The sequence below is a fragment of the Aotus nancymaae genome, unplaced genomic scaffold, assembly GCF_030222135.1.
Source record: "Aotus nancymaae isolate 86718 unplaced genomic scaffold, 86718_ANA_hifiasm-v0.15.2.pri h1tg000019l, whole genome shotgun sequence".
Classification (NCBI taxonomy): Eukaryota; Metazoa; Chordata; class Mammalia; order Primates; family Aotidae; genus Aotus; species Aotus nancymaae.
In genome coordinates, this window is record NW_026988431.1 from 13,836,789 (window position 1) to 13,980,967 (window position 144,179).

Consider the following 144,179-nt stretch of genomic DNA (forward strand, 5'->3'; position numbering starts at 1 on the left):
ATATGCCACCTTTTTCTTACAATAACCCTTATATAGTGAACTATTTTTAATACTTTATAACATTCTCTTTAACTTTCAAGTTCAAGGGTATATGTACAGGTTTGTTACATAGGTAAACTTGTGTCAAGGGTGTTTGTTGTACAGATTATTTCTTCACCCAGGTATTAAGCTTAGTACCCATCAGTTATTTTTTCAGATCCTCTCCCTCTTCCCACCTTCTACCCTCCAGAAGGTCCCCGTGTCTGTCATTCACCTCTATGTGTCCATATGTTTTCATTATTTAGCTCCCACTTATAAGTGAGAACATGTGGTACTTGGTTTTCTGTTCCCGTGTTAGTTTGCTAAAGATAAAGGCCTCTAGCTCCATCCATGTTCCTGCAAAAGACATCTCATTCTTTTTATGGCCGTATAACTGCACTGCATTCCATAGTACGTACGAAATTTTCTTTATCCAGTCCACCACTGACGGCCATTTAGGTTAATTCCATGTCTTTGCTATAGTAAACAGTGCTGCAGTGAACATACACATACACATACATGTGTTTTTTTTTTTTTTTTCTTTTTTTTGAGACGGAGTTTCGCTCTTGTTACCCAGGCTGGAGTGCAATGGCGCGATCTCGGCTCACCGCAACCTCTGCCTCCTGGGTTCAGGCAATTTTCCTGCCTCAGCCTTCTGAGTAGCTGGGATTACAGGCACGCACCACCATGCCCAGCTAATTTTTTGTATTAGTAGAGACGGGGTTTCACCATGTTGACCAGGTTGGTCTCGATCTCTTGACCTCGTGATCCACCCGCCTCGGCCTCCCGAAGTGCTGGGATTACAGGCTTGAGCCACCGCGCCCGGCCCATGTGTCTTTATTATAGAATGATGTATATTACCTTGGGTACATACACAGTAATTGGATTGCTGGATTGTATATTACCTTGGGTACATACACAGTAATTGGATTGCTGGATTGAATGGTACTTCTTTTTTAATTCTTTGAGGAATTACCACACTGTTTTCTACAATGATTGAACTAATTTACATTCCCAAGAACAGTGTATAAGTGTTCCTTTTCCTCCACAAACTCACCAGCACCAGGTTTTTTTTTTTTTTGTTTTTTTTTTACTTTTTAGTAACAGCCATTCTGACTGGTATGAAATGGTATCTGATTTGGTTTTTATTTGCATTTCTCTAATGATCAGTGATACTGAGGTTTTTTTTCATATCCTTATTGACCATATATATGTGATCTTCTAAAGTGTTTATGTTCTTTGCCCACATTTTAATGGAATTAATTTTTTCTTGGAAATTTGTTTAAGTTCCCTGTAGATCCTGGATATTAGACCTGTCAGATGCACAGCTTATATCTTTTACCATTCTATAGGTTGTCTGTTTACTCTGATTTTTTTTTTTTTTGGTTGTATAGAAGCTCTTTAATTAGTTCCTATTCGTCAGTTTTGCTGTTGCTGCAATTGCTTTGGTGTCTTTATACTAAAATCTTTTCCCATTGGTGTGTCCGGAATGGTACTGCCTAGGCTGTCTCCCAGGGTTTTTATAGTTTTGGGTTTTACGTTTAAGTCTTTGATCCATCTTGAGTTGATTTTTGTATATGGTATAAGGAAGGAGTCCAGTTTCAATCTTATGCATATGGCTAGCCAGTTATCCCAGCACCTTTCCCTAATTAACAGGGAGTCCTTTCCCCATTGCTTGTCTTTGTAAGGTTTGTTGATGATCTATGATTGTAGGTATGTGGCCTTATTTCTGGGCTCTCTATTCTGTTCCATCAGTCTGTGTCTGGGTTTGTACCAGTACCATGGTGTTTTGGTTACTGTTGTCCTGCAGTATAGTTTGAAGTCAGGTTAGAGTGATGCTTCCTGATTATTTTTTTTTTCCTTAGGATTGCCTCGGCTATTCAGTCTCTTTTTGGTTCCATAGGAATTTTAAATTGTTTTTTCTAGTTGTGTGAAGAATGTCATTGGTAGTTTGATAGAAATAGCATTTAATCTATAAATTACTTTGAGCAGTATGGTCATTTTAACAATATTGATTCTTACTATCCATAAGCATGGAATGTTCTTCCATTGTTTGTATCATCTATAATTTTTCTAAGCAGTGTTTTACAGTTCTCATTATAGAGATCTTTCCCTGGTTAGCTGTATTCCAAAATGTTTTTTTCTTTTTGTGGCAACTGTGAATGGGATTGTGTTCCTGATTTGCCTCTTGGCTTGACAGTTATTGGTGTATAGGAATGCTAGCGGTTTTTGTACACTGACTTTATATCCTGAGACTTCACTGATATTGTTTATCAGCTTAAGGAGCTTTCGGGCTGAGACTATGGGGTTTCTACATATAGAATCATGTTGTCTGCACACAAGAATAGTTTGATCCTTATTTGGATGCCTTTTATTTCTCTTGCCTGACAGCTCTGGCCAGGACTTCCAATACTATGTTGAATAGGAGTGGTGAGAGAGAACATCCTTGTCTTGTCTTGGTTTTCAAGGGGAATGCTTCCTGTTTTTCTGCTCATTCAGTATGCTGTTGACTGTGGATTTCTCCCATATGGCTCTTATTATTTTGACGTATGTTTCTTCTATACATAATTTATAGAGAGTTTTTAACATGAAGTGGTGTTAAATTTTATCAAAAGCCTTTTCTGGATCTATTGAGATGATCATATGGTTTTGTCTTTAGTTCTGTTTATGTGATGAATCACATTCATTGATTTCTGTATGTTGAACCAACTTTTCACTCCAGGGATAATGCCTACTTAATCATGCTGGATATGTTTTTGATATACTGCTATATTCAGTTTGTCAATATTTTGTGAGAATTTTTGCACTGATGTTCATCAAGGATGTTGGCCTAAAGACGTCTTTTGTGTGTGTCTCTCTGACAGGTTTCGGTATCAGGATGATGCTGGTCTCATACAATGAGTTAGGGAAGAGTCCCTCCTTTTCAATTTTTTGGAAGAGGCTCAGTAGGAATGGTACCAATTCTTCTTTGCATATCTGGTGGATTTCAGCTGTGAATCTGCTTAAAAGAAAGCTATTAAAATGCAGATACCAAAGTGACAGTGCCCATCAGTTTGTCTTCTTTAATACTCCCACTATTGGCCAGGCCTGGTGGCTCATGCCTGTAATCCCAGCATTTTGGGAGGCCAAGGCTGGCAGATCACTCGAGGCCAGGAGTTCAAGACCAGCCTGGCCAACATAGCAAAACCCCATCACTAGTTAAAAAAAAAAAAAAAGAAAGAAAAAAAAAATTAGCCAGGCATGGTGGTACACACTTGTAATCCCAACTACTCGGAAGGCTGAGGCATGAGAATCACATGAACCCAGGAAACGGAGGTTGCAGTGAGCCAAGATCGCACCACTGCACTCCAGCCTGAGTGACAGAATCAGACTCTGTCTCAAAAAAAAAAAAAAAAAAAAAAAAAAAAAACCTCCCACTATCCTTAGCACTAAATTAATTGACAATGTTTTATTGATTTTGACGTGAATTTTGTCTTTATATCAAAATGAAGGAAGAGCTATGTAGTCAAAATGTGTTTTGTGAAAATGAACAAAAGATTTTTTTTTCACTACCTCCAAAAAATATGTAAACCAAAAAGAAGGCACATGAATAAGAGCAATGCCTTTAAATAATCAGAGATACAGATGAGTATAATGGCAAATCCTTTTTTAACCAAACATTAATTTACAGGTTTTGAAACTATTTTGTCCTGAACACAATGTGATGGGTGTTTTTATTATAAAAATGCTGAGAGGTGTTCAAATTGGATACATGCTAAGAAAATGCCTAGATTATAATACAAACATATCAAGTTTCTCTTATGTAGTTTTCTCCTTGCTTTCAAATTGAATTCTTGATAACAATTATATGAAAAACCATACAATTAGATTTTTATATTTGATATTAAGCAAATAAAAGAACTACTGCTTTTTTAAAGATATAAATCAGGCAGCAATGAAATCAAGAGCAAATTTCTCCATTCCAGGAAAGACTCAGTAATGGTAAGTCACTTGAATATCACTGTCATTGTCTCTAATATTAGCAATAAATTAAACCCTCAGCACTTAGAGAATCCAGACACATCCCCAAACTGAGGTTGATAAAGAGGATAGTGACATATGTCATCATACTATGTTATCCTCAGTAAAAGTAAAAACCAGGCAACCCTTTCTCTCTGTACAAACACAACTGCAGTTTTTGTATTACTCTTAAAAATGTCTAAGATTTAATAACCATTAAAATTATTTTATCATACTAAGTAAAATTTAAAAGTTTGAAAAAAACATTTAAAATTGGCTCAATTGTCTCATAGAACATATGGTTCTGTAGAATAAAACATAAAAATTGACCTTCCCAGTTTGTTTGTTTTTTTTGGAGGGGCAGGGGTTGGGGTTTTTTTTTTCTGAGAGGGAGTCTCACTGTTGCCCAGGCTGGAGTGCAGTGGCTCTATCTCCGCTCACTGCAAACTTGTCGCCCAGGTTCAAGCAATTCTTCTGCCTAAGCCTCCTGAGTAGCTGGGATTATAGGCACCTGCCACCATACCTGGCTAATTTTTGTAGTTTTAGTAGAGACAGGGTTTCACCATCTTAGCCAGGCTGTTCTTGAACTCCTAACCTCCTGATCCACCCACCTCAGCATCCCAAAGTGCTGGGATTACAGGTGTGAGCCACTGCACCCAGCCCAGACCCTCCCAGTCTTGAAACCTGAGAAAATTACATTGGTTCTACCTGAGTTCCTTTCTCAGGAACCCAACCATCAAGGCTTCCAGAGAGCAGCAAGAATCTTAAACTTACTAGATCACTGTATCTGGACAATGAGATGTCACACCACTCACCTACTATCACTGCCTAGGCAACCACCTGCTTCCTATTAACTAACTCCTCTTCCTTACCCCTTCCTAATTCCTATTTTCCCACACATGGTTACATTTCTTTCTTGCTATATAAACCCTTAATTTTAGTTGATCAGAGAAAAGGATTTAAGACTAATCTCCTATATCCTCAGGTGCAGCACCTAATTAAAGCCTTTCTCCTGACAATACTCATTGTCTCAGTGATTGGCTTTCTGTGTGGCAAGCAGCAGGATCTAGACCAAAAACTTGGTGTTTTGGTAACAAATTCACATTTTTTTCAAGTGCTGGGATCAAATAAATCTGAAAACATAAACACACTCATTCTCTGCCTTGCCCTTCCTATGTACTCAACTCAAAATGAGTACAGCAAATGAAAGAAACTAGGTACATATATAGAGACATATATATATATATATATATATATATATATATATATATATATGTTTAACCTTTAAAAATTGATAAGACATATATAGTGAAGATGACAATGATCTGGAATTAATGTTTAAATATCATTACAACAACAATATTAAGTGGAATATTCAGATAACAGAAAAAACTGAAAAGAGAGGCAGGAATTCTTTGCTTTATTCAGGTAACCTAAAATGAACAGAGGAGGACTAATGAAAAAGTGGCTATGACTATTATAGTGTAAAATTTCAACATTCTCTCCAAACTTTCAAATAGAATTTAATGTACTGCTTGCACAGCAAAAAAAAAAAAAGACAGAAGATACCTATTTCATATATACATAAATCATAAATTTTCAAATAAATGAAGCTAAAAATATCTTGCAAGCTAGTAAAACTAAGATACATAAAAACTGTATTTTGACAATACATCTACACTGTTTATATATGAGACTAAAGTCTTGGATCATAATTTTCTGGAACTATTTCTGAGAAAAATCTATCAAAAAGGATTTCTCAGATACTACTACTAACTATCCTCATATAATATTGGTTCAATGAAATAAATGATCTTAATGTATTATAAACATTAACACCTATAAAATTAAAAATGGCACATCATTAATAGTGCTTTTGTTAATGCAGAATTTTTTTTGTTTCTCCTTCCTCCAATTCTAGGTTTCACAAGAACGTAGAAGGGTATGCGGGTACTGAGGAACTTCAACAAGATACCTCTATTTGCTCCACCATTTTCTCTTTAAAGTTTTATTTGGCTAATTCCAGCACATACACAAAGATTAGTGACACAGATGGATGAGACTGTATCATATCAACTGGTCCCATTCTTCAAGCACATTAATGTGTAACCTTCAAATTATCAAAGTTCTTGAGAATATGAAATTGAGCCTTCAAAAACTTATTTCACAGATGACAGTATCTGTTATAACAACTATTTAGGCTCTTGAAGTCAATCCAATTATCCTATAGAAGTAATGTTTATGGTTTCTTTGAATTAACATAGATATTGATCCACCCTGTCTTAAAACTTGAGAAAGTTACATTTGTCTTATCTGAGTTCCTTTCTCAGGAAACCAACCATTAGGCTTCCCATATACTAGCAAGAAAAAAACAAAACTTACCACATCACTACATCAGGACATTAAGATGCCATACTTCTCACTCATCATGATTGCCTGAATGGACCACCTGCTTCTTTTCCTTACTCCTCCCTAATTCCTGTTTTCCCACACATAGTTACATTTCTTCTCTGCTATTTTAGTCAGTCAGGGAGATGGATTTGAAACTGAGCTCTGATTTCCTCAGGTGTAGCACCTGATTAAAGCCTTCTTCCCTGACAATACTCATCTCATTGATGGGCTTTCTGTGCAGTGAGCAATAGAATCCAGACTGAACCCCTGGCATTTTGATAACACTCTCCTGAATTCTAAAGGCAATACAATATTTCATCTTTCTCTTTCATGCCTCAAAATACAAAATGACCTAGCATTTGCACAAAAACTACAAAATTTAGAAGAAAGTGCATAATTCCTTTGCTAGATTAAATACCTCTGATTCTTTTAGTTCCTCTTTTGGAGGTTATGTAAGAGGGATATTTGTGATGATGAAATAGCTTTATATCTTGATTATGGTGATGATTACATGAATCTACATATGAGATAAAATGACACAGAACTATACACACACATTGTATCAACGTCAGTTTCCTAGTTCTTACATTGTACTATAGTTAGGAAGATTTAGCCAATGGGAGTAACTGGTTAAACAGTAACACAGTACCTTTTCACACCATCTCAGCAAATTCCTAAAAAGTAAAAAATGAGAAGAGGGAAATGGAGCACCTCATAGAAATCATATCTCAATGCCAGAGGAAAATAAAGAGGGAAACTTTTCCCACAAATATAAAAGATCAGTGTGGGTAAACACTAGAAAAGCAAATTAAACAAAAGCAGATAGATAACAGCAATAATCAGTACTTTTATTGCAGTTAAGTTTAATGAAACTAAAAATGATATGAACATGACAGCCAAACTATCTACCTGTATGCCAATCTATACCCTTTCCTGGGGTCAGAAAATATAGTCTATGGAGACCTACTACAAGTAAGAAACTATTTTGAATTTTACTTTTAAAATCATGTACTTTGCATTGGATGTCATATTCATATTCAATTGTGGTTTTGACATTTTAACAGTTAAATTATTTAACTACTTTATCCAAAATAGAGTAATAAGTTTTACAAAAGAAGATGGCCATATTTATCTACAGCTTGGAGCCCTCAAACATAGCTCAGAGTACCACAGTTAGAGAAGCACCATCCTGTTTTCCAACTCCTACATGGTAATTTACAAATCATTCAGACTGGCCTATTCTGAGGGAGCCACTAATCCCCTAGAGACTAGAGTCTCTTTGGAAAAATTCTTAGAAGACAGATAACTGTTGGTACTCTATATTCACACTATGACATACTACAAAAGGGCTGATGTAGCAATTATGTAACTCCTGTAAACAGAGCCTCTCTAGGAAATATTCTCACATTCTGTCTTACCTCAACAAGTGCCAATAACACCTCAAAGTATTTTCACAAACATATAAAGACAAGAGTAGATTTCCTGCATAATTAGTAGCCATTTTACTTGAAAATGTCTTGTTCTTATTTTTAAAGTTTTCCAGAATTCTAGCAAAATTAAATGTAATAAAGGGGTCCAAAACCACAAGGTTTCTTAAGTTTGCTCCAATCTTCATCTTTTCATTTGATCTCTTTGTCCAAGAAGATAAGGAAAAAGGCTTTCATCACCTGAAGGTGATCAAAAATTTCAAGCTGACTTCTATGACCAGCATTTCAGAACAGCGTTACAGTGCCCCAGGAGATGTTTACTTTGGTTTTAGTACTCTGAAAATTCTATAACAATGCAGGAAATTACAGGTTTGATTCTAAAATCATGAATGCCCCCCCTACCCCCAGGTGGAGACTAGGATACAGGGTTAGAACTGGAAGTCCCAAGAAACTGTCAAATTATTGACTAGCATATTCAACTGAAATGAAAACACACACACATACACTATTTAAAGAGATAGTATGATTTACATAAAAGTGTATTTTTCCCCTCTCCAGTTTCTAAGTTTAAAAAGATAAGGAAACCAAAATACACTTAAGGATGCATTATTTGAAGTTACTTTATCAACAATGATAGTGCAAAAACACAGACTATGCAAAGTATAAGGCTTCACCAATATAATAGATAAAATCCTAAAACTAAAGAAGTTCACAAGTAATTTTATATGCAAGATTGTAAAAAAGCAAAAAGCCATTTGTACTACTTTAAAAATTCACATGTGATATTATATACAATGAACATAAGTTTAAAAGTACGAAATTTTCACTTTCTATTTCAATGGATTCATAGCATTTCTAAAGTTTTTCATCACTGACCATCTAAAAAATAAAATATCTCTAGTATATTCCAATCAACTTGTACTTTGGTAATTAATACCCAGAGCATAAATTCCCAATATGATGAAAGTCTAATTTTTTAGAAACCACATTTATAAATAAGCAGTTAGGGAAAACTCATGCTGAGCTCAAAATATGAGGTTTCTATGCAAGATAAATCATCTTTCTTATATGAACTGCTCAGATCAAAATGTCAAAACAATTAAATTACAATTTTGCCTGACATCAATATCCCATGCAACAGTGCAAAACAGAAAACCCTGACAAACAAATTAAGTAATCAATCAAATTCTGGTAAAACAAACAAAAAATGAGACACAATGCAGGTGAGAGCAGATCAGAAAGGTCAAGGACTTCATCAAGACTCACTTGTCATATAATTTCATGTTTTTTGGCTCAAAAGGAAAAATGATTCTGTTACAAAAACACAAAACACACAAACATAAGGTCATATATTTTACTACCTATATACCAAATATGACAGATTTTAATAAACCACACATAAATGTAAATCACATCAATTTAATAATATGTGCATGCTGATCTCTAATATTTATATATGTGTGTTTGTGTGTCGAGATAGAGGTAGAAGGGGAGCTTAATTTTTGCCTTAACAAACCTAGTTCTCCTATATAGCTCTCTCATCTGTTTGACTGTACCATGTAAAAAAAGTATACAATCATAATATGTTTGAACTGTAGAATGATCTCCTCATTTTTCAGTAAAAAACTGAAGGCCAGTTAAGACATGAGCACAAAACTAGCTGGGGACATAACTGGGACTACAATTCCAGGTCCTTAAGCCAACTCCAAATCTTTTGTTCCAATCATGAGATATACTAACAAGACGTACTCCTGAGTACACTGGGGTTCATTATGCTATTCTACTATTGCATATCTGATATTTCCATAATAAAATAAAAATGTTTGGAAACCTAACAACCTAAAAGCATTCAGTATCTTCATAAGACATTTATCAAATGTATTGCAATATTTAATTGAGGGGAGAGATCATGTCATTTACATAGTGGTTATCACCATCCCCTGCCAAGACTTTATGCAGAACCCTGTTTTATAGTAAGAATTCAAGAAACAAATGGTCCTTAAACACTAAAAAAAAAAAACTCAAGGTTCCTTTTCCAACTCTAACAATTCTCCCCATCTTGTCAAATTGCTCAATATCTGTAAGTAATGTTGTCAAAATCCTACCATATATCTACAACCTATCTGTTGCCAATCCAGTCGTTTTCACATCATTTTCAAATGATATTTGTTGCCAATCATCATTTTTTACATTTTCAAAATCCAATCTGAAATCTAATCCTAGCTAACATCTCTTCCCAGATATAATACCACCTTTCTATAATTAGATTGACCACTAGCGACAATACTGTTCTCCATTTGATCACACTTGGTACTTAAACAAAAACGATTTGTTTGATAATAGTAATATTCTTAGAACTTTACTATAATTATCTACTGCAAGGGAGGTGAGATTCAGTGTTGCCAGCTTCCTCATCAGAGCCATTCTCAGGTTTCATCATATGATTTAGCTTACCTTATTTCCTTCTTTTCCCCTACTTTTATCTTGCAATCTCAACTTTTTCTTTAAATCTTCTCCTAAGCAAAGCTCAAAGTAGAAATCCCCCCTTTCTTTCCTCAACAATGCACAAAGTATTCTGCTTCAAGCAGTTCTCAGAATCTCATTCTTTCATCAACTATTCCTGACCAAATGGGAAAAATGGTAATGATTCCTACAAATTTCTCATGTACCACAACTGGCTCTCACACACAATGAGAAAAGAGAAGGGATCCAAATAGAACATCCACATTCCCCACCTCCATCTGTGCCCACACACTTTTCCTTCTCTCATTACTTCTAGGTAAATAGCTCATAAGATAGCAACAGATAACCTCTCTTGTTGTATACATGTATCCTTTCTCACCTCCTCAGGAACACTATTCCCCTCTATCTCCTGCATGAATTGTTTCCTCTCTACTGGCTTTCTCATTAGTATCACAACATTCCATTGTTTTGTACACTTTAAAAACTATCTTTACATCTTCTGGTCCTACAACTAATGCTCCAGTTCCTCCCTCCTTTTTCAACAAGAATATTCAAGTGATGAATCCCATCACCCTCTTCAATGTCTCTCCTTCTACTCTGTCAAACACGTGACAAACAAGCTTCTATTCCTATCTACTCCATGAAAACTGCCAACACATGGTCATCAATGATTTCCTTTGCTTAATTTTCAATCCTCATCTTTAAAACAGGTGACCAGCCCTCTACTTCTTGAAACACTTCTAGGATTTCATACTCTGCTTTCCCTTTTACCTGGAATACAGCTCTTTTTCAGACTCCTTTTCTGGTTTCTCCTCATCTCATAATGCTGATGTACACCACTATGTGCCAGACTTTATGATGTAAAGTCTGGTCCTTGGTCATCTTCAATGTTCTAAACTCAAACCCTTTTGATGAATTCATTCAATCTATTTGCTTAAAACCAGCTATATGGTGAAGAGTCCTAAGTGTATGCCATTAGCTTGGTCTTCCAGCTGTCTGCTTGACATTTCCATTTGAATATCTAAAACGCATCTAACACCTAACATATCCAAATCCAAATTCTTAATCCCAATTACCACATCTTCTTCCTGTTCTTCCCAATCTCAGCTAACAGAAACTATAGTTGCTTAGGCAATTACATTCTCCTTAATTTCTTTTCCTCTCACATTCCATATTCTATCTCTCAGCAAACCCTGAGGAATACACCCTCAAAATATATACGGAATCTGAACCATTCACTTCCTCCACTGCTATTATCCTGGTCTAATCCATCACGGTCTATCACATGAATTATAATAGCCTAACTGCTATCTCTGCTTCTATCCTTGCTTTCTTCAGTCTGTTCTCAACACAGTAGGCAGAGTAATGGTGTCAAATGGATGTGCTAGATCATGTCATTCTTCTGGTCAAAAGACTCCAATGGCCTCCGCATGGCTTCAAGTAAAGGTTATCATTACAATAGCTTACCAGACCATCTGGCTCCTATGACATTTAAAATCCCATATCCTACTTCTCCTCTATCCTCCATTCCACTCCAGCTACACAAGCTTCTTTGCTGATCCTTGAACACAGCAACATGCCCGGCCTCTGCACTTGCTATCTCCCCATGCCTGGAAAGCTCTTGTCCCAAATATCATATGGCTCACTCCCTCAACCGCTTCAAGTCTACTGAAATATCACCTCCTCCAGAGAACTTCCATTAAATCACTAAACACACATACTCTTTTTCTTGCTTTATGTAATAACTCCATAGCACTTACTATGGTTTCACCTTATATCTTTCTTATGTACTATATATACTGTCTCCCTCCACTAGAATGTATATCCCAAGAAGGCAGAGGTTTCTTCTTTGCTTTATTCCAGTGTCAAGAACACTGCTTGGCACACAGTAAGCAATCAATAAACAATTGTTGACTAATGAGTACTGAGTGCTCTACATAAATATAATAATGCTTTATGTAAGCAATTAATAAATCACATTTTATTCTTGTTGATCATCCTACATTAAAAGTCTTCAATATTCTTTGTATGGTATTGGGAATGCATGTCATCCTTATCAAGAGGAGTTACTTTTAAACTTCCCGTTAGGTCTTGAGATCAGACATTACTGCTGATGGTAAAGTAGAAAATATCTCAAAAAACTTAAAGGTGAAACTATTGTTGAAATAATTCCCCTTTCCATGAAGAATTATTGGGGGGAGAGGTGGGAAGAAATGGTGAAAATCCTACTTAAATACCAAAAATCCAGTTTAAATTCCAACTCTTCCTTTTAAGCGTTTCCTCCCCCATTCTCCCAGAGCAGTCTGTAGTGCTCACCATGGTCCCTTCTCCCGAGGACAGGAACTGCATCGCTTCTCTCTTAACCTGTCACCAGCTAACACAGGATCTAGTTCATAGATATTTGAAGAAACATTATCAAATTGAACTCATTGCAGTGAATACTACAGGATCTCATGACATAATTGTTAATGTTTGTCAAGATGTATCCCTTCAACAGAAGCAACACCATTATCAGAAGGTTCTCAGGTAGTTTTTTTAAACAAATCTATCTTCTCTGTTCTGCAGGGCTAGCTGCAGCAGAACTTTGAGTCCAGCAACTTAATCTACAGTTAACTAATCCATTACACTCCTCAGGATGCAAGCCCTAGTAAGCAAAGACCGCTTAAGGACCATAATAAAGAAACGTAAAGGACATTGTATGTTTATTCTATTGCTGTTCTAAAAGTGAGGGAGAAAAGAACACAAGGCTCCAAGAGACGTAATACAAAGAAAAAATGAAGGAAAAAAAAGAGAGAAGAATGTGAGGGAACATAGGGAGGACGAGCCTACGAAGCAGCGAAACTGTAGGGCAAATGTGAGAGGAAGCCAGACGCTGGGGCAGAACCAGCAGCGCAGGCTCTAATCCCAGGCTGCTCTTTTCATGGCTTCTCATCAACTTCCTTGAAAGCGCCATCCTGCGCGTCCTCTGGAGCGACACTCCACACGCGCGGGCGGCCCTGCGTGGCGCGCCGTCCCTAACACACGGGTGCGCGGCGCTGCTCTTTACCTGCGCTCCGCCAGCGCGCTGTGTCGGGCTGCCTGGCCGGGGGCGTGCAATGCCTACGTGTGTGAACGTGTCAGAAGCGGGCACTGGGGAGCTGCTGCGCTCCTCTCCTAACACCAGCAGCTTCGGGAGGTGGGCGGGGGCTCCTTAGGCCAGTGCGGGCCCCGGGACTGGCGGAGGCAGGGGCACCGCGCGCCACCCCGCGGAGTCGCTGTGACCCCGCCGCCTCCCGGGCGCCCCTCGGCTCGGGTACTTCACGCCGAGTCGCCGTCCCGGGCCCCGCGCAGGGGTGCGGCCAACGGCACAGTCGCGCCAGCCTGGGTAGGAGGGAGGAGCGAGGAGACACTCGGCCCAGGCCGCGCCGCCTCAGAGCGCCGAGCTCGTTGTGGCAAAACTTTGAAAAGAGAAGGACTCCGATTACCTGAGCGGCGCGGGCGCGGGCTGGTCTGCGGTACGGCTGCCGGGCCGGGCCGGGTTTTCAGCAGCCGTAAAGCGGGAGAACAGCGGCGCGAACCCTCGCCCCCGAGCGGCGGCCCGGGCGCCTCCACCGCGAGCGTCAGCCGCTTGGCAAGGAACGGGCCGGGCTGAGTCATAATCAAAGACGCGTTTGCCGAGCCAAGCGGGAAGACGGGCCGAGAGCAGCCGTTGTTCAATGGCAGCAGCCTCAAAAATTGGGAAGGATTTTTTTTTAATGGGCAAAACTAGAAATTTGCCCCCTTGTACCCCACCAAAAGAGGTTTCGTTTGTAATTTGCATATATTTTATACATAATTTTTATATCTAATAAAACTTTTAAAAGCAATTTTAAAGTGCATTGTTTGCAATCAAATTCTTGGTTGTAGCTTCATGACTTAACGCAAGTTACTTGAATTCTGTGCTTTTGTTTTTCATTCATGAAACAGGATAATAAACATCCCCGGAGAGAGAGACTGCGAGACACCTTGGCATCCTGCCCGCACTTAGCACTCGCTAAACCTTAATTGTTATTTTAAAATAGAAGGGAGAAGATAATGAAGAGATGAACAGTTTTGAAGGGAAGACAATACAAACATGAAGCAAGTTTTGTTTTTCTTTTTTCAAGTGGAGTAAATTAGACAAATTACCAATGGAAGAGAAGAAAGTAGAGGCTGGAAGGAACATATGAGGCTAAGAGAAGGAGCTGAAGGGAGAGAAGGAAGAAGGGGGAAAGAGGGAAGAAGAGAGGAGAATAAAAGCCTCCAAGGAACAAACCAGGCTGAGAGATGGGGCTGAAAGGAGGGAAGGAAGAAAAGGAGGGAGGAAGGAAGAGAGGGAGAAATAACACCAAGGGAGGAAGGATAAAACTAGGCTCCGTGGGAAGAGGGGAGGAAGGAAGGAAAGAGAAATTCAGCTAGGCCCAGTGGCCAAAATGCTGAAGTATGTCCTTCCGGGAGGGGGTGGAGGAATATGTTTACTCACTATTTAGAAATGCATGACAAACTCCATCCGCTGAGGGAGATTTGTAAAATATATAAACAGATAAACAACTGTCTGAAAATGAGCCCCAAATGAGGAGCCTTTGCTCCAGTGATTGAGATTTGGCAGTTCTGCAAAATGAGGAAATTCTTCCTTGTGCGGCTTCTTGAGGGGTTGAGTCATGAAACCCATAGCAAATGTTGGTGGGCTGGATTCCTGAAAGGCATGCCAGATGGATGCATTCTGGTTAGTTTTACTGTGTGATGTTCCCTTCTGTACATCTGTCAATTTTAGAAGAAAGGAGTGTGAATAAAGATTTGAGAAGTAAACTTAAAAATAAAAGCCAAACTAGTTATTTAATGTACGAGTATCCACCCACCATGAGCTTACAGTTACAGATTCCAAAACAAGTAACCATTTCTCCCACTTTTCATTTCCCTCCCCTTGGTTTCTACTTTCACTGTATTTTTTTTAATCTTCTTTTATAATATTATTTTTAAAGTAGAACTGCCTCGAGGAAAGGTGCTTTTAATTAATACGAAAGAATGGAAAGAATTTCAGCTAGGCCTCTCTAAGAAAGTAAAGCTTTTTGAAAGAAAGGGCTTTTAGCTGAAGTTTTAATGAGAAAGAGTTGGCAGATGTGAAATCAGAAGTTTTTTTAGACAAACAAGAAAATAATAAGACGGGAGTGAAAGAGAATGGACTAGAAATCAGAAGCAGTTCTATTCCTTAATTACCGTAAGAACCAAAGACTAAAGGAAAGTTTTTCCTACCCTATAAAGAAAGATGAGGGCTTCCCTCCACCAGCCAGACCTTCCAAAAAGAGGAAAAAATAAAAATTAAAAAGCTCGATCAGATTCTTGTAATGATTTGCCTTTTCTTAGGAGGTCTTCTTCAGGGTAAAAGACATGAAGGTGCTCCTTTCCGCACCTTCTGAAGAAATACTTTTGTAGAAGCAAAATTTCTGAAGGGATAATTTTTGCTGGAGCAAAAACCATTAAGTAAGATAAAAATCCCTTTCCCTTTGTTTCAATTTTGCTAAGCCTTCAGGCTGGGGCAAACAGATTATCATTAAACCTTTATTAATGTGAAACCCAAAAAAGATAAAATCTTAAATGCTGGGAAGCCCTTACCTAAAAGGAGCAAGAAAACAAACCAAGGCCCAGAAAATAGAGAAAGAGATTAGGAAGCTTTTCTAAGGGGAACCTTTGAACTGTTGGCTGTAAAATGAATGTCTGTGACTTACCTTAAACAAATAGGCAATACAAACTAAAACTGGGAACTAAAAAGATCTGGTCAGATCAGATAAAAAGCTTACCTTGTGTGAAACACTGTGGTCAAAGAAGAAAATTCCATTCATCTTAAGTGGAGACAAAAACGTGTATCACTTGCTTTGTGTGTGCTCATAAAACATCTCAATCACCTGAATCCCCTTGGGTGCAATTTTTCGTTGGACTCGGCATTCTGTAAACTGAACCTGGACTCGGGTTTTGATCATATGAATTTATCCAAAGGTGAGTTGTAATCCCTGTTTTCTTTTAAATCACTTAAATCCACCATTAATTCATGTTAATAATTTAAATAATTTAATTTAATATTTAAATAGTAATTGGCCTTTCCGGGTGTTTTATAGAATATGTTTTAATTAAATTATATGAATTTGATGACACTGTAACAGGGGAGGGAGTGGGGCATCCCGAAGAGGCTCCCAGTTCCAAGGTCCTTGGCTTCTCTCACCTGAAGAATGGTGAAAGAGGCCACAGAGGCGCAGTGAGCTTACCATTTGAATAAATATCGTGGGCCCAAAGAGTTTTGCAGAAAAGCGATTTATTAGGCAGAGAGAGAGAGAAAGAGAGAGCGAGAGAAAGAGCTCCCACGTCATTGTGGGAGGGGAATTCGGAGGGGATATCCATATAGGAGCAGCTGAGTTTTAACCCTGGAGTTATTCTCTCCTCATTTATGTTCTTGTCCAATGAGAGGAGTTATTTCAAACTTTTCTGGAGTGATTGATCTTTGACTCTGATACCGACCGGAGTGGCTGCTTGGTCCACAACAGAGCCCCCTCCTCCCAAAGCTTTCCCGGCATTTTTGGACAAAGAAGCCCACCTGGGCGAATCATGAGGTCAGGAGTTCGAGATCAGCCTGACCAACATGGTGAAACCCCGTCTCTACTAAAAATACAAAAATTAGCTGGGTGCGTTGGTATGCGCCTGTAATCCCAGCTACTCAGGAGGCTGAGGTAGGAGAATCACTTGAACCTGGGAGGTGGAGGCTGCAGTGAGCTGAGCTCACACCACTGCACTCCAGCCTGGGCAACAGAGCGAGATTCCATCTCAAAAAAAAAAAAAAAAAAAAAAAGAAGCCCACCTGGATTCCTTTACCTAGCCCCTGAGGGGGAAGGCCAGACAAAGAACTCTAGTTCCCAGATAGGGGTGTAGATGGAGGCCGGGCGCTGGGAAACTCCTGCCTTTGAAACCACGCCTCTCGTGGACCCAAGAACAGAAGTTTTTTCCTTTACACAGTCCCTCAATATTACAGGTGCTTCATATACAATTGAATTTAACCTTAGTGTGCTAATTTGATTTTCATTTAACATGATTAAGTTGGAAAAGATTGTTTCGATTTCAAAAGATCATATTTTTTTCTCTAGTATAAAATTTCAGAATAGTAGTGAGGATTTCCTGCCATGTTGTTACAATACCTGTTGCTAAATCACTGGATAAAAAGAAGCAGTAAACAGCCAAATAGCCTATAAATTTATAGTTTTGGAAACTAATTTCAGGAATTCCTCTAAAGACTGTATCGATGCTGAAATGTGGTTGCCAACACAAATCTGAGCTTTAGCTGACGACAGTGTGTTGCAAGATTGCTTAATGGTCCAGCTCAGTAAGAGAGGACAGTCTTAAAAGATGCATTTTCTTCAACTTACATGCCAAACAATGAATAGATAGAGAAATGTGATATACTACATACACACACACACACACATATACACAGATATATACATATGTGTATATATATATATAATATATAATGTGTATATATGTGTGTATGTATACACACAGACAAACACACTCCATGGGTTACTACTCAGCTTTAAAAAAAAATGAAACATTGTCTTTTGCAGCAACTTGAATGAAACTGGAGGCCATTATTCTAAGTGAAGTAACTCAGGAATTGAAAACCAGATATCGTATGTTCTTACTTATAAGTTGGACCTAAGCTACGGGTAAGCAAAGGCATACAGAGTGATGTAATGGATATTGGAAACTCAGAGAGTGGAGAGAAGAAGGGGGGTAAGCGATAAAAAGTTATTTATTGGGTACAATGTACACTCCTTGGGTGACAGGTGCACTAAAATCCCAAACTTCAGCACTATACAATTCATCCATGTAATCAAAAACCACTTGTATACCTAAAACGATTGAAATGTTTTTTAAATTTTAAATTAAAAAACTAAAAAATAGCAATAGGGAAGATAGAACTTACCAAAAACAAAAAACTACCAAAAGATGCAGATCTTGTTTTTTCCTGTCAACCATGTACATGTGTTTATGGAAACTATCGTACATATTTTAGAAGAGGTTTACTTGAAACTATTCAAATCCATAGCACTCTAACCTTTTTAGATATTTGAGGTTTTACGAGTGGTCACTCTATGTTTTTAATTTTTGGAAACAACTAGACAGTTTTAAGTAATTAAAAATTATTTTTGCAAGTCCTTTTTTCCTTTTTTTATTGTGGGAAAATACAACATAAAATTTATCATCAATTTTTAAGTATATAGTTCAGTGATATTAAATATTCATAATTATTGTGCATACATTACCAGCATCTATCTTTAGAACTGTTTTCATCTTATAAAACTGAAACTCTGTACCCATTAAACAACTCCCCATATGCCACATCTTGACTATCCATTTATCCTTCTGTTAACAAAAGACCAATGAGATCTGTGGAAACAAAAGGAGAACTTTATTTTCTAAAAGCAATCTGGAGATTGGGAAGATGTAGTCTTTAGTGCAGAATGAAAGTGTGCCTCAAGGAGGGGTCAGAGAGTCTCAGATTATAAAGGCAAAAACCACAGGACAAGGGTAGGAGTCCAAACCAGGTACCGCGGTCAGACTGGATAAACTTTAAGCAAGACATCACAAGTATCTCTTTATTGGCTGGCCTCAGGTGATCTGTTTGTGGTCAGTTTGAAAATTTCCAGCTGCAGTCTATCTCAGTTCCAATAACAGGAACTAGTTTGGCTTGATTGCAAAAAGGAAGATCTTGTGAAACCTTTACAGCCTCTTTCTGAGAATACACAGTACATGGCTATTCCTTTACCCAGCTGTGGTCACCTTGCTCTATTTTAACATAGAGTTCTTCAGCTGCAGGTAATTCATTTTATCTGTCATCCAACAGCATACTTTAACACTTTGATGGGCACTTAGATTGCTTCTATGTTTTAGCTATTATAAATAATGTGGCTATGAGTCTACAAATATCTTTTTGAGACTCTATTTTCACTTATTTTGGATGCATAACCAAAAATTGGAATTGCTAGATCATATGGCAGTTCTATTTTTATTTTTGTGGAAGTACCACAGTGTTTTTCACAGTGGCTGCACCATTTTACATTCCCACCAACAATGCTAGTGGGTGATGTAGAGTTTCAACTATACATCCTCACCAACACTTTTTATTTTCTGTTTTTCTAATTGTAGCCACCCTAATGGGTGTGTAGGGATGGACAGATGTGATACCTTTCCTCATTCATCATAAAGGTTATGGCTAAGACTCCTTTAACAAAAGAAAGGTAACTAGACAAAAGCCAAATTTGTTTAATCTAAGTTTTACATGATACGGGAGTCTTACCTAGGGAAAACTAATTTTAGGCTTAAGTTTGATGAAGAATGGGCAGCCATATAGAATTGTGATTAGGCAAAAAAGATTTGATCTGTGATCTACAGACATGTAGAAATGTGATTGGACCAAAAAGGTAGAGGATTGGGACTCTCTGTCACACACACCCCATCTTGGGAGAGGGGAGGGGATGAAGATTAATTTGATCACCAATGGCCATTGATGTAATCAACCATGTCTACATAATAAAGCCTCTGCAAAAACCCCAAAGGACAGGGTTTGGAGAGCTTCTGGATAGCTGAACACATAGAGGGTCCTGAGGATGGTGCACCTGAGGAGGGTATGGAAGTTCTGTGCCTTTTCCTATACACCTTGCCCTCTGTACATTTTCCATCTGGCCATCCATCTGTATCCTTTGTAATATTTTAAAATAATAAATGGGTACACATAAATAAGTGTTTCTCTGAGTTCTGCAAGCCATTCTAGCAAATTACTCAAACCTGGGAGTTGTGGGAACCCTGATTAATAGCTGGTTGATCAGAAGCACAGATCATAACTTGTGGTTGCAACTGACTGGCATCTGAAGTGGGGAGCACCCATGTGGAACTGAGCCCTCAGCCTGTGGGATCTGACACTATTACCAGTTAGATAGTTGCAAATTGAGTTGAATTATAGGACAGCCAGCTGGTGTCAGTTGCTGAATTGATTGTTTGCTTCATGCGTAGAGAGAAATTCCCACACATCTTAGTTACTAGAGGTGAAGTATTCTCTGTTGTATTGAATGTATAAGAAAAGACAAAATATCCTTTTTTACTATATATTTTATACTAATCCAATTTTCTTAGTATTTATAGGTCTATTCAGATTTTTCTATTTCTTTGTGATTTAGTATCCATAGGTTTTGAGTTTCTAGGACTTTGTATAATTTAGGTTATCCAATTTGTTGGCATACAATTGTTTATAGTACTCTTGTAATCTTTTTTTTTTATTTCTGTAGAATCAATAATAATGTCCCCACTTTCATTTTTCATTTCAGTAATTTGAATCTTCTTTTTCTTCTTTATTCATCTTTCTAAAGTTTGTCAATTTTGTTGTACTATTCAAAAAACCAACTTTTGGTTCCATTGATTTTCTCTATTTTTTATTTCTATTTTGTTGATCTGTTCTCTAATCTTTATTATTTCCTTTCTTCTAGTAGTTTTGCATTTAGTTTATTCTTCAAGTTTCTTTTTTTTTTTTTTGAAGGAAAATTTGCATTGTTTTAATTATTTTTATTTACAGAAAACTCAGCAGTGTACATTTAACTCAATTTTGTGGGAAGTTCTTTAGCCTTTGCCTTTTCGAGCTTGGTGATGCGAGCCACAGACTTGGGACCCAGGACATTGCCTCCCCAGTGACGGCAAATCTCATCATATCTGTCATTGTAATTGGTGCGGATAGCTTCCACCAGCTTAGCCAAAGCACCTTTGTCTTCCAAATTAACGTGTGTGAAGGCGACAGTGGTGCAGGTCTTCCTGTGGACTAGACGTCCGAGTCTTGCCTTCCCCTTGATAATGCAGTAAGGGACCCCCATTTTACGACACAGGGCAGGCAGGAAGACAACCAGCTCAATGGGATCCACCTCGTGTGCAATCACCACCAGCTGAGCTTTCTTGTTTTCCACCAAGGTGGTGACAGTGTTAACTTCTGCTCGAAGGACAGGTGGTCTCTTAGTGGGGACGCCCCCTTTGCCAGCTGCTTTCTTCTCGGCCCGGGCCAACAATCTCTGTTTCTTCTCTTGTTTTGTCTCTGGTCTATACTTGTGGGCCAGCTTAAGCAGCTGAGTAGCTGTTTGGCGGTCCAGGACCTGGGTGAACTGGTTAATTGCAGGGGGCACTTTCAGCCGCTTATTGAGGATGGCTCTCTGCCGCTGCAACCTGATATAGCGGGGCCATTTCACAAAGTGGGTGAGGTCTCTTTTGGGCTGGATGTCCTGTCCAATGCCAAAATTTTTAGGCCTCTTCTCAAATAGTGGATTCACCACTTTCTTGGCCTCCTGCTTTTTCATGACAGCAGGGGCCGGAGCCACCTTCTTCCCTTTGGCCTTCTTTCCTTTCGGCATCTTGGGCGGCAGGAAGAGAGACTCTTCAAGTTTCTTAAGCTATTAAGTTGTTGATTTGAGACCTTTCTTGGCTCTTGATGTAAACATTTATGATTGTGAATTTCTCCCTTAGCACTGCTTTCACTATGTGCCATGAGTTTTGGTGCTGTGTTTTCATTTTCACTTATCGTTAAGTTTACCTAATTTTCCTGTGATTTCTTCTTTGATCCAGTGGTTGTATAAGACTGTTTAATTTCCTCAAATTTGTGAATTTCTCCTGCTGTTTTTGTTTTCTAACTATAACTCATTGGGGTTCGAGAATATACTTTGCATGCTGTTTGTCTTTTTAGTCTATTAAGACCTAATTTGTGATCTAGCATATGGTCTATGAAAATGTCCCATGCACACTAGGGAAGAATGTATATTCTGTTATTGGGTAGACTGTAATGTATATGTCTAGTGGATCGAGTTGGTGTATTCTGTTAAGTCTTCTATTGCCCTATTCCATCTAGTTGTACTGTTCATTATTGAAGTCTCCAGCTATTGTGGAATTGTCTACTTCTCCTTTCAATTCTGTCTGGTTTTACTTCCAATATTTGATTGTCTTATACAGGTGTGTAAATATTTATCATTGTTATATCTTGCTGTATTAAACTTTTGATCAATACATACTATCTTTTATCTTGTAAACCTTTTGATATAAAGTCTATTATTTTCTGATATTAGTATAACCACCCTTGCTCTCTTTTGGTTACTATTAATATTTCCAGGGAATATATTTTTTCATCTTTTCACTTTTAATCTATTTGTGTCTTTGGATCTAAAATGACTCTTTTGTAGACTGATGTATAGTCATATGACATATAACAATGTTTTAGTCAACACCGGACTAAAGATATGATGGTGGTCTTATAAAATTACAATACTATTCAAACATATGTTTAGATTAAAAAATACCTATCATTGTGTTTAGATTAAAAAATGCCTGTCATTGTGATAAAATTACCTACGGTATTCAGTACAGCAATATGCTGTACAGGTTTGTAGCCTAGGAGTGATAGGCTATACCTTATAGCCTAGGTGTGTAGTATACTGTGCCATCTAGGTCTGTGTAAGTACACTCTGTGATGCTCACAATGATAAAATTGCCTAATGATACATTTCTCAGGACATATCCTGGTTGTTAAGCAGTACATGACTGTAGTCAGGTCATGTTTTTTATGCATTCTGCTAATCTTCATCTTTTGATTGGAGAGTTTAATTCATTTATGTTAAGTAATTACTGATAAGGAGGAACTTGCCTCTGTCATTTTGCTGTTTGTTTTCTGTATACTTCATAGATTGTTGCCTTTCATTTCCTACAATACTGTCTTCATTTTGTTTAGTTGATTGTTTCTAGTGAAACATTTATATTCCTTTCTCATATTTTTATGTGTATATTCTACATCTACTTTCTTTGTGGTTACATTGGGGAGTACAGTTAACATTCTAAAGTTATGATAATTTTATTTGAATTTACACCAGCTTAACTTCAATAACATATTGAAGTTATGGTCTTTTAGAGCTACTTTAGAGCTGGGTCTATTCTGTTTTTGGTTGTTGATGTTACAAAATTACATCTTTATTCATGGTGTATCCTAAGTAGTCATAACATATAAACAGATAAAATTGGAAAAGTTATTTTGAAGTTAAGCAATCTCCCTGTCATAAATCTGAAAGTACTGAAATTTACTATTAAGAATTCCTGCTTGATAATTAAACCATGGAGTCTATCTGGATCTATTTTGACTATAAAGACACATAGTATTTGAAAATAGCAGATAAGCCCTCACACACAGATAAGATTCATTTTCATTTCTCTCTAATGATTTTAAAGTTCAGAAAAAGAGAAATTTATGCATAAATTATAGTGTATTTTATGCTAATATATTGTACAGAGTTTATAAAATTTACTATTTTGCTGTATAACGAGTGTTAATATTTTAATTCTATAACTGAAAAAAATTCTTATATTAAATTACCTTTGAATTACAGACTTAAAATTATTGACTACATGAAGCTTCCACTACTTTCAGCACATTTTTTGGGAAATTAATTTCCTCATTATGAAGAATCCAATGGGGAAAAAAATCAATGGAATCACCATGCTTATAGAATATTTTGAGTTTTTTGAAAAAAATTATTTTTGTAAAGAAACTTATTTAGCTAAGAAAGTAGTATTCAGAAGTATTGACAGTGTGTGTATGACTTCTTGAAAATTAATCGGCATGCAGAAACTATTGTTTTCAGTAATATCTGTATATTCCATATATTTCTCAGCCACCTTTGCAGTTACATTAGTCATGTGATTGAGTTCTGGAGGTAGAAAAACACTCAAGAGACAGCAGGTAAAAGAGATATGGCTTGATTCAGCAGCTCTCTCATCAGCAGCTCTCTTACACTGTCTGCTCTATCTGGACTCTGCTTGAGCTGGCTGCTCCCACACATAACTGCATGTCTGGCTTTCCCTTGCCTTCAGGGTCAGCAGCTTAACTCTTTTTCTCTCTCGGCATGGGTGAGCTGAGCTGTGTCCTGGCTCCCCCTTGTCTGTCTCTAAGACGGACAGCTCTGGCTCTCTGTTTTTCTGGGTACAAGCATGCCTGTACAGTGTCAGCAGGGCAATTATACCTTTTACAGACAATAGTGGCTTAGAGCCAAGTGATGGTCTTCCCATGTTATGACTTCATGGCTGTGATAATAAGTGGGGTTATACCCCTGCATTTTAAACTCACTGAGTCAATCTGGATGTTTACCTTGGTCTACTTTTGTCCAAAGCACAGCCATGATCCTTACACAGGCACAAGCAGGTTCATGCCAATTTAAGTGAGGCAGAAGGAGTGGGTTAAATTATAATGATGACTAGGGAGTGGGACTGGGGGAAAAGTTCCTATCCATGGGCTGGCAATTTGCAAGCTTTGAATTTTCCACCCAGGCCAAAGGAGGAGGCACACACAGGCTTTCTTATCAGCATGTTCAGATGTGGGGCCAAATGGGACAGGGGAGGTGAGATTAAAATAAATTAAAAGTCAAACATAAAAAAATGAAGTCAGACTCTATTACAGGGTTTCTCCTAACTACTTTCTGTACTTTAGGAGCACAGAGGAGAGACCTCAGGAGACGGTGCTATGACCTCTTAACACAGAACACAGTTGGCTGCAGCTGATCCCTCTAAGAGAATGCATGACCAGTTCTCAGAATGGTAAAAGACATAAAGATGGACTCTAACTGCTTTTGCTCAAACCATGCTAACAGGAAAAAAGGAAGTCCCTCTTTTCTTTTCTGCTTTCCAAAATCTTTTTAGTGACAAACACCTATTAGCAGAAATTAATGGGCGTCTCAGAAATGTACACCTGTGCTCCAGGTATACAACTCGCACTACAGAAAACACTATGGAAGTATGGATTTGGAGCAAAGTCAATGGGGAAATAACTGATATGATACACTCCTTACCTCTGTTATCTCAGCATCTGTGCACATCTCCTTTAATATTTTTTTTACTTCTATAGCAACAATCTCATGCTTCTGCATTTATTCAAACAAAATACGTTCACTCTCTCCCCAGAAAGGGGAAATACAGATAAGAATGTTAACATCACCTTTTTGATCTATCTGTTAGCTTAGTCCCTCTACTGGTACTACTCTACGACTTAGCAACAAAGTAAAAACACTAGTCATTAGCACTAATCCTTATCTAAATTAGTAATATGAAGAAGAAAGAGGGAAAAATACTACGTGCAAAGTTGCTAGTCCTTGTTTCTGTAACTAGTCAGAATAAATTTTTCTTTCTTTCTTTCTTTCTTTCTTTTTTTTTTTTTGTTTAGGCGGAGTCTTACTGTTTCCCAGGCTGGAGTGCAGTGGTGCCCTCTTGGCTCACTGCAGCCTCCACCTCCCAGGTTCCAGCTATTTTCCTGTCTCAGCCTCCTGGGTAGCTGGGATTACAGGCACATGCTACCAAGCCCAGCTAAATTTTGTAATTTAGTAGAGACAGGGTTTTACCATGTTGGCCAGGCTGGTCTCAAACTGCTGACCTCAGGTGATCCGCCGCCTCAGCCTCCCAAAGTGCTAGGATTACAAGGCATGAGCCACTGCGCCTGGCCAAGAAATGTGATAATTATAACTTCTCCAATTATCCATGGCATGTTCCTTTTACCTCAGCCAGTGTCTCTTATCATAGTTATTAACCTGGTAGAATAACATCAGATATTTATTTCTGAAGATCTAATGACTCAGTGATTTTGTCTTGACTGGACGTCTGCTATTTTTCCTTAATTTTTACTGTTTACTACATACATGCTAAAAGGTAACTCAGAAAATCCACTTATTATCCTCTCAGTGCCCATTATGTAGCAGGAACCTAATTTTTCCCTGAAAATCAGAGTCAATCACTTCAGCCAATAAAGTATCCCCTTCTTTGACAGTTAATTCATTAAAAATTTATGAAAAACCCAACATAGATACATGGTTGTCTCAACATCTAATCTAATGTAACAGGGGTTGTGTCTCCTGGCAGAATCATGTCTTAGTTTTTTGGGGGAATTGAGGTTCCTAAATCAGCAGAGTCCAAAATCTCAGGGATGGGAACCAAACTTTTGTAAATGGATAATTAGATTTAATAGTAAGAGAAGCCTCTTTTATTTCTGCCTCTTGACTCACAGAGCCATGAGTTCTGACTTTGGAAGAAATAGCACCCTATGTGTCCCAAACATATAGTGTATGCTACAGCAGAGAATCTAACTCAGTGACATAGAGGGAAAGACCTGTGAATGCCATTCTGTCGTACTTTTTTTGTCATCAGTGTTGAGTGAGACTTCAAGGTAATAAATTTTGATGTGTTGTAAATCCATGAATGGTTGTTCTGGCCAAAGCATTGCTGACAAGTAAAGCAAATTCATATCCAGAACAAATGTGCATTTTTGTGAGTTCAAATCTCTGACCTCTCTGTGGAGAAGAAACTAGATGAGAAGAGCCTGGGTCCTTGAGTTCTTCCTATAGAGGTGAGACACTAGGAGAGCCACTGAGCCCAGAACATCCCAGAACATCTGTTTTGGACTTTGTGTTTGAGAAATAGATGTTTATTACATTAAGCCACTGAGATTTTGGTGTTGTTTATAACAACTTTTAGCCTAGTCTGACTATTTCAAGCAGGAAATTTGAAATTTCCCTTCAATACAAAATTAAAGAATTCTAAAGATCTATGAAAGAATTAAAGACTTAACAGTTTTACATATAAAATCTTCATTTATTTAACATGTAATATTTAAAATACACATATCTTCATGTTAGATCTATGCATTGAATGTCCTGTTTTTCATTAATTAATTTACTTTTTAAAATAGAGATAAGGTCTCAGTGTGTTGCCCAGGCCAGTCTTGATCTTGGGCTCAAGCAATCCTCCCACCTTAGCCTCCCAAAGTGCTGGGATTACAGGCAACAGCTACCATCTTGTCTGAGCAAATTTTGTATGTTCATTCAGAAATTAACTTCCATGTCTGAAATAATGAGGATAATTTTAAATTTTTATTACTAAAATTGCTGTTGGTATGATTGATTGATAGATATATTTTTTAATTTCAAGGAACTCAAAGAATATCTCCCTCTCTGTCTAAAAGACATGTTTTGTATTTTAAAAATTAGAGAACTATTCATGAAATCAAAATGTTAATTACTCAAAAAATTAAAAGTGAAGTGTTTTTTGCCTCCATTCCTCATTTTTTCTTATGTGGAATATAATTTTCTTCTTTCTCCATTATGTTTCTGATATTCCTAAATGGTTTATTTACTAAAAGGATGAACTTGTGTGATTGCCAGTTTTCTTTTTCATCATGTTACAAAGCTTTTAAAATATGATCACATCTTGAAAATCTATTTTTTACAGAAATTACTGATACAAGGCCAGACTATAAGGTGGAAAAGAGACTTGAGAATTTCTCTCTCCCTGCTGTGTCAATATACCAAATGAACCGGGAAAAAATATTAAATGGTATGTGCAGCCCAAGCTCTGTTTATCAAATGGATGGCTTAGCATGAATATTTGTGAGAATTTTTCATACTAAAGGGTATCTTAAATAACTATAGCAAAGCATTCCTAAATATGATTTAGAATCCACTTTGATATAGAAATACAATGATTGCCTAATGATTAAAAAGAAACATGACTACTAGAATACAGAATGGTTTTAATGACTGTCTTACTCGCTTTGTATGGATATTAGGTAATTCATAAAGAATATAAATTTATTTCTTACAATTTGGGAATCGGAGAAGTCCACAATTGAGGGGCCACATGTGGTCAGCTTCTGGTGAGGCCTTATGCTGTATGATACCATGATGAGAGGCATCACAGAGCAGGAGGGGCACGTGAGAGAGAGCCACACTGGGTTTTATACAGACACACTTTTTTAATAACACATTAAATCTGGTAAACCATTAATCCACTCATGGGACCCAAGTCCTCATGACCCAATCTTTTCTTAAAGGCATTACCTCTTAATACTTTAACATTGGGGATTAAGTTTCAGCATGAGTTTCAGAGGGGACAAACATTCAAACGATAGAAATGACTTATTAAGCCATGAATAAACAAAGACAAATAATCCATCCCAAACATTACATAATTTTTTTCAACTTTCTTCATATAGTGTGTATGTTGGAGGTTTCTTCAGTTCACCACTTTCATGATTTTCTATATTAAGTATAAAGTTGTATCTATTCATATAACTTTCATCTCTTCCATCCTGACATTCCAGTCTGTGCAATGTATATCTGTTACATTTATTTTCCTTTGCAATATGTCCTCGAATTTGGGGAAATGGTTTTCTCTACCCCATATGAATGTGATGAGACTATCTAGAAAAGGGCTCTACTCTCCATCACCACAGAGGCAAATTCGTGATCTCAAAGCCCCAATACTGTGTGTGTGTGTGTGTGTGTGTGTGTGTGTGTAGTTGTTGTTGTCATTGAGACGGTCTCACTCTGTCACCCAGGCTAGAGTGCAGTGGCGCAATATCATCTCACTGCAACCTCCGCCTCCCAGGATCAAGCCATTCTCCTGCCTCAGCCTCCCAAGTGGCTGGGATTATAGGCTCCTGCCACCACGCCCAGCTAATTTTTGTATTTTTAGTAGAGACGGGGTTTCAGCATGTTGATCAGGCTGATCTTGAACTCCTGACCTCAAATGATCCATCCACCTTGGCCTCCCAAAGTGCTGGGATTACAGACATGAACCACTGCACCCAGCCCCAATACTATATTTAGGGGAAAGACAGTTGCGATTATTTTTAATGCTGTAAAGGCTCTAGGCCTAGAGCTGTTGACCGCTTCCTTACTTCGTGTAGAGTCTCTTGAGGAAAGCAGAGTCGAGACAAAAAATGTTCTGATGACACGGTATTAGCCACCACTTGTGTCTACTCCCTTAGATCTCTCAGGTAAGTGAATCATATACATCCTATTTTTCCTAAGTAGATTTCCATCTTTTGCAACCGAAAGTTCTGAAATTAAAGCCCTCATGTACCACCTTTCACTGTTAATCTTGATGAGATGTCTTTTAAATTAATTTTATAATATTAAAAATTATGATAAAGGAATCACAAAAATAAATGTAGCAATTAGCAAAACAAACAAAAAGAAAACATGCACAGTGTTTTTATAAAAGTCTAAGATAAAAAGTATTTTCATTAATCCCAAAATAAGAAAAGGTGAGGCCAAGTTATTGATCGGTATTACAAAGCAATGTTGGCTGTGCTCACCCATACTGGGTATCATAGCTTTCAGGCCCCTGCAGTGTACGGAGCATTGATTTCTAATCCAGTACCACATGATTTCTTCTAGCCTTCCTCCCATGCCTGTCCTCTGTCACCTCCCACTCCAACACTCCAATCTGCTCTGGGTACAGCATTCCAGACTATTTTCTGTAAGCCTCCTTCCTTTATTGACTATGGATTCCCCCCAACCCTTGCCCTCCAGGTAAAACAGGCAGGATAGATAGGGCTAGATTGGGTAAGAATTGCCCTTTGTCATGGTGAAAATTCTGGGAGGACTTCACAATGAATACTCTTTCTTTATCCCTGGCAATTCCATGAAAGGTCTTTCTCAAAGGCACCCTGTAAATATCTGGTGGTTTTCCTGAGGAAAATTCTCTTATGACTCTGACTCTGGAAAGCCCTTCACTGTTATGCCAGCATGCACTAAGCCTCCAGCAATTCATTAAAAATGTTATCTAAATATTTTTGCTCCTGCTTTGGAGTCCAGTGGTTTCTGCTTCAGAGAAACAGATCTTGGTTGCTTTATCTCTCTGGATGTACCTGACTCTAAAGTTTACAAGGTAGTGGTTTGCCCTGTGCCCTCCTTCATTCTCTGATGGATCTAACTCCATAAGACACATTTTTTATTCTTATTTTAAAAAAATTGTAGCATTAAAAATATAATTACAAAAGTAATTCATTTGCATTAAAGATAGAGTATACAGAAACCAAAAGAAAACTAAAAATCAACCATAATTTCAACAAGTAGATATGATGACATATATTTTGACATCTATCCTTCCCTGAGGTTTTCAAAAATATGGAAAGCATTAATTCACTTGTGTATCATTAAGAGATGCTTCTAATTTTCCATTGGCCGATGCAAATGTAGAAAAATCTCCTTAGAGCAGATGAGTTTATTCCTGCACAGACCCATTTGGTTGTGCACATTGGTTACAATGGCTGAGCCTGGGAGTATCATCCTGGAATCTTGAGTATGGGGCCCTTCTGAAACCTGTGCTGGAACCTGGCTAACTGAGGGCAATGAGAGAGGGCAGGGGTGCTTCGGTCTAGGCAAGACAAAGTTTACATAGCAAGTTTAAGTGGCAGCAGTGGGAACAATGGCAAGCCTAATGTAAGCCCTCATAGGGGACTGGTCAGAGTTTCCATGTCTTTCTCTGTGTAAGGTTTTGTACAGTGCATAAAGAAATGAGCCTTCAGAAGGAGATCTTGGACTTCCTGATAATGTGAACATTGGAATTCCCAGCAACTAAATAAAAAGAATAGCTCTGTTATCAATTGTTCTTCTAAGATTAAATGGGTCACATTTATAGTCAGATGCTTTTTTTTTTAACAAAGTTTACTCCTGTTTTTATTTATTAACATTTCTAAAGACTTTTGAAAATTTAAAGCCAAGCCAACATTAATACAAGCTTCTCTTACTGATATGGTTTGGCCGAGTCCTCATTCAAAGTTCATCTTGAATTGTAATCCTCATAATCCCCATGTGTGGAGGGAGTGACGTGGTAGGAGGGGATTGAATCATGGAAAAGGGCTATGATTCCTCCCATGCTGTTCTTATGATAGCGAAAGAGTTCTCACAAGATCTGATGGTTTTATAAATGGAAGTTTTCCCTGGGCTTTCTCTCTTTCCTGCTGCCTTATGAAGAAGGTCCATGCTTCTCATTTGCCTTCCACCATAATTTGAAGTTTCCTGAGGCCTCTCCAGCCATGCAGTACTATGAGTCAATTAAACTTCTTTCCTTTATAAATTACCCAGTCTGAGGTAGTATTTTTATAGCAGTGTGAAAATGGACTAATCCACTTACTTTGAGCAATTCATGCAAAAGTTTAAAAATTGTAAGTAGTTAAGAAGACCTCAAGTCCTAGAGTTTCAGATTTGATGTTCCTAGAATTAAGTAATCACAGGAAGCACCAAGAAGGGAATGGAGAAATAAGAGAATAAAGTATAGAATGCCAAAACAAGTGTGTTGATATGAAGGTTGCTTCATTGGGCAACTGGTGCTTAGTTCCACTGAGACTATAGGGGGGTTACTCCCTGGTCTTGCTAACCTACCCTGTGAATAGGTTGAGAACACTCTTATGATCAGAGAAAGGCTAAGTTGCAAGAACTTGCAGTAAAAAGGTATCAAAATGAAACCAAAAGGTAAGTACTTGCAGAGGGGATGTGATTGAGGCACAGAGAGCACCTGCTATACCCAAGATGTTGTTTTCCAGCCCAAGTTTTACTAGAAGGCTCCGAATGGGAGATTCTTGAGCCTAGCTTATCTACCAAAAGGTGCTTTTTAAAATTTCCATTTGGCTACGTTTTCTTTGCTTATAGGTGCCTTCACTGGAAGGGCTGATGGCTAGCCAGCTCTATGCGTGGATTGCTCTTTCTTAGAGGCAAAATTATTATCAAGTGTGTGGACAGAGAGCATCACTACCCAAGATAATTTCCTTAATAAGGATAACTTCAGTCTGGAAATGGAAGTCTTTAGTTTAAGTCATTCCTGGTCAGCAGTGTCTTTTCTCCCTCTTTAGCCCCAAACATCTGTGTGTCCGTTGTGGAAATCTAGAATTACCTCAAGCTGTTGTATGATCTCTCTTAGGACCCAATATTGTAACTGGGTGCCATTTCCCAGCAAACCTCCCATTCAGAGAGCCTGTTTTCTGGTTTTATCTTGGACAAAAAAGTTCAAATATTTTAATTTAGCCAATTATAAAAGTATCCGAGTAGTTAAAAGTTATACAATAAAATAAAGCCTGATAAAGGGGAATGAGAGTCTTCTTGAGAACTAATTTAGAGACCTGACATACTCTTGTGTGGCCAATGTCAACCTTTCCCTCATGGGTCCACTAGTGTCTGAATGCCAGTTTCTTAACAGGATCAAGAGATTTCTGGTCCTCACTCCTAGGCTCTGTTCCAGAAATGTCTACTAACAAGGTGAAAAGGAATGGGAAAAGCAGAAAAGAAATGCATCAGAGTGGTGTTTCTCCACCAGGGTCCTGTATTATTTAGGCTGCAAGGTAGGCTACTATAATAGAGGGACCAAGAAACTTCAACAAGAAGAACTTTATCCTTGTCCATGTCATAGTTGAGAGATAAGTAGGCCAACTTGGCCTTGTAGTCATCTTTGCCATACTCAGCTTATAACTGTGATGTTCCTGTGCAGTTCTGGAAAGATGCTCCAATTATTGCCATCTACCCACCAGTGGAAAGAAAGGCCTATTCCCAATCATTTTTAGTTGCTCAAGTCTCAGAGTGGTACACAGTACTTTTTGTCTTTTTACATCCCTCTAAGCAAAACTTTGTGATGTGTTTACCCTAAACTGTTAAGATATAAGATATCTGGACGTTATAAACTTTAGCTGGGAAGATATGTGATTCCTTTCTACTCTATTATATGGAAAGAAGAGAATAGATAGTAACAGACAACTACCAATTAGCTACAAATCTCCACAGAGTCAGAGGTTTTATCAGCACTCACTTGCCTGTTAGTATCAGTTGCTTCAGACTTGAAGTGTAAGAAGTGGAGGGAGAGAAAATGGCAGCTAAGTCATTATGTTTCTTACATTTTCTGTTTATCTCTACTGTAGGTATTTTATGAAATAAACAAAAAGTATCCTAAAGATTTTTAGGAGTAAGAATACTCTATATCGTAACTATTTTAAATTATTGATATTAGTAGTATCAATATTGTGGTAGATTAAATTGTCATCCACAGATATCCATTTCCTCCTCTCCGAAGAAGGAATATACATCCATTCAATGGCTGGTGAGTTACAGTGCCTCCCCAAGTGAACAGTATACATACCTGTACCATTCATGCTATATTCAATCATGTGGCATGCATGCAATATATGCCACAACCAAGCAGGAGTTTTGGGAACCATGCAATAACATCATGCCCCAAATAGGGGCTCACCCCAACATACTACTCACAGTGATCCTCAGTTGACATGAAATGCAAGTAACTCATAAACCTTCGTTTTTCTTAAGCTAATTGTGGAATTATCCTTTACCTCAAATGCAGTTCAACTAATATGATGATTCTTATTGTATATGAATCTGGAATTTAAGAATAATGTATGGGAATGAGTGAGATTGACTAGGGAGGGGATGTAGTGGAATGAGGAAAAAAGAGCATCAACCATCACCAACATTTAAGGAATGCAGAGAGGAAATAGATGCTGCAAAGGACACTGAGAAAGAGTGGACTGAGATGTAGGAGAAGGATCAAATAAAAACCAGAGTGTTTTTCATAGAAGCTGACTAATAAGGCTTTCATCAGAAAAACATAAACACTTCGAATTATTTCAATCAGAAAAAGATTGATTATAACTTAGAAATTTAGACAATTGCTATTAATCACAGCTGAAAAAAAATAATAATCACAGTTGACTGCATGTTTGCAGAAGCCTTTGCTGGTGCCCATTGATTCCAGAAAAATAACTGATTTTTGCTTCCTTTCTGTCTTTCAAATCTTGAGCAAGTTGTCATTGTTAGAATGTAAATTACTGCAAAATTCTGGTGGGAAAGGAGTTTGAAAATTTTAAATCCTGGTGTTTCTAGCTCCAGCAATAGTCAGAAGAGAATAGAAAGGAGTGGAGATATTTACGGACAAAAACAAAGAATAAAACTAACAAAACAAAACACTATCTAGTACAAAAGCCAATGGAGGAAAGGATTTCAAAAAAAGAAGAAAAGTGCCAATGATGGCAAGTGACTTAGAGAGGTTAACACTATATAAACTGGAAGATAGCCATTAGAATTACGAACTAGGGGGATTCAATATTTTGGAAAGTTATATATGAAAGTCTTATTTGAATGACTTAAGATGGATATGAGAAATGAAAAAACATAGACCACTCTTTCAAGATAGAAATAAGGATAAGGAGAGGAAAAAAGGGGGTGGCAAAATATAGAAAATATATGATGCAGGATCAAGAAAAAATAATTTTAAAGTGATAGAGACTCACTATGTTTCAGATAGAAAGGAAGTAGTATAAATAGAGAAAGAAGGGCTGAAGGTATCAACAAGAATAAAATTAATGTGGCAAGTTCCAGAAGAAAATGCATGTGAATAAAAATCAGATTACAAATAGTAGGCTACCCTGTAAGAGGAGGGATGCCAACATCCTCTAAGGCTTAATTAAGGAAAAGAGATGAAGATGGGCATAATTGTAGAGATCATTGCAGCTATGAAAAGGAAATAGAATGTAAGGAATTTATGCATAAATGATGTCTCTTTTTCTCATAAAAATGAGGGCAGAGTTATCTGCTTATCAAATGAACAAAAATAAAAATCAATAGTTCTCAGTGATGGTGAAGGTATTTTAAAATAGAATCTTACACATCGTTGTTGAGAATATAAATCATCTATTTTTCTTGTAGTAACATGGCAATTTGTATCCAGAAGTTTATGTAAACACTTAACTATAACTGGGCCTATATGTCAATTTTGCCCTGCATATGCACTGACGACAGCTGCAGCGCAGTCTTGCTAAGCCAAAACCCCCGCAAATTTAGGTGCCAAAGCATTGGTAAAAAATGCACTGAGGAGAATTACATTACACTCACAAGGCAAAACTTTCTATAAAGTTTTTGGGTTAGGGAAGGCAAGAAAAACTCTTAAACTAGTCTTTTTCCTCCCCTTAGAATTGTTATAAACCTTATATATATACAAATATAACGAAAAGGAAAGTTTGAGTGAAATAACATAGTGCCTGTTTCCACCTCCTCATATCATCCTCGAGTACTCAATAGACTCAAGTTCAAAAGATGGTACATCATCACCAGGTGCCAAAGGCATCTTCTCTCTAGGTTAAGAGGCAGACAGTTATGAATTCCAGAACTTGATGGACAGCATATCTAGGACATGCAGACAGTGGGCTGAGAACTTCTTCCTGATCTCCAAACTAGCCTACAGCTAGCTCTACTTATAGGAAAAACGTATGTGTGGGACAGATTTTTTTAAAGCAGAAATAATAAAATTGTATGCTTATTGCACATCAGGAACTATTCCAACTACCTTACATCTGTTAACTCACTTATTTCTAAAAATAACCTTTCTGAGGTATTTATATTGTCATCTGCATTTTACAGTTGGTGCAACTGATCCACAGAGAAGTTAATTAACTTGCCCAAAGTTGTGCAGCTAAGGAATGGCTTTAAAAAGAAAAAGAATTTATTATTATTATTATTATGAAATAAGAAAAAAAAAGACGCAGTTTGGTGAGGCCCTACGTACAATTTAGTCTACATAAGAAGGTGGGGGGATCAAATGCAGTACGCATTCATTGAATAAACAGCAGTATATATTGTTGGTCTTTCCTCAGTGCTATGTTAATTCTCCTGTTCATTGTCATTGTGGTCTAAAAGAACCTTGATCATGTGGACGTATTACAAAATAATGTATCGGTACACCAGATTTATGACATCTTATTAATTGAACCTGATGAGCGAGAAATTGAAAATACTCTGGGTGCCTTGCTAAGATACATGTTTCAAGAGATGGGAGATAAACCTTATAAAGTTTCAAGGAAATACTTCGCTGAAGTTTTTAGTGATCTAGCCATCGAGGGCATCTCTTTCAAGCTGAAGAACAATTTATTGCACTACCCACCAATATGGAATAAGTACTCATCTTGGTAAGTTCATTTGGATTTTAGAAGTAGCATATTTTGTATCTGAAATGCTGCCCAATAGCTTCTGTTGGATGGTTTGGGAGTCTATTAGTTTTGAGTGCAAACTCAGAGCAAGTAAAGGCTCTGACTGCGGGCTCTGACATATTCTGACTGTGGTGTTGGTAGATCTGCTTGAACCATATAACCCAGCATATACAAAGATACTAAAGAAAGGTGCTCTCTCAAACCTCTAGCAAAAGTGAAAAGTAGAGTCAAAGTCTACACTCTTAACATTCCAGAGCAAGGGCATGTTATTTGTACTGGTTACCAGTTTATTTATTTTTTAGCTCCAAATTTATGTATTTGCCTGCTCTGTAGTAATGGAGCTAAGTCCTTTAAATATTTAAATATGTTCCTTTGGGGGATGGACATGGTGGCTCACATCTGTAATCCCAGCACTTTGGGAGGTGGCCAGCGTGGCAAAATCCTGTCTCTACTAAAAATACAAAAACTTAGCTAGGCATGGCAGTGCGTGCCTGTAATCTCAGCTACTTGGAAGGCTGAAGTGGGAGAATCACTTGTACCCAGGCAGTGGAGGTTGCAGTGAGCTGAGATGGTGCCACTGAACTTCAGCCTGGGTGACAGAGCAAAACTCTGCCATCTCCACCAAAAAAATACGTGTGTGTGTGTGTGTGTGTGTGTGTATACTTATATATATACATACATACATACATATATTTTCCTTTTGGAAGTTGGCACTGATTTCTTAGCTGAGGGCATTGAGAGACATTGCAAGGACAAAATGGTTTTGCTTCCTATTTCCAAGTGCATGGTTGGTTTCCAAGCGGTTCTGCAGCGCACATAACTTCCCCTGTACTACCGCAGCATATGAGGCTTCTCTAGCACCAAGCTCTTGCAACACTTGTAATTTCTCCAGTGCTGGGCTCCTTCAATGAACATTGGCCATCATCACCCAGTGGTCAGCAGCTCCCTGCAGAACCTCTCATGGGGGAGTTTGTGGTGAATTGCCTTCATGAAGACACCTTTCTATTCTGTGCCTTGAGTAATAAAGTTATTTGTCTTTGACTCTAGCATCTAATGTTCTCTGCCAGCATCTACGAATCTGTTACAGACTAACTTGGTTAGTTGTCAAGGAGGACAGATATCAGACCCTTCTCAGTTCCTGACATAAGATCTAGGAATAGTTTTAGCAATTATTATTTAATTAAGGGTTGCAGTGTGGTGATGTTTCAATTCTAATATTACTACTGAGTTTGCTAGTTGTTACTCTTCTCTAAAGAAGACGTTGCATACCTCTTTGTGGTATTATGAAATCTCTGGGTGGAGGGTGAGACTCTTCTGGGTGTTTAATCTCAGCCCTAGGAGTAATGAATGTTTCTTATATTTGCTCATCCTATATTCTGTTAAATTTTCTTCTTACTGTCTAATCTCTTTATATTCTAATCCCCTATTGTTGCCAATTTTTTATATTAAACTTTTCGTGTTCAAATTACTCTACTGTTTCTCTTTTGATAGGACTCAGACTGATAAACCATTTGCATGAGAGAACTGCACACCATTTGAAAAACAGCTTTTTTGCAAGGTGCCGTGGCTCAATCCTGTAATCCTGGCAACTTGGAAGGCTGAGGCAGCAGGATTACCTGGGGCCAGGAGGTGAAGACCAGCCTGGGCAATACAGCAAGTCGTAACATTAGGCAATCTTATCAGGAATCTGTTGTAAAATTGAAGTGTAATGTTAAGTTTTGGGCTCAACTAAGTCCATAGAGCTTAAGTAAGCTGCAGTAAAGATGGCTTAGACCTCCATGTCACCTAAAAATGTTGCATTAACAATGCTCCCTCAGCCTCATGGGAGGAGTTGTCCATTACCAACTGACAGAGAAAGAAATTTGAGTTTGATCCATGGATAGATTGTCGTGATACGTGGTTACAGGTGGAAAATGAAGTGCTATTTTACTAGACCCCTTACTTGGGAATGTCCCTGACAGACAGTTGTGAGGGAAATCCCTTAGGCAGAGCATCTATTAGTTCATCTGGTCATTTATTTGTATAGTAAAAAAAGTAGTCCAAAGTAAGGCTGTAGATGAACTCTTAGGCAATAATGGTTTAGCTCTCTGGTGAGAAGTCCGGAAGGAGTAGGATTGGAAGACGGGGATCAAGTAGGACTGGGAAAGAAGCATGTATTTAGACTTATGGGAGCAGGCACATGGTGTGAGCATTTTTGTACTGCATGCTAACTTTCCCAGCCCCCTTTTATGCCATTTCTCATTACAGCTACCAAATCATCTGTACTGCAAAATCTCTTACATTTTTCACTAGACTGATAATATAAAAGTGGTATTAACGTGTTTTTCCACACCCATGTTATTACAATAATCTGGCAGTAGATCCAGACTTGATTAGATTCAGCTTTTAAATTTTTTTTGGCAGTAACATACCATAAGAAGGTGATATAATCTGAACTTCCTATTGCATCTCACCAGGAAGAATATAATATACCCAGCACTTTGGGAGGCCGAGGCGGGTGGATCATGAGGTCAAGAGATCGAGACCATCCTGGTCAACATGGTGAAACACCGTCTCTACTAATACAAAAAACTAGCTGGGCATGGTGGTGCGTGCCTGTAGTCCCAGCTACTCAGGAGGCTGAGGCAGGAGAATTGCCTGAACCCAGGAGGCGGAGGTTGCGGTGAGCCGAGATAGCGCCATTGCACTCCAGCACGGGTAACGAGCGAAACTCCGTCTCAAAAAAAAAAAAAAAAAAAAAAAAAATTATCTTATTTTTATTTAGGTTAAGATGGTTCAACTGTTGTCATCTATACATTAAAATTTCCATCAATCTTCCATCTAATAGTTTTAGCATTTGTTATTTAATTAAGGATTGCAAAGTGGTGATATTTGAATTCTAATATTACTCCTGAGTTTGCTAGTTGTTATTCTTCTCTAAAGAGGACATTCCATACCTTTTTGTGGTATTCTGAAATATAGTCTAAACAGGAAAGGCAGAATAAATGTTATCTTTTCTTCTTTTATTATCATAATAATGAGTTCTTGTCTTAGTAGTCATCCATACTAACGTGTGAATTTCCTTTTGAATATCGTTATGAAGTTAAGAAGTTTCTTTATGAATATCATTATGATGTTAACATGTATCTATATCTGTATATCTATATGGAGATATATTTTTTGATCTATTGTTGTCATCTTTTTATTAAACTATTTGTTCCATGTGTGGCAAATGATGCTAGGAAATAAATTTTTTTTAGAAATAAATACATTAAAAATCTTAAGTTTTGGTTTATTTAATAATTTATTTGATTTCACATTTGTATCTCTTTTCTGTTTCTTTGAAAATCTTTATTTTCTAATGACACAAATATATTATTCATTTGCTTTGTTCTATGATAAGTATGTGTGTATATAAGGTAATAATGTACACGAAAGTTTCAAAATAATGTAAACTAAAAATCCTAAGCCATCACCAACTAAATGGATCCCTTTTTGGCCAAGGGGACCCCAGAAAAACCTTAAAAACTGAATTCCTGGCTAAGACAGGAAAGGAGGTCAAAACATTTATAATTATACCCCTTCCCTTTTGGAATTTAGGCATAACCACCAACCATTGTTAATGTTAAAACAGAGATCATAAGACTAACAAAATCGACTTTTTGTGACAATCGAAAGATACCCAATTGTAAACAGAACCCGAGGCCATGCCTTACAGGTCTCTCTTACCCAGTCTATTGGTTAACACACTTTCTTATCATAAAAATTCCTTTTTGCTAACTCCAAATTTTTAGACAAAGCTTTACTTCTTTACTCAATTGCAAATTGAAGAATTTCTGAATCTATCTATAACCTATAAGCCCCTGTTTCAACACATTTACTTTTTTGGACCAAACAATGTATACCTTCCATGTATTGATTTATGTCTTTGTCTGCAATTCCTGTTTCCCTGAAATGTATAAAACCAAACTGTAACCCAACCACATAAGGTACATTTTCTCAAGACCTCTTGAAACTGGGTTTCAAGAGGCCATGGTCTCTCATACCGGCTTAGAATTAACCTCTCTAAAATATTTTACAGAGGTTGATTTTTCCATTAACAATAATAATACCAACACATCAAATATTAAAATAACAACACCAACATTACTATTAGCATAATGCCACTGAATACAATTTCAGTGTTTTTTCAGTTATGATACAAGGATGTTTTGGGATGTTGAGTCAAAATAACGTTTGAAAGGTATTTGAAATAATACTTGTCCATCCAATTATGGTACGAACCAATATATACTTAGGTTTATTTTATTTATTTATTTATTTATTTATTTATTTAAGACGGAGTCTTACTCTGTCGCCCAGGCTGGAGTGCAATGGGCTATATCGGCTCACTGCAATCTCCACCCCCGGATTCAAGTGATTCTCCTGCTTCAGCCTCCCTAGTAGCTGAGATTACAGGCGTGAGCCACCACGCCTGGCTAAATTTTGTATTTCCAGGAGAGATGGGGTTCCCCCGTGTTGGCCAGGCTAGTCTCAAATTCCTGGCCTCAAGCGATCCGCCCGCCTGGACCTCCCAAAGTGCTGGGATTACAGGTGTAAGCCACCGCACCCTGCCTACTTAGGTTTGTTTCAGTTTGTTTTTAGTTTTTTGGGATGGTTTGTTCTGTCATCCTTAGGACTTACTACTTTTTTGAAAATATGTATGACATTTACATATGAATTCAAAACTAGCTTCCACCCCTGGGTTGCTTTTCCTATTCTCTCTTTTCCTATATAGGTAAACCATTTTTATTCATTTTTTACTTTTCATTATTTTGTATTTGAACCCAGGTAGTATGGTGCTTGAGTCTATGGTCTTAAAATGTTAGACTTAAACTGCTCCATTAGATATTATCAAACTTTTTCTCTTTTTTGCGGGGGACAGAGTCTCGCTCTGTCACTCAGGCTGGAGTCCAATGGTATGTGACTGGATTTACAGCATGGGCTCAGGGCTCAGGTTCTTGGCTTCCATTGCTGGAAGAATCAAGCAGAGAGTCTTACCTGCACAGTGAGCGTTCCAGCACCAAATAAGTGTTCGCAGACCAAGAGAGTGAGCGGCAATGCAATTTATTGAGCAAGCGAAAGTAAAAGCTTCCACAGCACGGAAGGGTGGAAGGGGACCCGAGCGCGTTGCCGTTGGTCAGGGCTGCCTGGGCTTATATCCGCAAGTAATTCCGAGTTGCTGATTGTTTGCCCCCTAGTCCTGTGTGGGGAGGGACTTGTGACTATGAGTCACCTAATCTCTTTTTCTGGTGGTTGTTTTCTAGTTTCTATTGAACTTGCAAGCAGTATTGGAATATAGTTGAACATCTAACTGATACTTTGAACACAGCCTCCTGATATGGTTGAAGTACCCATGTTGACCTTTTCCCATGCTGGGATTTCTAAAAGTTTCCCCATTGACCCAAAAAGTTTTATTCCCTCAATGTTGGCCAGGCTGGTCTCGAACTCCTGACCTCAAGTGATCCGCCAGCCTGAGCCTCCCTAAGTGCAGGGATTACATGCCTGAGCCAGCATGGCCAGCCTATCAAACCCTTTTTTTACAGGAAAGCATGTGTTGTTGAAAATTGCATATACATGTATCTAGTTCTCCTTAAGATCTAAACTTGGAAACTGTCATTCCAGGCCTCTCCATAAGTCCCACCCTCTACCTCCTCCTCCCAAATTCCTCCTACCAACAGGCAGTAGCTAAAAGCCTCTTTTATGGCTTTTTGTGTTCCAAAAGCTTATAGCCTTAACCCAGATACCTACTTTATAGATTCATAGTATGCAAGCTTTGCGGATATTCTTTTGAAGTTTGCGTTTATGAGGCTTTGTGTACCAGCCTCAGTAAATTTCCATGTGACCTGTCTGAACTTCTTGAAGACAGAGTGTGAACAAACATTACAAGCTTTTTGTGAAAGAGAATGTAGGTTCCATATAAAATATTTTTCCTAAATCCTATTACATTCCCTTTAAACATCCCTGTTCATTCTCACAGAATTTCACTACCCCTGGTACTATTTACATCTCTTTCCTTTCCTACTTTCGCTCCTACTATTCCCAGCATTTCTAACTTTGGTCTTCTCAAAAAGTTCATTCAGTTCCCATGGCCCACTCAGCATAATAAAAGCCTGAGAGCTGATGGAATAGCTTTAGATAACAAAAGTGCCAAAGCCAGGGTTGTTAGCAACATTCGAACCACCTATTGTCCTTTATAAATACCCCTGGGAGTTCTCAGTTTATCCAGTTACAGTCAAATTTTTTCATGACATTCAACCTCTTCTCTTGGGAATCTAGCCTAATGGAATAATTCTAACTGGTACAATGAGTAGTGCACAAAAATGTTTATTGTGAAAATTACATAATCATGAAAATTTATTATTACACAAACATTCAACAAATGGAGGACAGATAAATGGTGGTACATATTTATATTAGGCTATTAAGGATTAGTTATATTATACTATAAAGACATTTTAATAACATCTAAAAATCGGGGGCATGTACTGTTAAATGATTATAAAAACATCTGAACAAAAATGATAAAAACATTAATAGTGTTGTAGGGGTGAAGGAAATTTTTCCTTCTTCTTTTAAGGTGCATGTTGATGAAAGTGTCAAACTCTGTAAAATTTATTCTGAGCCAGATATGAGGAACCATGGCCCATCACACAGCCCTAGGAGATCTTGAGAACATGTGTCCAAGGTGGTTGGTCTTGGTTTTATACATTTTACAGATATACAAGACATCAGTTAATACATGTAAGATGTATTATATATTAAGGTGTATTATATATGTAATATATATTTTATACATTTTACAAATATACAAGACATTTTATAAATTTTACAAATACACAAGACATCAGTTACTACATGTAAGATGTATTATATATTAAGATATATTATATATTACATATATATTACATATATAATATATATTTTATATATATATTTCTTATCAGACTTAAAATGTTTCTTATCAGACTTAAAAAGGTGCCAGAATCAGTTAGTTCTCTCCTGGATCAGCACAAGATCTGGAAGAGGAAAAGCTTCTGGACAGAATGTATATTTTTTTCACAAGAGACAGTTTTGTAGGGCCATTTCAAAAGATATCTACGAAATACATTTTGGGGTAAAATACTTTAATTTCTTTCAGGGCCTACTGTCATGTTGGTATCTTATTGCTACAAAGAATCTGTTATTGTCACTCTTATTGTCTCTATTTTAATATTAATGCTGATCAGCCATGACTGAATTCCAAAGGGAGGAAGATAGAATGAGGCATGTCTGACCGCTTATTACTCTCATGGCCTGAAATAGTGTTTCAGGTTAACTTTAGAATGCCCTTGGCTAAGAAGAGAAGTCTATTCAGTTGGTTGGGGGTGCTTAGAATTTTATTTTTGGTTTACATGTGAATCTGCTGAAATAAACTGACAATAAGCTAGAAGGAGGAAAAAAAAGCAAGTTTATTATGTGCACAGGGAAATCACAAGAAAGTGATTTCTCAATAACCCCATAAGGTTGAGAAGCTTATAAGCCCTTTTTCATAGGGGAGAGGAAGGTTGCAGAATATAGGCAGTTTTGAGGAATACGAAATGAATTTTAGAAAGTTGAATGGGCCCAAAGCAAAGAACAGACAATAGTTTGTCAATAATTATTTTAGTAAATTGTATGGGACCTATAAACAGACAATAGCTTGTGACAAAGTCTGTCTAGGTGTGGTGACACTCCTTAGTCTTCCTTCCTGCCGTATGCATTTAATCTTCCCTGGTTAATGAAATTTCAGAAGGAGATTGAAGGCAATTTTGTTCCTTCTGAAGAAGCTTCAGATAACTTCAGAGAGAGTTTCAGCCTGCACTCAGGGAGAGAACAGGAGAAGGTCAGAAAGTCCTTGGTTCTGAGGATGCTTCTGAAACCATTTCATTTTCTGTAGTTCAAAGTGCTCAGCATGCCAAAGTGCCATACTTTGGGGTATCATTTTTTGGGCCTCAACAATATTAACAGTGTTAATTTCTATATACGCCAAATGTTAAAAAATGGGTGTGTATCACTTCTGTTAACAGTACACACACACATATATACACACTAACCCCAAGAGTATGGGGCTGTGGGCTGGAGGCTCAAGCTTTTTATGACTATAAGAGACTGATCTGAAGGACAATGGTCTATAGAGAAATAATGGAACTTATAGAGTGTTATGGTTTGACGATTCAAGCCTCAAAGAAGAGCAGTTTCAAATGAGGGCAGACAAAGTCAAGATCTGGAAAGAATAATGAGAGAGAATGCAGTTGACACCTTGTCACCTCCTGGCCTTCTGGTAGCTGGGATATGAGAAAGCAGAGCTGGGATGTGAGAAAGGAGAAGTTACAGTGAAATTGGAGTTTTCAATAGAAAATTCATTTTACATTAAGATAGCACTTTTGAAACTTTAGTCATTCAAGAGTTTTGTCATTTCTACTTTCTATGTATACTGCTCATTTCTCATTGTTTTTCTTTAAATCAATTTCTACCTTCCTCCCTTTTTTCTTGAATCAACATACTTCCTTTAATTTTAACCTATGTGACAATGTATGTGCAAACATGGCTGATACATATTTTTTTGAATACACATTAAAATAAAATGCGAGTATTAAAATTTAAATATTTATACATGGATATCCTGAAATTGTCTTTGAGAAACACTGCTTTAGAACAAGAAAGTGAAGATAATATTCTCTGAAGAGAATAATGTGCAGAAAAAAAGTTGATGGTGGAATGTGACCCCAGGGAACAAAGAAGAAAGGGTTTGGAAGGCGGTCAACAGCAAAAAGATGAAAGATCGCTTGGAATGGGCAGAACAGATCTCAAATGAAAGGACAGAGTAAGACTCCAGAAAAGTCTGCATTTTGGGTAGATAAAATAGCATGAATTTTTAGATAAAAGAGTCTACATTTGGGTAGATAAAATAGCATCATAATATGCTATTTTATCCGATGTATAACCATTCACATTTGGCTAAAGTGCATAATAGACAACACAAGGTCTAAGAACAGGTAGCATGGACCCTGCAGATATTATGTCCTTAGGGCTTGGTGGGAAATGCCTGTGTGGTTGAATAGTACAGTGACTCCAAGTAGTAACTGAGGCCTGAGCTAGTCAAAGGCAATGCCAAATTGTTGGCTAAAATTCTTCCCTGGTTTCAAATTTCCTCCCAAGGTATTTATATCATAACACAGCTAGAGTCACTATTTTACATGGTCCCAAGAGTGTCCAACTAATTTTGAAATGAAGAGGAGAGGAAGGTTATACCCACCTCTTTGGAAGAAACAATTGGTTGTATCAGTTATTTACCAAAAAATGACAGAGGGTTCTGGTTTTCTATATCCTGAGGTGCTATTTTGTACTTGTACCTAAAAGATTTAGGAAGAAAAATAAGGAAGAAAATGAGTGACACTCCCCATATTAATAAAAATTATCTTTAAACTTGTTAGTGATATTTGAGTAGTGACCTAGATCTCATCTCATTAGGGGACAATTTAATAAATATGCTCCCACAGTCCATCAGCCTGAAAAGATAAAAAAAAAAAAATCAATAATGCAGCAAAAAGAAAAACAATAGAAATGCACAATTATTTCTGGCTGAAGGCCTCAATAAATAATTTCAAGAATTCTAATATTGCTCAAACCACTTCCATTTCTAATATGCTACCATTTTCATCCTTACTATAGTACAATAAAAACTTACGATGCAAACTTCTCTTTATCTGTGTGAGTGACTCAAATACGATCATCTCTCTGTTTGTCACCACCTTAACTGCATCCGTTTCTTTAAATACGGGGTTTCTCTCTTAAAGTGGCTGATGCTATCAATGAATGTTACACTGAGTCACTGTGTGTTTCAGGCTCAAGATACAGCCATTCTGCCCTCAGGCTAGTAAATCAGTTCAAGCCACTGAACTGTGACTAAGCCATGTAATGATTTTTCTCAAGGCTGTGAGACTGTTAACACCCATCTTCATCTGAATGCCATGGCAAAGATGAGACTGCCTTTCCTCTTTGGAGGGGTTGTAATCTTTTTACTTTTCTCTCATTCCTATCATCTTCTGCTTTAATCTCCCTCCCCTGAGGCTCAAGACAAATCCCTGGACTACTTTTCCACCATTTATTTAATTATTCACTTAGTCATCTAACAAATATTTATTTATTGAGCTTCTATTCTGTGTCAATTCCTCTTCTAGTTAATGAACACGTTAGTCAACAAGACAGAAAATTCCCTCCTCTCAAGGAAATTACATTTCTGTAAGCAAATAAAATAATATTCAGTGATATGAACAAAATAAAAAATAGTGCCTGCAAATAGTTAATAAATCAGCTGTTATAACTATCTCATTTCTATAGTATTTATTTGTTGCTCTAATTTAACAAAGTTAATATTCATTGCAATTTATGAGTAGATCCAAATATTTGGGACTAGGTACATTTCTTTTATTTGCCCATGAATGAGATTGGGCTTTTTCCCTCAAGATTCTTTTTCAGCTGAGCAGTGGCATTTATCTTGGTAACCACAAGTTTCCTACTCCAAGATTACTCTGGAGTCACTGCTTGCAGGATCTCTCTCTTCTTGCTTGCTCTCCAGGTCCTAGGGTTTCCTCTGCTGGCTGACACCTGTTTATGAGTGTACCTCAGTGCTTTTTACCACTATTGGGCTCTATTGTCTGAGGCCCAGTTTCTTCCCTCTTTCTACCCCCAACATCTTTTGTTTCTGGTTTAAAATGGTTCTCTTTTGACTAGCATTCCATTGAGATACTTTCACCTACCAGCACCTTTTGAAGACATGTTCTAAGATCAGGTCAGGAGTATACAGTGCAATCAGTATTATAGTAGTTCTCTTTTCCATGGATGCAATTCTATCCTCATTCTCTGCAATGTCTATCTCTTTAAAGAACAGCTTAGCTATCTGCATTGAAGAACTGATGACCAATGTTAACCAGCACTGGTTATGGACTCAAACTGACTAGACTCAAATTCCATTTCTACAACTTGCTAGATATGTACATTTGAATGGAAAAAACAAGTTAGCCTTTTAAAACCTCATTTTTCTCATCTGTAAATGGAATATATATGCCCTGGGGAATGGTGAGAACTCCAAGTGGTGCAGAGTAAGCTTTTCTCCAATCTCATCCTCTAACTAGAAAACTCCTAGGTGAGAGTAAAGAGAGAAGTAAAGGGGTAGAGTATAGGCATGTTCTGCTTTCTGAACAAGAATGCACAAGGGCTTTCTGGTTTCTGTGTCTGCTGTTTGTGGCTGAATGGGTATTTAAGAGGTAAACTTGACCCATAGCGACAAAGACACATGCGTAGTTTCCAGAATTTCCAGCAAGACAGAGAAACAGTATGAATGACCTAAGGAAGTCAGGCGGACACGAATATGATAGGATGATGACTCTTTGGTGAATACTGTTGTGGTTACATTATTCAAAAACACTTTGGGCTTTCCTTTCCTGCTTCTGTGCTTTAACCCAGCATTTGAGTTTGCCAGGTATCCAATTGCTAGAGGTAGATTGCCCGTGTTTGGATTTGGACTTTGTCATTTAATAGTTCTGTGATCTTAGACAAATAATTTATTCCCCTGTACCTCAGTTTCCTGATTTTTAAAATGGAATTAATCACATTTCCTACTTCAAAGAATGATTTTCAGAATCTCTGTGGTTCAAATGTTTTGGAATTTTGAACAAAAATTCCGAATTTCATGTGTTGGAAACTTAATCTCCAATGCCACAGCGCTGCAAGGTAGGGTCTAATGGGAGGTGTTTGGATCATGAGGGTGCCACCCTCATGCAAGAGTTAATGTTATCTTGGGAGTGGGTTGTTTCTGTGGGAGTGAGTTTTTCATAAAAGTGGGTTTGACCTCCTCCTGGCCTCTTTCGCTGTCTCTTACCATGTGATAACACAGAGAAGGCCCTCACTGGACGTGTTCCCTTAATCTGGGCTTTTCAGCCTCCAGCACCATGCACCAAACATATTTCTGTTCATTTAAAATGATTCAATCTGTGGTATTGTGTTGTAGAAGCATAAAGTAGACTACGACAAGGATTAAAAGTGTTAATACAGCTAAAGTGCTTAGAACTGTGGCTGGAATGTAGTAAGCACCATATAAATATCAGGTACTATGTTTATATGGAGTCCCCAAGACTCAGAAAAGCTGTCATCTACACGGTTAAAGTTCCTTCTAGTGAAAGGAAACAGATTACAATGAGCAAAAGAACAGGGTGCCTGGGATAAGGTCCAGGAGAAGCTAAGTACAAATTTTCAGATGCTCTCTCCCAGTTGAATTGCATGGATATGCTTAATTATCTCAGAAATAATGTGTGGCAATACATATTGCTATGATTTGAATGCCCTTATCAAAACTCATGTCAAAATTTAATTGTCATCGTAACAGTATTAAAAGGCGGGGTTTTTAAGAGTGATAGGTCATGGGGGCTCTACCCTTATGAATGGATTAATCTCATTATCATGGGAGTGGCTTTGTTATAAATACAAGCTCTATCTCTCACATATTCTCTTGTTCTTCTGCTCTTTCATCATGGAATAATTAGGAAGGAAGATCCTTACCAGATACCAGCACGATGCTGTTGGACTTCTCAATCTCCAGAGCTGTGAATCAAGTAAACTTGTTTTCTTTACAAATTTCTTAGTCTATGGTATTCTGACAAACTAAGACACATGCAAAGTGTTGCCAACCTGGGAATCTCACCAGAACCATAATGTCCAGGATTTCTATTGGAAATCAGTCATGTATGGATGCAGTACCTGAGTGACCAACCACAGATACTCACTTAGACTATAACAAACCAGAACAAAAAGGGGCATTTACCATAAATCTCATTTTTAGGATAAACTATCTCATCAAACTGGTACTGTGTTGCTAAATGCCTCAGATATACAAAAATGTCTTTTATTAAGAAGAATATTTCCAGGGATCAGAGTTCATATCCCAGGATTTGGCCCAGGGCTAGTCTTGAAAATATTTCTGAAAATGTACTGGGTTAGAGCAAGGCAGGCCTGCATATCACATTTGTACAATAGTTTTCCTGTACAACTACAATTGCTATCATTGCAATAATGTTACCTAGTATTTTCTCTATACCTTGAGGAAAGGGAGAGACTCACATTAATAGTTATAAAATTTTTGTCACCCAGGTGGCATAAAGTTCTCACTGAAAAATGAGTTATATACAAGATACAGATTTTTGAATTATGAACTGCTACACAAACTGTTATTATTGCTATTCCAGGATTCCTGACGGACGGGAGACAGTTACCCTAGCTTTGACCTAAGATATAGAATCCTTAGGAAAATCTTCAGTAACAGGGTTCATGTATTTCCAATCATCCAGTCTCATACCTGGGAGAAAAAGGAAAGGAGAAGCTTAACCAGCTCTGTGAGTGTGCTCAGCTTTCTTCTGCCTGAGAGTCTTTGAACATACTGTTCTGTCTCTTTCAAGTTCTCTCTTGGCGTCATTCTGTTAAAGCGATGGAGTATTTCTTGAGTTTCAGGCTTTGGCTTTAGGGAAACTTTCCCTAACCATCCTCATCATTGTCCCCTTTTCCTAGACCTAGCCTACTTCATAGCACTCATCACCATTAGTAATTGTATACTTATTTGTTTTCTTGGTTATTATCTATCTCCTCTACTAGATTTAAGATCTGTAATGGCAGAGAGCCTGTCATCATTTTTGTTCTCTTCTCAATACTGACTGTTCATCATTGTGCCAGGCCCAGAGGCTCAGTAACTTTGTTCCTGGTTTTAAAATGAGATAGGCCATTGCTTCACATGAGTTCATACTATATCAATCCATTTTTCTTAGATCAGGGACAAAAAGGATTCATTTTGCCTGTTAATCTAATACGTTACTATTACATTTGCAGAACCAGACAAGTTACACAAAGCAGAACAGGGTGACAGGTGAAGTTTGAGGGAGTTCTTAAACTGAAGTTTAACAGATATAAAAGGCAGTGTTTTCCCATATAAAATAGAATTATTTTGTTTCTAATGACGTAAAAACAATCTCTAAACTTAAGGAAAAATAAAAAAGTCATAATAAAACAGTATTTGGCTGAAATTTTAATATATTTGTACACAGAGGAATTTTTAAGTCATAATAATTTTACATTCTGTAAACTGGGGTATCCAGTTGAATGTTTAATTTAACAATATTTTTATGAAGTTAATATACTTTTATACACATATACATTGGTACACTATTTATTAGTTTTCCCTTGATATTTTTATTCCATAATGAGAATTGGGGGATGTGTAGTAGGTAAGGATGAAAGAAAAGCCATGGAGGGGAAATTATACTTTTGTGTGGATAACAAGAGAGAATATTTTCAATGGAAATGTCATACTTACAGTGAATCTTTTTTTCACTTTCTGTTCTCTTGATGGGAACAAAGAACTAAATAGCAATTAACGTCATAGGTCACACCAGCAGCATCTCCCTAAGAATTCATGTACAATGGAGGCTCTGTAGCCACACTCCGGAAGGGTGGGAAGCAATCTGAGTGTGTGTTTAGAAGTCAAGGATAAATACATCTTTCTTTTGCATAGCAGTATTTCCTGAAAACTGTAACATGAAAACTCTAATGTTAAACAATTTTTCCTTTAGTTTAAATGGGAAAATTTATTATGTGTTCCATCTCATCCCAAGGTAACCAAAGATGCTCACAGATAGAAAAGCATGTCAATTAAGCAAGTTAATGAAAGTAACAATAAAAAATTCGAAAACAAATATAGTTTGTACCTAAATGCAACGAGCTAAGGTTTATGGTATCTGCCACAGGAGAGAAAGAAAATTTGATAGAATAGTAGAAGAGTGCAAGGAAATAAGTTTTTGGGGGGTGTATACCATCTTTAAAAACCATTTTTCATAGTTTTCCTTGAAGAGGTCCTTCACTTCCCTTGTTAGCTGTATTACTAGGTATTTTATTCTTTTTGTGGCGATTGTGAATGGTAGTTCATTCATGATTAGGCTCTTGGCTTGCTGTTGCTGTATAGGAATGCTCGAAATTTTTGGACATTGATTTTGTACTCTGAGACTGCTGAAGTTGCTTATCAGTTTAAGAAGCTTTTGGGCTGAAACGATAAGGTTTTCTAAATATAGGATCATGTCATCTGCAAACAAAGATAGTTTCACTTCCTCTCTTCCTATCTGAATATACTTTATTTCTTTCTCTTGCCTGGTTACTGAGGCCAGAACTTCCAATACTACGTTGGATAGGAGTGGTGAGAGCGGGCAACTGTGGGAAGTAGAAAAGTTCCTTTTTAAGGTTTCCTTTCTTGTTAAAGAATAAATCATAAGTGTGCTAGTAACTCTTTATTAAGCCCTAGCGTATGTAGCTGTTAAACATGCCATGCTTACAGGCACATAGTACATTCTATGTCCTTATACTTTAACCAAGGTATCTGTGCTGGATGTGCTCACAGGCATGACCCAGCTCTCCATTGCTTTTATCTGTTTGTTAACCAATCAGGTTTTAGTTTAGATTGTAAGGTCTGGCTCCAGCCAATGGAGATCAGACACAGCAGTAGGGAAAACCCCAAATGTGTAAGGGATAAATTTGTCTGATTTTCCTTTGTTTATTGTACTCTCATGGCAGAATGGCTAGTGAGAGTACCCTTCCTGCAGTCCAGGAAGTAAAAATTGCATTGGTAAAAGATCCTTTGTCTCAGTGCCAGTTTTTCTTTGCAGCACCAAGCAGCTATTTCCAATAGCAAACTTATCTTGTGCTGGTTTTCAAGGGGAGTGCTTCCAGCTCTTGCCCCATTAATTATGATATTAGCTTCAGGTTTGTCATATATGGCTCTTATTATTTTGATGTATATTCCTTCAATACCTAGTTTATTGAGGGTTTTTAACGTGAAGGGATGTTGAATTTTATTGAAGGCCTTTTCTGCATCTTTTGAAATAATCATGCGATTTTTGTCTTTAGTTCTGTTTATGTGATGATTCACATTTATTGATTTGCATATGTTGAACCAACCTTGCATCCTGGAGAGGAAGCCTACTTGCTGGTGGTGGATAAAATTTTTGATGTGCTGCTGAACTCAGTTTGCTGTGTTTTGTTGGCGATTTTTGCATCAATGTTCATCAAGGATATTGAATTAAAGTTTTCTTTTATCGTTGAATCTCTGCCAGGTTTCAGTATTGGTATGATGCCGACCTCATACAATGATTTAGGGAGGAGTCCCTAGTTTTCAGTTGTTTGGCATAGTTTCAGTAGAAATAGTACCAGCTCTTCTTTAGTGGGTAATCCCATTACTGGGTATATACCCAAAGAAATACTACTCTATATAAATTATTTTACATAGATTGCATTTATATAAAATATAAATGAAATCTAAATATAAATATATCCAAATCTTACAATGTGGGACAATTTTTGGTTGTGTAGGGCACCTAACAGCCCGGACTTTGACCCAATGAATACTAGTAACTTCTACAAATGATGGGACAAACTACTTCCTTTTCCCCTTTCCCCACATTTTCAAAACATTCCCTAGAAGGCAGTACTACTTTCATGAAAACCTACTGATTTTATCCACAATATGCCATTAGGAACAGTAGTAATTAGATAGACAGATATATTATCAAGAGAAGAGAAAAATGCCAAAATAGCACAAGGAAATTATGTGGATTAATAGATCTCATCACCATTTTCCCTCTCTATCAAGAAGAAATGAAAGGGAACACTCTAGTTTATACAAGACATCATTTTGTAGAGGTAACTGGAATGGTAACACGTGTCTGAGAAGCTAGAAATTTTACCAATACAAAAATGACACCTAATGATATTGTTTAAATTATTACATAGGACTAAAATTACTGTATTGGACTGATTTACTTTCACCATTATACATTAAGTCAGGACTTTTGTTTCATATACCTCGGCTCCTTCCAAGAAATAGTTATTAAAAGTGGAAATGTCCCAAGGAATAACACAAAGGCAAATTACAATACAGAGGCTTTCTGTGACTTTAGGGAGACAATTTTCATGGAGTTATGTGTTGCCATGGGAGACGTGCTTGGGAGTTGAGGATATGGAGCCAAGCAAGCCTGGCTGTGAGAAGTGGAAAAATAATAGCATACTAGCTATCGGGAACCAAGAAGCAGAGAAGTATATGTTGTTTTTGAAGATGGAAAAACCTTAAACATGTTTATATGCTAAGGGGAAAGAATCAGTAGAAAGGAAATAATTGAAATAATGAAGAATTGAGCTCGTGATTGAAGTGTACATTCCTTGGATACACAGTATGATGAGATAAGAAGCCACGATGAAGAAAATTTCCTTGGATCAAAAGGGACCAGCCATGAGAATCAAACAAAAATATTTAGGAATTTGAAATCAACTGAAGTAAAAAGTTCAGAAATTTCCAATATATTTAATCATCAAATTTGAATTATATTTTGAGTAGATCTTCAGTAGGTTTACTAACGTAGTTTCAAGTAATTCTTCATACTTGGATTGAGTTGAGCAAACTTTTAAATTATAACACATATAAATAAAACTGCATAAATCATAAAAGATACAGCTCATTGTATTTTTACAAACTGAACAAATGCCTGTAACTACCATTTAGGTCAAGAAACAGAATGCTACCAGCACCCTAGAACTTTCCTTTTGCCCTATCCTAGTCATAGCCTGACCCCGAGGACAATCACTAATCTGACTGCTAACCCATATATTAGTTATGTTATATATTAGTTATGTTTTTGAACTTTATCAAACCTGTGGCATCATAAAATACATACTCTTGTTTAAGTGACTTTTGCTCAACATGTTTCTGAGATTTATTTTGTGTAGTTGTATTTTTTTTTCCATTTTCTTGCTGCATGGTATACCACTGTCTATACATACACCCAATATATTTATTCATTCTACTTTTGATTGGCTGGCATTTGGGTAGCTTCCTGTTTGGGATATTACAAGAGCTGCCACTATGAACATTTTTGGACTTGTTTTTTGGCTTACAAATGTACACATTTCCATTCAGTATACACTTAAAAATGGAAATGGAGGGTAGATTAGGCTTTTCCAAAATATTTTTTAGAGACAGGGTCTTGCCATGTTGCCCAGGCTAGCCTCAAATGATCCTCCCACGTCAGCCTTCCAAATAACTGTGACTACACTGGTATACCATCATGCTGGCTTTTTGGGTTTTTTTAACTGCCAAAATTTGTTGGTTCATTTTACTAGCATGGAGAAACAGTGACATCTGGTGTATGAAATAATAAATTTCAGGTCTTAGTGTATATTGGAAATTTAAGGCATCTACTCTAAAAGTAGTCTGAGTATTATAAGAATCCATACATAGGATGAGTTTATAGTTCTGTTTCTACTATTAAAATTAATCTAAATTTTTTTCACTTTGAACACAAAAATAATTTGGGAACTTTTAATCTTTTTATACTTATAGAGAAGGGATTTTGTTATGTTGCCCAGACTGGTCTCGAACTCCTAGACTCAAGCAATCCACCTGCCTTGGCCTCCCAAAGTGCTAGGAGTACAGGTGTGAGCCACTGTACCCAGCCTAAAATTTGGTATATGAGTTAGAGTTCTTTAGAGGGACAGAACTAATAGGAATATATATATCTCCAACTAATAGAAGGATATTTGTGCTATGTTAGGAATATATGTTAGGCATAACATAGTTATGCTATGGGTTATATATATATATATATCTATATATCCTATTAGTTCTATTCCTCTTGCTATGTATATATAAAGGGGAGTTTATTAAGTATTAACTTACATGATCACAAGGTTCCACAATAGGCCATCTGCAAGCTGAGAAGCAAGTAAAACCAGTCAGAGTTCTAAAACTGAAGAACTTAGAGTCCAATGTTTGAGGACAGGAAGCATCCAGCATGGGACAAAGATGTAGGTTGGGAGCTAGGCCAGTCCAGTCTTTTCACGTTTTCCTGCCTGCTTTATATTCTAGCTGTGCTGGCAGCTGATTAGATACACCTACACAGATTAAGGGTGGGTCTATATTCCCCAGCCCACTGACTCAAATGTTAATCCTCTTTGGGTACACCTTCATAGACACACTCAGAATCAATACTTTGCATCCTTCAATCCAATCAAGTTGACACTTCGCATTAATTATCCCAAGTCCACCCCTTGTCAACTTGAACCCATATACATCTTCTGAGATCATACATAATCTTTCAACAAAGGTTATAATGTCATAATTATGCCTAACATAGCACAACTATCCTTCATACAACTGGAAACACACCAGTCCCCAACCCAAATGCTATTACATAAAGTTAACAATACTCAAATGCTGAAATGAAGTCAATAATCTTATGTTACATGATAAAGAAAAAAGGAAATAAAATAAAGATATTTTCTTAGTAAAGTGTATACATGCACAAACATGTTTTTAACAAAAGGAGGAGTAAATACTCATGACAATTACAGTCCTCATTTCTGTAGCTGGTCACGTGGTTGTAGCTGGTATTGATGACTACCTTCTTCTATTACCCATTCTGTATCCCCTTTGCCTTCAGCAAGCACCTCAGCAGGTCATGGTTTGACTCCTGGTGGAGTGACCCAAACCTTCATTCCTGAAGGTTCTGGGTCATTTGTAGCCCTGCCTGAATTGGGCTGTTGTAGATTCCCATTTACCTTAATCATGCAGCATGATAATACTAAGAGATGCCCTAATGGATCTCCTGTATACCATTCATACTCTTCCTCCATTGTAGAGTTGTAGACTGATTTTATCTTGATAGTCCAGGTCAATTACCCCAGAAAGAAAGAAATAACTTTCTTCTTAGCCTGTTGACTTAAAGGTAGCAGGAGCTTATAGTGTTCAGGCAGCGATCTTTACTTCCAGTTTAATGGAATTACTGTTGTGTCTCCTGGAGGCAGCATTCCTCCCTCTGGAATTAAGACCTCTAGGACAGAAGAGCATAGTGTCTTGGAAACAGGAAGCAAAAATTTTGCTAGTGGATTATCAGAGGGAATGTTGAGTGGTGCCACTTCCACTTCCACCCCTTGATTCCTGGACCCATGAATCCTGGCTATAAGAGAAATAGTACCATATATTGGATGTTGATTCAGAACACACATGACCTTCTGGAGAACTTTGCCTCAGCCCTCTAAGTAATTGTCACCAAGTTGGCATTGTAATTGTGACTTCCAAAGGCCATTTCACCATTCTATCAATCCAACTGCTTCAGGATGATGGAGAACATGGTAAGACCAGTGAATTTCATGAACATGAGCCCACTGCTGCACTTATTTAGCCCTAAAGTGAGAGCCTTGGTCAGAGGCAATGCTATATGGAATACCTTGATGGTGGATAAGGCATTCCACATGTCCATGGATGGTAGTCTTGGCAGCAGCATTGTGTGCAGGATAGGAAAACCCATCTCTGGAGTAAGTATCTATTCCAGTCAGGATAAACCTCTGCCCTTTCCATGATGGAAGAGGTTCAATACAATCAACCTGCCACCAGGTAGCTGGCTGATCACCCGAGGAATGGTGCCATATCGATGGCTCAGTGTTGGTCTCTGCTGCTGGCAAATTGGACACTCAGCAGTGGCCATAGCCAGGTCAGTCTTGGTGAGTGGAAGTCTATGTTGCTGAGCCCATGCCTAACCTCCATCCCTGCCATCATGGCCACTTTGTTCATGGGCCAATTGGGCAATGACAGGGGTGACTGGGGAAGGAGGCTGAGTGGTGTCCACAAAACTGGTTGTCCTATCCACTTGATTATTAAAATCCTCTTCTGCTGAGGTCACCCATTGGGACCACTAACATGCGATACAAATATCTTCACAGTTTTTGACCATTCAGAGAGGTCCATCCAAATACCTCTTCTCCAAATTTCTTTGTAATTAATTTACCAATCATGCTTCTTCCAAGTTCCTGACCATCCAGCCAAACCATTGGCTACAACCTGTGAAGCAGTATATAATTGCACATCTGGCCATTTCTCCTTCCACACAAAGTGCACAACCATGTGCACTGCTCAAAGTTCTGGCCACTGGGAAATTTCCCTTCACTGCTGTCCTTCAGGAATGTCCTAGAAAGGGGCTGTAGTGCTGCTGCTGTCCACTTTTGGGTGGTGCCTGCATATCGTGAAGAACCACCTGTGGACCAGGCCTGAGTCTTTCTTCCTCTGTCAATGGATCATAGGGATGTCACTATAAGGCCATTGGTGTAGGCTTAGGGAGAAAAGGTAGGGTGGCAGGAGTGGAGGCCATAGACATTTGAGCCACCTCCTCATGTAACTTACTTGTGCTTTCAGGACCTGCTTGAGACCAATCACATATATACCACTTCCATTTGATGATGGAATGCTGCTGTGGATAACTCACTTTATGGCTAGATGGGCCAGAAAGCACCCTGTTCATGATAGGCAGTTCAGGTTGCATGGTGACTTGATGACCCATAATCAAGCGTTCAGTTTTCACTAAAGCCCAGTTAACAGGCCAAGAGTTGTCCCTCAGAAGGAGAGTAGTTATCTGCAGAAGATGGCAGGGCCTTGCTTCAAAACCCTAGAGGCCTTTACTGTGATTCATCTATGGAGGCCTGCCAAAACCTCCAAACAGAATCCCTATCTGCCACTGACACCTCAAGCACCATTGGATCTGCTGGGTTGTATGGTTCAAGTGGCTGAACAGCTTGCACAGCAGCCTGGACCTGTTGCAGAGCCTTCTCCTGTTCTGGAACACACCCAAAACTGGCAGCCTTTTGGGTCACTTGATAAACAACCTGGGGTGATACACCCAAATGAGGAATGTGTTGCCTCCAAAATCCAAATAGGCCCACTAGGTGTTGTTCCTCTTTCTTGGTTGTAGGAGGGGCCAAATGTAACAAGTTGTCCTTCACCTTAGAAGGAATATCTGGATAAGCCCCCACACCACTGGACCCCTAGAAATTTTACTGAGGTAGAAGATCCCGGAATGTCAGTCAGATTTATTTGCCATCCTCTGGCATGCAAATTTCTCACCAATAAGTCCAGTGTGTTTGCTACTTCTTGCTCACCGGATCCAATCAGCATGATGTCATCAGTGTAATGTACCAGTGTGATATCTTGCAGAGGTGAAAAGCAATCAAGGTCTCTCCGAATAAGATTATGACACAGAGCCAGAGAGTTGATATATCCCTAAGGTAGGACAGTAAATGTACACTGTTGGCCTTCACAGCTGAAAGCAAATTGCTTCTGGTGGGGCTTATGGATAGGAATGGAGAAAAAGGCATTTTCCAAGTCAGTGGCTGCATACCAGGTACCAGGAGATATGTTAATTTGCTCAAGCAATGAAACCACATCTGATACAGCACCTGCAATTGGAGTCACCACTTGGTTAAGCTTACAATAATCCACAGCCATTCTCCAAGATCATCTGTCTTCTGCACAGGCCAAGTGGGAGAACTGAATTGGGAAGTGGTGGACATCACAACCCCTGCATCTTTCAAGTCCTTGATGGTGGTACTAATCTATGCAATCTCTCCAGGGATGCAATATTGTTTTTGATTTGCAATTTTTCTAGATAAAGGTAGCTCTAATGGCTTCTATTTTCCACCAGAATAGCCCTCACCCTACTAGTCAGGGAGCCAATGTGAGGTTTCTTCCAGCTGCTAAGAACGTCTAAGTTGGTAGTGCAGCCACTCACATGATAAGAGCTTGTGTTGGTTTTTCCACAATTTTAGCTCTTTCTTTACAGGAGATAAAACTCTCATTCAGGACAATCTTAGCAGATTTGAGACCCAGTATCTGTTTCTGAAGCCAAGAGACAGAATCCCTGCATTTGTCATTTTCTTTTATCATGTCCACTAAACTTAGAAACAACCAATAGCTTCATTATGTTCCAAATATGCCAATTATGTATTCTGGCCCTAAGGAAATGACCACAATATAAGTCTGGGCCCCACTGGACTCACTGTAAATAAGACCTGAGCTAAAACTCCATTAATTACTTGACCTCCTTAAGCCCCTACTTTAACTGGAGGACCACAATAACATTTTGGGTCCCCTGGAATCAAGATCAGCTCTGGATCAGTGTCCAGTAGTCCCCAAAATGTCTGATCACTTCCCTTTCCCCAGTGCACAGTTAACCCGATAAAAGGCTGGAGGTCTCCTTGGGGAAGGATGCAAGAAAGATTAACAGCATAAATTGTTGGTAATGTAGTGGTGTCCTTCCTCAGTGGAACCTGGCCTCTCCTTCATTCAAGGGGTTCTGGGACTGTAAACTGGCTCAAGTCTGAAAATTGATTGAGGGGCCATGAGTCTTTGTTTTCAAAATTCAAATTGGTCTTTTATCCATTTGACCTAGAAGTTTTCTGCTTATATAAATTAAGTAGGATTGCAGTAGGCTTCCTATCAATTTTATCTATAGAAACACCATAGTTAATTATCCAATGCCAGATCTCTACGTAAGTCAGACCATTCTGATTGCTGCTTTGCCTCTGCTGTCCATACGGTAGCAACACCCACCTTGTTTTTGATGGCTGAGTGCCGCCACTTGGCCCCTGGTATGTTGGAATTCAATTATTCTCATAGTATTTAAATTTTGTAGTTGAGTGATGGTGGTTCCCACTGTTAGATCTGACATACAGCAAAGAGTCATTACAGAGCTCTTAAAAGATGCTGGTGCTGCCCTTACAAATATATTTTGCAAGGTACTGCTCAAGGATATAGCTTCTGGACCCTCCCAGCTGGGATGAGTAGGTGTAAAGTGACTAATCCACTCCATCATCTCAATCTCCCTAAGCCTTTGGATCTCTTCTCTACATTAAACCAAGGGAGATCAGGCATTTCCAGCTCACTCAAGGTGGGCCATTTTAAATCCATATTTCAGCTAAGCAAGCAAATAAGCCATTAGAACATTTTTTTAACTCCCCAAGCCACAACATTAAATGCAGTGTCTTTACTTAGTGGGCCCAATTAAATAAATTCAGCCTGATCCAACTCTATGATTCTTCCACCATTATCCCACACCTTTAATATCCATCCCCATGCCTGTTCTCCAGATTTCTGTTTATATAAATTAGAAAACTCAAGTAGTTCTTTTTGAGTGTAGCATAGCTTCTCATGGGTCACACTCTCAACCTCAACTCTAGGGCCCCAACGGGGCTTTAGTTATAGGTCTCAAAGCAGACAGGGGTGTTGGGAGTGACTCTCAAGGAGAATCAACATTCTCTTGCCTGGCAACTGCCTCAGGGGAGGCCATCACTCTTGCCTCATGCAGTGCAGTGTTTGTCTTCTCAAACAAAGGTGGAAAAGCTGATGGCAGCATGGGTCGGGGATGTCACTACTGGAGATGGGGAAGCTGTTTCTTCTGGCCAAAAAGATTAATCAGATTTTACAACCTCAGTGTCTTCAGCTTTATCAGGGTCCTCCCACACACCCCCATTCCAAGTTACAGGGTTCCATTCTTATTCACTTAATGCCGTCACTTTAACAGTAGACACCTGGAGAGACTGTGCATGCACCTTTCATTGCAGGTCAGCCACTCACATAATAAGTACTTCTGTCTGTTTTTCCACAATTTTAGCTCTTTCTTTGCAGGAGATAAGACTCTCGTTGAGGGCAATCTTAGCAGATTTGAGACTCAGTATCTGTTTCTGAAGCTGGGAGACAGAATCCCTGAGTTCATCATTTTATGACTTTGTCCACTGAACTTAGAAACAACCAACCAACTTCATTGTGTTCCTTGGTTCTCCACATACGGTTAAAGGTATTATGTATAGAGTCACTAAACTCCTTGCCTCTCATGAGCTGTGAATCAGGAATGTCAAATGCATTTATTTTGCATAATTCTCTAAACAGTTCACGCCAAAGATTATCAGTGTTCTCCATACTATTAGAAGTAGAGCCCTTAGTATTTTCAGGTCTAATTATATTAAATAGCCAACTCTAGAAACCCCAAAGTCAATGAAAGAACTCCATCCTTAATATTCTGTTCCTGTATAACCATTCCTGGTACCTAAATCTGTATTAGTCAAGGTTCTCTGTAGGAACAGAACTAATAGGATATATACATATATAATAGGATATATACATATATACATATATAAAGGGGAGTTTATTAAGTATTAACTCACATGATCACAAGATCCCACAATAGGCTTTCTGCAAGCTGAGGAGCAAAAGCCATTCTGAGTCCCAAAACTGAAGAACTTGGAGTCTGATGTTCAAGAGAAGGAAGCATCTAGTGCAGGAGCAAAATGTAGGCTGGGAGGCTAAGCTAGCCTAGTCTTTTTACTTTTTTTTTTTTTTTTGCCTGCTTTATACTCTAGCTTTGCCAGTAACTGATTAGATGGTGCCCACATAGAATAAGGGTGAATCTACCTTCTCTGGCCCACTGACTCAAATGGTAATCTCCTTTGGCAACACACTCACAGACACACACAGGATCAGTACTTTGCATCCTTCAATCCAATAAATTTGACACTCACTCAGTATTAATCATCACATTTGGGAAGTTTATAAGTAGTAGATACAACCAAGTAATTGGACAAGGTTAACAGAAGAAATGCTATTTTGATGTGCACTAATGACAATTTTTTAAATGCAAATCACTACCCTTAAAGTAGTAACATGGTGCAAGATTTTTAGAATTGTGAAATACAAAATTTGCTTTATAGGGTAACCCCGTGGGCTGGGTGCAGCAGCTCATGCCTGTAAGCCCAGTACTTTGGGAAACTGAAGGGCAAGGATTGTTTAAATTCATGAGCTTGAGACAAACCTGGGTAACATAGTGAGACCCATGTTTCTAAAAAAAAAAAAATTAAAACAAAACCAACCCAATGAAATTGGAACAAAATGAAATATTAACTGTATGTTTTTAAGATAACAAGAAAGTAAAACAAATTTATATATTGGAATTCTTTGGAACTCAACTAAGGGAGCTATCTGTTTCTTTGTAAATTTTCTACCTCTGCTGAAAGAGATAAACTTCTTTTTTCACTGCAGTATATTATTAGGAAACATGTATGTGCATTCCACTTTGTTGTTTGTCTCTGATCTTTGCTGTAAAAAAACACAAACAGAAACAAAACAAAACAGGTGGATGAGTTGTGTCAAGTGTGTCCTTTAAGGCATTATTTGGATTCATATTTACAGTTCTTGAAAGATAATATTATTTTCTGCTTTGACATCATGAAGCTCATAAATCAAGGTTTAACACACTGAAACATAATGCTCTTCAATATTTATTTCATAAATATTTATCATAACCCCTTATCTGCCAGGCATACTAACTAGCATCATCCCAAATGAAGTTTCTTTTTCCTCTCACCTTCTCTAACACCCCTGTTTTCTTCTTTCCTTCCTTCTCACTCTCTTTCCTCTGTCTCTCCTTAATATAGAGTAGCTTAAGTAAAATAAAATGCTGACAAGAAATTTGATCATGGGAGAAGACACATGAGAACTACAGTGATCGGTAGAGCAGGAGAGCATAAATGCAAAGATAGAAGCCATTTTCCATTTAGTTAGGAGAAACAATTCTTTACTAATTGTGTCAGGGAAGAAAGAAGAAAAAATGAAAAATCAAATAAGAGTTGTGGGAGGCTTAAGAAGGTTTGGCTACTGTTTACTATGAAGTAATGATTGAGATCGTGTTCTGAAAGTGATTTTGGTAGTTTAGAGAAAATAAAGATTCTGTTAGTAATTGCTGAGAATTAGAGTAAGAGAAAGAAAGTAACCAGAGGAAATACACAGAATTTCTGAGAAGCACTGAAGGCTCACTTGAGGCAAAAGACCTTGACTTTCTAATGGTGCCAATTATCATCAGTGCTCATTAAGCAAAGTTTTGTCAGAGAGAAGGAGGATTGGCAAATTGAGCTGTTTGTTTTAAAAATTTATACACACAAATGTGCACAGAGACACACAATCAATATTATATATATATATATACACACACACATATATATATCACAAGAGATAAAGGTCTAATCTGAAGGATGATTATCAAAATATTTCATGACATTGAGGTGGCTCTGAAGAGGCATTTTATAGACAAATTATATATAGCTTTTGACAGAGAGAGGTTGATATTTCTTAACTTGGCAATTAGGTAAAGACTATATATTACAGTAATAATGAAGTAGGAGAGCTGGGATAGTTAGAAAAGGTCAGAGAGGTATTGGAAATTTAAGTCTTCAGACTATTTGTAATGATGGCTGAGGTAGGAGAGACTGAAAACAATGAAGTGGAGGTAGAAGTCCATGGAAGTGAGGAAGTCAATAAAATGAAAGGTAAAGCTATTAGATAGACATTGATAGATAACCAGAATAATTGTAGAAATTAAAAAAGTCTAAATAATTTCAGAAAGTCATTACTGATTTAGGAACAGTTATCAGGATGTTGGTAGATGGGAATAGTGGTGGCTAGGACCAAAAGGAAATGAAAGACACTAATAATATTCAATAGAAGAAAATTAATTGATTAATAAACCTGTAAAACAATGTCCAATTTTGTCATTAGTGAGTTAGTAACTAAATTAAAAATTTAAATTTAGCTCAAGACTTAAATTGAAATTAGTTCTATTTAATTAAATAGAAATTAAATTTAGCTCAATAACTAAATTGAAAAAATGAGAAGCCATTTATTTTGTCCATGAAATTAGCAGAGATTTTTTAAAAAAGTATTTCCATGGCTATAAAGAAGCAGACCCTTAATAATGTGAATGCAATGTATCAAAACATTTTGGAAAGCATTTCAGCTATATTTATTAAATATGTATCTTTGACCAGATAATTCTGTTACCAGAAAAAGGAGTCTCAATGCAATCAATAGAACAATGAATTTGTTCTATTGATTTTTAAAAAACCTATTCTTGACACTGTACTGTGTGAGTACATCAAAACATAACCTCAATTATATAAAAAACACATACTGTTATGGGTATTTGGATATCTGGATTTTGTTGATATAAGAGTGTTTCCTTGTAGGTATCCTTAGGCTATTTTCTCAACTATAAACATCTTATGACCATGGGTTGTGACTAAAGGAATGTGCCTGATTTGTCTCAAGATGAAACTGAACTTAAAATGACCTTATTCTAGCTCTCCTAAGTTCCTGCTTCCCTAACAATTCTACTTCTAGAAAGCTAGAAGTACAAAATCACTGCACAGGCATTTAAAGTGAATAAAACTGAAAAGAATATGGATGCTTAATAAGAAAGAAAATGCTTCTCAATTTTTGTTAAATAGAAAAGTATATTTCTATAAAATATGATCAAATTATTTAAAACAAAGAATTGTGCATACAAAAAGGATTGAAATAATATGTCCTAAGATTTAAAAATAAAATAAAATTTTTTCTTTTGTGCTTTTCAAATTTTTCCTACATGTTTTATCAATTTATGCTAGAAATATAAAGTCAAATGTATTAACAACAGGATCAACTACCAACATCACTACCAACAAAAATTCAAATAAGCTAAAAATATAAAATTCAAATAAATCTAAAGCATATACATAAAGTAAGAAAATACTTTTCTTAATTTAATTCTAGTAGCATTTAAAAACTGAGTTTGATAAGTTGATTCTAAGCTTAATGTTGAAGAGTAAATGAAACAGGACAATATATTTTGTAACATTGAATTTGGTAAATGCTATTTGTAAATATCTATACAAATTTTAAATGTTTAGACCCTTCTGTACAGCAATTTAATTTCTGAGAGTCAAATGTACAAAACTATTAGAAAAGTAAAAGACATTTACGGTATATTTATTTAATATTTATTATCGCATTTCTAATAGTAAAATTTTATAAATAATCATCTTTCTTGAAAAAATGGTTAAATAGATCATATAATGTTTGTGTTATAAAACATTATGCAGGTACTAAAGAATGAGTTGTGATAGTCAACATTAATGAAAAAGGTCTCTGAGGTTGGGCACGGTGGCTCATGCCTGTAATCTCAGTACTTTGGGAGGCCAAGGTGGGTGGATCATGAGGTCAAGAGTTCAAGACCAGCCTGGCCAATATGTTGAAACGTCGTCTCTACTGAAGATGCAAAAATTAGCTGGGAATGGTGGTGGGCATCTGTAATCACAACTACTTGGGAGGCTGAGGCAGGAGAATAGCTTAAACCCAAGAGGAGGAGGTTGCAGTGAGCTGAGAAGGGCAACAGGGCTAGACTCCATCTCAAAAAAAAAAGAAAAAAGAAAAAAATCTGAGACACTGTAGTTAAAAAACAAGTATAGTAATTCTGACTTGTATTAATAAAGGAGTATTGGACTCATCCTCCTGCAAACAATTATAAATTCTGGGGAAAATATTCAAAACACCTGTTTAAAGGCAACCAAAGTAACAGAAATTGGAAGGATTTGAACTTTGGAGGAAGGAGATCCCGTTCAGACTATGAAAACTTCTCTCTGTGTAGCTCTTTCTCTGAACTCTGAAAAGTGTAGCTGTATTGGCTTCTAGTCTGTGTTTTCTCAATTCCTTGAGACTGCTGGACTTTTTTCTTGGTCTGCCTTCCCTGTGCCCAAATCTGGGAATAATTTCCACTCAGAAAGTCACAGCAATGACAGGACTCACCTCATGTGTTATCAGTTTCTCGGAGGTCAGAGTCCTGTGCTACTTATTGCCCATTGATAGGGTTTACATGTGTCTCCATTGAAATCTCATGTTGAATTATAATCCCCAATGTTGGAGGTGGGTCCTGGAGAGAGGTGATTGGATCATGGGGTCGATTTCTTACGACTGCTTTAGCGCCATTCCCTTGGTGCTGTCCTCACAATAGTAAGTGAGTTTTAATAAAATCTGGTTGTTTAAAAGTATGTGGCACCTTGCTTGCTCTCTCTTGTTCCTGCTCTGGCCATGTGACATACCTGCTCTTCCTTTGCCTTCCACCATGATTGTAGGTTTCCTGAAGCCTCCCTAGAAGCTGAGCAGATGCCAGCATCATGCTTCCAGTACTGCCTATAGAATTGTGAGCCAATTAAGCCTCTTTTCTTTAGAAATTACCTAGTCTCAGGTATTTTCTTTATAGCTGTACGAGAATGAGTGAGTTCTCATGACATCTAATGGTTTTATAAGGGACTCTTCCCCTGCTGCTTGGCACTTCTTTCTGTTGCCTTCTGAAGAAGGTGCCTTGCTTCCCCTTTGCCTTCTGCCATGATTGCAAATTTCCAGAGGCCTACCCAGCCATCCTGAACTGTGAGTTAATTATACCTCTTTTCTTTATAAATTACCTGGTCTCAGGCAGTTCTTTATAGAAGCATGAAAATGAACTAATACAATACCTTGGAAGTAAATAACTTGTTTTTACTTTTACAGGCTCATGGGTGGCAGGGATTTGCTTTGTCTCGGATGTGACTTTGCACTTCAGACTTTTGAGTTAATGCTGCAGTGAGTTAAGACTTTGGGAGACTGTTGGGAAGGCATGGTAGTATGTTGCAATGTGAGAAGCACATGAGATTTGGAAGGAGGTAGGGGTGGAATGATATAGGGTGGATGTGTGTTCCCACCCACATTGAATTGTAATCCACAATGTTGGAGGTGAGTCCTGGTGAGAAGTGACTGGATCATGGGGGCAAACTTATGAATGGGTTAGCACCATCCCCTTGGTGCTGTCCTCATGATAGTAAGGGAGTACTTGTAAGATCTGGCTATTTAAAAGTGCAGCACTTGGCTTAGCTCATTCCCTTTTGTTTCTGCTCTGGCCTTGGGCCATGCCTGCTCTCCCCTTTCGTCTTCTGCCATGATTGTTAAGTTTCCTGAGGCCTCCCAAGAAACCAATCATATGCTCACATCTACTTCCTATACCATCTACAGAACCATGAGCCAATTGAACCTCTGTTTTTTATAGATTACCCAGTCTCAGGTATTTCCTTCTAGCAATGTGAGCACAGACTAATACACCCACCAGTAAAATTTTACTTTCTAATTGACAGCAAGAGGTAATTCTAGACTATCTTATTCCTTCATGGAAGCAAGTGGAAGTCTCACCTAGAAATCTAGATCCAGCAAAAATATCTTTTGAAAATGAAAGCAAAATATTTTCAGAAAAAGGAAGCTGAGAGAATTTGTTGCCAACAGAAATTGCCACTGTAAAGAAATGCTAAAGAAATGTCTTCACACTGTGAAAATTGATACCAGATGGGAATTCAGATATACAGGAAGGCATGTAGAATACTAGATATATTATACAGATAGGTAAATATAAAACATTATCTTTTATTTATTTAAAAAAAATCCTTAATCCATAGACTAAAACAAAAGTAAAAGCAATACATTAGGAGGTTTTTAATGTGTAGGAGTAGAATATATAGTATAATATTACAAAGAATATGGGCAGTGAAAATTGAATTTTACCAGTTTTTATGTAAAGTGACATAATATGAATTCAAGAAGACTGTGATTAATTAGGAATATACATTGTAATCCACAGAGGAAACAATAACCTTCCCAAAACTACACTAGCTAAACAGCCAATACAGAAGATAATTTGGGATATTAAAATTTTTATTAACCTAAAAGAAGACAGAAAAGGAACAACAAAGAAACAAAGAGCAAATAGATCGCAAATAACATTATAATAGACTTAATCTTATTATGTCAATAATTTAAATTCAGAGTTTATCAGACTACATAAGAAAGCAAAACCCAACTATTTGCTGCCTACAAGAGAGCCACTATAAATATATTGACAAAAACAGGTTGAATGTGAAAGTATAGAAACAGGTACATCATGCAAACACAAAGCAAAAGAAAGCTAGTGTGCTACCTGAATGTCAGACAAAATTGACTTCAAGACAAGGAGTATTACCAGACATAAAGAGAGTCATTTTATAACCACAAAGGGTCAATTCACCAAGAATAACTAACAATCCTAAAGTGAACACACCTCATAACAATATTTTAAAATACAAGAAGCAAAAATGAATAAAACTAAAGGGAAAAGTAGATAAATCCCCAAAGCTAGACATTGTAATACTTCTCTCAGTAATTAATAGAACAAGTAGACAAAATGTCAGTACAAATTATCATAGACAATTTAAATGAGTCTATCAATCAACTTGATCTGATTGATGCTTATAAAACACTATTCTAACAACTGCAGAATACACATTCCTTTCAAGAGTACATGAAACATGCAGTAAGATAAATTATATTCTGAACCAAAAAATAAATATGAACAAATGTCAAAGTTTTGAAATCATATACTCTACAACCAAATTAATTAGTAATATAAATGGCAAAACAATATGTATGATATGATTCTATGTATGTTAAATATTATTAATCCAGCAAACCAACTGCTGTGATCTAAATGTCTGTGTCTCCCCAAAATTCATAGGTTGAAATCTTAACCCCCAAGGTGATAGTATTAGGATATGAGAATTTGGAAGGTAATTGGGTGATGAAAGCAGAGGTTTTATAAAGGAAATTAATTCCCATATCAAAAAAAGACCCCAGATAAATCCTGATATGGTTTGGCTATGTCTCCACCCAAATTTTATCTTGAATTCCCATATGTTGTGGGAGGGACCCAGTTGGAGGTAATAGAATCATGGAGGCAGGTCTTTCCTGTGCTGTTCTCATGGTAGTGAATAAGTCTTATGAGATCTGATGGTTTTAAAAACAGGAGTCTCCCTGCACAAGCTTTGTCTCTTGTCTGCTGCCATGTGAGATGTGCCTTTCACTTTCTGCCATGATTGTGAGGCTTCCCTAGCCACATGGAATTGTAAGTCCAATAAACGTCTTCCTTTTGTAAATTGACCAGTCTCGGGTATGTCTTTATCAGTAGCATGAAAATGGACTAACACAAATCCCTCACCTCTTCTACCATGTGGAAGAACAGTGAGAAGACATCCTGTTATCCATGAAATGGGAAGTGGGCTCTCACTAGATGCTGAATCTGCTGGTGCCTTGATGTTAGACTTCTCAGCTTCCAGGACTATGAGAAATAAATTTCTGTTTGTATAAGCCACTCAGCTTGGTATGCATAGATTTTAAGCAGAAAAAGGAAGGTAAAACTCAGATGAAATTACATCGAGCCATAAAGGAAAAGAGCTATCATCCCATTAGAGAAAACTCCAACTGACATTTCACTGAAGAAGTACAAGATGATATTTTGTATTTTGGGGATCTGAAAAACTAAAAAAGAAAAGAGAAATAAATATAAGTAATGAAAAATTAAAAAGAGTGCAGAATCGCCATATTTTTACTTTCTCTTTCTTCTATGGGAAGATTCTAACATTGGTATGCATAGTATGGTCCTTGATCCAGGCAACAATGGCATTATCTGGAAACGTAACAAAAATGCAGAGTCAGGTCCACTCCACACCTACTGAATTGGAACCCAGGTGAATCACAGGGACATTAAAGTTTGAGAGACCTACAGATGCTGACACAGCTGCATCATCTTTCAACTGTGGTATTATAACCATTAAATTAGATTAGACCCAAATCCCACTGAGAAAATTTAAATACTACCAGTGGTGGTTCTTAGCCAAGTACTGCCAGAGAAGACTGATGAACACTTTAGGAGATGAATAATGCCTGTGTGTATGTAAATATATGCATACATATATGTTTTTGAATCTGAGAAACTTGGTGTTCGAACTAAAAAAGTTAATAGATCATTTTGAGGTGAAAATGATCACTGTTAGGACCTGAACTAGTTGCCTTGAAGAGTAAGCAGAAGAAAGATTTCCAAATAAAGGGAAAACACAAAACAATGGAAATAATAAGGGGAAATTATAAAAGGCAATAAATTTAGGAATCCTAAAATCTAAATAATATGGGTTGTAGAGGAAGAAAAAAAATTGATAGATAAATGGAAATAATTTCACAAGGAATAGAAATAAGTGTCCTGTTGTAAAGATAGACTGGGATCTGTAGACTGAAGGGGCTTATGAAATCCCATGCTAGATTGAGGGGAAAGGATAGCATGGTCATAGTATAATAAAACCTTTGATTTCTAAGAATAAAGAAAGCATTTTACCAGATGCAGATGGAAAGAAAAAGTTGCTTACCAAATCAAAGAAATCAGATTGTCATTGAACTTCTCATCAGTAGGAAGCTGATGAAGCTACATAGATACCTGAAAAGATAGGATTGCAGTACAACCTAGACGTTACCTGCTAGAGAGAAAGAGTATTTTCTGCAGAGCTTCCGGAGTTGTAAGAATGTATTCCACTTACCTGTGTGAAGATAAGGGCTGAGAAAGAATACTACCTACCCGATAATGAATCAGAAGAAAGCCCCTATGATAAGGAAGAATGAAGAGGAAACAGCTGTAAGTAGATGGGTGGATGGATGAATGGATATATAGGTCTATAGATTGATCAATCAATCAGTAGATAAATACTGTCTAAATAAAAATTGTATTTCTAGGGAAAACCTGAAAACAGTCTGATAACTAAAGTACTAAACTACCTCAGTAAAAACTAAAGATTGGTTGGTGAGGGATGTGTGGTGGGAAGTAAAAACATGATAGGTATTATCTTATTGAGATAAAAGGAGAAAGCAGATGGAAAGTATGACTTTTTTGTTGAGGGGAATAATTGGCATCTTGTTTTCATATTTTAGAATACATATGTATTTGATGACGAGTATTTTAAAAATATGGTGATGGTTGGTAAATGAATATAGATAAATGAAGTAAAACCAAGTTAGCAAGAAAAAAATTAAAGAAAAAATGAATTTTAAAACCAGAGTGCATAAGCACAAGGATGAAGAAAAAGACAAAACGGTAAAATAGGTGGGAAACAAAATAATATGAAATGAATAAAATCAATTATATCAGTTATTATCTAACTATGAATGTGATGAATTTTCTAATGTGAAGATACAAATGGCATTAAAAAAAATTCAGTGCAAAAAAACCAACCCTGCGTAAATATGGTCTGTAAGAAACACAAGGTGATTAAGGAAGTTGAAATGTAATTTTTTAAAAAAGGGGGTAAGGAAGTTGAAATGTAATTTTTTTAAAAAGGGGGTAGTCAAAGAGATATAGGAGTTAAAAAGAAATTAGGCAGATTTTGAGGATCAGGAAGTCCTCAGTATAAGTTTTCATTTGAATGAAAACCAGCCCCAAACTCATTTTCTTTTCTAACAGAGCAGTCTGTAAAATCGAGCTGCAGACGTAGACACCAAGTTGGAAGAAGCTTGTACAGGCAAATGCCAGCAGTTGTGCCAATAGGAATATGCTACCTGGAATACGCATGTTCAAAATGGCAGCTCCACCTTTTCTTCTCTTTGTCAGCCACGTGTACAGTAAGGAGCAGACAAGATAATTCTGGCCAAGTAGAAAGCCCGTTTGCACAATACGATTAAGGTAGGACAATCAGCCTTCTTGTGCAGTGTAAACATCACACCTGATCCAACGGATCTGTGGCCCTATGTAAATCAGACAACATCTCCTAAAGCCTGCCTATAAAATGTCACAGTCCACTGCAGGCTGGCTTTTCCCATTCAGATGCCTCTCTCTCACAAGAGAGAGAGAGAGAGCTGCTATCCTCTCTCCTTTCTTATACCTATTAAACTTTCTGCGCCTTAACCCACCCACATGTGTTTGTGTCCTTAATCTCATTGGAGTGAGATAAGGAACCCTGGGTATTTACACCAGACAACGATACCACTTCAAAAGCAATACAGAGCAAATAAAACCTAAAAGCAAGCAATAGTTGAAATGATAATATGGGTTAATTTTAAATTTAATGTTAAAGATATTAAGAAAGATACTGACAGAGAAGAAGCACTGTTATCTTGGACAAACACCAAACACAGCCACTTTAAGTTCCAGCTCCCTTTCTCACCTCAAGCATTTCAAGGAAATCACTTCTCTCCTAACAAGCAGCCAGAAACAGCAGAGAGTAAAACACAGATAAGATAGCTCAGGTACAGTAGGAAGGGGAAAAGTCTCTTGAGTAACCACCAAACTTATTATACTATGGGCCCCAGTGAAACAGTGGGCCCTAATAAGCGCATTCCTTTCCCTTTAGGTGCACTAAGATAGGGAAGCTAAAAGCAGACTTGGTGTGGGTGGGGGAGGTATGCCTGCGTCTGCAGGAAGATATATGGGAACAGACACAAAACCCTCCCTTCCCGATAAGCAAGACAAAGAGACACAGAAACATTCTGAGCCTGTGATAAGCTCTGCCACCCTGAACTCTTAAAAATTCTTAGTCTGTAAGAGAGAGTGCCTCTGACCCAATTCGGCCAGAAGCTCCTCTCAGGTTTATTCTCCAAAAAAACCTGTCTTTGACTGTTGAGTCGCTTTTCATGTTTCTTTCCTCTTTCTTTAATTCTTACAGGTACATTAGTGATTGAATGCACAATAAATCTTTGTGCATCAAACAATGTAACCACAAAATATTATGAAGCAGGAATATTAAAGATGTAATAAAGGCCAATAAAAATAAAATTTTTTCCAGAAATAGATTTTACTGAAAAGAAAATGCATAACCACAGAAAAACTAAAGGAGATAATCAATAAACTTGATTATATGTACATACACTCATACATATAATCCTTAGATTCTTTAAGAGAAAAAAATTTATACTTTTAAAGAACATTACAAAAGTGGATCCCTCCTTGACCACAAACAAAACTAACAAAGAAAGATTACTACACATTGTGTGACATAATTGCAATCTAATACAATTGGAAACAGACAATAAAAGTTTACCTTAAAACGAGAATTGCTTAGAAATTAAAAAATACACTCAGATAATCCTCAGCTTAAGGAGAAATTAAAAGCTTTAATACAAATTATTAAGAATAAACATTTCAAAACATATCATACACTGCAAAAATACTCAGGGGAATGTATCTATCCTTAAACGTTCTTGTGGGTAAATATATTTAAAAAGAAGCTTATTATTCATGTCGAGGTATTTTATAAAAGAACAACAAAATCAAAAGTAAATGGAAGAAGGGAATTGTTAAGGCTAAAACTAAAATTAATGAAACAGAAAAGTAAAAACTATTATAGATAAGATAAATTCAAATGCTAATTCCTGAAAAGTCCAATAAAACCAGTAAACACTTAAGAAGTTTGGTTAATACATTTCTGTTGGATATACTTAATGGGAAAAAAATAATACTATTCTGGAAGAAAAATGTGACGATATGTATAATGTAGGCTTTGGAGAGAATTTTTTAAACAAGATGGGAAACCAAAAATATATTAAGAAAATGATAGACGTATTTAACTGTATAAACATTAAGATATATTGCCTGGGAAAATATACCATAAACAAAGTTGATAGGCAAATTATAGACGGTAAAACATATTTGAAACACAAAAACAGATAAAATGTTCATGGCTACTACTGAAAGAACTCACATAATTTGGTAACAAAAAACAAATATCCAATAGAAAAGTCTAAAGAATATTAAAATATAGTTTACAAAGAAACACATCTAAATAACTGTTAAAAACTCAAAATTTGGTAAACATCCCTAGTAGTAAAAAAAAAAAAAAAGTCAATTAAGAAAACAATGAGCTATACTATTTATATCCATCATATTAATGAGCTTTTAAAGGCAGCATTAACCCCAAACGTCAGTAAGCATGAGATTTAAAAATGTATATATTGCTGATGGAAATGTCAAAAGTCAATCTTTTTGGAAAGCAGTATGGAAATAGGTTTTAAATTAAAAAATTACAATGCATAGCCTTTTGTCTAGCAATTTTACTCTTAAGAATCTATTCTATAGAACTGAAAGCATCAGTATTGTAAGGCCAGTTGCCTTGCCGGGAGCATGGATGCACACCCCCCTTCCTCACTGGGAGCTCAAGCACACACCTCCTTCCCTCACTAGGAGCTCGGACACACAGCCCCCTCACCGGGAGCCTGGAAAAAAGCCCTGCTAGGACCTATCCGATAGCATTTTGTCCCATCCGGGCCCCACTCCCTGCCTACCATTTTGTCCCATCTGGGCCCCACTCCCCGCCATTTTGTCCCACTCACCTTGGGCACAACCAATTGAACTCCTCCACTCCCTATAAAACCCCCGTGCCTGAGAGGAGTCCATGCGACTTCTCCGGCCCCTCCTGTTGGGTGGCAGAACCTCGTCTGGGAGCCTGAATAAATTACTTCGCATTGGATCTTTTTGTACTGGCCTCAGTTTCTTCCTTTTTAAACTCGGCGAGAACAAACCTTACAAGTTTGTAACACTATATATACATAAATTTATTATTACTGTATATTTACTAATGTTTTAAAACCTGAAAGAAAGTAAATTCTTGTCAATATGAAAAAGTTTGAATGCAAATTTAAAGAAAAAATAGTTTAGTATGGGAAATTTCAAACATACATAAGTAGACATTATAGTATAATGAACTCGATGAAGTTATCCAATCACATTAAATCATTATCAACTTTTTTTTCCAAGTTTATCTTATTTATCCACTTCTTTACTTTTTTTCTTCCTGGACTATCCAAACATGACCTATCATTACATCATTTCACACCTAACTATTTCAGATAAGGATTTTTTTAAAAACCCACGATATCATTATTAAACCTAAGAAAATTAGGTTGAACACAATGATTCACACAAATAATTCCAGCGCTTCAGGATACCAGGTGGGAGAATTGCTTGAGGCTAGTAGTTCAAGACCAGATTGGCAACATAGTGAGAACACCTTCGTTATAAAAATTTAAAAATTAACTGGGCATGATCACATGTGCCTATGGTCCTAACTATGCAGAAGGATAACTTGAGCCCAGGAGTTCGAGGCTACAGTGAGCTGTGATTGTGCTACTGCACTCCAGCCTAGGTGACAGAGTGAGACCCTGTCTCTAAAAATAAACAAATGCATAAACCTAGTTAATTAATAGTAATTCTTTAATATCTAGTACTAACTTGGGGTTCAAACATTTTCCTTGATTTGAACATCGTTTTTTGCAATTAATTTGTTTCAATCAGAATCCAGACAACATCTACATGTTGCATTTTTTATTATGGTTCTCAAGACTCTATGACAGTTTTGATCTATAGCAGTTTCTCTCTCTTTTTCATGCCATTTATTTGTTGCAGAAACTTAAGTCATCTTTTTTTGGATTTTTGATTTTTGATTTTTTTTTAAAATTTTACTTTACATTCTGGGATACATGTGCTGAACGTGCAGGTTTGTTATATAGGTATACATGTGCCATGGTGGTTTGCTGTGTCTATCAACCTGTCATCTAGGTTTTAAACCCCGCATGCATTAGGTATTTGTACTAATGCTCTCCTTCCCCTTTTCCCCCACCCCCGACAGACCCCAGTCTATGATGTTCCCCTTCTTATGTCCATGTGTTCTCATTGCTCAACTCCCACTTATGAGTGAGAATGTGAGGTGTTTGGTTTTCTGTTCCTGTGTTAGTTTGCTGAGGATGATGGTTTCCAGTTCATCCATGTCCCTGCAAAGGACATGAACTCATTCTTTTTTATAGCTCTGTCACTTTTTTTTGGTATCATTTTTTGCATCCTAGATTTAGCTGTTTGTATCCTTACTTTACTTAACATACTACTTGGTTCCATATTGTTTTTCTTACCAACTTGTAAGACTGTAAATACTGAGGATCTACTAGATATTAGTTGAATACTTGAATAAAAATGTTTCATACATGGTGCTAAATACTTTCTATTTATCACTTCTGTAAGTACATAATATCTAGATGTTCCACTTTTTTCACTTAATTCATTCATTAAGAATGAATTCAGGTGTTGTCTGTCTAATCACCGCCCCCCACCCCGACTGTTCATCCAAAGAGTTTAGTATCCTTTGATGATCATTACTTGGTCCATTATTTAATTAGGGGCTTTCTGGTTGAATATATTTTTCACTTCTATATCATGAAAAAGTATTCTGCACCTATTGTAAATAATAGCTAATGGTTTTATGGTGCTTATTCTGAGTAAGATGTTGTTCTAAGCACTTTATGTAGACTAATATATTGTGCCTAGTAACAACCCAAGGAAATAGTTACAAAAATTATCCCCATATTACATATAAAAACTCAGAAACAAAATAATTTGCTACAAGTCACTGCTACTAAGTGATAATTTGGAATTCCAAAGAATGAATGAGATATATATAAGTTGGAAAAAGAAAGATGAGAAAGACTTGTATGTAAGATGATTACGTTTTTGTAAAATAAACAGTGGTAAATAGATATGTGTGCTTATATGAGAAAGACAAATACCACATTATGAATTGGTTACACAGTGAGGGAGGAAGATGTAATATTGGGGGTGTGTAGAGACGGAGTGAGGGAGTAGAGGGAAAGAAGAGAGATAAGCAAAAATTCCACAAAAGACAGCACTTACGAAAATTCAAAGTAAAACAACATATATGATTTTTAATATAAAATTATGTATATGTATGTATACACACACAACTACATATATGTGTATAGATTTATATTGATAGAGACATGCATGAACATACATTACTAAATAGCTAATGTTTTTTATCTCAGGCTCCTGGGATTTTAGTTGATAATTTCTTCTTTATCTTTTTGTGTACCATTCAACTATTTTACAATGATCATATATTTATATAACAAAACACTCAGAATAAATCTATTTTAATTGTGTAAAAACATTTAAGAGAGTTAGGAATGAATTTTATTTTATTTTATTTTATTTATTTATTGGTGGCAGAAGGACAAACTTCATTGAGCCTCTCATCACTAGTTCTCTTTCTCCTGCACAGTCTTGGTCCCCTGGAGAGGTCCAGACTGGGGGCAGCAATGAGACCCACTTTGCGGCCAGCAGGGGCATCTCTGCGGATGATGGAGGACTTGCCGATGTGCTGGTGGTTGCCACCTCTGAAAGGATGCTCCACAAGGTTCATGGCCACGCCCCGTACTTGTGGCCAGCAGTTCCTCTGCCTTATATTTGTGGCGGGCCCTGCCAGCCTTCAGGATGGGTTTTCAGTTTGGCCACCTCTGGCCACTACACCACCACAGCTCTGTTAGCTGAGGAGATAACCTTCTTGGAGCCAGAGGGCAGCTTCACATGGGTCTTCCTGGTCTCAGCGTTGTGGCAGATAACGGTGACATACTTCCCTGATGCCAGGGCCAGCTTGCCACGGTCTTCAGGCTTCTCCAAGCAGCACACGGTCGTACCCTCAGGCATGGTGCCCACAGGGAGCGCATTGCCAATGATGAACTGAGCCTTGCTGTAATACACAAACTGGCCCATGTGAATGCCCTTGGCTGCAACGAACAGCTCCGTCTACTTCTTAAACCGGTACAGATTCCAGAAGACCCTCTTGGTGAGGGGCGCGCCGAGGCCCGGGCAGTGGAGAGCGAGCTTCATGATGCCCTTGTTGTACCTGCTCGGGGACGTCCACGGCGAGCAGGTGTGCGGGGCCCTGACGGTGCCTCACCTGCGCGGAACGCAGCCCCGGCGCCCTTCCACTGTCCACGGATCATGCGACCCACGGCGACGGGCCCTGCTCACAAGCACAGCCGAAAGAGCAAATATGACCTTTTAAAACTGCTAATATATCAGTTATATAAAACAATTCTACTATTTAAACTACAAGTGTAGTTCAAACCCCTCAAAGCTACAGTTATTAAATATTGAAGGTAATAACACAGAATTTGAACCAGTAGTAAAACTTCACTAATTAACACTATTTGTCAAGATCTATCTAAATTCGTGAAAGCACTGAATTGTAGTGTGAAGAAATGTCATTTTATTATCTCCAAGCTATTTAACAAAAGAGAGAAAACATCAGTTCAAGTGGAACAATTACGTTTATTCACTGTTCTATAGTTCATTATGAAAGAATAAGATTTTGTGCTATTGCTTCTGTGCCTTCCCTAAGACCTTATCAACTGAACAAAGTTTATGGTAGATTCTTATGTTAACTAAGTGGAGTCACTGTTTTTTGCATTTCTTTTATGATTGTATAGTACATCTAAATAATTTAATTCTCATAGCCATAGCAATCCAACATAGAAAGATAAATGACTTGTTTGCACCATTGTTCAAAAATATCTTGTACTATTTTATATTTTTAATCAAATTTTTAGCTTCATTAGTACAAAAGGCTAAATACCCATACTGAAAAAGTTTCTTCAAATATCAAGTGTGTATATATATATATATGTATATATCAAGTATATATACCCAATATAATACTGGGTACCATTTAAGCACATCGAACATATTACCTCCTATAATACACCTGATACAACTTTAAGGTAGTTACGCTTGCTATTTAACAGGTAAGAAAGTGGACAGGTATAGAGGTTAAGTAACAATGCTAGAAAGCAATTTACACAAGTGTGCATTAATATGTATGTGTGTATATATACCTACATATTATATTCCACAAATTCTTTTATACAACAGCTGGAAAATAAATAAATCAAAATATATGTTGCCTGCTTTCTTCCAGCCTGTGACTGGGCTCCTTGACTCCTTGTTCAAGAGGATTGCCTGCTCCCTAGTTCTCCTACTTAGTCTTACCTTCTCCTTTTTCTTGTGCTGGATACCAACTCTGCATACGCTTGGATCTTGTGCTGACAAGTTTTCTAGATACTGAACCTACTCAAGTGGACAGGATGTATAGTGACAGTCTTCTATAAGATGGGTGGAACTGGAGACCATTTTGTTGAGGGAAATAAGCCAAGCACAGAAAAATGAGTATCACATGTTCTCACTTGTCTGTGGGAGCTAAAATGAGATCTCAGGAAGAAAGAGGGAAAATTGATGGTAACCAGAGGCTAGGAAGGGTAGGGAAGAACATCTTTAGGTAAATAGGCAGGAGAGGAGACATAGGCCCTTTCTTGTCTGGAAGAGTCTTATCATTTTTTAACAATCAAAGATTAACAACCTCAAAAATTTGAACTCTGAAACACCTCATGTGTACAAAAAAGCAGAGATTACAATAACTGACTTTGGAGCATGACAGACTTTGATTTGCATATGGGCTCTTCTACTCACTAGCTATAGATGAACCACTGTATCCTTTTACTCATCTGTGGAGTGGGGGAACACAGCTGTTTTTACTTAATATATTTCGTGAAGGATTAATGAGGTAATAATACATGTTATGTATAAAGCATGAGTTCTATAATATATTAATATCTCAATTCATATTATTAAGATTATTATTACAGTATTCTTATTGTCCCCATCATATCGAAGTCTGTATTTTCTCCATATTTTAAGTATCTAACTATAATAAATTATGTAGTTGATACTATATGAGATGGTAGAAATTTTTATTCTGTTCTTTTCCTAATCTTTTAAAATAAAGCGGAAAAAGCAGTTCCACATGAAAAATGAAAATATTCTAAAATCTGAAATCTTCTTTTTGATATAGAAGAAAATCCTTCAACTTGGAGAATATGAACAAATATCCACACACACACACACACACACACACACACACACACACCATTTATCTGTGAAGGATGATTCTTGGTAAGCCCACAAAGAAAGGAGGCCTAGTAAAAAGGGTTTCTGTGCTTCAGTGAAGTTCTTTCACATTCATTATCTCCAAAATTATTGCTTTTCCAGGTTAATATTAGGCTTTTTACTTATGCCTGAAATAAGTCTTAGTTATTAAAATATGAGTAATAGTATCTAGTATTAGTGACATTGTCAACATTGACTAACACACAATTATTGACTGTAGACATAATACGTGGTAATGGTAAACAATTTAAAATATGGAACCTATAACTAAGAAAATAAATTACTATACTGTAATCACCCAAAGATAATAGGACACATATTAGCATTATAAACTATTCATTTGTATGCCAGTTACTGTCTTTTGGGGAGCCATATGCTACACACTGGAGAGCAATACAGATCCTACACAGTAAATCTTGGTGAACTTTCCAAGTTAATATATGTAGGTAAACTTTATGCATAATAGCTACTTAGCATTTCATCACATGCATATAATGTATCTAACCCTTGTACCTTATAGGAGATTAAGACTGTTTCCTCAGTTTTACTTTATCTAATTAGATAAGAATGCAATGTTATTGAGGATAGAGATTTTTTCTATTCCATGATTCCAGCTTAAAATAGCATTTAAAACTTAGGCAAAAAAGAAAAGTCTTGCAGAGTTCATTGAATAAATAAATAATGTAATATTTATCATTGTTTTAGTATTTTTTGAGTTAAAACATATATGTAAATTTTATCATCTTTATAGTTCAGTGGTAATAGAAACATTTATATTCTTTTCTTTCTTTCATCTCCCCTTCTTTTTCTACCTTTCCTGACCTCTGGTTATCACCAATTTACCCTCCATCTTCATGAGACACACTTTTTAGCTTCCACATATGAGTAAGAACATGTGATAATCATTTTTCTGTGCTTGGCTTATTTCTCTTAACAGTTATCTCCAGTTGCATCCATGTTATTGCAAATGACAGGAATTCATTGCTTTTTAATGGATGAATAATATTCTGTTGTGTATATGTAATTTTTTTTGATAAGCATTTAGCTTGATTCCCTATTTTGACTACTGTGAAGAGTGCTGCAGTAAATAAGTGTGTGCAGATATCTCTTCAATATATTGATTTTCTTTCTTTTGGGTTGTATACCCAGCAGTGGATTTTCTGGATCAACAGTAGTTCTATTTGTAGTTTTTGGAGGAACCCCAATACTGTTCTCCATAGTAGCTGTACAAATTTATATTCCCACCAACAGCGTACACAGGTTACCCTTTCTCTACACAGATAATAAGAGATCTTTGCCAGAATCTGTTATTATCTGTGTTTTTGATACAAGCCATTTTAACTGGGATGGGTTGATATCTCATTGTGGCTTTAATTAGCATTTATCTGATGATTAGTGATGTTGAATATTATTTTTATAATCTGTTTGCCATTTGTCTTCTTCCAAGAAATGTCTATTCAGATCTCTTGCTGATTTTTAAATCAGATTACATTTTTCTCTGCTATTGAATTGCTTAAGCTTCCTCTGTATTCTGGTTATTAAATTTATTCTTAGATGAACAGTTTGCAAACATTTCCTTCAATTCTGCAGGTTGTCTTTTCATTCTGTTAATTGTTTCCCTTGCTGTACAGAGGCTTTTTAGCTCCATGTAATGCCATTTGTCTATTTTCGCTTATGGTGTCTGTGCTTTTTGGGTTTTATACAAAAAAAATTTGCCCAGATCAAAGTCCTAACACTTACCCAATGTTTTCTTCTAGTAGTTTAATGTCCTAGATTTAATGCTTTAATTTATTTTGATTTGATTTTTGTGTGTGGTGAGAGACAGGATCTAGTTTCCTACTTCTGCATTGAGTTATATAGTTTTCCCAACACTGTTTATCAAAAGTGATAAACATTTTTACCCATTGTATGTTCTTGGTGCGTTTGTTGGAAATGAGTTTGCTGCCCTCACTCGCCGCTGACGACCTGTCTTTCCACGCGCATGCCCTGCTGCCGCCCCGCAGTAACGCTTCGGTTACTTAGTCTTTCGCCAAAGGAGACCGGTGTCCAGGGTTCTGGCTCCTCATCTCACTCAGGCTTATGCCAAAGTTGTAAAATTTGGTGCAGATGCTTCAAGGTGTAGATATTTTAGCCGATGCCGTAGCTGTTACAACGGGGCCAAAGAGAAGAACGGTGATTATTGAGCAAAGCTGGGGAAGTCGCAAAGTAACAAAAGATGGTGTAACTGTTGCAAAGTCAATTGACTTAAAGGATAAATATAAAACTATTGGAGCTAAACTTGTTCAAGATATTGCCAATAACACAAATGAAGAGGCTGGGGATGGCACTACCACGGCTACTGTACTGGCACACTGTATTGCCAAGGAAGGCTTCGAGAAGATTAGGAAAGGTGCTAATCCAGTGGAAATCAGGAGAGGTGTGATGTTAGCTGTTGATGCTATAATTGCTGAACTTAAAAAGCAATCTAAACCTGCGACTACCCCTGAAGAAATTGCACAGGCTGCTACAATTTCTGCAAATGGAGACAAAGAAATTGGGAATATCATCTCTGACTCAATGAAAAAGGTTGGAAGAAATGATGTCAGCACAGTAAAGGATGGAAAAACACTGAATGATGAACTAGAAAGTATTGAAGGCATGAAGTTCGATCGAGGCTGTATTTCTCCATACTTTATTAATACATCAAAAGGTCAGAAATGTGAATTCCAGGGTGCCTATGTTCTGTTGAGTGAAAAGAAAATTTCTAGTGTCCAGTCCATTGTACCTGCTCTTGAAAATGCCAGTGCTCGCTGTAAGCCCTTGGTCATAATCGCTGAAGACATTGATGGAGAAGCTCTAAGTACACTCGTCTTGAATAGGCTAAAGGTTGGTCTTCAGGTTGTGGCAGTCAAAGCTCCAGGGTTTGGTGACCATAGAAAGAACCAGCTTAAAGATATTGCTGTTGCTACTGGTGATGCAGCGTTTGGAGAAGAGGGGTTGACCCTAAATCTTGAAGACGTTTAGCTCATGACTTAGGAAAAGTTGGAGAGGTCATTGTGACCAAAGACATGCTTTTAAATGGAAAAAGTGACAAAGCTCAAATTGAAAAATGTATTCAAGAAATCACTGAGCAGCTAGATGTCACAACTAGTGAATATGAAAAGGAAAAACCGAATGAACAGCTGGCAAAACTTTCAGATGGAGTAGCAGTGCTGAAGGTTGGTGGGACAAGTGATGTGGAAATGAATGAAAAGAAAGAGAGTTACAGATGCCCTTAATGCTACAAGAGCTGCTGTTGAAGAAGGCATTGTTTTGGAAGGGGGTTGTGCCCTACTTAGGTGCATTCCAGCCTTGGATTCATTGACTCCAGCTAATGAAGATCCAAAAATTGGTATAGAAATTATTAAAAGCACTCAAAATTCCAGCAAGGACCATTGCTAAGAACGCAGGTGTTGAAGGATCTTTGATACTTGAGAAGCTTATGCAAAATTCCTCAAAAGTTGGTTATGATGCTATGGCTGGAGATTTTGTGAATATGGTGGAAAAAGAATTACTGACTCAACAAAGGTTGTGAGAACTGCTCTATTGGATGCTGCTGGTGCGGCCTCTCTGATAACTACAGCAGAAGTTGTAGTTACAGAAATTCCTAAAGAAGAGAAGGACCCTGGAATGGGTGCAATGGGAGGTGGTATGGGAGGTGGCATGTTCTAACTCCTGCAATAGTGCTTTACCTTTATTAATGAACTGTGAGAGGAAGCCCAAGATGCAGTGTTCCTCACCAATAACTTCAGAGAAGTCAGTTAGAGAAAACGAAGGAAAGGCTAGCTGATGTTTAAGACATCACTATGACCATCATTACTGGTTTCAGTTGACAAAATACATAATGGTTTATTGCTGTTATTGTCCATGCCTACAGATAATTTATTTTGTTTTTTTGAATAAAAAGACATTTGTACATTCCTGATACTGGGTACAAGAGCCATGTACCAATGTACTGCTTTCAGCTTAAATCACTGAGGCATTTTTATTACTATTCGGTTAAAATCAGGATTTTAGTGCTTGCCACTGCCAGATGAGAAGTTAAGCAGCCTTTCTGTGGCGAGTGAGAATAATTGTGTACAAAGCAGAGAAATATCCAATTATGTGACAACCTTTGTGTAATAAAAATTCGTTTAAAGAAAAAAAAGAAGATGAGTTTGCTATAAATGCATGGATTTATATTGGTGTTCTCTATTCTGTTCCATTGGTCTATGTGTCTATTTTTATGCTGGTATCATTCTGTTTTGATAGCTTTGTAGCAAATTTTGAAGTATCTGTGATGTCTCCAGCTTTTTTGTTTTTGCTCAGAATTGTTTTAGCTATGTGGTTTTCGGTGTGGTTCCGTATACATTTGATGATTCTTTCCTACGTCTGTGAAGAACGTCACTGGCATTTTGACATCGATTGCATTGAATCTGCAAATTATTTTGGATAGTGCTGTCATATTAACAATATTAATTTTTTCAGTTCACATGCGTGGAATATCTATCCACTGTTTTGTGTTCTCTTCAATTTTTTTTTCATTAGAGTTTTATAGTTTTTCTTATATAGATATTCCACTTCTCTAGTTAGATTGATTCCTAGGTATTTTACATTTTTTGTAGCCATTGCAAATAGGATTTCTTTTTCAGATTGTTCGCTGTTGTCATATATAAATGCAAGTGATTTTTGTATGCTGATTTTGTATCCTGCAACTTTATTGAATGTATTAGTTCTAACAGACTGCTGGTGAAGTCTAGTTTTTTCCTAGGTATAAAATCATATCATTTTCTAACAAGGTTAATTTGACTTTTTTCTTTCCAGTCTGAATGCTCTTTATTTCTTTCTCTTGCCTAATTAATTTGGCCAGGACTTTCAGTGTTATGTTGAATAAAAGTTAGCATCCTTTTCTTGTTTTAGTCCTTAGAGAAAAGGCCTTCAATTTTTTTCCCATTCATTACAATGTTAGCTGTGAGTTTGTCATACATGACCTGTATTATTTTGAGGTATGTTCCCTCTACACTCATTTTGACAGAAGTTTTTATTTATAAAGAGATGTTGAATTTTATCAAGTGCTTTTTCAGCATCAATTGAAATAATCGTGTGGTTTTTGTTCTTGGTTCTATTAATGTGATGTATCCTGTTTGTTGATTGGTGTATGTTGAATCATTCTTACGTCCCTAGGGTAAATCCCACTTGATCATGTTGAATGATCTTTTTAATGTGTTGTCAAATTCAGTTTGCTAATATTTTGTTGAGGATTTTTGCACCTATGTTCATTAGAGATATTGGTCCATAGTTTTCTTTTTTTGTTGTATCTTTGTCTGGTTTTGGTTTCAGGGTAATGCTTGGCTTTGTACAATTACTTTGGAAGTACTCCCTCCTCTTTATTTTTTTGAGCGATTTGAGTAGGATTGGTATTCATTCTCGTTTAAATATTTGGTAGAATTCAGTAGTGAAGCCATCAGGTCATGAACTTTTGTCTGATGAAATACTTTTTATTACGGCTTCAATCTTGTGACTTGGTTTTGGCTTATCGAGGTCTTCTGTTTCTTCATGGTTCAATCTTGGTAGGCTGCATGTGTCCAGAAATGTATCCATTTTTTCTAAGTTTTCCAATTTGTTGGCATATACTTTTCACAATAGCATCTGATAATTCTTTTTATTTTTGAGGTCTCAGTTATTATGTCTCCTTTTTGCCTCTGATTTTATTTACTTATTTCTTTTCTCTTTTTTATTAATTAGTTTTGCTAAAGGTTTGTTTACCTTAAAAAAACCCAAATTACTGTTTCATTGATTTTATTTTAGTGTCCATTTATTTCTGCTCTAATTGTTATTTCTTATACTAATGTTTGTCTTGGTTTGTTCTTGTTTTTCTAGTTCCTTGATGTGCATCATTAGGTTGTTATTTGAATTTTTCTACTTTTTTGATATAGGTACTTATTGCTATAAACTTCACTCTTAGTACTGCTTTTGCCACATCCCATAGACTTTGATATGTTGTATTTCCATTTTCACTTGTTTCGAAACACTTTAAAATTTCCTTCCTAATTTCTTCATGGCCTATCAGTCATTCAAAAGAATGTTTTTAATTTCTGTGTGTTTGTTAATTTTTCACATTTCCTTTTGCTATTGTTTTATAGTCTTATTCCATCATGTTTATCAAAGGTACTTGTAATGATTTCCAATTTTTTGAATTTGCTCAGTTTTGGTTTATAAAGACCATGCCTAAGACATGGTTTATTTTGGAGAATGTCCCATGTGCAAATGGAGTGAATGTGTACTCTGTAGCAGTTGGTTGAAATGTTCTGTAAATGTCAGTTAGGCCTGTTAGATCTAGTGTGTAGTTTAGCTCTGCTGTTTTGGTGGTATTATTGATTTTCTGTCTGGATGATCTGTCCATTACTGAGAGTAGGGTATAAAGTCCCTTACCTGTATGGCAATCTATCTCTCCCTTTAAATTTACTAACATTTGATTTATATACTTGTGAGCTCCAATGTTGGGTGCATAGATATATATAATTGTTATATCTTGTTGCTGAATTGACTCCTTTATGATTATATGTTAACTTTCTTTGTTTCTTTTTGCAGTCTTAGATTTGTTGTTGATTTTTGTCTGATATAAGTATAGCTACTCTTGCTTTTTTTTAGTTTTCAATTCCATGGAATATCTTTTTCTGCCTCTTCATTTTCATTCTGTATCTGTCTTTATGGGTTAAGTGGGTATCTTGAATATTGTTGAGTCTCATTTATTTGTCCATTCACCTATTTTATGTCTTTTAATTGGAGAATTGAGATTGTTCATATTCAGTGTTATTATTGATGAGTAAGTACTTACTGCTGTCATCTTGTTTCCTGTTTTCTAGTTATTTTGTGACTCTTTTCTTTCTTTCTTTCTTACTGTCTCCCTTTGTTGTTAAGTGGTTTTCTCTGGTGCTGTATTAATTGGTTCTCAAGCTGCTAATACAGACATACCCGAGACTGGGGAATTTATAAAGTAAGAGAAGTTTAGTGGACTCACAGTTCCACATGGCTGAGGAGGACTCAACAATCATTGTGAAACACAAAAGGCACATTTTACATGGCAGCAGGCAAGAAAGAATGAGAAACAAGCAAAAGTGGAAATCCCTTATGAAACTATCAGATTTTGTGAGACTTATTCACTACCTCAAGAACAGTATGGGGGAAACTGCCCCATGATTCAAGTATCTCCCAGCAGGTCCTTCCCACAACATGTGGAAATTATGTGACCTGCAATTCAAGATGAGATTTGGGTGGGGCCACATCCAAACCATATCATGTAATAGGTTTTAATTTGTAACGTTTTATTTTTCACGACTCAATTGCAGTTTTTGTGCTTTGTTTTTGTTTTTTTGCTGTGGTTACTATGAGGCTTACACAAAAGCATAAGCAACAAAGAAAAAAACAGAATCTACACTTATCCTTATTTCCCTCATTTTGACTTTTCATTGTCTCAAATTACCCATTTTTATATTACCTATCTCTTAACAGGTTTCTGTAGCTATTATTGTTTTTGATAAATTTGTCTTTTGTGCTTAGAGTTATGAATGGAAGGCACGTCACAATTGTAGTAATAAAGTATTCTGGGTTTGTTCATGTACTTAATTTTACCAACAGGTATTATACCTTGACAAGTTTGTTCTTTTCTCTTTTGTTTTTTGCACATCAGTTTTTTTTTGTTTTTTTTTTTTTCTTAGATTCAAGAACTTCTTTTGGAAGACAAGTCTGGTAGTGTTGAATTCTTTCAGCTTTTCTTGTCTGGAAAAGATTTATTTCTCCTTCATATCTGAAAAATAGTATTCTGAGTACAGGATAGCAGTTTTTTTATTTGAGTACTTTGAAAATGTCATTCCACTTTTTCCTGACCTGTACAGTTTCTGTTGAAGAGTCTTTTCCTAGATGAATTGGAGCTCCATTATATGTTATTTTCTTCATTTATCTTTCTACTTTTAGACCATCTTTTTGTCCTTAACTTTGAGAGTTTTATTATTCTATGCCTTGTGGTTGTCTTATTTGGGTCCATTCAATGTGATGTTTTCAGACCTTCCTGTAGCCAGATATTTCTATCTATCTAAAATTTTAGAAAATTTTCTGTTGTAATTTCTCTGAATAAGCTTTCTACCTGTTACGCTTGCCCAGTTCTCTTTTGAACACTAATAATTCTTAGATTTGGACTTGTAAGGTAATTTTCTGTCTTATAGGTGGTCTTCATTCCTTTTGTTTTTTTCTTTTTTCTCCTCTGACTGTACTTTCAAATAGATGGTATTCAAGCTCAGTGATTTTTTTTTCCCTTTGCTTGGTCCGTTCTGCTGTTGAGAGACTCTAAAGAGTTCTTCAGTTTAGCAAATGTGTTTCTCAGTTCCAACTTTCTGTTTGATTTTTTGTTATTATTTCAATCTCTTTGTTAAGTTTCTCTGATAAATTTCTGATTTGCTTTTCTCCACCATCTTAGAGATCACTGAGTTTTCTTAAAACTGTTATTTTGACTTTTTAGAAGAGAGCTCACAAATTACCATCTCATTGGAGTTAGTAACTGGATATTTGCTTTATTCTTTTTAGGAGGTCATGGCTCCCTGTTTGCTGGTATTTCTTGTGGGTATATGTTTATAATTTTGGATTAAAAAATTACTTGTTATTCTAGTTTTCAGTCTGGCTTGTTTTGATTTTTATTGGATAAATTTATTTAGCAAATATTTGCTGCTAGGTCACTGCCTTTTTTTCTGCCCTAGATGGTGCCATAAACCCAGGTTTACCTTGGTGCTAATAAATAATTAGAGAGCTAATCATGAATCATGAATGGAGGAGGTCCCAAAGAGATTATCTCAGCAGTATGGAAAGGTTGGCTAGAACCTGTGAAACACCTCATCTGCATATTTGGGTTCTGGGTTGTTGCTGATGAAAATCTTGAGACTGTTTGTTTGTTTTTGGTTTTTGGTAGGAGATGGGGAATGGAACTTGCTTCTATGCCACCTTTTTAAAACTGAAATTCCCATATTGAGTTCTTTATATAAAATTCTATGTATGTTTCTGATTATTTCTTTAAGGTTTTCTTTTTTTTCTTAAAGTTAAACTTCTTGGATAAATAGTCAATATTGTGGTGCTGCTGAGCAGCCACTCTGATTCAGTATTTCCTTTGGCCAACTTACAGAGCAGTGTTTCTGGGGCTGGGAATGTTATTCCTACCTGCATCCTTTCTCTCTGCCTGTCCTTGGGGATATTTCTCCCTTCAGGCAGTCACAATGCTTTCCACGGGTTATGGCAACACCTCTCCTGCCAGGGAACCCAAGATGGTGAGAAAGTTGGTTGACCAGCTCAATCTCACCTTTTCCAGTGTAGAATCTATAAGTTGGGAAAGATATTCCACATGCTTGTTGCTTGGCAGAGGAAGTAGGGAGGGGCCTCCCAGATATGTAAGTTTGATTCTCCTACCATCTGCATGTAGTTTCTTCAACTGAGTCTGTGGCCCTGGGATCTGTCTCATCTGCTTATTTGAGTTCTGGACTGCTGCTGATGAAAATCTCCATACTATATATTTGTTTTTGGTTTTCAGTAGGGAGGTGGGGAGTAAAGGTTACTTCTATGCCACCTTCTAAAAACTGGAACTTCCATATTGAGTATCTTTACATAAAATTCTATGTATATTTCCAATTATTTCTTTAAATTTTTTCCTTAAAGTGAATTTTTTTTGGCCAAATATTAAGAAATCTGTATCTATATCTTATAGGCACTTTACAGTCTCTATAATTCACTGAAAAATGTTTTAAGTGAAATAAATGTATCTATGCACATGGTAATATGTACAGAACGTACACTGCTACATACTTTATTTGCTTAAAGTTTCTTGTTTATGCATAACATCTGAAAAAGTGACATACATTACATAAATGTACTTTAAATTTTTTAAAGAAAAAAATATTATTTAAAAAGCAGATAAAAAGCACACTAAGGTCCTGGGTGTGGTGGCTCACGCCTGTAATCCCAGCACTTTGGGAGGCCGAGGTGGGGTGGATCATCTGAGGTCAAGAGATCGAGACCATCCTGGTCAACATGGTGAAATCCCGTCTCTACTAATACAAAAAATTAGCTGGGCATGGTGGCGCGTGCCTGTAATCCCTGCTACTCAGGAGGCTGAAGCAGGAGAATTGCCTGAACCCAGGAGGCAGAGGTTGCGGTGAGCCGAGATCGCGCCATTGCACTCCAGCCTGGGTAACAAGAGCGAAACTCCGTCTCAAAAAAAAAAAAAAAAAAAAAAAAAAAAAAACACATAAATTAGCTGGGTGTGGTGGCACATGACTGTAATCTCAGCTACTCAGAAGGCTGAGGCAGGAGAATTGCTTGAGCCCAGGAGGTGGAGGTTGCAGTGAGCTGAGATTGCTCCACTGCTCTCCAGCTTGGGCGACAGAGTGAGACTGTCTCAGGAAAAAAAAAAAAAGCAAACAAAGAAAGACCATTAAAATATCAGTCCAGGAAGACCAAGACCCAGCTAACATATATACCAAAAAGAGGAATGATGAAACATTAATGAGATAATATAAGCAAAGTCCTCAATATGAAGACTCCTATAATCTTTCTATCACTTTAAATGCCATTTGTTTCAGCCTTTACTCAACAATATTTTCTTTTGCAAAGTTTACATTATATTTGGTTAATCTCTCTTTCAGTGCATGAGTGTATTTTAGTTCCCTGTCTTGTAATATTTGAGTCCTTTCCTTTTCACCCTTTTCCTTTTTCTCATTTCTACCGCATGCTACAAACACGTGTCTTCTCCTTTTGTGAGCCACTCTTCACTTAACCTGGATATCAGTGAGCAGATGCTACTCAGGATTGTTTTCACTTTGTTGGGATCACCCTTTCTTAATTTTACCTGTGGAACATTTCAAAGTCCTTGCAGTGTGGAAAGGCTGGCTAGGACCTGTGAAACCCCTCACCTACATATTTGAGTTCTGGGTTGTTGCTGATGAAAATCTTGATACTGTATATTTGTTTTTGGTTTTCAGTAAGGGGTGGGGAGTAAAATTTGAAATTTTTACCATTCCAAAGATATCAGATTAGATTTTAGCTTCCTATTATTTTAATCTATCATTATCTAAGAGTTGTTATACCTGGCTCCTGTGGAATTTATATACTGAAGATACATCCTAAACAGAATTCAGGATTAAATAGCAGAGTAGTAATATAGCTGTTGATTGCCAAATTTATATCTCTTGAACTTTTTCGCTCAAGTCCCAAGCTCAGATATCCAACTGCTGACTGTATTAGGCATGTCAAACTTGACAGGTTCACTACCTGTAGACCTCTTCTCTCTACTCTCTTATCTATTTTTGTGCCATTCTCTTCCTGGTTCTTTACATTCCTGCCATACTAGCCTTCTTTCTTTTACTAGAAAACTCCAATATTGTTCCATATTCAGGGCCTTTGCACTATCTGCTCTCTCTGTCTCAAATACTCTTGCCTCAAATCTGTACATGACTGGCTCCTTTTCTTCATTCAGGTGTCAGCTTTAATGTCTTGCCCTCAGAAGGGCATTCCCTACTAAGGACGTAAGGCAGGCCCTTTCTCCATAATTCTCTATCCCACTATTCCACTACTCTGTTTCATGTTATTCATAGAACTTTCTTTTTTTTTTTTAAGTGTACTTTTTGAGTCAGGGTCTCATTCTGTTGCCTATGCTATAGTGCAGTGGCCCAATCATGACTCACTGCATCCTCCACCTCCCCAGACTCAGGTAATCCTCCCATCTCATCCTCTTGAGTAGCTGGGACCACAGGCACATGCCACCGTGCCCAGCTAAGTTTTGTGTCTTTGTAAAGATGGTGTTTCACCATGTTGCCCAGGCTTATCTTGCACTCCTGGGCTAAAGTGATCTGCCCACCATGGTCTCCCAAAGTGCTGGAATTGCAGGCCTAGCACTTTTACTATCTGATATTTTAAATCATATTTATTTGTTTATTTTCTTTCCCTCCTCACTATGTACAAGCTCTATGGGAGTCAGGATATTAATCGTATCTTTGGATAACGAGTAAATACTATGTGGTACATAGTAGCCACACAGTAAATTTTTTTTACTAAATGACTAAACGATATCATTTTGCAGTAAGTTTAACAGAAATGTTTATTTTTTCACTGTAGAACATGTCACTGTTCTTGTGTTGAATATTAAAGGAAGTCATTGGCTTGAATTTAGAAGCGATGTTGTACAAAAAGTATGTATTTTTAATCTCCAGACTCAAATTAAGGGTGATAAACTGTGGCATAAAGAACCTGAAACCCACAGAGTAAAAAGCAGATTCCAGTCTTCTGTTTTTCACCCTTACTCTGTGGCATACACTTCTTGACAGGAATGGTAGACCAAACTGCTGCCACCATCTAAACTAATTCTCTCTCTTTTGAAAATGTATATGTGAATTAGAATAAATTCTATTTATATGTGATATTACTGCCCCCAAATTTTCCTAACTTTTTCATTCTAAGTTGGACCAGGGACATTATTAGGGAATTGACAAACAGGATTGGTTTCAAGCCACCATCTTCTTAAAAATTTGGTTCCTGCTTACAAAGAGGGTATTCAATACTTTTCAATTTAGGAAGCAAGAACTTTGATTGTTTTGGGTCTTCAGGTTAATTTAGAACCTGATGAGGCAGGGGCATCAGTTCAAAAGCTACTGTGCATGGGTTGAGGCCTAGTACGGTGAATTCTAAGTCTCAACCCATGTGCAGTTGAAACAACCTCAGATAAGAGATAGCTTTGCACCTACTTGGCTTACAGAGATACCAAAATTTGCCAATAACATTGGGTTCTTCCTCTAACCTCTACCATCATCAGATTTCTCATCTAAGCTTTAACGTGTTTGTTTGTAATTACTAAGTACTAAAGCATTGTCATTGGAATGTGTCCTTTTCTCCTTCCTGAGATTAGCTGTTATAGAGTCATACTCAGATATCAATTATTTTCACCAATATATGAGTGAGATATATGGGATATTAATGTTCAGAACACTAAACAAAAATGTGGGTGCATATGGTAGCATAATTCCCAGTGGAGGAGTGGGTTTACAGCAGGAGTGCCACATATTGGCTTCAACTGGCCCTTTAGTTTTGCCTGCTGTATCCTGAATACATCCCATCAAGTTTGATTGAAACTTCCATTTATGAAGTTTTAACCGTGAATTGGAATGATTTTAGATTTTCATAATCCAGTCACAGGACTCCCCACTTTCCCTTTTTTGCAGTAGTTAAGTTTCAAAATCTCTTCTCTAATCTAGCTGAATATTCTACTTGTTTTGCTTGGCTGAAGCTCAGGAATGTCCAATAATCAACGTAGGTATTTTTTTAACCTTAGACTTTTTTTGCACTATAAATAAGATTGTCTTCAGCAAGCTCTTGGTCATGTTACCAGCTGGTTTGTCACTCACATCTAGGATTTCTGTTCTCTTGTGAACAGAAACAATTTCGTAGAACCTCAACATATGATAAGACCACTCTGTGACCATGATTGATCAAAACAAAGACTGTTCTAAAATTATGTCTGGACACAAAACATCAACATTGTCCAAGCCACAAAATGCTAAATATCTCTCTTTGACTAATATGAATGACAACTGTGCATGTGTGTGTTTTTTCCCAATTATGGTTTTAGCCTCACTTTAGTCTGCCCTTTCTATAAATAAGATTTATTGAGATACCCAATTATAAAATAATCCCTGTTTTGTAGTAACACCCAATGCATAGGAAAACCCTACTTCATTAGGCCCTCCTCAAAATTTCTCAACCATAGCCCAAGTCCTTTAGGTCTTTCACTGAGATACCCAGGAGTCCCCATGATGTACATTCTCTCTTGAGGCAATGAGTAATAAGTCCAACTTGTTCAACTATATTTGTTCCTGATGGTCTTTGGCTGGAAGGCATTGACGGAACATTATATCTGCTGGCAACAGGTAAAATTTCACTTACTCTCAGACAATGTCAACAAAGGGAAATTCTGGGGCTTCTCTTTGGGTTAACTTACATGAGAGTATACACTGTACAATCATGCAGACAGCCAAAGCTGCTGAGATTCGCTAATAGAAATAAGACTTCCTTCTTCAAAAGACCACAGCTCTGTGTCTGAGGACGGTAACACTCGACTTGTAATGTGCATGTGAATCACCTGGTGATCTGGCTTTACACAATGCAGGTTCCTATTCAGTGTGTCTGTTGGGGTCTGAGATTCTGCTTTTCTTTTTTTCTTTTTTTTTTTTACTCTTTTTTTTTTTTTTTTTTGAGACAGAGTCTTGCTCTGTCACCCAGGCTAGAATGCAGTGTACAATCTCGACTCACTGCAATCTCCACCTCCTGGGTTCAAGCGATTTTCCTGTCTCAGCCTTACATGTAGCTGGGATTATAGGCGTGTGCCACCACACCCGGGTAATTTTCATATTTTTAGTAGAGAAGGGGTTTCGTCATGTTGCCCAGGCTGGTCTCAAATTCCTGACCTCAGGTGATCCACTCGCCTTGGCCTCCCAAAGTACTGGGATTATAGGCATAGACCACCATGCTTGGCCTGAGATTCTGCTTTTCTAACAATTTCTCAGGCGATGTTGAGGACCAAACTTTGAGTAGCAAGTTTTTAATGGGTCCACAGGCTATAGATTTGAGCTCCTATTCCCCCTTTTCCCACAATTAGGGAAAAAGATGACTACAATACCAGGTAGAGCAAGGAGGGAGGCGATCCTAGTAGGAGTGTAGAAAAGTGTCTTACTCATCTCAGGCTACTATACAAAAATACGACAGACTGAGTAGTTTATAAACAATAGAAATTTATTTTTTACATATTTATAGGCTATAAATCTAAGATCGAAATGGCAGCATGGTCAGGCTCTGGTAACGGTCCTTTTCCAGGTTGCAGACTGCTGATTTCTCATTGTATCCTCACACAGTGGAGAGCAGAGAGAAGCAACTTGGGACCCTTATAAAGGTAATAATACCATCCTTGAGGGCTTCTTCCTCATGATCTCAACTAATCCTAATTAATTCCCAAAAGCCTCACTTCCTAATGCCATCACATTGGAGGATAGAGTTTCAACACATGCATTTTGGGGAGGAGATGGTCCATAAGAGTGAGGCCAGAAAGACCAAAACAAAACAAAAAAGCAAAAAACCAATAGAGGGCAAATTATCCAGCAAGATCTGACTGTGAGCAGCTGGAGCTCACTGCTGTTGAAGAACTCAGGTGTCTGGCTAGACCATATCTTAGAATTAGCTCAAGGAAATGGTGAGGATTCATCTGTTGAAGTCTGCCTCTAGGGACAGTAACTCCTATCTATCACTTTTGTCTTGTCTTGATAGCAAGGCTATTGTGCTTCCAAGCCCAAAACAAAGCAAAACAAAACAAAAACATCCAGTAGAAAGTTGTGTTTATTTATAGTGACCAGCCTTCAGCTTAGAGGTGAACACTGAGAAGATATGGGTGGGACATGGACATCACCTGTTACTTGAGTGTCAGAGCCTTTATTAACACACAGGTGAGAAGCAATTCACCTGTCCCCTCAAGAAACTCTAGGTGTTCCAGATGAAGGGGAGAGTATCCTTGAGCTAGCTTCTGTCACAAACAACCTTTTCTACTGTGGGTTGACAGGAGGGCCTCCTGAGAGACCCTGAGGCATCATCTCAAGTAGATGAAATCTTGCTGGTCAGATAAACAAAGCTCACTTATCTTTATCTTCATCAGCTGTAACTGCTATCGGGCAATAGCCATTCTGCAAGCCCAGCAAGGTGAACTCTAGGTGTTTTTACAAACAGCTTATCGATCACTTCTAATTCAACAATTACGGTATAATAATGCACATACTTCCAATTTTTTTCTAGTCTCCTTTCTCACTATTGCAATTGGAGAAGCATATGGGCTATGACTCAGTAATGATCCTATTAACCAACAGTTCCTCAAGATGATCCCTGAGGTCATTAATCGCCCCACAAAAAGCAATCCTCCTAGATTGTTCCAGAAATGCCCTTGAGTCATTTAACATGATGGTATGCTGCTCCCCTTGGGCATATCCCACAAGCCAGGCATGTAGGGATTGACTTCAGTTTTCACATTAACCTCTTCTGGTCAGATGCTAAAGAAACCACAAAGTGCAAGAGCAAGAATACGAGGCTCAGGACATGGGTGTTTCTAGGACATGGGTGTTTTTAGGGATTGTTTTCTTTTCTTGTCTCCACATGTGATTAGGCATTGTACATTAGACATGTTTGATGTGACTAAATATCTCTTACTGCTGGCCATAGTGTGCTACAAGATGAAAAGAGAGTTATCTTTTCACTATCACCAAATACAGTACAGGACACATCACATAGCTGCTTCCTAGATATTACTTTAGAATCTCTTCGGGAGTTTTTAGTGCCAGAATAATGCTCCTGTTAGGACAAGCTTATTTTACCCAAACTTGATTTTGGTAGATCATATGTTAACCCTAAAAACACCTGGACATCATATTTATCAGGTTTTATATGGCATGGCCTGTCTTCCCATTTAATTTCTGGATTGATCTATAGTTCCTGAGGGTAGAGGAGATAGATTTAGGTTGAGACTATTAGGAGAGGCAGGGACTTTCCACTGTTAAACTCCGACAGTAACTTTTTGATATTTCCATTGTAATCTCTAGTTTCTCTTGTTCCCAATTGTAAGAGGGTAGGTCCCTAGCATTACAGCTGATGAGAACTTCCCTGAAATTTCCCTACATATCTAGTAGAAAGAAAAGTTCAGAGTGACTGACTAAGTCTTGTTTCTTTCTTTTTTTATCGGGGTAGAGGAAAAGAAAGAAAATCAAGTAGTACTAGAGGGAGAGGAAAAGCCTTCATGCCACACACACTTAAAAAAGCTTCTAGGCCATAGACATGATTCCAGGTCTATATCCACAGCAAGGCCTCCCCCATCAAGGACTGTGCTGGGACACAGCTCCTAGTTCTTAAACTTGGTCTCACAAGTTTCTAAAGTTGCTGCTTTTGCTTTCTCTGGGGTAATATTTATTATTTGTGAGAAATAAGAGAAAGGTGTCAGTTCTTCCAGTGTCTCATGCACTCTAAAGGTTCTGAATTTTAAGTTTGAGAGTGCTCGTGTTGCCGCTCTAAATGGGACTGATTTGCTAATTTTAGTTGTATTTTTCTCTAGATTGCCCTTTACCACAGCTTTCCCAGTACCAATGTTGAACCGAAAATCTTTCTCTTCCTGCCCGCGTTGTTGTGAATCAAACTTCTAGATCCCTATCACTTTCACTCACTTAGTTGACTTTGATCTAATAGGCTATAGTCCTAGAAATTTCCATAAGTGGCCCTAGCCATCCATAACACATCTAGTTTGGAGACTGTATTCTGGTAGATTTCTCTGCCTCTTTGTACTAGTCCTCTGCTGTGAGAGTGAGGATGCTTCATTTTGCAACTGGTGCTATTGTGGCTTCTCAGTATCCAGGACTGATGTGCTAGGACGTCACCTCCTGCAGTGGATGGCCTTTTCCACTTCCATCCACTCCCTCTCTCCCTGCAGATGTCCATTCAGAAAAGGGGGTTAGGGGATGACTCAAAAAATCGTTTTCTTTTCTAACCAAATACTGTCCATCAACATTTCGATCTGCTTTTAGCCTGACACCTTCAATCCAATTTAATGAGCAGGTTCTGTTTCCAGATGTTTATCTCACAAATGTAGGTATCATCATCACTATGCTTTCTTACCTATGAAGCTGGCATACACTCTTCCTTTATTTAAAGAGGGTGCCATCGGCATCAATTAAAATCTACTGTTGTGTCTACAAGAACATCTATATTTCTACTCTTTTTAATCATGGCTTCCTTTATTACTTGAAAAGTACTCTGATTTAATTACTTCCTCACTTAAAATATTGAGACGTAGGGTAATATTTGCAGAAGAAATATTAAAGAACGTTTACTGTAACCTGTCCTTTCGTAGGTGAAGATACTGAGGCCTAGAAAAGTTGTGACTAAGCAAATGGTAAACAGCTAGCTAGGAGTGACACTAGAATCGGAATCCAGCATAGCAGAAAGGCATTAGATGCTCTTTCCTCAGAGAGAAGCCCTGGTGAGTGTAAGCACCTGACTTTTTGTCAACAGATGACACATTACATTTTGCTACTTACTTATCAATATTTGCTTTTGTTGGCATATGTTCCCTGTGAGATTCTAAGCTCTTCATAGGCAGAGGCCGTGTCTCACTCATTTCTGCTATTCTCTCTATTATTAAGCATAATGTCCTGCACTGGGAAACAGCTGGTGCTCATTAAGTGTGTAACCAGTAAACAATGCATGAACAAAGGAGTGAATGATCTTTTGCTAACAGTTATAAGGCAATATAGCTTAACAAGAAGAAATGGGTGGTTTGGAATGCTAGTTGTTTTGCACCATGTTACCTAAACAGTTGGTTAATTTGAAAGTAATATGAGTGAAATCAATGTTTTATCATCATGTAGACAAAAACGGCTTATTAATTGGATTGTTCACTTTCTAGTTAGTGGCTGTGAGATCATGTAGATGGAAATTCGTAGTGTTTTGTTTTGTTCTCAGATAAAGCAATTTTTAATTGGATGATATTGACCAAGTAAATTAAAGTCTTTCTGGGTCTTTTCCTCTCCATCTGCTAAAAAGTGTAGTCAAGTGAGCCTGCTCACTGCTTCACAAGAAAATTGTCATGCCAACATCTTTGTAAAAGACAATTTCCTGGAGAGAGATAAAAGGTCAAGTGGCTTAGTTCCTATCTCTGCTTAAGGAAGAGTCTGTAAATGAATGGTTTTATTCTTATTTATCAACCCAACTTTGTGTCAGTTATTTGTGTGGCCTGTAACTCTTCCTTGTCTACCTAATTTCACGTTCATATTTACCAAGTAATATGATTACAAAAATTGCAAGTAGGACACTTGATGGATATTCCATGGTTCCTTGGCTCCTGTGGTTCCTTGGACATAAACACACACACACACACACACACACACGAAAAGAAGAAGAAAGAGAAATAGAGAGAGAGAGAGAGAATGAATAAGATATTCACTTTTGAATATCTTCAAGTTCTTTAGTTATTGAAAGTTTTTGTCAAGAAAATATAGATTAAAAAATCAATTATTGACTTTAACAGATAACTTATTCCTGTGAGTTTTCCAAAGGGAAACATCTAAAGTTCTAAAAGTGATCAACATATGATCTAAAAACCAAACATATTCATATTTTTTATAGATTTATTTTTGGTCTACACACTTTATACCAAGTCTTCAAGTTCTTTTGTTGTTGAAACTTTTTTCAAGAAAAAAATAGAAATAAGAAATCTATTATTGACTTTAACACATTACCTATTCTTGTGAGTTTTCCAAAGGGAAAGGTCTAAGTTTGAGTTGTAAAAGAGATCAACATATGACCTAAAAACCTGACATATTCATATTTGTTATAGATTTCCCCTTTGTCTTCACGCTTTATACCAAGTCTATTGAGTCTTAGTCTTCTTAAACCTTCTCTGCCTGTTTTCTCCCTCCTCCAAATCATCATGTGTATTATTACTATCATCTAAATAAAAACACATCCTTGGCCAGGCGTAGTGGCTCACGCCTGTAATCTCAGCACTTTGGGAGGCCGAGGTGGGTGGATCACCTGAGATCAGGAGTTTGAGACCAGCCTGGCCAACATAGTGAAACCCCATCTCTACTGAAAACACAAAAACTTACTTTGGCATGATGATGCATGCCTGTAATCCCAGAACTGGTGAGGCTGAGGTAGGAGAATTGCTTGAACCCAGGAGGCAGAGGTTGCAGCGAGCTGAGATCACACCATTGCACTCCAGTCTGGGCAACAAGACTAAAACTCCGACTCAAAAAAAAAAAAAAAAAAAAAAAAATCCTCAGTTAAATCCTTCTCAACACCTTCAGTCAATCACATACTATGGACTACAGCAGGGGTTGGCAAACTATGGCATGTAGGCCAAATCCAACCTGCTGCCTGTTTCCATAAATGCAATTTATTGGAACACAGATACTCTTATTTGTTTACTAATTGCGTATGGCTGCTTTTGTCCTACAGAGGCAGAGTTAAGTAGTGTCCACAGAGGTAGTAGGCCCCACAAAGCCTAAAATAATCACTATCTTATGCTTTACAGAAAATAACTGAATTCTGCACTGCAGCATAAAATAAAGACTCTACAGCCTGGCATTTATTGACTTTCATAAATGATATTTAGCACATAATAGATTATGCATAAAACTCTAATCTAGGTGAAAATTCATGTTGAAAATATATCTGCACTATTAATTCCTAGCAAAGTTTCTTAGCTGTAGCAGTCTCCGGTGCTGGGATACAGTGGGCAGTGCAGTGTTATGGCAGGCACATAGCCCCTGCAGTCAGACATATGTAAGTTCAAATTCTATCTCTGGCATGTAGTAGCTGCATGAATTTGAGCAAGTTAGTTTTATTTTCTGGTTTCTGGTTTCTGGTTTCTTTATTTGTAAAATAACTTTACAAATGAAGGTTCTAAAAATAAACTAACATATTTAAAGTGCCCAGTACATTGGCTGGGTGTGATAATTCATACCTGCAATCCGAGCACTTTGGGAAGCCAAGGCGGGCGGATCACTTGATGTCAGGGATTAGAGACCAGCCTGATCAACACAGTGAAGCCCCATGTCTACTAAAAATACAAAAATTAGCAACGTGGTGGCACACGTCTATATTTGGGAGGCTGAGGCAGATAATCGCTTGGACCTGGGAGGTGGAGGTTGCAGTGAAGAGAGATCATGCCACTGCACTCCAGCCTGGGCAATAGAGTGAGACTCCGTTTCAAGAATGCTATTATATGCTTTCTTGATTAGTCCAGAGGTAGGTTAGCTTGGAAGATATTAATCTGCTTGGGCTGCCATAACAGAATACCATAGATTAGGTAGAATAAACAACAGAAATTTATTCTTTCACAGCACTGGAACCTGGAAAGTCCGAGATCAAGGTCTTGGCCAATTAGTTTTCTGGTGAGAGTTCGCTCCTCATACTGCAGAAAAAAGAGAGAGTGAGCCCTTTGGTGTCTTTTCTTTTCAGGACACAAATCCTATTTGGTCAAAGCCTCACCCTTATGACCTTATTTAACCTTAATTATCTCCTTATAGGCCCTATCTCCAAATACAGTCATTAGAACTTCAATATATGAATTTTGAAGGAACATAATTTAGTCCATAGCATATGATATACAGACAGTGGTGGTTTATTATTCAGTTTTTGCTGCATGGATTGTCCATTGTATCTTCCAAATAATGGATTTCATTGTTAAGTGAGGTGGGCATTCGCTTTTCAAATTTCAATGCCATGTCATCTCATTAACATAGTGTGATATTAATGTGCATTGTTAAGCTGCAAAAGCATATTACACAACCATGTATATGGTATGATTATGCATTTGGTAAAAACACAGAAAAAAGAATCACAGGATATATGCCCACAAATTCACTGTTATTCCTAGGTGGTAGAATAACGGGCAATTTTTAAAAAATACCTATTTTTTAAAAAAATGTCCTGCTTATTATACAATGAATGTGAACATATGTAAATATAAATACCTGAATAAAAACATCATACAACAAACTTAAAAATATACACATTCTGATAATGTCCATAACTTTTTAGTGCTTTTTAAAAATTTAGGTAACATTTACAGAACAAAAAATTAATTATTTTGAAGTTTACAATTCAGAGGCATTTAGTACATTCAAATGTTGCACAACCATCCCATCATCTATCTAGTTTATGTCCATAACTTTTCAAAACAGCTTTATTGAGGTATAATTAACATCTCATAAAATTTCCCCGTATAAAGTGCACGATTCAAATACTTTTGTTAATTTACAGTTATACAACCATCACCACAATCCAGTTTGTACAACAATTCCATCTCCCTAATAAGATTCTTTGTATCCATTTAGATTTAATCCCCATTCTCACTTCAAAACCCAGGGAAAAACTAGCAACTGTCTATTTTCTTAGAGTTCCCTTTCTTGACATTTTACATATATGAAGTCATATAATACATGATCTTTTATTTTTGGCTTCTTTTACTTTTCATAATATTTTTGAGGTTTATCTATGTTGTGGTATTTTATTCCTGTTTATTGTTGAATAAAATTCCATTGTATGGTTATACTATGTTTTGCTTATCTACTCACTCATGGACATAGATTTTTTTCTACATTTTGTATATTAGGAATAATTTTAATATTAACATTCATATGCAAGTATATATGGACATGAGCTTTTATTTCTCTGGGGAAGGATTTTAGGAGTGAAATTACTGAGTTGTATGGTAAACTTATATATGCATTTTTATAAAACTGCCACATTGTTTTCTTCAGAACTAGGCTTTTGATTTACACAAACATGAGGGAAGAACAACAACACTTTTAACCTTTATAAATTATGCAGCATGGTCTGTTTCTTATGGCCTCTACATCCATTTCCTTTCCTATAAAAGGAGGATACAAATCAAACTTATTTCATAGAGTTATTGTAAATATTAATGGTTTAAAGAACAATTAAAGGATTAAAGAACAATGCTTACATGTGTGAACCTTGTGTTAGCTGTTATTATGGAGTATGTTCATGTGACTGGGATTCCAAGTCAAATTTCTTGCACAGACATTATATGAAACATTATTTATCACTTGCTCTTCATAGTTTTTTTTTCGGTTAAATAATAACTTGCAGACTCTTACATTTTTAAGAATTTTCTTCCAAGTCTTCTTAAAGCACTCTCCTTAGTGTTTATAAAAATTAATCTTCATAGAGATACCAACTCTTATTTATTTTACACTCATATAGCATATTTATGCTTCACTAGTTTATGAAATTATATGTCTCAAATGGCTGGAGCTGACAGCCTACTGGACATGAGTGTTCATATACTGGGGATATTGGTAAGCTTTATGAATTAAAGGACATTCTCTGGTAAATCTGTTGCTATTTGTGGAACATGGCGAAAATCCTTTACTGTATATGACAGTTCCTGAGGGATTTGTACTAGTTACAAAGTTAAAGAAAAGGAAATGACAATACATGCTTGACACTGCATTCTGCAAAATCTGAACTGGAACTCAGCATATTTATTATGTAAGATACAGTATAGCCATTATAACCATGAAACACTATTTGGGAGTAATTATTGATGACAATGGAAAATATATTAAAATTAAAAATTTCAATACAAATTAGTCTTGAAGAAACTGTGGCTCTAAGCTAAGCAAATAGAAAATCAACAACTTTTCTTGAATCTCTCAGGGAACAGAAGTTACAGAGCAAACTGATACCCAGAAATCTGCAGAGACAGGCAAATCCAGAGAGTCAAAACCAAGGTCTCCTTACCTGGAGTAGAAGCAAGTGGAGCCGTAAGCTGGAAGGAATATTTAAATGATAATTTAAAATCATTTAAATATTTAAAAGCAGGAGGCTGAGTGTGTACACGTAAAACCTGCAATAGAATATTAGTAGTAGCTTTATTAATAATCACTTGAAACTAGAAAAAACCAAGATGTCCCTAAATAGATGAATGAAAAAAACAAATTGTGACATATACATATAAGATAATATTAAAAAGAAACAAAAAAACTGCCACTCCACAAAAAAGACATGGATGAATCTTAACTCATTCTTTTCTTTTCTATTTTTTTCTTTTTTCTTCTCTTTTCTTTTCCCCTCCCTCCCTCCCTCCTTCTTTTCTTTCTTTTCAAGAAAAAGTCTTGCTCTGTCACCCAGGCTAGAGTGCAGTGGCATGATCTCAACTCACTGCAACCTCCACCTCCCTGGTTTAAGTGATTCTCGTGCCTCAGCCTCCCAAGTAGCTGGGACTACAGACATGTGTCACAATGCCTGCATTTTTAGTTGAGATAGGGTTTCATCATATTAGCCAGGCTGGTCTCAAACTCCTAAACCTCAAGTGATCCACCCACCTCAGACTCCCAAACTGCTGGGATTACAGGTGTGAGCCACCATGTCTTGGTCTTAACTGTATATTTCTAAGTTAAAGCAGTTCATCTGAAAAGGATATATACCATACAAGTCTAGTTATATGACATTTTAAGAAAGGCAAAAACTACAGCAATAGTAAAATGTTAGTGGTTTTACAGGGATTTGACAGGGAAACATCAGCCACAAAAGATAATTTTAGAGTGGTGAAGCTATTCGGTATGAGACGGTAATGGTGGATACAGACATGACACTACGCATTTTCCGGTACATAGAATTTTACAGTACAAAAGTGAATTTTAATGTACACAAATTCAATTTTAAAAAATTAGGAGATTGGTGGTTTCCAGGAAGGATTGTGCACTGTGACAAGATAATTTAACTGTATTGTAAATGAATGAAATAACTTTACTAAATTGGGTGTGAGGGGAAGTACTGACCTTAGTACCTTTGAAAGTAAGCGAAGTCTGTAAGACCAACAGCAAAAGGAACTGCACATAAGCACTGTGTTCTACTTGATAAAGTTGTTTCCCATGAGGGGATGGGTTAATAATTCTGAAACTTCTATACATGTATATTGGAAATGAACAATAAAGCAAATGATGGGTGCTGTATAGTGGGAGCCACATTTCCTTGTTAGAGTACAGGAGTTTACAAATGAGCAAAGGGAGGAATAATTGTAATGATTAGAGACATCAGTATAATCTTAAATTTGGTTAGTATATACAAACATATTTCCTTGTTCTGTCAGCTGAGAGGACCTAGAAACAATGACACATCTGGCACTCAGATATTTGTTTCTGATAGTATTTTCCAGTAAAAGGACCCAGGGCTGCTTGGACAAATATTTGATTTGAGGGGCAGATGGTGCAGACAATACGCAAAATTATTCTGGAGAATCTAGTACTGCCAGAAAACAAGGAAGTGTTAAAAAAAAAAAAAAAAAAAAAAAGGAGAGAGACAGTAAAACCCGTTTAAGACCGAACAAGAGTATGCCCAAGTAACACAGGAGCCAAGTGAAAGAGCTCTCAATGACCCAAACTGGAGCAATTAATTGCTAAAATAAGTAAAGTACTATTGAATTATAAAAGTATAAATTAAGTATGTCAGTTCATACTGAAGTAACTTTTTCAAAAGTAAATAGATGAAGAATTTGGGGTAAAAGAATAAATATCATAAAGCCCAGGGCAAGGTTCATACAAAAATTTGATATTTCTAATGTTCTTATAGATGGAGTAAATGTTATTTTCTGAGTATCCTAGCAGACAAAGCAGAGAATTAAGGAGGTCACAAAGTTCTCAGCATATGTATATCCCAAAACAAAAAGAAATTACTTGTTCAGAAGTTGGAAGAAGGTCAACTTCTCTTGAAAACGAGATTCAAGAGACATTTCTTTCTTTGGTTTTCACAGCAGAGATATTGATAAATATAGTTGACTCTACACTCAACAACATTCTTATTATAGATAAGGATGTAATAATACCTTTCATTATGGCATAATTAATAAGAAGTTTGTTTAGTTAAACTCTTATGGCACATGAACATAATAATGCTTATAGGTACTATATAATCTGTATTTATATAAAACCTGAAATTATTACTTGTCTCTATAAGAGGAATTTTTTTTGAAATCATGATTCTTGAAATCCTAGGTGACAGAAACTGCCAAAGTTAAAATGTTTAAATATTACTTCAAATTTTATTTATTTATTTTTACTAATAATGACTTTTTCATGATAAGTAAAATATTGCCTTCTTAAAACTACAGATTTCCTCTACCAATCACTGGTTTTACACACATATATTTAAGGAACAGTTAAGATCCCAGCTATTAGCATTAAATTTCCATTTGATATTATTGCATTCTATTCTGGTCATAAACCTCTGCCTGTCTCCAGGTGCTCACACAGCTTCATCTACAAGCCAAAGGAGTTATAGATCTACTTAGAATAGCTTGCTTATGGCTTGAAATGCAGGTATTTTCATCCACTAGCAGCATTACTCTGAACTTTCTTTCTAATTACGATTGGTTTGACTTTCTACTCTACTGGAGTCACAGAACAAAGCTGCGAGATGGCGCTGGAAGTGGTCAATTGGCACCCAACAGCAATCACTTCCTTACGAAGAGCTCAGAGCTCTTAGATCTAAATAGAAAACCAATCTATATTCACCCCCATTGAGGATTAAAACTGGGAGGGCTAATTTGTTTCAAGTGGGGAAGAAACACTACAGACTCCCTGCTCTAGGCTGTGTGGGTCCTTATCATTTAACTCATCATGGGGTCTCCCGTAGAATCTGACCTGGAATTATTTCAGAATGAGGCTACAAATACAGATGCTTGGTCGGTGCCCTGTGTAACTGTTTCCATCAGTTGTCACATTTAAATTGCATTATGTTTTAATAGTCATTTGTGTGCTGTTCCTGTAAACAGAGCTGCTGCTTAATTTGCAACACTTTTATTACTTGTAATATTTTATCCAAAATGGGAGGCTATATCTAAGGAGATGATTGGCAAGTTTACTGAGGCTCCTTTTCCTTGTGTTAAAAGACCAAGACCCATATGCTCTTCACTATGTACCTTAGTAGTCTATGATTTCAATGATTGTCTTAGATCCAATCATTTTGTCAGGTATCAAATAAACTCTACTAAAACTGAACATTGCCCTCTTGGTGTTTGTAAGTAGGGCATTATTTAATTTAAGATAGCTTTAGCAATTTCCCTTTCAAAGCTTTAGCGATACTTTGAGAAATAAATTCTCTCAAACTATGTCTTTCCCGTCACGAAACTTCTGTTATTGTGTGTTTTATTTCCATGGAAATACATTTCTTTGAATATAATTGTGCTTTTTAAAGTATGTTATCACTTGGGGACATCTTTTCTCATTTATTACCTTGGAATCTTAAGAGAACAAGATAAAAATACCAGATTAATCTGTGGAGTACTTACACAAAACCTAATTATTTATATTTAAGGCAGGCCCCTTTTAAATGTTTATTGATGAATATTAGTAAACATTGTGATATAACAGAATGGCAAAAGGGCATTGTACTGCTATCATTTTGGTGTAGACTAGGCAAAATCGAACTTCAAATTATAGTAGGGGTTCATTTAAGTATCTAGAGGGGAAGGAAAACCATAATAGCTTAACTGAAAAGTTAATTGGGGAAAAAAGACACTCACTGACTCACTTTTACTGAAATTGTTATCAGATTCCAAATTTCATTCTCTCTTGCCACTTTTAGATGTTTGCCTCAGATACCCCTTTTCTTTTTTTTTTTTTTTTGAGACGGAGTTTCGCTCATTACCCAGGCTGGAGTGCAATGGCGCGATCCCGGCTCACCGCAACCTCCGCCTCCTGGGTTCAGGCAATTCTCCTGCCTCAGCCTCCTGAGTAGCTGGGATTACAGGCACGCGCCACCATGCCCAGCTAATTTTTTTTTTTTTATATTGGTAGAGACGGGGTTTCACCATGTTGACCAGGATGGTCTCGATCTCTTGACCTCGTGATCCACCCGCCTCAGCCTCCCAAAGTGCTGGGATTACAGGCTTGAGCCACCGCGCCCGGCTTCCCCTTTTCTTTTTTACCTTCCTTCCCTCCTTCCTTCCTTCCCTCTGTCCCTCCTTTCTTTTTTCTTTTTTCTTTCTTTCTTTCTTCTTTCTTTCTTTCTTTCCTTCCTTCCCTCCCTCCCTCCTTCCTTCCTTCCTTCCTTCTTTCTTTCTTTCTTTTTCTTTCTTTGCTTCTCTTTCTTTTACACACATGGTCTCACTACATTTCCCAAGAGGTCTCAAACTCCTAGCCTCAAGCGATTCTCCCACCTTGGCCTCCTGAAGTGTTGTGATTACAGGCATGAGCAACCACACCAGGCCAGGCCCCTTTTTCTTCTACCTTCTTTCTCTTCCTCTCTGCCAGACTCTTCTACTATAAAAACTCTAAAGTAATTTCTGTTCAAACACCATGTTCTGTTGAATTTTGTCCCTTCTTTCTATTGCATTGTTAACTGTACTCCCATTTTCTTATAAACATTGGAAAATCTTACTAATTTATCATTCATATTTCTACCCTTTGCAAGCTGACATTTGCAACTTTTTGAATCATCACTATCTTCATATCGTTGAATCTCTTTAAATTGTTTTTTGACATAAACTCTGTTCAATGTACATGTCCCATCTCCTTCCCACATGAGACGGCTTCTTTTTTCTTGGCTTCTTAGATAGCATTCTATTTTTTTCCTACTAAGTTTTTTCACTGTTAATTTCTCTCTCTTTCTTTTTTTGGATGTCTTCTCTGTTGCCTGACCCTAACGCATTGGTTTGCTCTCTCTAGCCTTCTCAATCTGTGTTTCTACTGAGAGATCTCATCCATTCCCAGGGCTACAGCTCCCATTAATGTGCTGTTGAATCTCAAATCTAAATGAATCAGACAAAGGAAAGCTGAACTACTTTAAGAAGAAAAAGTGAATATTCTGAGTAATAAAAATGAAGGATAACTTCTTGACAGATTTTGAAGGAACAGTCAATACATGTGAATACAAGATAGATTTATAGGCTCTAGCTATTAGAGAAAACAAATTCACCTAAGGCACTGAATTAGGATGTTGTAGAAAATAATGGAATTAGTACTTAAATTAAGATAAAGAGGCATACATAGTATGTTAGAGCTCAAAGATGCTCTTTCTTATGCTCTGAATGGAGCAGGAAGCTCTTGCCCTACAGTTTACAGGTCGCTTGTACTAAAAACCAGAAAATGACAAACTATGAATTTTTCTTGCTTGTCTGTGGTATGGGGCTTGTGGGACAAGGGGAGCAAATAGCAAACACTAACAAACATCAGGATTTCTGAGTCAGTTGTAAACTATGTTATTACCACATCTCAAAGTGACAAGATGAGATGAGTAGGAAGATAAGACATACAGGTAAAAAGTCCAGGGCTTCATTGCTGATTCACTGGGAGAATTAAGCTGGGATGCTGGAAGCAAAGCTTGAATCAGAAGTGGGCATTATGGGGTAGCTGTAGCACATTGGGTCTGTAGTTAAGCTTAAGGAGACAGCCAGAGTTTCATGAAAAACATTATATCCAATATAGCATTAACCTTCATATTTTAGATGTAAACAAAAATGAGAACTTCATTGATTAAGTAAATTGTCCAAAGTCACGTCAAGGGTTTACTAACAGATCTAATATTTGAATTCAGACTACTGTCTTGCAGACCATCATGCCATAGGCAGACTCTGAAAAGTGAGCAAGGATTAGGGACATTTAAGAAATGCCTTTCTGTTTGAAAACCATTTTAACAATGCTTTGCTCCAATCAAGTAAACATCAACATTTATTAAACAAAGCACCATAATTCACAGGGAAAGCGACAGGGCTTCAGGGGTGGCTGACAAATATTTCATTGCTCCTTCTACTATTTTGTTCCCTGGAGCCTGTCAGTATTGTTGGTCTCAGGAACAATTCACTCCTTTCAAAGTCTCTAAATTTAGTGTTGAGCTGCTCAGAAAATCATTCATCACATATAAATGAACAGCCTGATTGTTATTTCCAAAACACTGAAAATCTTGGATAAGAACCAGAACACAAGCTTTCTTTGAAGAATGTCATGTCTTTGCTGAGTGGGCCTCAGCAGTTTAAGAGGCTACTTGGCCTCTGCTTTAGATAATTCATAGCTTATTCCCATTTGACAAATCAAATACAGTTGTTGTTTTTTTTTTCAGAGAGATTATTCTTTTGTAGACGTTTTGTCTCATATAGTTTGAGTATTAGTAACTCAGAGACATTTAGAAATATTGCAAATGATCCAATATAATTAAAAATACAGTATAGATGAACTGTATATTTTGTTTTTGTTTTTTTTTTGTTGTTCTTTTTTCTTTTTTTTTGAGACAGAGTCTTGCTCTGTTGCTAGACATTAGGCTGGAGTACAGTGGCTAATCTCAGCTCACCGCAACCTCTGCCTCCTGGGTTCAGGTAATTCTCCTGCCTCAGCCTCCTGAATAGCTGGGACTACAGGCACGCACCACCACGCCTAGCTAATTTTTTTTGTATTTTAGTAGAAATGGGGTTTCACTATTTTGGTCAGGATGGTCTTGATCTCTTGACCTCATGATCCGCCCTCCTCGGCCTCCCAAAGTGCTGGGATTACAGGTGTGAGCCACTGCACCCGGCTGAGCTGTATATTTTGAATGAGATTTTGTAATAAAGGAAGTCAATTTTTGAGTTAGAAAAGCCTACTTCATACACAGCCCATGCATAAATTGGCTGCTCTCCTGGTTGCTCCATTCTCTCAGCATAAGAAATTACTATACAAAGTGTTATACAAAGACTCAAAGCTTTAACGGAATAGGCCATGTTGACTGGGTTTTGGCAGTTGATGTGTTTCATTTCATTTTGTTATGCTACCTGAAATTTCTATAATTGAAATATCTGGGCTAAAAAATACCCAATAAAATGGCAAACATTTATGGGAATGTTAAATGGTGTGTGGGCATTTACATGTTAGTATGAATTAATTTAATAAGAGTATTTGTCTTCTAAACTCAGTAAGGGTCTTGACAATAAGAATTTGTTTGGAGAGAAGTCAAATAATGTGAAAACACATAGCACTTTGTTGTAGACTAGGCCTAGGTGGGTGACGTGGTGGGACAGGGAAGGACACTGATCTAATCTAAGAAAAGAGATTTTTAAAAAATAAAACTGTCTTTGTCCTCAGCACTTTTAAAGGCCAAGGCGGGTAGATCACTTGAGGTCAGGAATTCAAGATCAGCCTGGCCAACATGGTGAAACCCCATCTGTACTAAAAAATATACAAAAATTAGCCGAGCATGGCATGGTAGGACCCGCCTGTAATCCCTGCTACTCGGGAGGCTGAGGCATGAGAATCACTTGAACCTGGGAGGCAGAGGTTGCAGTGAGTGGAGATCTCACCACTACACTCCAGCCTGGGCAACAGAGCAAGACTCTATCTAAGAAAACAAAAGATTTCTGTATTATCAGGACATAGAACTCAGGAAATATTAATACCATCATAAAGAAGAGCTATAAGTGACTTAAAGAGCTTTTATGGACTAGCCTAGAACATGGTTCTGAATTTCAAATTACAGACCAAATACAATAAACCATTATATTGTAATTGATTTATACATTTTAGAATCTCTGGACAAGATAAATAAAAGTTCTCTGGATAATGTTTTAAATGATATATATATTTTTGTTTTTATAATTTCATACCCCAGAAGACTTTCTCTCTTGAAGAATAAGTTTCCTTTAATCCAGTAATAAGAATTTTGTACCTATTTTGTTCTGGCCTCCAGCAAATTCAAATTTGAGACCTAATCACAGTAACAAACCTGTTATGCCACTCACTCCTTCGTATGGCTTTTATTCTCAATTCCTATTTAACTAGCATAATGAGAAGATACCTTAACGCTTTATCATAAAAATGATAACTAAGAAAAGATACAAGGAGCAACAGATTGTTTTTATGAATTTTGTGATTATACATCCATTGTCTTAGTTATTCCTCCCAACAGGTTATGACATAGGTCTTATGATCCTGTGTTTATAAATCAGGAAGCTGAGTTCAAACAGATCTGAAGTGACAATGTTGACATTCAGACTTCTCAATATTTAACCAGTTTATTGAATGAATGATACCCTGATAGGTTATAATCAGGACACAGCTTTATTTTTCTTCTATGTTTGCATTCCAAAATGCTCCCTTGGGTCTCCGCATCTGTTGAGGAGATTGCACAAATTGTGAGTTGCTTTTAACTTAGGGACACTTCATTTTCAGGTATTACCAAGTGTAATCTTTCTTAAAGCAAATGCTTAGCCAACTCTAAGTTTCCCCCATGTTCCAACTGAGACCTCAGTTGAGCATCAGGGATTTAAAGGGGTAAAGCCAGGGAAATGCCATTTTCTTCTGTTTTCTAGGCTTTTCCACTTTTCTCTTCCACTTACTCAGCAGCTGGCTGCTTCAGAGTCAGGGGAGGCCGGAGAGGGATGGAGGTAGGAGGAAAAGCAACATTGTCCTTGCAGTAGACTCTAGTAATCTATCTGTCAGTGCCCCTTTCAATGACATTTCCAAATGCTGGCTGACACTGGGGATTCATTTTCTGACTGACTTCTTTAAATTCCACTTCCTCCACTGTGAGGTGTATTTTCAGCTTCTCCCATAGGATGCCCTTTGGCAGGGCCCATCAGTATGCTTTTAACCCTACCTTCCTAGGAATCCATTTGGCATAAAGGAGTTCAGACATCTTTGATTGGCCAAATATAAAAGTGCAGTCTGATCCCTGCTAGTGTGCTCTCTAGTTGTTTTGCCATTTAAATCAATTTAGCCATCCTTGCACATTGAGCATTCTCCAGGTGAGAGGCAGGGACCAGCCTCCACGTTTACATATGCCCTGCAACACATATCAGGTTCTTCCAAATAGCCAGCTAGGGAGGGAGATGCTAGAGTCCCTTTTGAGACATTCCTAATATTTATGTCAATTCTGTCAGCAGTCTTCTCACTTATCTTGAGGTGGAGAATAATATATACATCAGCAGGGCTGTTAACCATACACCCCAATTAGCCTCTTAGATGAACCAGCTTTCTTTTATATAGCTAGATTGAGGAAAATTTTGCTGCCTTAAGTAAGTCCTACATGGTTGTGTCTAACACCTTCCTTTAGAATGTGGGGAGTATATACAATCTATTTTCCTTAGTCTTGGGGCTTCAGTTGAAATTCAGAAACAATAGAACAAGTCCCATTTAACACCTTATTATTTTGTTTTTAAATTTCACAGTCTTTTGCCTATAACATACTGCTTCCAAGAATTCACCTTAGGGAAATCTACTCACATTCTTCACATCCCCTCCTTTAATTTCGAAGTTTATTAGGACAAAAAATGTATATTAATCTATAAAGTGAGCAGACCTTATACTGTGAAATTCTTTTCTACCTCTGTAGAAAACATGTTTTCTGCTACAAATACAATACTAATTTCAGATATAGATTGTCAAATGTCAGTATTTGCCAAACTCAAGATTTCTTTGGAAATATTTCAAGCAAGCATTAAAGGCTTTATCACTTTAACATGGTCACTAGTTGGACAGTCAAATGTATTTTGCAAATAACTGTTAATTGGAAAAAAATGTGGGTCTGTTAACTGGAAAAAAATTTTGGCTTTAGTGCTATGGAGCCATGTGAACTTGAGAAATATGTTAACCTCTTTTCCACTCAGGGTTCCTATAATTAAAGACTCTAACTAAGTGATATTTGCAGCCACTAGAGGTTAACCATTCACATAGTGCTTAGATAAACCATTTGAACCAAGCACTGAAATTCTTCTAAATAAAGTCAGAGCCATTGGAGCTGTTGAGTAGAAAATAACCCCTGACTGATAATATGTCTGGACAAGCCATTATCCAGGAGGGGTTGCTTTGATTTCAGTAAAGTGAAGTGCTAATCTAAGCAGTTAGATTTTCAGAGTTTCCAGAGACTAAAGAGGATGCAAACCAACAAAATGAGCACACTTACAGAGCATTTGTTTGTTAAATGGCCAGTACAGTGTGTGTGTGTGTGTATGTGAGAGAGAGAGAGAAAATGAGTTAATGTGTTTGTCTATTCACAAATTAATTAATACATAATATGCTGACAAAATTTTCACAAGTAATAAACTAATATTTATAAATTAGCAGTTCTCAAAATATAGATGAATATCTATTAGTTTCAGGATAAAAATCAAGCTCCATGGCATAGGACCTCCATGACCTGGCCTCTGATGCCCTCTTCACACTCATCTCTTGCTTTGCCCCGACTCAAATTCTATCCTTTGGTCATACACAGCTACTTGTTCTTGCTCAAAAACATCAGGATTTTAGCCTCCACAGCTTTTCAAAGCAACTTCTCTTGTCTATTGTTGTAGTTATCTATTGCTGGATAATAAATCATACTAACACTTACTGGTGGTGCTGGGAGTTGACAGAACTTAGCTAGGTGGTCCTTACTCAATAGAGTCACTCATGGGAATGCAGTCAGATGGTGGCTAAAACTGGAATTGTCTGGGACTTGCTAACTCACATGTCTTGTACCTGGACTTAAGACTCAGACAGCTGAAATCTAGAATAGCTGGGCTCTTTGGATGTTCCTCTCTCTGTGGTCTTTTGATATGTTCTCTCCAGCATGATAGCTCCAGCAGAGTCAGACTACTTACATGATGGCTCAGAGCTTTGAAATGCTTGTGTCAATAGAACAAGAGTCAGGTGGAAGCCATATCATCTTTCACAGCTAATCGTAAAAGGCTTGCAATGTCACTTCTGTTGCATTTTATTCATTAGAAGGGAGTTGCTAAGGACAATGGATGTTCAAGAAGGGGGAAATAGATTCCACCTTTTGATGGGTGGAATGTCAAAGAATATCTGAACACGTTTTCAAACCACCACGTGCACATAGCAAATACCTATTATCATCTTTTGAGACTCCTCTCTACAGTCATCTCTCCTATGAAGGCTTTGGACCATGTTCATATTTCACCTTACCCCTTACTCTTTCTCAAATTGACCATTTGCTTCATTATACTTCATTTCTTTCTGTACTGTATTCTATTATTACAGGTATCATATATTTTTTGTGCATCTATATTATTTTATGTTTGTCTGGTCTATTAGGATATAAATTTCTTAACTGTGAGAAACGTTCCTATATTCTCTTCCTTAGCTGTGTATTTAGCATTTTGGTCATTGAGAGCAAATTATCACATGCCCAGATTAAGAGCTCATGTTCTTAGTTTTGAGGCTCTGAAAAAAAATAGAGAATTCTGTGGAATATACTCATCTTCTTTCTCTCAGAACTTAGTATACATTCATCTTGTGACTCCTATAGTGCTGACTACAAGAGCCATCAAATGTCCATAAAAATCTCAATACAGTCATGGAAGAAAGAGCTTTTCCAAGATGAATTTAAGAAGTGATGGATTTACAAAATGTAATGGTTAACTTCCTGGCAATTGTGTAATGAATGATAAGCAGAAATTAAGCAATGCACTTCTATTTGCTTTAGATTTATATGTTTGCCTTTTGGGTACATGCTGGCCATTGAAACTGACAGCATTAATCTTTGGCATCTTTATTTCATTTCCTACATAAAAGCTAGTTTAAAAAGATGTTGCAACTCTCACCCAAAATAGTGAAAGCAAGGTTATTTATATTTAATTTTCCCGAGTTCCAGACTTTTGACTTCTCATACATTTCTATAGCAATATTAGCACTTTGGGTGTTCAGAAATTTAAAAAGTTGCATAGTTTACTGGCATATTTCAGCAACTCAAGATCTCTGCCATCCGCAATTGTAATTGCAGTTGGATACAAGGGAATGGATAATTAGTCTTTAATAGTAGAGGAATAGTAGGGGTCACATTTGGCTCAGAGTCATGGTTAGCATTTTCATTAAATATCACCCTGTAGTCATCACTCACTGCACACTTTAGCAAGGCAGTTGATGAGGAAGGACATTGGAAACAGGGAACTTGCTATCAACAGGCAGAGCACGCACATGCTCAAGAGTATAATTTGGTTCAACTAGTACTTGGAGACACTTACTGTCACATTATGCCACCCTATGACTAAAAAGAGTTTAGGGGATAAAAACTATTGTTTAGAGAAAATATGTGGTTGTCTGATGGCACATACTTCAAATTCTGTTCATGAAAGCTAAGATAAGTAAGATATTCCACCATTCTATTGCTCCTTAGATGAAATTTGGAACATTGAATCCCACAATTTCATGTTTCATCGGGCAATACATGCACTAATATAGATTATTTTAACTAAAGTGATATGAAGTGAGAGATACTGCTCCACCATTATATTAAAGCTTTAACATAGATGGAGATGAAAGCAGGGCTCTTGTACCACTTTCTCTGTGCCTTTAAATGTAATATGAACAAAATTTTTACACTTGATTTCCACCATTGTTATTTTTATTTATTTTTTGTTTCTCCTATTCAAAAATAGACATAACTATGATCACTAAGGCCAATTTTCAGAAATTTTAATACCTATATCTTGGCTTTAATATTGTTGGTTTGTCTGTAAAATGAAAAACAAAACCCCGGATCCCAAGAACCCAGTTATGTATGGTGTTCAGTGTTAGCACACATGGATGACTTAAGATGATTTATCCTTGTCACACTCTATCATCCACACTCCTCTCCTCAAGTTTTCACAAAACAACAGTACACTCCAGTAAAATGGTGAGCAAACATGGTGAACACATCTCCTAGACAAGTCTCTCAGATCCTGATTTCAGCCAAAGTATTACCTCCCATGTCCTTTCTATACAGAAGTTCTCAAGTTGCCACTGGTTACATTATTTCCATTGGAATACCTGCTCCTATAAAGACTTTCTACTTCTTCATATAAGTACTTTCAGAAAATGAGAGAAATAACAAGTCTGGATGGTTCTCATTTATGAAAAGATGCAAAGGTAACGTCAGAAATCTGTTATTTCTCTGAGAGGTCTGGAATGAAAATTATCGAAAGAGAACAAAAGAGGCCAGGCATGGTGGCTCACACCTGTAATCCCAGCACTTTGGGAGGCCAAGGTGGGTGGATCACTTGAGGTCAGGAGTTCGAGACCAGCCTGGCCAACATGGTGAAACCCCATCTCTACTAAAAATAAAAAAATTAACATGGTGTGGTGGTGGACACCTGTAGTCCCAGCTGCTCTGAAGGCTGAGGCAGGAGAATTGCTTGAGCCCAGGAGGCAGAGGTTACAGTGAGCTGAAATCCTGCCACTGCACTCCAGCCTGGCTGACAAAGAGAAACCCCATTTCAAAAATATGGAGAATAAAAGGCTGGGTAAGATCATTTGTACCTAATAATACTTATTTTAAGTAAGTTTAGGGAGTTTTATACACTTTTATTTTGGGGGAAATTCTCTCTTTTACTTCATGATTTTACTATTTTCTGATCTGTACGTTGAGTTAGAGTGATGAGTGTTTGTATATGATTCCAGCCAGTGAGGGTTCTCTCTCACTAATTAGATGGAATAAAAGAATAATAGGAAACAAGGCAACAGATTGACTTCAAAAAAGGAGTCATAATTTGGAAAGTGACAGCAAACATAGTCCCTTTGCCTTACCTAAGATTGCCTATCATAACTTCCCTTCTCCTACCGAATTTTGTAAAAATTTGACTTCTGCCTTTCAGATGATTGTTTAGCTCTGTGTAATCTCTTTTATTTTTCCTTTTTTAAAAAATTGTGACACAAACAGTGCATAAATGATAGTTTAGTTTAAAAAATAATTATAAACTCCTTCTAGCCACCATTTAGGCTCAATGCTGAATCACATCTAGCCTCATTCCTTAATAAATTTACTGTTATTTGGAAAAAGAAATAAGTGACTAGGTATAATAAAATGTAACAGGTACTTTAAAAAATATGCTCTGGGCACAATGGCTTCTGCCCATAATCCCAGCATTTTGGGAGGCTGAGGCAAGAGGATTGCTCAAGAACAGGAGTTTGAGACCAGCTTAGACAGCATAGTGATACCCTGTCTCTACCAAAATAAAATAAAATAAAAACAAAAATAAATAAATAAAAGACACATGCATACATATAAAGTGTAATAATAATAATAACAGGGCATAGTCAAGTCTACCTGTTGGGGAAAAACAGAAGGGACAGAGATGTCACCATGGATGAAATTAGAGCTAAGGTCAAACAGAGTAATGAGTGACTGCTAGGCAGACCGTGAGTAGGACAGGGCTCTAAGCAGAGGACGCTGCAGTAACAAATGGCAGAGTCATGAACACTCTTGGCAATTTTTGAAATCACAAGGGAAACTGTGGAATGTGGGGCAGCACCTTACAATTTCTCTGCAATCTCAGTTCTAAAGTTTGAAGGGGACAAGCCTGGAAGTAGAGTGACCTTATAAAAAGATGTTTGGGAAGCCCAGAAAGAAATTAAAGTCTAGATTAAAAAATATGGGGTCACTGTGTAAGTTCAAGGAACTTTTAAGACATACAATTCTCAAGACCTGGTGATTAGTTGGATATAGAGGGTGATGGAAGGAGGTTTTAAAAATCAATCCTAAATTTTTAGTCTAAGTGATCAGACTCATGACAGTCCTACTAGGTAAGATAGAAAACAGTAAAATTGCTCCTTGGCACAAATTTGGATATAATGGTATTTGTGATTGGTTCCAGTGTTCCTCTGAGACCTAGATGTCAAACAGAGAAAGACTGAGGGAGAAACCACATGGGGCAAAGAATGTGGAACAGGGAGTAGTTGGTAAGTGAATGCCTTGTGATTATTTGGGGCTTTCACAGTCAGAGTATGGTTCACTGTATTTTTCGCTATCTTTATTTTTGTAACTATCACAATTTTATATGACTTTTAAATTCACCTGGCAACAATATGACCTCGAATTTCAGCTGATACAATTTTTTCAGTCATGGTGGTTCTATGTGTGTTTGGAGGATCAAGACAAGATGTTGAACTGAGTTTTGATGTTGACTTTATGGTGCTCATCAGGCATAGAGATGAAACTCATGAAAAGGATTATGAACATATGTATCTGAATACCAGAGCTATTTGAGCTGCAAAAACAGATTTTTGGCCATCCATATATATTGCTACTTGAAACCATGATTATATTTATTTTGGAAACTGACATTTTAAAGAGTAAGCAGAAGAGGAACCCACACAGAAAACAGAAAATATGAGCAGAAATATTTCACAAGATCAAATGAGTGCAGAGTCACAGAAACTGAAAGAATAGAAGTCATTTAGAAAAGGAAGTAAGAGAAAAACAATAGACTGGAAATTTCCCTTGCATTTCATAATTAGGAAGCAATTTGAAGCCTTGCTTAGAGCATTTTGGTAGAGTGCCATGGGTGGAGGGGAGATGGCAATACCAGAAGAAATGATTGAATCTAACAAATTGAAACTGAGCATATTCTTTCAAGATATTTCAACAAGAAAGAGAAAACAGAATTTGAAAGTACTTATTCAAATACATTGGCTTGGGAGGCTTTAGATGGAAGACACTCAAATCTGCTTATGGTGATAGTAGCTAGAAAGAGGTCTAAGATTCAGGAGAGAAAGAGAGTAAAGAGTGTTCTGGAGTAGACTCCCGAATATTGATGAGAATGGAAAAATGGGCCATGGCGAAGGCTTGGCCTTGAAAAGGAGGAAACACCTTATTCTCTAAGGCTAACTGAGAGGAAACAATGCTGCTGCCCGTGAATGTAGGCAAGTGTGCAGACGGGGAATCAGAAGTAAAGAGTGACCTCAGCTGATGGTCTGTCTTCTTTCAGGAAGATAGAATGGAAAGGTTGATTGACGACAAGCCATCAAGAGTGGCTTGAATCTTAGCTAATACACCTTTAAGGCTGCTTGATGTGTGTTACTGAGAATGCTACCAAAATGGGGCAAAGTATTATATGTTTTTTTAAATACTGTAATAAAAACACCTTGTCGTCTTGGTTACTAGAAAGAAGTAATGAGAGAAGACTTGCTATAAAAAGGGAGCACTAGACTAAGAGTCTGTAGAGCTGACTTCGGATTATAGTCTTGTTATATTTCTAACTAGCAGGTTAGACAAGACAATTTAACAGGTTTCCCATCTGAAAAGAAGATAAGTGAATGAAATGATTTCCAAACGCCCTTCCTAATACAAACCTAACATTAAGAGTTTTTATTTTGATAAAGGCAAGTAAAAAGTGTATAGACTTGCCTAAGCTACACTATTTAATTTGTACACCCATGCTGTGGACCCCTGGTATCTGGAGACTTAATCTGTAGTGTCAGGTTTGGAATAAAGTTTTTTGTTTATTTCAAAATATTTATGGCATTCCTACTTTGATACAAACACTATGCTAGGTGTTGTGTGAATAAAAAAACGTATTCGATGAGTTTAGGTCCTCGAGGGAGCTTACAAACTACTGAAAAGGTGTAATATCCATCTTTCAAATGTTGAAACTATAAAACCAAGACATGAAGAGACAATAAACATTCCAGGACCGAGCATAACAACACAGAAAGTCTTTGTTCCCAGGCTGTTTGTTAATTGCCGGAGACATTTGCTGTTAATTGGCCAGGACATTTTCCAGTTCAGTTCATGTGATGTGTTTCTAGTTCCCGCTTGTCTACTAAATCTGTTGCCCTGTAGCCTGGAGAGATTCTAAAAGTACTGCAGAAGACTACAGAAATGTTACCTTCCTGCAGAGGGAATTGGTTTGGGCATGAACCCATGAGCCGTTTAACGTCATTCAGCTTATGCTGTGTGTTATCCTTGAGCTAACTAAACTCTGCTGTCAGAAACAGGGTTGCTGCTTGGGGGATGGGAATCGGGGGTTTTAGGTAGAGTATTTTATTAAACTTGGCGTTACTTCTCCTCAGCATATCTAATACCAAGTGAACTTGAACACATCTCTCCCTCCATCTCTCCCTCCCATTTCTTTTCTGTTCTTTCCTGTCTCTCTCCCTTTCTTCCTTCATTTGCTCATCTAGTTTATAGATTTTTATCTCAATCTTGTTAAGCCCTGTAGTAGTGATAAGGATACAAAGACAAAAGTATGACTTCTTTTCTCATAGAGCTTATAATCATGTGAAGAATATACAAGTAAACAGTAATAATGCACCTCTATAACTGTCTGGGATTATTGTGTGATAAACAGGGAGAGGACGATCCATCTGGAAAAGAGGGAGGGAAACAGTAATTGTCAAGGAAGACATTCTGTGTTGGGTCTTGAAACATAGCTGTGTGTGTATGTGTGTGTGTGTGCACACACACTCTGGGAAGAACTTACTGCATGTGTAGAAGTCCTGAGACAAGAAAGAGCCTGGCATGGAGTTGGACAGAGTTTTGAGCATTCCACCTCTGCTCCAAATGGCAGAAGAGATGGTGAGCCTCAGTCTTACTTCTGCTACTGACAAACTGCAGTATATCCCTCCTTCTCTCCTATTCTATCACATTTACTTTCCTCTTCAAATGACAGTTTCGTCAAGGAAAAAACTCATCCACACATAGGTCCCAGCACTTTGTCTTCATCTATTTGCCTACTAAAAGGAAAAAATAGTGACTACTTTTTTTGGTAGAGAAAGTATTGTCATGCATTTTTACTTCCCTGATGGCAGCAGGGAAGGGTAATTGTGGAAGTGCCAGTGGCTTGGAGGACTGTAAGATACAAAAAGGAGGGCGAAGCGTGAGACTGTAAATATAGACAGGGGACAGATCCCGAGCTGCCTAGGATGCCATGCCAGAAGAATGGGTCTCACCATGAAAGTGATGGGAGGCATTGAAAACGTTCAAGAAGGGGAGAGACACAATCAGATCTATAACATACAATGGCCATGCTTCATGTTATATTTAGTAGTGTATAGCAAAGAATTTTGCCTTCCCAAAGAAAGATCTTGTCCTCAGCTTCTGGGAGGTAATTATCTTTGGTATTTACTGGGAGGATTATCTTTGCTCAGGATTATCATGCAAAGGTAGCCCAGGGCCAACTCTCTAACACTCTGTTCAGAGTGGGGACTGGCCCACCAGATCTTAGGGTGGGGCCAGATACACTCAGTAGTCTCAGGGTAGCAATCGGCTTTGTTAAGAAATACCAGCCATATGATTTTGGATAGGGATTTTGGGTTATGTGATGTCAGTCAACCTGGAGGTTAAGATTAACCAAATGGGCAATCAATCAATCAATCAATGAAAAATGCCTTAGTGATGGTGCTCCAGTAAAAACTCTGAATGCTAAGACTTGGATGAGTTTCCCTGGTTGGCAATACTTCGTGCATCTTGTCACACACTGATGCCAGGAGAGCAATGCAGCCTGACCCCATGGGAAGAGGACAATGACAAGTCGCGTTTAGAACTTGCCTGCACTGCTACACTCTTCCCTGTGCCTCTCTTCCTTTAGCTGATTTAAATCTGTATCCTTTCCCTGTAATGAATCATAGCTGGGAGTATAACAAGTTTCAGAGAGTTTTATGAGTCGTTTCAGAGAAATATTGAAACTGAGTATGGTTTTGTGAACGCTACCCATCCCAGTCCCCTCCTCAACTTACAGTTGGTGTCAAAATTCAGTGCAGTCTTGGGAACTGTGTCCTCTAATTTTATACTTGGCTGAAACTTCTCACATAGTAATTAAAAGTATAGGCTTTGGAGTCAGACAGACCTAGATATGAATTCTAGCTTGGTTACTTTGCAATCTGTGTTACCTCTCGAAGCTTTATTATTATTTTTTTTTATCAGCAGCAGATGTCTTTGGCGCTCTGAGTCACTTCTCCTTGGCTTACATTGGATTTAACTGCAGCTATGGTGAATAATTCCAAGTGAGCTTAGACTCACCTTCCTCAGGCATTGTTCCAATTCCAGTGTGTGCTATGTATCTTTTCTCCTTCTGTCCCTGGGCCGCGGGAGCCTCTCAACAAATGCAAAAATGGCTCATGGCCAACTCTCTAACAATGGGGATGGCAACTATATAAACATCTCAAAGTCCTGTATTTCAGATGGGCACTTCTTGGAGGCATTCTGTTGATTTCTCCAATATACCAGCTCCTGTTGCCTATTGAATCAACCAGGATATTGGCATTAGCTTTTCTGTCCCATTCCCTCACTTCTTTTGACCTAAGACCTTTCATATTCTCTATGTTAGAATCTAAATGAAGACACTATCACCTTTTATGAGGATTAAGTGAGATAACATATTTACTTAGAAGAGATTAATGTAGTAGTTAATCTATAAAGGCTGCTATTAGAAAGGGACATAAATCAAGGCAGTATTTATGGGAATGGTAAGAAGGACTGATTTTAGAGATTTGGGGGATTGAGTAGAAAGATCTTCTTAAAAATTTTTTATACTTTTTTTAATTGATGCCTAATAATTGTACATAGTTTGGGGATATATAGTGATGCTTCAATACATATAATGTATATAATGTATAGATTAGGGTAAATAGCATACCCATCATTCAAAATATTTACCACTTCTTTGTGCTAGGACTATCCAGTATCCTCCTTCTAAATATTCAAAAATATATTATTGTTAAATATATTCATCATACAGGTGTATAGAACACTAGAACTAGTTCTTCTTATCTAGCTATAATTTTGTAACTTTTAACAAATATCTCTGTATCTCTCTAGTGTTCTTTGCTCTACTTTTCATTTTTATGAGATCAATGAGTTTTGTTTTCTAGTTTTTTTTTTTTTTTTTTTTTTGCCTCCACGTGTGAGTGAGAACATACACTGCTTAAATTTTGGTTCCTGGTTTATTTCCCTTAAGGTAGTGTCCTCCAGTTCCATGCATGTTCCTACAAACAAGACTTTTACAAATTTCTTTATGGCTGAATACTATTCTATTGTGTGTATATACCAAATATTATTTCTTTATTCATCTGTTGTTGGGCATCTAGGTTAATTTCATATCTTGGCTATTGTGAATAGAGCTGCAATAAACATAGGGGTGCAGATTTCTCTTTAATATACTGATTTCTGGGTTGGGTGCGGTGGCTCACACCTGTAATCCCAGCACTTTGGGAGGCAAAGGCAGGTGGATCACGAGGTCCAGAGATCGAGACCATTCTGGTCAACATGGTGGAACCCCGTCTCTACTAAAAATACAAAAAATTAGCTGGGCATGGTGGCGCGTGCCTGTAATCCCAGCTACTCAGGAGGCTGAGGCAGGAGAATTGCCTGAACCCAGGAGGCGGAGGTTGCGGTGAGCTGAGATTGTGCCACTGCACTCCAGCCTGGGTAACAAGAGCGAAACTCGGTCTCAAAATATATATATATATATATATATATATATATATATATATATATATATATATATATTTTCTTTCCTGATTTTCTTTACTGATTTTCTTTCCTTTGAATAAATGTCCAGTAGTTGCATTACTGAGTCATATGATAGTTCTATTTGCAGTTTTTGAGGAACCTTCATACTGTTCTCCATAGCGGCTGTGACAATTTACATTCCATCAATAGTGTGCAAGTTTCCTTTTCTCCACAGCCTTCTTATTAGCCTTTGTTATTTTCTGTCTTTTTTATTTGTATTTTTAGAGACAGAATCTTGCTCTGTCACCCAGGCTGGACTGCAGTAGCATGATCATGGCTCACTGCATCCTTGAGTTCCTGCACTCCAGCAATCTTCCAACTTCAGCCTCCTGAGTAGCTGGGACTAAGGCACAAGCCCCTGTGACTATTTCTTTTTTTATTTTGATAATTGCTGTCCTAAATGAGGTGAGATGATACCTTACTGTTGTATTGATTTCCAGTTCCCTGATGATTAGTGATAGCATTTTTAAGTGCATTTGTTAGTTTGATGTATGTCTTCTTTTGAGAAATATCGGTTCAGATCATTTGCCTATTTTTAAATTGGATTGTTTGGAATGTTTGGGTGTTTTTTTTGTTTGTTTGGGTTTTTCTTTGTTTGTTTGGGGTTTTTTTGCCATTGAATATTTGAGTTCTTTGTATAACCTAGATATTAATCCCCTGTCAGATGAATAGCTTGCAAATATTTTCTCCTGTTCTGTAGGCTGTATTTTCACTCTGTCAGTTGCTTCTTTTGCTATGCAGAAGACTGTTAGTTTGCATAATCCTATTCGTTTATTCTTTCATGCTTATGGGTGGGTACCTGGAAGTTTTTCTTTCCTTTCCTTTACTCTGCTCATGTTCTTACTTACAATTCCTTCATTAATTATTCTTCAGTTACCCTATTTGAATGTGTGACCCGTTGAGAAGAAGTCCATGAGAAAGGCAGCACATACAGAATTGAGACAATAATTTACATAGGAAGCTAGATACTGAAAAGTTGGAAAAATGTGATTTCAAAATCACTGTCTACCTACAAGTGGCTCTTCACACAGATACCAGTGTTATTCCTTTAGTAACATGTGTCAGCTCATATCACTTCCCTATGCCCAAGCTCTTCAGGGACTTACCATGTTATTCAGAATGAAATCTACAGCTTTGACTGGGTGTGGTGGCTCATGCCTGTAATCCCAGCACTTTGGGAGGCTCAGGGTGGGTGGATCGCTTGAGCCCAGTAGTTCAAGACCAGCCTGGCCAACATGGTGAAACCCATCTCTACTAAAAATAGAAAAATTAGCCAAGTGTGGTGGCATGTGCCTGTAGTTTCACCTACTCAAGAGGCTGAGGCATGAAAATTGCTGAAAACAGAGGTTGCAGTGAGCCGAGATCCCATCACTGCACTCCAGCCTGGGCAACAAACCGAGGCTCTGTCTCAGAAAAAAAGAAAAAGAAAAACAAATATACAGCTTCTTCTATGGCAACCAAGTCCTATGATCTGATCCTCTAACTTCCTGACCTCATTTCCTTCTACTATCCATCTTGCTCACTCTACGGTAGCCCTCTTGCTCTCTGTCTTCCTCCCCAACTGGCTTTCTTGCTATTCCTGAAGCAAGACAAGCACACTCCTTCCTCATAACCTTTGCATTTACTGTTCTCTCTGCCTGGAAGTGTATTACTTGCTCATATAACTACCCAACATTACCTATCAGAGACAACTGCTGTGACCACTCTCTCTAAAATAATATCTCTCTGCCACTATCATTCTTGCCTTTCCTATCCAGATTTATTTTACTTTATAGTCCTATCACTACATAGCTTTAAACCCATGATAGATGGCTATTTATCTGCTCTATTCCTAGAGCCTACAGTAGTACCAGGCACACAATAGATGATCAATAAATACTTCTGAGTGTATAACGGGAGAAACAGCTTTTGGCAGTAACTACCTCTTCTGCTAAGATAGATACTTATATATCTATAAAGTAAAAATTGATATCTATCTATCTATCTGGCATCATATCTGTGGAGTCAAGATGAAGATTTACGGTATTAAAAAATCCCCAGTCTCTATTGTCATCAAAATGAGTAATGCTCCATTTAACTGTAAAATGGTATTTTCATGTTGTATGAGGTGTGGTGGCCATGATAATGCCTCTTTCAGATCTCCAACTGGGGAGAAGATAATTCAAATGTTATCCCAGCTGCTGCACCCTGGAATTCCACACTGCATTCCTGACAATGCAACATTTCCTGGAGCTGCTCCCAGAACATGATTGAGTGCATCAGGAACGCTAAGGCGGGCCCATTACTGGGGGATGTTGGACTAATATGATGGACAACTTTAGTTTGAGGACTCCCCATTAACATTACTAAACTTTTAGAAGTGCACACTAGTCCAAGACTCTTCCACACTACTTTACTACTTTCATTTTTTTTCTTATCTCTTTTACAAGAGTCAGACTTGCATTAAAGTCTCCTGGTTCTTCCAGTCTCTCTTAGCTTCCTCATAGGCATTCCTCCTTAGAAATATTTTAGATATTTAATTCTATCTTGGCTTGTGATTCTTGCAGGACTGGACTAGCAGATAAAAACCCTCATCCAAGGGCCCACAAAGCCTCTCCTTCTTAGGAAGGATTTCTATCACAAATTATCCAAAATATTCAGAAATTCACTATCCAAATCAATGGGTTCTGAAGAGGAATTTTCCCTTTGGGTTTTCTTTCTTTCTTTTTTTTTTTTTTTCCGAGACAGAGTCCATCAAATTGCACAGGCTGGAGTACAGTGTCACGACCTTGGCTGGCTGCAAACTTCGCCTCAGGGGTTCAAGCTATTATCCTGCCCTACCCTCCTGAGTAGCTAGGATTACAGAGAAGCACCACCACACCTGGCTAATTTTTGTACTTTTAGTAGAGATGGGGTTTCACCATATTGGCCAGGCTGGTCTCAAAATCCTGACCTCAGGTAATCCACCCACCTTGGCCTCCCAAAGTGCTGGGATTACAGGCATTAGTCACTGCATCTAGCCATTTCCTTACATTTTTTTTAAGCTAGTGCCATTATTCTCTTTTTGCATTCTCTACACTACTAATTTTTCCATCTCTTCCACTATAGTTCTCCAAGCTGTCAGAAAAAGCAAAGACCGCTACCATAGTTTTAGGACATGCAAGTTGGCCTGAATGCCTCCTTGTTTGAGAGTCATATAATGAATTACCAACAGATAATTGTGAACTATGCATCTGGGACCAAAACTTGTTATTTAGAGGGTATGCAAATGATTTGCTGGCCTTCTAGAAATGGCAGCAGTGCAGAAAAATTTGATTTGATGTAGTTGAGATGTCAAGTTGTTGGACTCTAGTCCACGACCTGATAACAAACAGCATGTGGCCTCTGATAATCTCCAGTTTGGAGTGTTTCTTCCTTTATCCTGTAGTTTGCGTTCTTTTCTCTGTCCTCCTCATAGGTTTCACTTTTAAATCTTTCCCTCACTCTCACATACTACATCTGCTGCCTCTCAAATGGATTTTTCTCTGAAGTATATAAATATGCTTAGTTGTCCTCCATCTAAACACACAAACAAAGATGACTTAAATGACCATACCTTCATACCTTCTCTACCTACCTTGCAGAAATGCTATGGGCATGAAGCAAAAGTGGCTATAAACTCAGTGCAAGTAGGATTATGTCTAACTTAATCTGTGCTGTATCCCGAGCTCCTTGCCTGATGGTTAGATCATGACCAAAAATAAACAAATAAATAAATGGATGAATAAAATGAGATAACATATGCTTTTTGAAAGATAATACATGCTTTGAAAGTGGTATACAATAAAGGCATACATTATAATTAATTTTCATCTTCTTTTTAGCAAACTTTTACTAAAGTGTAAAATACATGCAGAAAAGTGCATACATCATAGTACAGTTCGATGACTTTTAAAAATGTATACACACTTTTGTAGCCAAGACAAGATTGAGGAATAGCATATCACTGGCACCCAGTACGTCAGAGTTTCTCTTCATGTCCCAGCCACTAGAAACCTCCACCCAGCAAACTCTCTAGTGTCCAATTTTGTTCACTTAACACTTTGTTTGGAAGTTTCATCCTTGTTATTTTGTGCAGTTCATTCATTCTCATGGCTATGTAATATTCCATTGTATGAATGTACCACAATTTATTTGCCAGTTCTACTATGGGCATTGAGGTTATTTCTAGTTTTGAGCTCTTATGAATGGTGCTTCTTTAAATATTTTTGGACATATCTTACAGTAAGCATATTTATACATATTTCAGTTGGGATTATGTCTAGGAATGAAATTGCTGGGTCCTGCAGCTGTTTTTTAAGTTTGCATATTAAAACGTATCCTGTAAACACTCCTACAATGTTTAGTGAGGAATAAAAACTCAAAGTCACTCAAGTATAAACAAGTTTATTAAAGTGGCACAAACTCCAAGGAATAAAAAATAGGAAACCATCAAAAGGAGACACATAAACTCAGAAAGTATAGCATCTCATGTTTAAACAGCTCTACATACTTCAGTAGAAGAAGCATTTAAAATTTTATAACTTGGATGCTCATTAGAAGACCAATGAGTCATCAAGAGCAAGTTAAATTGGTAAGAGTGTATAATACATTTTAGAAAAATTTTTATTAAAATATTAAGACATAATTTGGATCTTAATGAGGAAAGTATTTAACAGTGTGGGAAAATCTACCCCAGCCCTGCTTTACTAAGGAGTCTGAAAAGCTGCTATTTAACTGAGAGGGGGAAAAAACATTTTTATATAATGAGAAAAAAATATAATGGGAATACTTAAATTTACTGTTAGCATATTTTTACTTTATATTACTATTTTCATTTATACTTTACATGTTCACTTTACAATGCTATATACACAGGAACCATTTAATAACTGTATTCATAAATTATATGTAATATACACATAATGAAATACAAGCAGAAGAATTTTATTAAACTGTGTTGATTAAATATCTGCATAGTATATATAACATGTATCATGTAAATTGTATATTCACCAAAGCTTCTCATTGGCCACTTGGTTGCTCACAGGTGACAAATTTATACTGTAATCTTTATTCTGATGTCCACAGTGATATACTACCTACACCGTTAGGGAAATAATTATTGTTTTCTCTAGATGCTTACACAGCTGACCTGGGGCTTTGTTATTTAACCTTCACTGAAATGTGTCATGAGGTTCAAGAGAAATCTATTATATTATTAGATAAGCATACCTATCCCCTGGCTAGTTCAAAATGACATTGTAAGAATTAATGATACTATGTCATTAAATATCTTTAAATAGTAAAAAAAAAAAAAATTAAACTGTATAAATGATTTAACTCTAATATGATCACCCAAGGAATATTTTGGGAGTTTGTTTGTACCATTCAAAAATTATGAAGTTAGTAAATGGCATTATAATGTCACTTTTACTAAATTCAAAGAGTAGTGTCTTGAATTAATTTAACTTTTGTGACACAGACTTTTTATCAAGTGGGATCCTTTCAGTTGAAAGTTGGAAAATCCAGCCCAAAGGAACTTGACTATTAAAGGAAATTGATTGGCTCAAGTAATTGAAAAGGCTGGGAGTGGTATAGTTTCAGGAATGATTAGGTGTAGGGTCTCAAAGGATGGAATGGAAAAGAAATGGTCACTCACTCACCCCCTTTCTTCTCAGTACTGCTTTCCTTTAGGTGATTATAATTCTCGAGCAAGGACTCTCGAGAGCAAATTGGGTCAATAGCATCTTGAAGAGTTTTTTAATCCTTGGGGTAATTCCAGGGGAAAAAGAGAGTTTATCTTTCCCAATAGTTTTATGAAAGTCCTTGGGACTACTGCTGGCCCAAAATGATGATATGTCCCCACATGGTCGATGATATGTGGCCTCTGTTAGCTAGGAGTGGGTCACCAGCACATCCTGGAGTCAGGAGGTAGTTTCAGTATTATGTTACATATGCTGACTGGAAAATTACTGACTTCCCAAAGTAGGATCAGGGGCTTCTACCAGAGGCCAAGGCTAAAGGCAAAATCAGCAAGGCGTCAAATTTCCTTTCTTCCCGTGTGGAGCCCATAAGTCAGAGTTCAAAAAGAGCCTGCCTCCAAACTCATCTTGGTTTTCAACAGCTCTCAAAGACTTAAAAAACATTTAGCAATTTGTGTTTAAATGTTCTTCCACTACAAATTGCCTCCTGGGTTTGACAAAACTGCTTGCCAAAATCTTTTTGACTGTGTTTCAGATACTCTTTGCAACATTTTTTCTCAGGGAGATCGCAACTGTACACATGTTAATTAGCATATTTGGGACCCATAATCGAACACTTAATGAATGTCTGAGACAGAATCATATAACCCTGTCGTGTTTGAGCAGAATATTAATTAGGAAGCTGTGAAGTTTCAGACAGTGACATGTTACAGCTCCAATAGTTAGAGGAAAACTAGACCAGTCAACCTGATTTTATCTGTACAAGAGCTTCTTCACAAATAAAAGATTAAAAAGAAATTTAGAGCCCCAAGGGAAAAATTAAAGATCTTATAGAATGGCAGGAAAAAGTAACAAGGGCAAAGAAAGTCAAATTACAGCAGATGTACTTTTTGGTGGGTCATTTGGATTTTGCTGGTGGGATAACCCCAGCAGGAGGGGTATTTTCACATCGTTTAGCAGAGGCCACAGCAGGGATGAGGAGTTCTAATCACTCTATTAGAATTGCAAAGTCATTAAAGGAGGCATAGGCATGTGGAAACTATTTATAGAAATATTCAATGAAATGCTTGTGTGACCACAAGAAATAATGGAAAATGAATGTTGCTCATGGACACATAAAAATAAAAACTTGATTTATTTTGGCTTAATAGATGGAATCATGAGATTCTCTTTGTTGGGGAAAAGAATTCTTCTGAGAATGAGGTCTTATTAACATAAGCTGGCAGCTTTAGTGCACAATCTTGGAACATCAGCTCCAATTAAATCCTTATACCTCTTTGGTAATAGCAATTAAAATATTAATCTACCTTATAATGTTGACTGTAACATATAATCTTCGATAAAGTTCTTAAAAACACTTCAGATAGAGAAATTCTAGGCTATTTGGGACTCTGCTCTTCCTACTAATGATTTCTCAATGAATTGTTTAACCTGGTCACAACAGATTTTGGTGACTCTATGAACTTAACTATGATATGTAAAATCTGCTGGTTCATAACTGGAGTTTCCAGTCTCATTTATATACACAAATCAGGGAGATCAAAGAATACATAAGAGCAGCTGTGTTGGTATAAACCTAATTACGAGAGGCAGAGTTGCTTTTGTATAATCTGCGTATGTACTAGTTTGCTGTTTCTGCATAACAAATCACCATAAATTTAACAGGTTAAAAAATAGTTATATTTACCCTACAGTTTTCGGATCAGAAGTTAAGGCATGAAATGAGACTGGGTTTTCTGCTTTCAGTCTTGTGAGGCTGAAATCAAGTTATGGGCTACCTGTACTCTCAGTTGGGGGCTCTGGGAAAATATTTGCTTCCACATTTCATTGAGGTGCATGGCTACATTTAGTTCCTTGTGGACATAGGACTGCTGTCCCTGTTTCTTTGCTTCCTATTAACTGAGGTCTGCTCTTCAATCCTTAAGGCTGCCTGTGTACCTCACCACATGGTCCCTTTCATCTTCAAATCCAGCAATGGATACTCTTGTTAAATCTCTCTGATGCTTTGATCTCTAACTTCAGGGAGATTCCAGTGCTCTTTAAGGGTTCATCTTGTTACACAAGCTCACCCAGGATAATCTTTCTTAAAGTCAGCTGTCCCATATGTATAACCTGATCATGGGGGTAAGGTCTATTATACTCACAGTTTTGGGGATAATCCAGGATGTGGATACCTGCGAGTGGGCCTCTTGGGCAGTCATCTTAGAATTCTGCTGACTGTAGAGTAGGACACTATATTTCTTTGACCTAAATGTAGGTGACCAAATATACAGTGGTCTATGTTTCAAACAAAGACATCATTTTACAACAGTTTTCAACCTGTTTTCTGTTATCCAGCATTGTCTGTTCCCCCCATAACTATGGAAATTGCCAAACAATGTTAAGGCAGCACAGTATTAAGCAGTGGTTTTTACACGAGTCTCCTGGGGAAGATTTCTGCGTGCCATACCTAAAAAAATTAGCTCAAAATGTTTCAGAGAAAACTGAGGAATATGCATTGTAACAGTGATTCTGACATGTGCAATCAGCAGAACGCAGTTCAAGAAACACCACTACTTCCAAACCTGTGTATTGACCTAGCAGCCTAGTGTGGCCACATAAGCTTCTCATAGCCTGGTATTCAATTGTTCAAATGAAAATTGTGGGATTTCTGAAAATATTTGAGAACTAAACTTGAGATCTACTTTATTTATTTCTTGAAAATGCCAAACTATTTTAATGCAAAACCACTTTGGATATGAAACATAAAGCAGAAAAAAAAAAGGTGCACATTACAAAATAATCACTTTTCTCAGTGTCATCTTTAAAAAAATGTTATTTTAAAAAATAAGTGTGTATTTTGTTAGATTTACATTAGGCATCCTTCACTGAGAGAAATGTCAAAAATATTTGGTTGCATTTGACTTTTATTCACATGTGATGATGATCATGGAACAAAACATCAAAAATATGCTGTAGATTTTGTACTCATAATGAAATACATACAAATTGATGCGCATATTTCAGATGCAGTTTAAACATAGAACCAAAGGCTTGATTTATGAACAGAAATGATAAATAAAAAATGAAAAATACCAGCATAATAAGGGGCACACTAAAAAAATTGCTTTTTTTAGACAACAACTTTTTAGGGTTACTCTGAGCACAGGTCGTGTCATCTTTTCTCCAATCTGGTGATTTCAGTTTATTTGTAGTTTATTTCCCAGCCCTTTCAGCTCATCACTAAATTAAAATTGGTTTGTCTCTGGGAAGTATCAAACACTTTAGCAGAAATTGTACATTTCAACTAAATCATTTGCAATCAGGCATGTAGTGAATTTCCCTCACGATCATGACACTCTGAAAAACAACATAGTAGATACAAATTCAGGTACTGTCTTTAAAAGTTATAATACATATAAACTGCTTACCTTGTCTTATCTGGTGGAATGCAAACAAATCTTTTCAATTGCCAGTAGTAACAATGATCACCGTAATAAATGCATGTGAGCATCCAGCTTCACTTCCACTTACCCATTCATATAAAGCAGTGTAATATAAATTTGTCACATTTCCATACCTACTAATTCTCCTGTTATATAAAAATCTTGGTTTTTTAAAAGCAGAATTTCATTGGTATTAAAAAATGTACATATTATTGTTACCAAAATTAATGCAAATATATGCAATAATGATATATGATGACTACCAAAGCAAGAATATTAGTGTTCTTAGTATAGTTAAAAATTTGTCATATTATGTATTTTTTTAACACGACTCGTTCATATGAATTTTTTCCAGAAAATAACTTTCATTTTTTTTTCAAAACATTGATATCCTCCAAAATCACCCCTAAATAAATTAAAAGGCAAATTAGACTTCTCTTAGCCTAACTTCTCTCCTGAATTTCAAAACCACCCTTTAAACTGTGTTGTTGAACATTTCACAAGAATGTCCTGCCTCAATCAAAATTTCAGCTTGTCTGTAATTATCACCATTATCACATCAACCAGTCACTTTTCAAGTCTGGTGCTTCTTCCTGTATGATTTATCTTTGTGTTTCTAGGTCTTGGCAGTGGGAAACATTCAACATATGTTGAATGAATAACTTGCCCCCTCTCTATCAATGGCCTTTCTCTCACCTGTTACTGAAATTTAAGCCCATAGAATTTTTTTGAAATACTTCCTTTTTTAATCAACTGTGTCAAGATAGATACCTGACAATTCAATCTCTATAATCTTTCATGCTGCAATAGTCTTCTTTCTTATTTGTTTTGCCCTCAATTATTAAAATATAAGTTACAAGAAGGCAGGAATGTTAGATTATATTGTTCACTATTTTAGCCAGAGCACAGTACTTGACACATAGTCAGTACTTAATAAATATTTGTTGAATTGAATTGAATCAAAGGTTTATCGATTTTTGCATGGTTTATTGCAATAAACTTCTAACTGGACTCCCTACATTCAGTCATTTCTCTAACCCATCCTGCTCATCACCGCCACTTACAAACTACTATTTCCTTGTTTTGGTATAGAAATTTTCACTTATTTGAGGCATATGCCACTCTTTATCCTGCCTCATGGCTATCATTGATCAACTCTTGGCTATTCCTAACATTTATTCAAGCTTTGAACACACAAAACACATTTTTTTCTTTCATTTCAAATTATTTCATGATTGCAAGTACCTTGTTACCCATATGTATGGCCATACTACACCAAATATCACAGTTTCTAGTTTGCTGTACCAACCTTCCAGTAATTCTGGGATATCTTTTAACTTTAATTTAGCCAGGAATTTTTATACCATTTTCCATAATGGCTGTACCAATTAACATTCCATCAATAGTGTAGCAATGTTCCCTTTTCTCCACATTCTCACTAACACTTGTTATCATTCATCTTTCTGATAATAGGTATTGTACTGGATGTAAAATAATATCTCATTTTGGATTTGGTTTGTATTTTACTGATGATTAGTAATATTGAGCACCTTTTTATATACCTGTTGGCAATTTGTACGTCTTCTTTTGAAAAATGCCTATTCAGCTCCTTTGCTTTGGCTATTGAGTTGATTTCTTTATATATTTTGGCTAAAAATCCCTTCTTATCACATATCTGGTTTGCAAATACTTTCTCCCATTTTAAACGTTGTCACTTCACTTTGATGTTTGTTTTCTTGGTTGTACAGAAGATTTCTAGTTTGATATAATAAAATTTGACTATTTTTGCTTTTATTGTCTGTGCTTTTACTGTCACAACCAAGAAATCATTGCCAAATCTGATGTCATGAAATATCTATGTTTTTTTCTAAGAGTTTTCTAATTTTAGGTCTTATATTTAGGTCTTTGATATATTTTGAAAAAACTTTTTATATATGTTGTTAGTTAAGGTCCACTTCTTGTGGACATCTAGTTTTCTTAACAGCATTTATCAAAGAGACTGTTCTTTCCCCATTTTGTATTCATAGCCCCCTGTTTAAGATCAGTTGAGTATAGCTGAATGGATTTCTTTATGCTCTCTCTCTGTTCTGTTTCATTGGTCTATATGTTTGCCTTTGTGCCAGTGTCATACTGTTTTGATTACTGTAGCTTTGTAATATATTTTACAATCAGGCAGTGAGATTCTTTTAGTTTTGCTCTTCTTACTCAAGATTTATTTGGCTACTTGGAGTCTTTTATAGTTCTGTATAAACTTTAGATTTTTTTTCTATTTCTGTATAGAATGAAGTTGGATTTTAATAGAGATTTCATTGAAAATCTGTCAATCACTTTTGTTATTATGGATATTTTCATAATGTTAATTTTTTTGGTCTATGAACACAGGATGTCTTTCCATTTGTCTGTGTCTTACATTTCTGTCAATGTTTTATATTTAGTGTACAAGTCTATCACTTCTTCTGTTACGTTTATTCCTAACTATTTTATTATCTTTGTCATGATTCTGAATGAGACTGTCTTCCTAATTTCCTTTTTGAATAGCTCATGGTTTGTGTATAGAAACATGCTGGATTTTCACATAATGATTTTGTGTCTTACATCTTTACTGAATTTTTATATTAGTTTTAACAGTTTTGCTGTCATTATTGAGTCTTTAAGGTTTTTCTATGTATACAAGCATGTCATTTGCAGACAGAGACAACTTTACTCTTTCTTTGTAGTTTGAATACTTTTCGTTTTCTTCTTTGGCCTAATGGACCTGAGTTGGACTTCCAGCACTATGTTGAAAAGAAGTGATGAGAGCAGGCATTATTGTCTTATACCAGATCTTAGAGAGAAAGCCTTCAGTTTTTCCCCATTGATTATGATGTGAAGAATTGGAGTCAGATTCTGCCATAATTATTTTGTTGGGAGTTTTAACCATCAATGGAGCTTAAACTTTGTCAAATGCTTTCTGTACTAATTGAGATGATCATATGTTTTTTCTCTTATGTATTGTTAACTTGTTGTATCATGTTGATTGACTTGCATACATTGAGTCACCCTTGCATCTCTGAGATAAGTCCCACTTAGTCATGGTGTATGATTCTTTGAATGTATTGTTAAATTTCATAAGCTAGGATTTTATTTACTACTTTTGTTTCTATGTTGATTAGGGATATTGGCTTGTAGTTTTCTTTTCTCATATTATCTTTGTCAGGTTTTTGTATCTGGATGATGCTGGCCTCATAAAATGAGTTTGGAAGTGATTCTTCTTCTATATTTTGGAAGAATCTCAGAATAATTGGTATTAATTGGTCTTTGAATGTTTAGTAGCATTTACCCTTGAAGCCATTAGGTCCTGTTCTTCCCTTTGTTGAAAAAATTTTTTATTACTAATAATTCCTAATTCAATCTCCTGTTTGTTATTCATCTGTTCAGGTTACTTATTTCTTCCTGATGCAGTTTTGGTAATTTATGTTTTTATAAATTTGTAAATTTCTTCTAGGTTATCTAATTCATTGGTGTATAATTGTATATAATAGTCTCTTATGGTTCTTTCTATTTCTGAGGCATCTGTTGCAATGACTCCTCTCTTATTCTTGTTTTTTTAAAAAATGTTTATAATTAAAACAATTTTTGTGGGTATAGGGTACATGTATATATTTATGGGGTACATGAGTTTTTTTGATATAGGCATGCAATGTGACATAAGCAAATCATGGACAATGGGGTATCCATCCCTTTAAGCATTTATCCTTACAGTTACAAACAATCCAATTAATTATTTCTGTTATTTAAAAGTATACAATTAAGTTATTTTTGACTATAGTCACCCTATTATGCTATCAAATAGTAGGTCTTATTTATTATTTCTTTTTTATATCCATTAACTATTCCCACCTCCTCCCAAATAATGATTATCCTAAGCCTCTAGTTATCAATCATTCTTCTATTAATACTTTCTATGTCCATGTGTTTGATTGTTTTAATTTTTAGTTTCCACAAATTAGTAAGAACATGAAATGTTTGTCTTTCAGTTCCTGGCTTATTTCATTTAATATAATGATCTCCAGTTTCATCCATGTTGCTACAAATGCTTGAATCTCATTCCTTTTTATGTTGAATAGTACTACATCATGTATATATACCACATTTTCTTTATTCGTTCTTCTGTTGATGGACAATAGTTGCTTCCAGATCTTAACTATTGCAAACAGTGCTGCAACAAACATAGGAATACAGATATCTCTTTGATAGACTGATTTCCTTTTTTGGGGGTATATACCCAGCAGTGGGATTGACGGATCATATGGTAGCTCAGTTTCTGTTGTTTTGTGGAAGCTCCAAACTATTCTCCATAGTGATTGTCCCAGAGGTGTTGATAACTCATGTCACTATTATCATTCAGTTCAAATAATCTTAAAAATTCTTGTCTTGATTTCATTGTTAACCCCCAAATTGTTCAAGAACAGATTTTTAAATTTCCATGTGTTAGTATAGTTTCGAGGTTCCTTGTAGAGTTAATTTTCAGAGAAGATACTTGTTATGATGTTGATATTTCTGAATTTATTGAGACTTATTTTGAGGCCTATCATATGATCTATCTTGGAGAATATTCCATGTTCTGATAAGAAGAATGTATATTCTGTAGTCAGGTAGAATGTTCTGTAAATATCTGTTAACTCCATTTGTTTAAGTTCATTGTTTCTTTGTTGTTTTTCTGTCTTTATTATCTGTCTGGCGCTGTCAGTGGAGTGTTAAAGTCCCTTACTATTATTGTGTATATTATTGTGTATATTGTGTCTATCTCATCTTTTAGGTCTAGCAGTAATTGTTTTATAAATTTCAGAGCTCCAGTGTTGGGTGCTTATAAATTTAGGATCATAATATCTTGTTGTTGAACTGATTATTTTATCATTCATAATGTTCTTGTCTTTTTTTTTCTTTTAACTGTCATTGCTTTAAAGCCTGTTTTGTCTGATATAAGAATAGCTACTTCTAATCACTTTTGGTTTTCATTTGCGTGGAATATCTTTTTCTACCTCTTTACCTCCTTTACCTGGAGTTTATATGAATCCTTATGTATTAGATGCGTCACTTGAAGATAGTAGATATTTGGTTGGCAGAATCCATTCTGTCATTCTGTATCTTTTAAGTGGAGGATTTAGGCCATTTACATTCAATAATAATATTGAGATGTGAGGTTCTGTTCTGTTTATCATATTAGTTGTTACCTAGATAGTTTGTTTTCTTCATTGTGTTATTGTTTTATAAAACTTCTATGTTTTATACTTTCAGGAGGTTCAATTTTGGCACATATCAAGCTTTTATTTCAAGATTTAGAATTCCGTTTAGCACTTCTTATAACAAGTGTGTGTTTGGTAGTGGCAAATTTCCTCAGAATTTGTTGTTTAAAAATGACTGTCTCTCTTTCATTTCTGAACCTTAGTTTTGCTCAATACAGAATTCTTCACTGACAGTTATCCGGTTTAAGGAGGCTAAAGACAGGACCTCAATCTCTTCTAGCTTGTAAGGTTTCTGCTGACAAAGCTGCTGTTAGTATAATAGGTTTTCCTTTATAGGTTATCTGATGCTTTAGTCTCACAGCTTTTAAAGTTCTTCCCTTTGTGTTGACATTAATAATCTCATTACTATGTGTCTTGGTGATGATCTTTTTTGCAATGAATTTCCCAGAAGTTCTTTGAGGGTCTTTTATTTGGGTATTTAAATCTCTAGTAAGGCTAAAGAAGTTTTCCTCAATTATACCCTCAAACACATTTTCCAAACTTTTAACCTTTGTTTTCCTGAGGGAAAACAAATTAATCTTAGGTTTGGCAGTTTTACAAAATCTCGTATTTCTTGGAGTCTTTGTACATTTCTTTTGATTCTCTTTTCTTTATCTTTGATTAAGTTAATTTGAAAGTCTTGTATTTATGCTCTGATATTCTTTCTTCTACTTGTTCTAGTCTATTACTGAAAGTTTCCACTGCATTTTTTATTTTCTTAAGTGTGTCTTTCATTTTCAGAAGTTTCTTTATAATATCTACCTATCTGAAAAATTTTTCATTTATATCCTGAATTGTTCTATAATTTTCTTTATGTTGGTTTTCACCTTTCTCTGATAACTCCTTGAGTAGCTTAATAATCAGCCTTCTGAATTCTTTATCTGGTATTTAAAAGATTTCATCTTGGTTTGCATCCATTGCTGGGGAGCTAGTATGATCTTTTGGGGTGTTGCAGAACTCTGTTTTGTCATATTATCAGAATTACTTTTTCAATTTCTTTTAATTTGGGTAGACTATATTATCACTGAATTTTATTCTTGGTGCTTTTAGTGGTGAAGACTCTGTATAAGTTCTTTAGTTATAGAGAGTCTTTGTGTGCTGGCTTTTTCGGATGCTGGTTGTAGCAGCTACGTACTTGGTGTGTGGGCAAGTTCATTGTCTCCAATGGAGTTGAATTGGCCAGGATTTCTTATCTAATTCCCCCAAGGTGTAAACACTTTTTATTTGTTTAATTTTTCCCCCAGTATTTTATTTACTGAGTCAATGGTCCAGGCTTCAGGTCAGTAGGGGATGTATCCTTGGGTATGAACTGGTTGTAGCTAAAGCAGGTGGGTGGATGCAATACCCAATGGTAGGCAGAAGTCCCAGCCAGTCTTGAAAATTGCTGAGGGAGCTCTCAATTAGATGCATTAATTTTTTTTTTTTTCTTTGAGATGGAGTCTCGCTCTGTCACCCAGGCTGGAGTGCAGTGCCATGATCTCGGCTCACTGCAACCTCTGCCTCCTGGGTTCAAGCAATTCTCTGCCTCAGCCTCCCAAGTAGCTGAGATTACAGGTGAGTGCTACCATGCCCAGCTAAGTTTTGTATTTTTAGTAGAGACAAGGTTTCACCGTCTTGGCTAGACTGGTCTTGAACTCCTGACCTTGTGATCCGCCCACCTCAGCCTCCCAAAGTGCTGAGACTAGTGGTGTCAGCCACTGCACCCATCCTAGATGGACTCAGATTTATCAGGGTGAGGGGTAGGAGCTACCGCAGCTTCCCTGCCAGGCCAGCAGGAAAATGATCCACTTCACAGTCTCACTGCCATCCCAGTGTCCTGGCTATTCACATCAAATAGGGACTTCTTTTCATCTGTAAGGATACTGATGTTCCAAGCAGAGAGGGATGTGACTCTGCCTCTTGTGCAAGCCCAAACCTGGGGAGCGCTCCTCCTGTGGGTATGAAATCACCCTGAATTGTTCCAGGAAGGCTGTCTATAGATGCATTCATGCTGACTTCCCATGAAAGAAGCCCCAGCTTTGTCTGTGGTGGTGAACAAGAGGGGAACAAAGATCCCTTCTCCAAAACCCTTTATGAGCACAAAGGCTGCTTGCCTGTTTGGGTAGCAGTGCAGATTTTCCTTGTTCTGCCCAGCACCACAATCATGTCTCTGCTGTAAGATCACCAGTGGAAAGCTCTGGTACTCAAGGCCTGTCGTACAGATTCTTTTGTCTCACAGGATGTTCCCATGATGTGGTTTCCCACTTCCCCCAGGAATAGGAGTCCCTGAAAACTTGACTACAGTAATTGTTATTGTTCTTGCAGGTCTAGCCACCCAGTGGGGCTGCCGCACTCTGGGCTGGTGTTAAGGAATGTCTGCAAGGGATCTGGTGATGTGACCTGTCTTTCAAGTCTCCCGGCAATAGATACCAGCACCAACACTGATGGAAGTGGCCGGGGAGTGAAATAGACTCTGTGAGATTCCTTTGTTTTAGATAGTTTTAGTGTGTTGACCATCTTGAATGCTGGTTATAACTGTAGTGACCTTGTCATGTGGACAGACTCAGGACTGCTGGTTAGCCAGGGTGTTATAGACAGTGGTGATAGCTAAGGTTACACAGCCATTTTCTCCTTCCTGGGCACAGCGTTATTGTACCTGGAAATGCTGTAGTGGACTGTGTGAGTTGCCTCCAGCCAGGAGGTGGTGCTTGCAGAAGAGCACCAGGTGCAGTAGTACTAGTGGGATTTGAGCTTGCCCTAAGTTGCCCAGAGGAAGTAATCGGGCTCCTCAGGCAATGAGTGGGAGCTATAAAGCTCCCAAAGTTTTATGTCCTTTGTGTTAAGCTACTAGGGTGGGTGGAGGGGTACCACCAAGTGGGTGCAAAATTAGGCGGGTCTGCACTCTGAATCTCCTTGAGCAGTGCAAGCCACGGCTGTGGTGATGGTCAGAGGGAGGTGATTCTTAGGCTTCTGGGGTAGTATTCTAGAGGAGAGTATAACTGCCTCTGCCTCACAAAAGAGTTCACAATGGGAGTGGGGAATAGCAGGTAGAGGTAAGCCTCACGCAGCTTCCATGCAGTTGGCAAAGCTGATCTCACTCCTTCAGTGCTCTGCTGACAGTATCAGATTTAGATCCAGACAGTCTGCTTATAGAATTCAGACCTACCCCAGGCTATAAGCTTTCCAGACAAAGACAGCAACTGTGGCTTTCAGACCATGCCCCGCCACTGTCTGCCTGCAAGGCCTGGCACCTGGCTCTTGTGCTCATGTCTGCAGCACACTTCCCACTTGCCCCCCAGGTGCTGGTCAAGAGAGTTCGTCCTTGCTTGAGATTGTATCATGAAATTCAGGGAGCTTCTTTCACCCTGCAACCCATCCCAGAGCTAGTTGGCTGATTTCCCCCAGGTCCTTTGTGAGCTACATTCAGGTAACGCTTCCCTGGGTTCATACTGGAAACTGGGAATTCCTGCAAGGGACTTCTCACTGCTGCTTTTACTTTTATGTTTTCCATCACTCCCTTAGTCAGTTCCACCTCTGGGTAAGGTTAAGGCCTTCTCCCATGGCCTGGATTTTCAGATTCTACAGTGGGGATGTGTATTCTGCAGGTAATCTCTCCCCATCTCACACTCTGAATTTACAGTTTTTCACCTGTCTCACAGACAAGGCCTCTCGCTTCTTTCAAAGGGTTTGTGGATTCTTGCAGTTTTCCCATTGAGTTCCTGCACTGCTTCTTGAAAAAAAGTTCTCACTGGGAATCTCTACACACTCTTCTTTCTTTCTCTGTGGGAGAGGCAGGCCAGCACTACCTCTAATCCACCATTGTGGAGAAAACAAAACGAAACAAAACAAAACTGTTCACTCTGTTAATTTTCTTTCTTTTTTTCCTTAGACTCTATCATTTCCATTGTCCTACTTCCGAGCTTGCTGATTCTTTCTTCTGTCTGTTCAAGTCTGCCTTTTAATCTCTTTAGTAAAATTTTTACTTCAATTATTGTAGTTCTGAGCTCCATGTTTTCTTTTTGGTTTCTTTTCATGGTTTCTATCTTTCTACTGATACTGCCGTTTTGTTCATATGCTGTTATCCTGATTTTCTTTGCATCTTGTTTGAGTGCTTTGATCATCTTTAAGACAGTTGTTTTGAAGTCTTTGTCAAGTAGATCTGCCATCAGATCTTTTTCAGGAATAGTTTCTGCTGATTTACTTTTTTTCCTTTGAATGGGCCGTATTTTCCTCTTTCTTTGCATGCCTTATAATTTATTTAGAAAAAACTTGGCATTTGTATCTAAAAATGTGGTAACTCCGTAACTCAAATCCATTCAATTTCCAAGGGTTTGCTGTTTTTTGTTGTTATTTTTATTTTTTTACTTTTGTTTTTTGATTGTTGTAGCCTATCTCAGTGTCAACAATCAGCCAGTGGTGTAAATTTAAGGTCAGTGTGAGTCTTTCTTGAGTTCGAACAGCTGTCTTCTAATTTCTCTGCATATATAGTTGTTTTGAAATATTTAAGTGTTTAATGTCTATTTCCTCACAGGGAAAAAAAATAGCAAAAAAAAAAAAAAAAAAAAAGGAGAAAAAGGGAACTTTATCCCTTTAAATTCCTTGAAAATCACTTCAGCCAGAGAGAGAGGGGTTTCCAACAACGAAGGGAGATGCAACAATATTAGTCACTGGACTCTTTGTCTGTGTGTCTGTAATCAGGAGCAGCAATCCGTGATTTGTGCACAGATTACTGATATTTGGAGTACAAGATCCTATTTACCTATCCTGGCTCCTGCAAGATGTGTGCAAGCCACTTCAGGAACACATGCACATCTGCCTGCCACAGGATTGGGATGAGGAATAGGTTACTGCTACTGTTCTAAAAGCTGAGATTGACTAAAATTAACTATAATTTGTTGTACAAGGCTTTCCCTGGAATTTTCAAACCTTGAATAGATCTCAGAGTTCCAAATTGATTACATCAGACATATTCTGCCTGTGAAATTGTCTAGGTGGGAGAATGACTCATGGTGCTTCTTACTCCACCATCTTCCCAGAATTCTCTCTCCCATCTCTGCTTTCTTTTGGCTACTATGTATATGAAATGTCTTTTTCCATCCCTTCATTTTCAGCCTATGCTCATCTTTAATTCAAAAAAGGGAGAAATCTGAAAACATTACATCTATTAATTACTCACTGTGCACCACTTGTCTTCTAGCAATTAAAGGAAGCTTGAGGTAATAAAACCAATATGTAATATTGATTTTGTTTGATTCAAACAGGTTTAAAGACAATTTGCTTTAATGGTAATTTTGAAGTTTTTGCATATTTCATTTATTTAACATTTATATGCTAAACCATAATGAATGTATTAATATGGAGATGTCAGAGTTCTCCAGTGAAAGAGAGCCAATAAGATAGGCATACATTTGTATTTAGGTTTAATATATTATATTTATGCTTATATATACACATATTTATATATGTTAAAATTTTGCCCTTGTTTGAAAATTGCTTTCAGTGTATTTTTTGCTTGTTTCATCTTTAACTTTGTATTATTATTATCAGGAATCAGAGGTTCAGAGAAGTTAAAGAACTTCCCCATTCTTCAGCTTAACAGTGTGACCCAGTTGCCAAGTTGAACTCTGCTTATCCAAGGGCACATTTTACAGACAACTTCTTAGGAAAGTGCCTGTTCAATGCATATTTTATGAAACATCTCATTCAGCCTTGAGAAGAAAAGGAAAAGTACCCTGCTTCCTGGAACAAATCAACCAATTCCTAACAAGAACAAACAAATATATCTTGCGTAAACACACTTTATTGCCGGCACTAAGGTAATTTGTACTTCAGTTTCTCCAAATCTAATAAGGTTTAAACCAGAGTAGAATGATAGTGTTTCAGCTGATATTATATTGAGTCTACTTGTAGCAGCGTCATGTAATGGCATAGTGTCAATGATTTCTTTTAGGACTGCTAGTTAATCGCTTTTAATGTATCAGTTCCACATATGTTAGATTGCGTAGAATATAAATAACCTAAATTCCTATTGCCTGAGCAGTGGTTTCCAACCTTACATCACTAAAGACACTTTTTATAATTTATCCCTCCACTGATGGTTCAGACAAATATTTAGTTTTTCAAATAAACTTTTTATAACAGTTCGCTGTGACCTTATTTTGGAGAAATAGGATTTTTCTCTAAGGACTTTTCAATATGTAAATTAGTTCGGGGACTACTGTGGCTACTTCTTGAGTGTCCAGGTTCCAAGAATGCCAGGTTGTGTCATGCCAAGGATTGTCTTCATGGCCAGCTCACACATCTATACCCACAGATCAGGCAGCACCTCCTTGATGGGACTGGGGCAGTAATGGTACCTATTCCTCTGCCCAAACCACTCTATACCCCAAAATTCCCACATTTTCACTATTTCCTTGGGTGAATTGAGTATAACCT

General features: G+C 37.1%; 1 protein-coding gene, 1 long non-coding RNA gene and 3 pseudogenes across 3 annotated transcripts; 2 read left to right on the forward strand and 3 right to left on the reverse strand.

Annotated features, from left to right (window-relative positions):
* Nucleotides 1–16,090: 16,090 nt before the first annotated feature.
* Nucleotides 16,091–38,730, forward strand: LOC105727058 (uncharacterized). Of its 2 annotated transcripts, none has more exons than XR_002479257.2 (5): nt 16,091–16,289; nt 17,903–18,004; nt 24,838–24,944; nt 27,621–27,725; nt 37,651–38,730. It is a non-coding gene; the product is annotated as an uncharacterized LOC105727058 (long non-coding RNA). The 2 variants fall into 2 exon arrangements; XR_001109693.2 differs by lacking the exon at nt 37,651–38,730 and adding an exon at nt 29,080–29,919.
* LOC105727055 (large ribosomal subunit protein eL8-like) lies at nt 20,927–21,727 on the reverse strand. Its single transcript, XM_064378919.1, has one exon. The coding sequence runs from the start codon at nt 21,725–21,727 to the stop codon at nt 20,927–20,929; it is 801 nt and encodes a 266-aa protein (XP_064234989.1).
* A 17,310-nt stretch (nt 38,731–56,040) lies between the features above and the next one.
* On the reverse strand, nt 56,041–65,721 carry LOC135275909 (uncharacterized; annotated as a pseudogene).
* Nucleotides 65,722–76,819: 11,098 nt separating this feature from the next.
* LOC105727023 (large ribosomal subunit protein uL2-like) lies at nt 76,820–78,648 on the reverse strand (annotated as a pseudogene).
* A 175-nt stretch (nt 78,649–78,823) lies between these two features.
* On the forward strand, nt 78,824–83,255 carry LOC105727024 (60 kDa heat shock protein, mitochondrial-like; annotated as a pseudogene).
* The last annotated feature ends 60,924 nt before the right edge of the window (nt 83,256–144,179 follow it).

Bases quoted from the DNA above. Each gene is read 5' to 3' on its own strand.
- LOC105727055 (XM_064378919.1), bottom strand. From the start codon at position 21,727: ATGCCGAAAGGAAAGAAGGCCAAAGGGAAGAAGGTGGCTCCGGCCCCT.